This window comes from Gymnoscopelus microlampas, assembly GCF_963454915.1.
Source record: "Gymnoscopelus microlampas genome assembly, chromosome: 12".
Lineage (NCBI taxonomy): Eukaryota > Metazoa > Chordata > Actinopteri > Myctophiformes > Myctophidae > Gymnoscopelus > Gymnoscopelus microlampas.
The window spans coordinates 44962312-45079627 of NC_139949.1; the positions used below are offsets into that span (position 1 = coordinate 44962312).

The 117316-nt window shown below is 40.7% G+C and overlaps 8 protein-coding genes across 13 annotated transcripts in view; 4 read left to right on the forward strand and 4 right to left on the reverse strand.

Moving 5' to 3' along the window:
* Positions 1-13282: 13282 nt before the first annotated feature.
* LOC311057081 (protein-tyrosine sulfotransferase 1-like) lies at positions 13283-25776 on the reverse strand. 5 transcript variants are annotated; one of them, XR_014601948.1, is made up of 8 exons: positions 25563-25776; positions 22070-22796; positions 21020-21178; positions 20263-20519; positions 17629-17830; positions 16144-16659; positions 14685-15082; positions 13283-13306 (listed from the first exon to the last, which is right to left on the reverse strand). XR_014601948.1 is itself a non-coding variant. In XM_084074001.1 (6 exons), the coding sequence occupies exons 2-6, from the start codon at positions 22478-22480 to the stop codon at positions 16624-16626; spliced, it is 1065 nt and encodes a 354-aa protein (XP_083930127.1). In that variant the 5' UTR covers positions 22481-22796; positions 25563-25776; the 3' UTR covers positions 13589-16623. The 5 variants fall into 5 exon arrangements, 1 of the variants encoding a protein (XP_083930127.1); XR_014601949.1 differs by lacking the exon at positions 13283-13306 and adding an exon at positions 13589-14592 and having other exon boundaries at positions 14642-15082; XR_014601950.1 differs by lacking the exon at positions 13283-13306 and having other exon boundaries at positions 13589-15082.
* Positions 25777-30006: 4230 nt separating this feature from the next.
* On the reverse strand, positions 30007-36550 carry LOC311057630 (serine protease FAM111A-like). Its single transcript, XM_084074639.1, has 6 exons — positions 36435-36550; positions 35829-35943; positions 34391-34465; positions 33768-33842; positions 33326-33417; positions 30007-32720 (listed from the first exon to the last, which is right to left on the reverse strand). The coding sequence occupies exons 2-6, from the start codon at positions 35932-35934 to the stop codon at positions 30894-30896; spliced, it is 2175 nt and encodes a 724-aa protein (XP_083930765.1). The 5' UTR covers positions 35935-35943; positions 36435-36550; the 3' UTR covers positions 30007-30893.
* Positions 36551-39357: 2807 nt separating this feature from the next.
* crcp (calcitonin gene-related peptide-receptor component protein) lies at positions 39358-45152 on the reverse strand. Its single transcript, XM_084073861.1, has 6 exons — positions 44873-45152; positions 43460-43496; positions 43028-43126; positions 41844-41938; positions 41301-41358; positions 39358-39906 (listed from the first exon to the last, which is right to left on the reverse strand). The coding sequence occupies exons 1-6, from the start codon at positions 45010-45012 to the stop codon at positions 39760-39762; spliced, it is 576 nt and encodes a 191-aa protein (XP_083929987.1). The 5' UTR covers positions 45013-45152; the 3' UTR covers positions 39358-39759.
* Positions 45012-57708, forward strand: asl (argininosuccinate lyase). Its single transcript, XM_084073855.1, has 16 exons — positions 45012-45157; positions 46887-47081; positions 48463-48546; positions 49362-49418; positions 49797-49894; positions 50526-50603; positions 51505-51582; positions 52002-52054; positions 52681-52743; positions 53234-53348; positions 54143-54227; positions 54451-54510; positions 54738-54821; positions 55472-55552; positions 56039-56145; positions 56884-57708. Exons 1-16 carry the CDS (start codon positions 45143-45145, stop codon positions 57026-57028), a joined length of 1398 nt encoding a protein of 465 aa, XP_083929981.1. The 5' UTR covers positions 45012-45142; the 3' UTR covers positions 57029-57708.
* A 796-nt stretch (positions 57709-58504) lies between these two features.
* ca4c (carbonic anhydrase IV c) lies at positions 58505-65972 on the reverse strand (the record flags this gene model as incomplete). The annotated part of the gene is made up of 8 exons (XM_084074337.1): positions 58505-58690; positions 59736-59899; positions 60250-60316; positions 60483-60575; positions 61434-61579; positions 61721-61885; positions 63031-63078; positions 65921-65972. The coding sequence occupies 8 exons, from the start codon at positions 65970-65972 to the stop codon at positions 58505-58507; spliced, it is 921 nt and encodes a 306-aa protein (XP_083930463.1).
* A 10129-nt stretch (positions 65973-76101) lies between these two features.
* On the forward strand, positions 76102-79166 carry LOC311056944 (mixed lineage kinase domain-like protein). The gene is made up of 5 exons (XM_084073804.1): positions 76102-76480; positions 76863-76888; positions 77154-77190; positions 77421-77666; positions 78613-79166. The coding sequence occupies exons 1-5, from the start codon at positions 76108-76110 to the stop codon at positions 78633-78635; spliced, it is 705 nt and encodes a 234-aa protein (XP_083929930.1). The 5' UTR covers positions 76102-76107; the 3' UTR covers positions 78636-79166.
* Positions 79167-91877: 12711 nt separating this feature from the next.
* Positions 91878-94719, forward strand: LOC311056943 (uncharacterized protein). Its single transcript, XM_084073803.1, has 5 exons — positions 91878-92269; positions 92423-92487; positions 92857-92899; positions 93093-93341; positions 94312-94719. The coding sequence occupies exons 1-5, from the start codon at positions 91879-91881 to the stop codon at positions 94323-94325; spliced, it is 762 nt and encodes a 253-aa protein (XP_083929929.1). The 5' UTR covers position 91878; the 3' UTR covers positions 94326-94719.
* Positions 94720-111332: 16613 nt separating this feature from the next.
* LOC311056942 (NACHT, LRR and PYD domains-containing protein 1b allele 3-like) overlaps positions 111333-117316 on the forward strand; it is a 12673-nt gene continuing 6689 nt past the window's right edge. Inside the window, exons 1-4 of one of the 2 annotated variants that reach the window (XM_084073801.1) lie at positions 111333-111427; positions 113334-113715; positions 113884-113912; positions 114186-114219. In XM_084073801.1, coding sequence (XP_083929927.1) covers positions 113343-113715; positions 113884-113912; positions 114186-114219 — 436 coding nt within the window. In that variant the 5' untranslated portion in view covers positions 111333-111427; positions 113334-113342. The remainder of the gene's footprint in view (positions 111428-113333; positions 113716-113883; positions 113913-114185; positions 114220-117316) is intronic. The other variant, XM_084073802.1, reaches the window with a different exon arrangement.

The window sequence follows — 117316 nt, forward strand, 5'->3', positions numbered from 1 at the left end:
CAGCTTTGAGTGTGAACTCAAAACAAGTCATAGAGCCAAGTTCTTTTGTTAATCAGGAGGTTGATTTCATGGCTATTGTCCTTATGCAAGGGTGATGGTCAAAGGGGAACATCTGTTAATTCCCTCTGTCTCTAGGACATGGGACAGAGATGAAGTTAGAGTCAGATTGTTATTTCTGGGTAAAAGCTTATTTTGTAGTAAGTAACACAGTGTGAAAACATATGCTATAGTTGAAATGAATAAAGTGGATAACTATGATCTGTGCTGTTAACCAAGAGAAATGCCATTTAAGGAAAAGATTCAGTCTGGAGTAAATGTTGCTTTATTGATGTATGTCTAACTGCGGTTTGTAACCATGAAAGTATAGAGTGTGTGAATTCATTCTAAAGCTTGAGAGATGTTGAACAAGAAAGACTAAACCAGCCTTTGTGTAAAAGTAAAGTTTGATAATTAGAAATAAGACAAGTTGTTACACTACAAGGACAATGCAAATGTGTTTCAACAGGGTGTTGCGGGGGGCTCGGCCACGACCCTTTCAATATTCCTGTAATTGATGTGTGATTGGTGAACAGGGATCAGGGGCTGGTCTAAAACTACGTGACCCCTCCTCTTGTGGTAGAAGGTGAACTCTGTATAAATGCTTTGTTGTTACTTGTGACTGGGCTCGCTGCTAATCGGAACCCACATGGCAGACGTCCCAGTCAGGCTGAAATAAATGATGCTTGACCTGAAACTTGGACCCATGGACTTCTTCTTCCTTTAAGGCTTCTTTTCTGGGAAACTGGTATTAATAGCCCGCTCTTGGGATCGAAAATATACTTCATATATGGCGTATGTCGGCAGTCGTCTTAATATTCTTTCCTTCTTTTATGGAGGACGGGGTATGCGAGAAGAACCTGATTTTTTGTGGTTTTATTTTTGATTTTAAGGGCGATGGGCTGGTTTTCTGGAGAAGGGTTTTTTTGGGGGGAGAACCCGGGGCCTAAGGTAAGTGTTTTGTAACACAGGAACGCTTCTGAAGCCGTTAAAGGCCGGGGGCTGGTGATGTTCTGATCGTACTTATTATAACGGTGTAATGCCCCTCCGTGTTCTTGACTCATTTAGTGGGTCTGGGAGCGGGGATGGGTTTATTGTATTTGTTTTTGGCTGCGATTTGAACATTTTTTCAACATTCAAGATCATTTAATTATGGCTAAACAAACCTATTATTTGATTTTGGAAAAGTAAAAGTGCAAGGAATCTTACAATGGAACAATTAGAAGTAAAAGTGCAAGGAATCTTACAATGGAACAATTAGAAGTAAAAGTGCAAGGAATCTTACAATGGAACAATTAGAAGTAAAAGTGCAAGGAATCTTATAATGGAACAATTAGAAGAAAAAGTACAAGGGATCTTACAATAAAACAATTACCGCTATAACGTTTGGAGAAGTATGAGACAAGGAATCTTAAGGTAAAACAATTACCACTATATCGTTTGGAAAAGTTTGAAACTTACATGTAATAATACAAACCTCATGTAGACTGGGCCCAGGGTCCGATTATAAACTAAAAGTGAGTGTACGATCGCCTTTAGATATCGGCGCGCGATGGACTCCGAGTGCCATTAGCCCGACAGAAATCCTGGGTTCAGTTTAGTGTATAAGAGTGAGCCTTGTAGATATCTTGGGAACATTGCAAAATACTTGTAATTATGAAAATTACTATCGGCATAAGTCTAACAATTAGTCGAATCAAATCGTTGAGTAGTATAGCAGAATATGGTTTCTTCCTATGAGTATGTATTTTGTAATGTTCTACCGTGTAGGGAGAAAAGAGGTACATTTAGGTACAAGGCATTGTTTATTTTGTGATCGCATGGGAGTTTTTTTTGGGGGGTTGAACTTTTTATGTGTTACGTTCGTAATGCTGTTTTTCTTGGGGACGTCTTTGTGGGTTCATGGCTTTTCGGCTGTGTAATGATATCTTAATTATCACATTCGTGGTAAAGTTACTGTTCTTTTAATGTTGGTCTTGTGTAGGTATGTGTTGAGTCTTTGTTGTAGGGGCGAGTGGCATGTCTGTGAGTATGTGTGTTGGAGGTGCAATGGGGAGATTTAGATGATCAGAGGCTGCGCGCAGTGGACGCAAGGAGCGTGTGATCGTTCTTACTTTGAGGTGACTTTGTGGCTTTTCGGCTGCGTACTACTTTCTTAATTATCACTTTCGTGGTAGTGCTATTTTCTTCTTGGATTGGACAATGAAGATGTGAGTGTGATTCTGTGTCTGTGTTTGTCTCGTGCGTGGATTTTTGACGAATGGTCTGTGATAGAGCGTGTGTGTATGTTGGGGATAAAGTGGGTGTGTGAATGTGTGTTTTATGTTTTCTCTGGTGTGTGTGAGTGGTCGTGTGTTTGTGGCGCATTTTGCGTCTTGGGGAGGTAGTTTTATTTTATTTTTATTATTTGGACTGGATTGGAGGTTTTCGGTGCTTCTGTGTGCTTGAGATAGATTGGTAGATTTCATTTTTGTACAACACATCTTCTACGAAGAGTGTTGTAGAGGGGAGAGATGTGAAATGATTGTTTAAATATCTAACTGATGAACAGAAACATAACGATTTAGTCTAAACGATAGTGAAAATAATCTTTGAACTGTTAAAGTAATCTACAAGAGAGGACAGTAAAAAGTGTATTTAGAAAAAAGGAAAAATTGGAATGTTACAGTAAAGAAATAATATGAGTAAAGGTTAAATTTGATCAACTATAGATTTATAGATGTCCGTGTGAAGATATTTAAATATTGAGAGTTAAGGTTTTATTATTTAGGATTGATTCGGTTTGATCTGTGCTTTATTTATGACGGCTTAATTATTTAACTGGTCTAATATGTTGTTATGAGTGTGTTGTCCTTTTGTGTCAAATCAGGGCTGTTTTCGGAGAGACTGCAGCCAGGGGAATGCATGCCTTTAGAAGATCCTGTTATCTGGCCAGAAACAGGGTTGCTTGTGTTCTTTCCGAGAACACCAAGGCTTGAACACGGAGTGGAAAAGCATAACATGGTCACATTAGGATCTGTTGGTGTTACTTTAAATATTGAGGGACATGTGATATAGCTAGCATGTGTGCTTCGACTAAAAAGATACACTTTATTTAATTGACTCAGCCGTGAATAAGTAATTAGACAGTGTTGATTTAAGACTATGGTTTGGATATAATGGAAGGTTAAAATGGAGAAACCGTAAAGTATAAGTTTCACTGGCTTTCTGATTGCAGGAGTTTGGGGGTTCATTCCAAAAAACACCTGAACTACTGCAACAGGGAGATATTTGTGATTCTTATTTTGCTAAAGTGAATTAGATTTTAGTTTATTAAATAGGAGATCTTAGGACAGAGTCATTGTTGGCCTTCTGATGGCCAAGAGATGAAGGAGGTACACTTTTTCGTTCAGGTTTTTAAAAGGACATAGACCTTTCTCTTTGGTGCTAAAATGTAAACTGTAAATTTGCCTTAAATTGAGTGACAGCTTATAAACAGTTCCCGGTCTGGATCACTATTCTTTTTCATATCACGAATCGACTAATATAATAGAGTTTCGATAGTGGACTTAAATACTTAATTCAGTGGTTCAGTACTGGTGCTAAAAATAGGCTGAAATTCGTTTATCTAAAGGTGACAGAACAATATACAAAATCCAAGCATTTAATAGGAGATGTCTGTGCTTTGAAATTACCATATTTTTGTTTGTTTGTTTTGTTAGGAACCAGGGAAAGAAAGAGAATTTGACCGCAGTTTCAAGGTAAGTGTTGGTTGATGTGAGTTACCAGGGGTGGACAGTCTTTTTCTGGTACAGACCTAAGTAATTAGTATAGTTTTGGCAGAACCTTGAGGGTCACAAATAGGTGGCTGGAGGGGAGTTTATCCTCATGCTCGAGACGCCATGATAGGAATAAGGTAGACAGATTAGATAGAAATTGACAGATAGTTAGGGGGGTCTTTGTTCCATTTGTTTAAACGGCTTTGCACCCTGGTGGCAAAACATCACCAACACTGATCTGTATTTAAGTAAAATAGATTTATTAGGCTTTAAGGAGAATACACATTTTGAAAATATTGAGAGTAAAAGTTCTGTTATTACTAAATTTAGGACCAAGAGGGGATGTTTGTACAGAGAGTACTGTAGTATAAATTTTGAATTAGTGTTCTGAAAAACATACAAAGGAGGGAAAAATTGAAAAAGTTTGATTGTAATGAAAAATTGAGATAGAGTAATTTATGTAGGAATCAATAGGCTAAGACCTAGTTAAAATGTATTATCTGTTTGGAAACATGTTTGATTTATTAGGAAAAGTCTAGGGAAAGTTTTTGCCGAGTATTTTCCTGTCAGGAATGGAGTTGGAGAAGCTGGAGGAACTTGGAGACACAGATGGCTGATAATCCAGAGGGGATCATGGCTGAGTGGATGGTGTCCAGGGCTGCAAGATGGAGTCGGTGGGATGTCAAATGGAGCCAAAGTCAAAGAAATCGATACACCAGGAAAGCTGTGCTGGTCCGAGGCCCTTCAACCTGAAGTCATCTCAACCCTAGTGTCACGGCATCAGCGGAGAAAGGAGCATCGATCGCCAGGCCGTCGGTCTACTCATCAGCATTGGCTCATCTAACGCATCGCTACAGGACAGCAGGAGAACAGACAGGTCCCGGATGACAGCAGATTTCAAGGAAACTAGGAGCAGCTCAACCAACCAGGAGCCGGTGTGAATCTTCAACCAGATGGCTGCTAACTACTCTTCGAACTACAACACTACAGGACGGCAGAAGGATAGAGCCACAGACGTCAAGCGGACGGCTAGATGGTCCAGAATCCAGATCTGCAGGCCTTGGAGATTCAACCAAGTTGCTGTGTCCAGGTGAAAGTCGTATGCTCTCTCATGGAGAGTGGACCCCTGGAAGCCCGTGCATGTTTTGATATGCCTTTTTATCGACGCCATAATAGAGAAGCAGCACTAGTTGCCAACATTTGAATAGTGATACTACGCCCCCACCCCCTATCAATTCCGTACCACACTTTCCTCTGACTCATGCCCCATCAGGTGTCATTGGAAAATGACACTACACCCCCACCCTTCATCATTTCCACAAAACCCCATTCTTTCCCCTGTTTCAAGCTGTGAACAGTTTCTGATTCAATGAACTGAGGAATCGGTGTGCAAAACATGGACATTCAAAGAAGAAGAATCCCGCAACTGCGCTTTGTTAGCTCAGGCGAAAAAAGAAAAACAGAAAATCATTTCTGCGCGCGTGGACACTGAAGGACACTTTTTGTTACAGGATGCTATACGATGTGTTTTGATCAGTAACCAAATGACGATTGTTTTACAGGTCCAGTGGCATACATAGGCAGGTTGTTAAGTGTTGATTCTTCTTAGGTTGGACAGATGGCTGGAGGAGACTTTAACCCGGAGTTGTATTATTTCACAGGTTTGAAAGTTCCTTTGTGGGAGACGTTGTGAAGTCTCCCAAGAGGGGAATGTGGTATCGTTTCAAACATGGCAACATGATATAACCACAATATTCCATCTAAATGGGTAAACATTGGAAGGTCTAATATTGTGCTAGGTGATTTTGAGTTTTGCAGTTAACAGTGTTTGGAGTCGGAAACAGTGTCTGTCCCATCTGGGGGGAGGCGATCATCAATTTGCATTCCCAAGCACTCTAAAAGTTCTGGCCATGGTTTAAGTTTAGAAGCCCAGATGCGTGGGGGTTTGAGAAGGCACAGAGAAAACACCTCTTGATTTGACTAACCAAAGAAGACAGAAGATTCTATTGTGTACAGATCTTTCCCGCCTTTTGTCCTGAAACAGAGGTTCCCAGCTTTGAGTGTGAACTCAAAACAAGTCATAGAGCCAAGTTCTTTTGTTAATCAGGAGGTTGATTTCATGGCTATTGTCCTTATGCAAGGGTGATGGTCAAAGGGGAACATCTGTTAATTCCCTCTGTCTCTAGGACATGGGACAGAGATGAAGTTAGAGTCAGATTGTTATTTCTGGGTAAAAGCTTATTTTGTAGTAAGTAACACAGTGTGAAAACATATGCTATAGTTGAAATGAATAAAGTGGATAACTATGATCTGTGCTGTTAACCAAGAGAAATGCCATTTAAGGAAAAGATTCAGTCTGGAGTAAATGTTGCTTTATTGATGTATGTCTAACTGCGGTTTGTAACCATGAAAGTATAGAGTGTGTGAATTCATTCTAAAGCTTGAGAGATGTTGAACAAGAAAGACTAAACCAGCCTTTGTGTAAAAGTAAAGTTTGATAATTAGAAATAAGACAAGTTGTTACACTACAAGGACAATGCAAATGTGTTTCAACAGGGTGTTGCGGGGGGCTCGGCCACGACCCTTTCAATATTCCTGTAATTGATGTGTGATTGGTGAACAGGGATCAGGGGCTGGTCTAAAACTACGTGACCCCTCCTCTTGTGGTAGAAGGTGAACTCTGTATAAATGCTTTGTTGTTACTTGTGACTGGGCTCGCTGCTAATCGGAACCCACATGGCAGACGTCCCAGTCAGGCTGAAATAAATGATGCTTGACCTGAAACTTGGACCCATGGACTTCTTCTTCCTTTAAGGCTTCTTTTCTGGGAAACTGGTATTAATAGCCCGCTCTTGGGATCGAAAATATACTTCAATATATATATATATATATATATATATATATATATATATAGTTAGTTATATAACTTTTACTAACCTGGGGTTTCTTTGCCAATCACATTGCCAGTCAGGTAGAGAAGGAGAAACAATCCAGCAGGTGCCATGGCAGACATGGCAGAACAGAAACTGTTAATACATGTATGTGACAAACTGATGCACCCATCAGCCCACTTCCTGTTAACAGAAAGTTACAAAGAAGGTAATCTGGGAACCAATCAGCAAAAAAAGAAGAAAAAAAGCTGAGTCTGTCTTGAGAGATAAGAAGGTGCTTTTTACATGGAAATGAAGCATAATGTAAAACACAAGCTTTAGCTTGAAATTCTGGGTTGAAATCCTTAAAACATTTTGGCCATCGTTAGGGTCCAAAAGCCTCTGTGAGTGTGATTTGACCCATGATGCAAGGAGGACCTGACCAAGCCTCAGTAAGTTATGAGTTGGGAGTGAGAATGTGTTGCAAGGATAGATTTTTCCATCCCTGTTTTTTTCTTTTTTTTCATTTATCTATCAACTTATGTAATGGAAAATATGGCTACATTTGAGACTCAGGACTTTATAAAATCACTACTACTTCCACAGGACAGCACAGATAACCTTAACCACAGCTAAGTGGAAACGACCCACCTAGTCTGTGGCAAGGATGTGGCAAAAAACACCCAGCTAAGCAGCTGCCAAACTTTCCCTCCCAGGTTACCTCAACACTTTTTCTGATTGCTTCAAGATCACTGACCACAAGCCCCACACCAAAGTTTTTATCTAACATCAGGGATGAAACCCACCATGTAACCCATCGTTTAAAATGTCCGTTTACACTGCATTTCCTTTAATGAGATGAGAGATACAATATTTTAGGCTGTATGAGCCCATGGCATAACAGTGTGATAGACAAAACGTTGTTAAAATAGCCAAATGGAATAAGACAAAACACACTGACATAAATGACCTTCTCACCTTAATTGTACAGTGCAATGGGGACACAGGGTAGCAGAGCTGTGAGCAGAGCAGCAGCAGGTCAGCAGAGTCGGTGGAGCCCGGCAGCATGTCCACTTTGCCATTACAAAGTGTGACTCCTTACCCTCCATAAGAGAGCACCTGTCTGCAATTTTAAGTTTCAAGGTTCAAGGTTAGGATGTACTTTATTGTTACATCTTGTGTACAGGTACATAAGAGTAAAGCTTATTTTGGTTTGGCTTCCTTCAGACAACTTTTGCAACTGGTCCCAGAAAAATCTTCCAAGCTTGACACCAGAAATGACCCCTCCCCAATAGATAGTGTTCTGTACATATACTTTTATTGCTACTATTGTTGATGATTTATTGTATTTTTATTGTATGTCTTTAAATGTCTTGATGAATTGAATACATAGGACCACAATGGAAACAAGCCCTTGGGACTTTTTGTGTTATCCTTTTAGTATTATTGTATAATTGTACCTCTGTACTATTTTGCAAACTGTTCTGTCAGATATTCTGTCAGTTGCCAGCATCTCTGCATGCTCTGTATACAGTATAAATGTATTATTTTATTTTACTGACGACACAGGTGGGTCCTAACCCTAAATGTCTCGGGGCCCCAAAATAACTGCGTTGGCTGAGGCAAAGTAATTATGCCCAAGAGTATTTTATCTCATCCCCTGTTGGACAAGTACTGCAAGTTACTTTGTCAATCTGTACATAACCATGTGCTTACCCCCTGCATTCTAGGTTCTTTGCCAACCCCAGTCTGCACCAATAGTCCTAAAAGCTAAATCTTCAAAATCATATCTAATCATCATACCTGGTTTCAGCACTTATATTTACATGAGTGCAGTACAATCTCACCCCTTCTCTGACATGGACAAAGAAGTTTTCTCTTGCTTGTAATTTTTTTATTTTCTTAATTCTAGTTTCATATAATACATTTCATACACCAAATATGATGGATCTTTAATTAACAGTCCATGTAAAAGAAAAATCCAGATTAGAGATCAAATGTGTTTCTCAAATATCTTTGAGTCAGACAGAATACTGTAGAATCAATCTAGTTATTCATCAATGATCAGTTATTTTGAATAAAAGCTTCAATACAATTATGAGAATACAATAATTGGGTTGAGCCTAAGAACCAAGGATTACAGCTTTACTGAGGCAATTCCATAAAGGGGCAAGAGCATACAAAAACATCATACTGTACCTCTCTCTGACCAATCTGGTCTTAAAACCTGTCACTATGTTTACTCTTAGTACAAAGATTAACTTTATATTTACTCACTATACTATCCAATTCTAATAAAGAACACATTCTCCTATTGTACACACTCAGGTCACCATGAAAGGTTACCTAAACAAGTTACCGGAATCATTGTGTATTAATGTTCAGAAATGATCAATATTGTCAGGAATCCTCTCTAGACCTGCCCCTTGAGTCCGGCCTTGAGTCCATATGTTGTGTTTACTAGTCTGTGACTAATGCAAGTCAAATGTTCCTAAAGGCTCATGGCTGACAAAGGGCCCCTAAAGATGCCCCCATCTTTGTAATTGTGAAAGCATTAACCGGAAGTGAAGAAGACTATATAGTTAATAAGTTACAGTTATTTGTGCCTTGTTTCTGTTCTGCCATGGCACCTGCTGGATTGGTTCTCCTTCTCTGCCTGGCTGGAAATGCAATTGCAAGAAAAAACACAGGTTAGTAAAAGTGGTTCTTTTATACATTCAGAATTGTTTTAAATGATACTAGAAATCCACCAGAAATAGATGGTTTTCATACTGAAGCTAAAAGTAGATGGCTCTGAAACGGCTTGTGGTGACATTTTGAATTAAGATACAAGATAAAAGTAGATTAGGGAACTGGCTTCCCAGATAATAACTGTTGATAAATTCCTCTTGATGTTAGTATATGCACTGCAAGTTATGTTAATGCATTTATACAGTAGGTACACTCATGTGTATACTTGTGTCATACTGACGTATACTTGTCCTACAGTATAAACACAGTCAACGGACAACAATACTTTCCTTTGGGAAATGTTTATAGGTCCATTAAGACGCACGCACATGCCAATTAGAAAGCAAATTATGTGTCAAAGCCATTATTGTGGTTTTAACTGTTTATATGTTTGTGATTGTAGATGTGAGCTGTCTGCTGGTGGATCTGGACTATGTCCATTGTAGCTGGAATGGACATGACACAGCAGAGGTCAACTACACATTCTCCAGCAGGTTAGTGTCTTCATCACAGAGCTTAAGTGGATGGTCATAAGATCATTATACTGTATAGAAGCAAAGGATTTGTTTTTATGACTAACATACCATTAACATATTGTAAACTATTTGAATAATACTACATCACTTAGCTAGTATTAACTAGATTTCAGTGCACACGCACACGCACACGCACGCACACATGCACGCACACACTCACGCCCGTGCACACACACACGACACGCACGCACGCACGCATGCACGCGTGTGTGTAACGACTAATCTTTGATCATGTTTATATGTTCAGGTTCCATTCAGATAATCATTTCCAAGAGTGTACATTCTATACCTCAGAGAATGGCTCTACTATTGGATCTGTAAGCAGCCATACAACAAGCTAGAAACTCAGAGGTTCCTTACTTTTTACACAAAGCTGTCACATGACAATGACAGTTCTCTCCAGGAGCACAACCTAAAATCCAAAGGTAAGATCATTTGCTTCCCGTTTCAAGAGTTTTATTTAATAATTATTTATTGTAGGTATTTTTTCTTTAGCATTCAAACGAAATATTTAATTTTAAAATTGGACAAACATTACATCTCAAACCTTTCTCCAAGTGTGCCACTAGGGGGCAACATTAAACTTTCTCTCTGGGAGCTAATACAGTATAATAGGCCTACTCATTAACTTCAGGGATCCTATGCTATTATTGTGAACTTCCCTCAACTGTTTGGTTCCGTACTTTTCCTCTTTTCATTATTTCTGTGTTAACTTTTCAGTCAAGCTGTATCCTCCAGTCAACGTGACTGTCAAGAACGACTGTTTCTATTGGAATCACACCAATGGTTGGTACCAGTGTTTGGAAAATGAAGTTCGCTACAGGGCCAACAACAACTGGGAGGTAGGCATGAAATTAATAAGAAAAGAACCAAAGGCCAAAATTACAGAAGTTTACAACGGTAATATCAATAAGATTCACTCATCTTTTCTTTCTTATGGATCAAAAGGTCAAACTTTTATCAAATCATCTATTCATCTTTATAAAACATTTAACCGGAGACATACAGTACTCCCTCATTATTTAATTCCAATCAAACCTCTCTTGCTGTAAATGTTTCTCCTTGTGTTCAGAGTTCTAGATCCAACATGCAGAGTCACTGTACCAACCTGCCCTCCAGTAACTCCCACTATGAGCTTCAGGTGAGGCTTAAGGTGGCCAGTCACTGTGGAGAGTCCATATACTGGAGTGACTGGAGTCAACCTGTCTACTGGGGATCCATGAAGAGCAATAGCACAGGTATACAGATTACAGAATGGAGACTATGAGAATGCAGATTGCAAAGTCAAATCATTTTCCTATACACCAACCTGGTACCATACAGTATGGTACCAGGTTGGTCTCTTTGAACACATTAGTTACTTAACTGTTTCTATCTCCTCAGAGGATTAGAATCATCTTTGTTCCTGTTGTTCCTGTCGTGGATATTCAGAACTCTTCTATAGCATAACCTCAGGGAAGACTCAGAAACAAAGACACAAGAACCATATCTTAAAACATGAATGATTTGTACTTATTGTTGCAAACAATTAAGACGACTTACACTGGTACATACATTTAAACCCCATCTGACAGCACATTCTTTTCTCTGTATGGTCCTATTCCATTCATGTACAGTACCTAACCTATCAATAACCTGCTCTGACACCTATTTGTATTGACAAGAACACATGGTAGTAATTTAGTTGCGTGGGTCACAGGTCCAGGCTACAGGTCACTAGATCAAAGCTTACTACAAACTGCAAACTGAAGACACCGATGGATACAGAAGAAGAGTTCTTAAATGATAACATCCTACCATCATATCATATCCACCTGTTTCCGCGGGAATTTACTGGGCCACAGGCCCTATGCACAGGCCTGGTGGGGGACATAGAATCAAATATATTGACAGATATAACTAGTTTGGCTAAAACGTATTGGTGACCACTTGTATCCTGAGCAGTAGCGGCCTTGGCTATATGTTTCAACTGGTTCAATTGAAACAGGCCCCACCCTTAGGGGGCCCCCGACTGTCAGGCCCCCCTCCTGCATGAGAAATAATAGCTGTATATCACCGGATGCCCAAAAGAGAGGCTGTTGTGATTTAAATTTTAGATATTGGCTGGTACAAATAAAACCCATTAATGTTAATGCTCAAATAATTTCAATTTGATGCAACAGTGATGGACAGTATTGCATTGTGCAGTACACTGCACACCATGTTCTCCTATTCAAAACAAGACCTAACCTTGAAGGAGTGGCTTCACATCTCCAAAGACCTGAAGGGGGGGGGGGGGGGGTTCATTGCTATGAACTAAAAGCTCAATTCAAACATCCTTCAAGAATTTAACACAAGATCAATTTAAAATACACACCTGGCCTTTCCTTTCCTCTCGTCTTTTACCTGATTTAATTACTTTGATTTAGTCATGATCCATGATCCATTTTAACTTAAAGTAACAATGTAACAACCTACCTGCACTCTTTCACGCACACAAATACAGTACATAATATACCGGTGTGTGATATTTGTCTTCACATTATAGATTTCTTGTAGTTGCTCAGCCCCCACGTAAAGACCCCGATTATTCTGGAGGAAAAACGACTGTGCCGATATATGGACTGATGGACTACCCCTTCCAAAGGACATTGCCTCTAGTGGGACTGTGACATTTAATAATTATACTTTCTAATCATTGTTTTGCATTTTGGCAATAAACTTCTTTAATTGCACACTTGCTGTGTTTTTTTAACTTTGCTCAACCCTGGTGTATATTGGAGTTCCTGGGCTCTATCGTCCTCCAGGTGGCGTATAGTCGGCCCCAAATGTTATATATTTGGCTATTTCAACCTTGCCACAATTACAGCGGGGTCAACTGTCAAGAAAGAAGAGGAACGGAAACTAATAAGTAATACCTGATATCTGGGGGCGATGATTCAAGAGAAAAACCATGACATATTTCTTAGTAGGTATATTTCTCTTCAAAGGACAAGAAGCTAGGACGTTGAGGGAATCGGCATTGGAAAGGCTCTGACTGGATTTAATTCTAGGACAGCAGGCAGTAGGCTATATGTGGTTCTGGACATGAGTAGCCTACTGTATCCTCCTAACCTCCATGCCAATGCCCCAGCCAATGATGAGAATGGTGGTATTGCTCAGTATTTTAACAACCGTAACCACATGAAACCTACAGTAACATCCCTATTCTAGGCATGTCATAATAGAACATTCAGCAAAATTAGCACTTCTACAAGCTCACAACCATCGCAACATGACGTGTTGAGTTTGTAGATCACATACAACAAACTATGGGGTTTACTGGCCAATACCCACTGCTTCCTATAACGAATAGCAAAAATATCCGATCTACAAACTCACAATGCATCGCATTGCACTGTGAGCTTGTAGATCTGATATTTCAAAAAATAAATTAAAAAGTAATAACAATTCTGAAAATGTTTACGTTTTTAAATTGTCAGTTATGACATGCCTAAAATAGGAATGCCAGGTTTAAAGTGGTTAATGGACATCATTTCCATTTACTATTATTTTTGTGTGAAATACCCAACATACTAGTGAATGAAATGGGTTTTTCATAAATATAATCTTGACCCTTCTGTTCATCATATTAAGTAATATGGCAAAAAATTAAAAAGTCTTACAGTCATAGAACAAGCAATGTCAAATTCTTTAATGAATGATCGACAACAAAATAATTTATTACGAAAATAAACGTACGTCTTCAAAAATATACAGTCATACTCTGAACCGTTACCGCCCTGTTAGAGGGTAACAACGGTCTAAAAGCACATTCATATTGGTGGTGAATTGATTACAAATTACCCTCACGTTCAAATACCTTCAGATACACTTTGATTGAGAAAAAAGGAAAAAAACAACAAAGTTGAATAGGATGTAACATTGTTGGGACAAGTAACTTCCCTGAGCAGAAGTCCAAGGACTGAAGCCTGCAGCATACTCCAAGCCAAGTCAAACGTTTTTTCAGCTTCAGCAGGTCAATGAGAACAAAATGACATCATTGCTGAGAAAATAAACAAACAAGAACAAAGTTCATTTCAGCATTTCTTGCACCTCCAAGAATTGTCTAGCCGAACATCGCCGCAGAGGCACCAATGTGAATACAGACTGTGATTGGTCACAGACTGTGAGATTGGTCAGACACACAATTTGCTCGTGATTCGTTATCGTTTTCTTTCTACAATCTAACCAGTGTTGCCATTAATATAAGCAACTTCCTGGGCTTCCTTTTCTGTAAAAGTTGCTTGTAAATATTGGTAGTTGTGCGTTCCTTTGGGGGGGGTTTTCAGCTTGTTTCTAAAGTGTAGGGTTATTTGGGCTTGCTTTCAAATGTTTTAATTATCATTTAAACCAGTGGTTCTCAAATATTTTCACGTCATGGACCGCCAAATTAATGTATTTGTATTTGTCCCTAGCCCCCCCATCTGAAAATGTTTTGTGCCAGGGAGCCCCTACCGGATTTGTGTTAGAATGTTTCCAAAATCTTCCAAATATCTCACATTTTATTTATTAATATCGATGCGACGCGTCGTGAGCTTGTAGATCAGCTATTTTCAAATAGCCGATGTAGGCTATATAGGTTTAAAGTGCTCATGTGGCCTATACTCGCTTCTTTAGGGCTTGTTTTCCTAGACCCGGTTGCTTATTTCTCTCACAAAATCTGGCAACACTGAATCTAACAGCAACGTACAATGGACTGGTCTGAAGATAGGGTTGTCTGAGGAGGTACAAACCTCTGAGACAAACGACATGTCGGCGGTTATGTAAAGCAAACAGTGGAGATCCATGGTAAAAAAAAACACTGTTTCGGCACTGTATACAGTGAGCGGGTCTAACATTCTGAACCCAGAGTGGAGCTGCAGTGAGTATAGAAGCCCATTTTGCATGCTTGAAAGTTTTTAGTATAGAAGCCAGTTTGCGTGTGAGCATGAAATTGGCTATTTTCAAAACATTTTGATTTTATCTATTGTTTATGTATGAGAACTGTTTGACACACTTTTTAACAATTTGGTAAAATGTGGTTCAAACACCAGAGGTAGTTCAATTAGATTATAAAATAGAATGCCAGCGGACTTTCGCCCATTCTGAGCATTCTGTAAGACAAGTTATTTATTTTTTGGTTCAGCAAGGCCTGCTGCAGCTGAAATTTCTTGCACCTCCAAGAATTGTCTAGCCGAACATCGCCGCAGAGGCACCAATGAGAACACAGACTGTGATTGGTCACAGACTGTGAGATTGGTCAGACACACAATTTGCTCGTGATTCGTTATCGTTTACTTTCTACAATCTAACCAGTGTTGCCATGTCCGCTTAATATAAGCAACTTCCTGGACGCCTTTTTCTGTAAAAGTGGCTTGTAAATATTGGTAGTTGTGCGTTCCTTTGGGTTTTTTTTTCAGCTTGTTTCTAAAGTGTAGGGTTATTTGGGCTTGCTTTCAAATGTTTTAATTATCATTTAAACCAGTGGTTCCGAAATATTTTCACGTCATGGACCACCAAATTAATGTATTTGTATTCGTCCCTAGCCCCCCCATCTGAAAATGTTTTGTACCAGATTTGTGTTAGAATGTTTCCAAAATCTTCCAAATATCTCACATTTTATTTATTAATATCGATGCGACGCGTCGTGAGCTTGTAGATCAGCTATTTTCAAATAGCCGATGTAGGCTGTATACGTTTAAAGTGCTCATGTGGCCTATAGTCGCTTCTTTAGGGCTTGTTTTCCTAGACCTGGTTGCTTATTTCTCTCACAAAATCTGGCAACACTGAATCTAACAGCAACGTACCATGGACTGGTCTGAAGATACGGTTGTCTGAGGAGGTACAAACCTCTGAGACAAACGATGTGTCGGAGGTTATGTAAAGCAAACAGTGGAGATCCATGGTAAAAAAAACACTGTTTCGGCACTGTATACAGTGAGCGGGTCTAACATTCTGAACCCAGAGGGGAGCTGCAGTGAGTATAGAAGCCCATTTTGCATGCTTGAAAGTTTTTAGTATAGAAGCCAGTTTGCGTGTGAGCATGAAATTGGCTATTTTCAAAACATTTTGATTTTATCTATTGTTTATGTATGAGAACTGTTTGACACACTTTTTAACAATTTGGTAAAATGTGGTTCAAACACCAGAGGTAGTTCAATTAGATTATAAAATAGAATGCCAGCGGACTTTCGCCCATTCTGAGCATTCTGCCTGCTGCAGCTGAAAGAAATTCGGCTTTGTTTGGAGTATTCTGCTAGCTTAAACCCACTAAAACCGGGAAAGCATCCGTGTCAGAGTTTAGCGCTGGCTATTCAAAAATAGCAGATATACAAGCTCACAGCGCGTCACTTCGTACCGCGAGCTTGTACATCTGCTATTTTTGAAAAATCTTGAAAGTGTGAGAACTACTGATTTAGAGGCCATTTGTAGAATCGGCCTCAGGTCTTAATGGCTTAAGACCAGCTAAACTATCGCACAGTCACAGAGGCCTCCTACTGACTAACACAAACCTACTAGTGAAATGACATGAAACCAAATATAGCTATGGCTGATGACCAAAAAACAGCGTGGAACACTTCAAAATCCTCTTGTAAGGGTGAGCTGGCTGGTGAGCTGGCAGTCAGAGAGTATGAAGAAATATCATTTAGCTGAAGGCCATTCCAGCAAGTTCCTGGCAGAGCTGCTGGTTTCTTAACTGGGATGCGGGGCTTCTGTTGCTCTCGGACTCTGAGGAGAGGGAAGATATCGGTTGCTGTCATTACTGGGATCATTGCAATGCATTACATTCAGGGTTTGATCTGCAAAAAGACAAAAAAAAGAGAGGGGGGGGGGGGGTCTTAACCACCGTTTATACTTACTTCATCGTACAACAAATAGTGAAAATAGCCAATCTACAAGCTCACGTTTGATTTACTTTTTTTCTTTTCTAAAAAGAAAAAAAGAAAAACAGTTTTTGAAAAACTAATCCAAAATAGGGGCGCCAGGGTTAATCTGATTAACATACATTTATATTATGAAACATAAAAGACATCTGACTGGAAGGCAAGCATTGATAAAAATCAATAACCAGACGGGGATTGATATAAAAAATGCTCTTTCTATTTTCCTTTTAAAATCCACTGTCCGTGCTTAGTAGTGCTGTCAGAATTGGCCAAAAATGACCTACTGTATCAAATCTCTAATTCGGCCACGGTTGGTGCTGAGAAGCGTTCGCTCCTGCGGGATAAAATGAATGATTCCATTCTATAGGATGAACATTAAAGTTTCCCACTCTCAGACTAGAGGCCCACAAGTTTTAGTAACAAAGCAAAACAATCCATTTATACATCTCTGAAATTACAATGTACAGTTTGAATTAGGACTGTTGGGGAACAAAGTCCCAAAATTCAAGTTTGGTAAACATCTCTCTGTTGTTTCCCCTGATGGCTCAATAAGGTACTTTGTACCACAGACCACCCACAACAGCCAGGAATTGAGTGCGGCTCATGGCCTGCATCGCATATCACCCCTCTTTCTCCACCCTTTGCCCCGTTACTCTCCACTGTACTGTCTGATAAAGGAGACATATGCCTCAAAATAATCTAATACATAAAAAAATACATAAAATACATAAAACATAAAACATTTCTGAATAACACTGCACATTTTGGGTATAAGCATCACTCCTCCTTGCTCAGATGAGCACCAGTCTCTGACCTGTGAGTAGTTGAACATGGAGTTGATGGGCTCGGGTTTGGTGTAGTCGGGAGGGTTTTCCATGGGGTCGTAGCCCAGTCGAGCCAGCATGGGGGCGATGTCAGCCATGTCATTCACCACGTCGGGTGGGATGTGGCCCACCCACTTGGAGAGGGCGTCCGTGTTGACTGGTCTCATCACCTGGTCTGTGGAACGTTCCACCCTGCACACCACAAAGACAGAACCACACCCAGCTTTGTTATTCCCAGTGGACGTCCGCATGTACCAGGATCTTTGGTGTCAAAATGCATCTGCATTAGCAATCCAGTCATGCACGACACATGGCACTCAGTTTACACACACTAGGACCACAATGGAAATAAGCTCTTGAGCTTTATTGTGCTTCATCCTTTTGATAGATATGTAGACATATATGGTCATGTATAAGCATTTATGTCAAAAAGAACATCAATTAAAAATACATTGAAATTCTATCTAATAATAATTGAAAAGCCGATCTACAAGCTCACAGCGCAAATCCTGTGAGTTTGGAGGCATTCAATCCCAGACCCAATTTGGGCCACGCAAACACAAACCTACTGTAGATTCCTGAACCCTAAGGAGTTGCAGGTTAAAGGGTACATCAAGCAGAGTAGCAAGGAAACATAATCTTCCAAAAACACAAAAAACATACAGAGATGACCAAGATTAAAGCTGGGAACCGGGACATTTTTAAACGTTTAACTAAAGAAGTTCACACACGGCCGAAAGAAAGCTTGCACAGTGTTTTAAATGTGCGGCTGCTTTTGTTCCATTTTACATTTTAACGTATAAAAGGTGACTCCGTTGAATGATGTACTGTAAATATTGACCTTCTTTCTAAAGGATATACACAGTATACTATATTGCATGTTTATGAGGAAGTGTATTATGAGGAAGACAAGAGCTGCAATCCACATGCCTTTTGCGTGGGAGAGAGAGAGGCGTCATTTTAAGCTCTGTAATGACAGGTGCCAGAACCAGATCCGCTGGCTGGTTCTCAGACACCCAAGACTAAAAGTGTAAGTACACAATGACTGCATTCTAAACTGCATACAATATACACTTACCAAACAAAGGGTGATGTAAGAGGAGTTACGTATTGTGTTTACACCATGTTGTGTGTCTTCAAGCAACGGGTGTGTATGAGCAGGTTACTAATTGACACCTTCTCCTGAAATAAATGGCTTCAACCAGGTTTCACCCAAACTCCAAACCGGTTAGGTTAATTTACTGGAGCCAGTTGCAGAACACTGACTATTTATATACTGGGTTAAGTTTGTGGATAAATAAACACACATTGGCACACACACATACACTACATGCCGCAAATACATGTGCTCACATACACTAATGTGATTAGCCTGACCGATGCCAGATTTGGGGATTTGATGCCCATCCCGATTTTGGAGTTTCCTGGATTACGGATTACCGATATTTAGTCCAAAGGGGCAAACTCAATTCTAATCAATTTGACAAACTTCATTAAAGTTTGAAAATAGAAAACACAAAAATAGCCAATCTACGAGCTTGCAGATGTGCTATTTTTTTTTTTTATTGTTGGAAAACATTTTAACATTTTCACCTATAATGATGTGCCCAAAATAGGGACACCATGTTGAAAGTGGTTAAATGTTCTCCAACGGGATGTACATGTACTCCTACGGGCTGGGGCGGCACCTGTTAGCAGGGAGTGTTGGACAGGAGGAGTAAGACGAAGGCCCTACGCAGGACCGCATTAACCGCGGAACTTAGTGGAACTGGTGTTCCACGGCCTGCAGCCTGCAGGGCCCTGTGAGAATTGTGTATTTAGTTTTTGTGTATTTAAAGAAAAAATCACACCTGTGTGATTTTTTCTTTAAATACACAAAAACTAAATACACAATTCTCACAGGGCCCTGCAGGCTGCGGGCCGTGGAACACCAGTTCCACTAAGTTCCACTAAGTTCCGCGGTTAATGCGGTCCTGCGTAGGGCCTTCGTCTTACTCCTCCTGTCCAACACTCCCTGCTAACAGGTCTATACCTTTAGCCGCTAGCCGCTCTATACCTTTAGGTATAGAGCGGCTAGCGCCGCTAAAAATGTTGATTTATATTGGTCAAATAGAACCGAATTAGACCCGAATTAGACCGAATTAGACCCGAAAAATTTTGCGCGCGTGCGCAAAGCGCGCGCGTGCATGTGCGTGAAATTACGCGACTGGGGGGGCCTTTGATTTTGTGGTGTTCCACGGCCCTGAGGGGTCTTAATGCGGCCCTGGCCCTACGTCCTTCCGGTGGGGGCTCCTCACTGGCAGGTGAGTCGGTGGGTTACAACAGCAGTGACAACAACACACAGAAATGTGTGTGGGGAGGAATTAATTGGCATAACATTGTTTTGGGCTACTCTAAATTTAATCAAAAGAAATAAAATAATCTAAGACACATGGCAAACTGACTCAGTCTGGCTCTACTGTACATATAAACTTTACCGTGCACACAAACTCTCCCGTGCACATGCATTAGGGTTGGGATCCTTTAAAAAAAAAAATTAAAATATTTTTTATTCAAGAGGGCAAAGGGCAGGTGCTCTAGCACCACCTAGATCTATCTGTGCACGTCCCTGCACACACACTCACTTGGACAGGGACACTCCTCCAGCTTTCCCGATGAGATCTTCGTGGTGCAGCACCGCCGTGTCCCAGGGCAGCTCCAGGAAGTGCAGCAGCTTGCGCATCTCCTCCTCGGGGTGCAGCACCAGCTGCTCGTAGCGCACGGGCAGACAGCGGCCCCCTGACGCCCCCCCCTGGCACTGGCCGAACATGGCCTCCACCGCACCGCTCCACTTGGTCAGGCAGTCTCTGTAGCTGTTCAGGTCAAAGCCCGAGATGGTTACCTGAATAAGGAGGAGGAGAGGAGAATAGTGTTGGCGGTGTCTCTACATTGTGACTGATACTCCTCAGTTCAATAAACAAAACTAATAAACAAAACTGTCTAATAAAAGCCCTGAGAATATATATAATGTTGGGCAGAAACCTAATATGTCCATATTTTGTATGCCCTACTTTATTGTACAAGTGTCAAAAGTTGCAAAAATAGCTGATCTACAAGCTCACACTGCATTGCATCATGTATATCTGCTATTTATGAATACATTTTGAAAGTGAAAGTGGTCTGTCTGAACAGAGAGATTGTGACTAAATAATAGCTACATTGGATCCATTTTTTTCTCCCATTTCCTGAAAAGTAACAGTCTTGGAAATACAAGGTTTCCGCCCGACAGTGACGTCGTTCCTCACAGAGATGAGAACAACGGGCAAAGACGGTTTGTTGGTAACATAAAAGTTGTAAGGACGTTCATCGGACCACAGTCCTGAGGAACGACCCTGAACGCACCTTTCGTGAGATCATGGAATGGACGGTCGCTCGCCCGTCTCGCAGCATGAGGACAAATTTCGCCTTGGGGAAGATACGCGCGAGGTAACTGAGGGACTTGAGGGCGAATGGGTCCTTGTTACAGAGACGAGCTGCAGGCTCCCCGTGACCCACTATGATCTGGAATACACAACATCATGCAGAATATCACAGTTGATATTCGGTTAAAACAATCTCAACCAGTATAAATAATAAAGATTATTTATATAGTGCTTTGAAAATGCAAAGCGTAGAGCAACAATAAAAAGGAGCTAAATGCAAAGGAGTGCTGCAAAGGGCTCAGGATAGGCCACTTGACAGTGGCATATGAGCAGGCGTGTCAGAATCAGAAGGACTCCGGACTCCATGACTGCCTGGCAAGTGGATGGTGCTTTCTGAGCTCCTGTTTTGTTTTGTCTTAAGGACCATGTTTTGGCTCTATATAAAAGGCAGTCCATTAACCACACAAGTATGAAAATATATATGCAGGGTTCCCACACATTTTTAACAATGAATTTTCATAACGTTTCCGTAACTTTTCCAAAGTATTTTACCCCATTACCACTTACTCCAGTGTGCCATCAATGCACCAAGACACACTTGAGCAAAGGTGTCACGTGACAAAAATAACACATCTACAAGCTAACGTCCTGTATACATTAGGCCACACGTATTTCTCGTAATGCTAGATATATTCAAGACAAAATCAATAGCCAAAAACTATGTACATTATATCCAAACATTTTCCAAAACATTTGATTAATTCCAAACTTTTTTCATGACCGTGGAAACCCTTGTATATAATTCGACAATAAATGATTGCTACGCTTTCAAATTAAACTACTGTATGTTTTAAGAATTGTAAATGGTCTGCATGTCTAAGTACAATGTACACGGTGGAGGAAACCAGTTCCACTTGTTCCACTGCAGCTGTCATCGAGGAAGAAGACACGTACGTAGTTAGGTAGGTACTGCTAGTCAGGGAATCTCTGCCACGCATTTGCATAATAATAGCTGTGAATTTCATCTCACCTCTAACAAGAAGGCCCGTACGGCCGAATCCAACACCTGGTCCGTGACTCCGGCCTCGTCCAGGCGCAGCCTCTCCTTGGCCGAGCGGCTCCAGGTGGCCCGCATGCCCAGGAGCCGAGGGATGACGCGGGTCTCCTCGCCACAGCGCACGGCGCCGTGCGCGTCCAGCATGGCCCGCATCAGCGTGGTGCCGCTGCGGGGGAAGCCGCCGATGAAAATGAGCGGCGTGTCCTCGGGGAGGAGGCCGGCCGCCGACAGGCTCTGGTTGGCCGAGCCCTGTCCGAATTCGGCCCAGCGGTGGTGCCGCCAGCTTTTGGGCGGACACTCCACCCCACTCATGCCCAGGTACAGGAGCGAGACGGAGCAGAGCAGGACGCAGCCCAGCAGCACGGTCCACCTGCTGTTCCTCATGGTCGTGGTCGTGGTCGGGGTGGGGGGTGCGGTCGGGCTCAGGGGTCAGATCGACATCAGTAATTCCATGGAGAACACCGGTAGAGGACTGAATTCTAATCCGACTGGTGGAGAAGGATGTCTACCTGACGGCCCAGGAGAGGTCCACAGAGAAAAGACAGGGAGGGTGTGGCCTCTGGTATGCAGACAAAAAGGTGGGCCGAGAACACAGTGTGAACCAGATACTGGTCCCTGGGGGGATTCTTCACCCTCCTCCTGAGGCCTCAGCCTTGGGGTTTGTCCATGCCTGCTAGGCTCCACGGCTCACCTATCACACCTACATGAGACAGCAGAGGAATAATGTTACACATAACAGGTGGAGCGAGGTATAATATATATATAAATAAAGTTATATACTACATATATATATATATAGCATAAGTGAGCTGATATCAGCATCAGAGTCTACTGCAAGGCCTCTGTGGAATTTTCCTCCACACAGCCAAGAGCTGGGCTGAAGGCTGTCCAGTAATACTGCACTCTTATAAGCCATTTTGCATTTCGGCAGACACAGACAGAAACGGCTGGGCTGTTTCAACGTTGACTCGGACACACTCACACGGTGTATGCAAAGCCATTAATTACTACCTCCCCGTGTTTTCGTTTTCAGTGACAGTCTAGACCGCGCTCGAACGCGAAGCAAACTGTTTTAAGATCATGTTTCAATTCACTGAGCCACGCTGCAACTTCCCACATTCACTTCTGCAATTTGCAGCATGAAGGTTGTTTCCCACATGCTTCTATTAGCAACATCTGTGAAAGCCTATTTATACATTTTGAGTCGGTTTAAATATCGTCTGAACTGTCTGATGCATTTGTACTACAGTACTTACAGAACTATGGAAGGCCTTGGTGACACTTGAGTACAAATGTCATTGAGGAGAAAATTACACACAGTACCCGGACTATCTGCTCATCCATAACCATTATACTTAGACGTACAATGGTGTCACACAAAATAGCAGATCTACACGATTACAATATATGTGTGTCTGCTATATTTGAACTTTTCTTTTTAATGCTTGCCTACAATGTCATGCTTCCCGCCCCTAACCCTTTTGTCTAAGAATCAATTAAAATAGATTAGTTTGATTAACTGATGCACCCCTACACTGCATCATGTAAAGAAGAAGATTATATACTATATTCTTTTCTGTGCATTGGGTGGGAAGATAACCAGGCATATGGCAGACATTTGTGTGTTTGGAGAGGTAACCGCTCCTCTCCAAACTGGCTAGAGCAGTAGTAGCGCACGTGTCGTAGTTCTGATGGTAAACATAACATAAGCATCTGGAACCAAGGACAGCACAGACATAGGTTTGGGAAACCGTTTGATACTAAATCTGCTGATAGCCGGGCGGGAGCTGCAGATGTTCAACATATTTCCATGCAGAGCTTTAGCCAACGTATGTGAAATATGGAGAGAGACATACCGTAGGCCCAAGTAGTGTAAATACCTTAGTCACACAGCATATTTTTCAACAGAGTAGGTTACACAACTACTGTTGCATAGTTAAGTGGTTATTTGTGTGTGCTCTGATGAAACTAGGAATTGACCTAGATAAGGCTACAGCATGTGTTGATCTGATATAAGCCAGTCTACGAGTCTGTTAAATAGAATGCACTAAACATATGGAGGTGTATGTATTTCAGCTGCTACAACATACATAGGATCCTTGACTACATTTGGTGAGAGCGCAAATACGTGGTGCATGTTAAGTGTCCATATCATATCATAACACAAGTATAAAAGGTAGTGTAGGAAGGAACCCTTTGGGTCACATTTGTGTGTGTGTGTGTGTGTGTGTGTGTGTGTGTGTGTGTGTGTGTGTGTGTGTGTGTGTGTGTGTGTGTGTGTGTGTGTGTGTGTGTGTGTGTGTGTGTGGACACAGACAGGGATTATGAAAGCCTGATGGCTCATCTAATACCTTTAACATCTGGCTGTGGGTGATGCTAGACAAAGCTCCTATATAATACCTTGAACATCTGGCTGCGGGTGATGCTAGCTAGACAATGCTCAGACAAAGCTCCTAAATGTATATATATATATACACACCACCTTCGAACATCTGGCCATGGGAGATGATACACAGTTAAGTCCTCCTCAGTCTTAATGCATCCATTTTTAACTCTCAGAGGGTACACATAATGGAACCAAATGGAACCAAACCAAATGGCCCCAAAAAGGTCGAAAATGTGGTTACATGTGTACCCTCTGTTGTCAGTGTCTACCTTAAACATCTGGATGATGCTAGTATAGACAAAGCTCTAGGCAGCGCCGCGGCCCAGTCTGACAGCAGGAATGCAGCCACCAGCCAGGTGAACGACCCGACCAGGCAGGGCTATCACCAGTTCACCACTAGCCATGGATCACACGACGGTCGCCTGTCACGACCGTCGTGGCGAAACTTCAACATACTGTTTGCACTTTCTCCCTTTTTGGCCCGTACATCAACATAAACGTTCAAATTATAATTATAAAGTGCTTACCCCATGGCCACGGATGTTACAATTTTGTACGGGCCCTCATAAGCACCCGTATCTTCCGTATTGTTCAATAAAAGGCATTTTAATCCGATCGGTGGTTATTTTTTCGCCATATACTTTCGACGTAACCCTATCGGTTGGGAGGTGTATTGCACTCTTGATACATTATAACTCTATGAGAAAATGGACAGCAATCAGATTATAATGCTTTTCATTGAATAATACGGAAGATACTGGTACTTCTGAGGGCCCGTACATAATTGTAACATCCGTGGCCATGGGATAAGCAGTTTATATTTGAAATCCGAACTAGTATTTAGATGTACGAACCAAAAAGGGAGAGAGTGCAAACACCAGGTTGAAGTTTCGTCATGACTGTCATACAATATATGGCAGTCAGGTTTCAGGGCTAAGTTCACCACACTGAAAACGTTATCTCCAAACAGTCTGCCGAGGATCCGATGTATTAAACACAGCCGTTCTACCAACCTAACCGTTGTTCTAGGCCGCCGCCGGGGTCCGAAAACCCTCAATGATGGCAACAAAAACAACTCACCCATGTCTGCACAGTTCTACAGGAGATCTGAAACGCGTTCAACGATTGAAATGTAGCTGGATCGATTATTCCGTAAACCGGTTTATTGGCGATTGCAGATCAAAATCACACAAATGAGAAGAGGCCGACGTTGTGTGTGTTGCCAGCAGCACACAGCAGAAGTTACAATGTATCAAGTCAGAAGAACGTTGGATCGTGCAGAAGTGAAACGAAACGCTGCTGCTGTCTGTCTCTGGGGTGGGGGGAGAGGACAGGGGGGAGGGGGGGGGACGGAACATCGGTCGCTGATTGGTGGACGACCGGGCTGGAATCCACAGCACATCTGTACCGATGCTCTCCATTGGTGGAGTGGAGGATGTTAAAGGGCCACTCCACCGTGTTTATGGTCGGTGTGGGAGTTGCTGGACTTGTGCTGTCAGGAAAATAACAGGGGAATTGATGCTGTCAATGTGATGGCTTTACAACTCACTCACTCAAAATAACACTTTTACCACATCTCTGTATACCAGACAGTGCCAGAGTGCCTTTATGGTGTACCAAATGGAAAATATATCCAAAGCACTTTACAATGCGCATTACATTCACACACACATTACACACCAACAGCAGAGGAAACCGTGCAAGGTGAACCTAGTTACATTTATTTTCATTTTGTGACACACTGACTGACCTCCTGGCCTGGCTTGATGCACATGGACCTCCTGGAGAGGCCCAAATCTAATATGCATGACTGTATTTAGAAGCTGAAAAGTATTAAAATATGCATGTAAAAAAACAAAATTCAGCTTTTTTCAGCCCTGTCTTGTTTACAGAGACATTAATCGTGGGATCTCTGTAGGCCTATGTAACGGAAATACAATTTATATTCCTTCTAGGCTATTGATTTATCGATTATTGAATGCATTTAGTATTCATCTTACTTCAGTTATATTAATATATGACTGTATGCTGAATGCTGATGTGTCTGAATGTAATGTCCCAAGGGAAGTGAATTAGTGTCAATATGTCTTGATTTTATGAGTTTAATGAGTTTAGTACACCCTCAGTGTACTTATTAAGCAGCAGGCTCATACAGCAAGGTCAAGTAGCTATTCCAGTCTGTAGGCAAGCTACAGACCTAGACAGCAAGGCAACGAGTTATAAGGTTTTATGAACACAAGGTGAACGTTTCTCGAACCATCGTCAGTATCCTGGCTAGGGCAGTGACTATGGCCTCGGCATATACTGTAGCAGTGGGCCTTCCATTCTCAGTCGATGAGAATGCAACACATGTTTATGGTTGGTCAGGGTAGTGTCGCCGCTCTTGAACGCTGAGCATGGAGCAGCACATTTCATAGTCAGGCAGAATTGACCTTCCATACTCAAGTGCTGAGAACACATCTTTTGGTCAGACAGAGGAATGCCAGTCCTCAGAATTATCCTAACAATGTGTAGGTATCCTTGTAGAATCTGTATTTAAGCTGCCCCAACATCCAGAAGCAGAAAAGGAAACTGGTGGAACCTGGTGTAAAGAAAAAAAAGAAACAGGAAGCAAAAAAACGCTGAAAGATGTGCTTACTACCCACATGTCCTTCCTCTACAAACAGCACCTCCCACTCACAAGTACTCTCTTGTTGAACCTATTTATATTTGGTGTTCTGTTTGGCTTTAATGGAGAGGCAGTTAAATGTTTAAAGTCTTCATACTCTTCTCTCCCAATACTAGGATTAAAATAAACTGTAATCTCATCTTGACCATTAATGGTAGGGCAACAGCTAAGGGACCATTTACTGCTTCATATATAGACAACAATATTAGTTTATTTTTTCATTATATTAATATGGAAATGACTTAAAAGGAGAAGTGTTGAATAGGTTTTGATCCTTGAAAGGAGAAGTGGGAGGATGTGCTTTAAGTCTCACTTTAAACTTTTCATTGATCCTCTAGCTAGCCCAACCTTAATTTTGGCTGATGTACTTTCCCCCGCCCTATTTACAAAGTAATGAGCTAACATTTTAGTAAACAGTACATGGGCCCAAGGGTTAGTCAAGTGTGTAATGTTGCATCGTATGCCAAAGTAAATAAAATAATTGTCCAGCCTCTTTGTTTGTTTTATAGTTTAAATGGATGTTACTGTTGGTGAGGACAAAGTTGAAACCAGTCAAATGTAGCTGAATCGCATTTGAAAATGCTTGGCTATGGTTTCATAAATAGTTAATAGAAAATGAACACATTTTATCTTTTTTTCCCTCAATATATTGATAATCTAATAATCTCATAGGCTCCTGTTGAGGATTCAAAGTTACAAAAAGTAGAATTCTGGGACACTCCCCTATGAGTGTGCTGTCCAACAGCTGTTCCTGTTCGTATTTCCTCTTTTATTCTTCAGCACGTCTCAGGCAGCTCCAAGATCTTTGGTTTCATAGTGATCGAGAGCAGTTTCTGTTCTATGATTCACTCTGAAATCTGATATCTGCCGTTTTATGTCTCACCTGCACGTGATACTGTTATTTGTTTTTGAAAATATGCACCTTATGTATCTGTTACTATATCTGCTGCTATTTTAACTGCCTCATTCCATCGCCATCTTATTAACCATGCACCTTATATTAACTTTTCTCCATATCTGTTATTATTCATGACCGTGTTTGAAATACTATTGAAGACCATCCTCTTGATAAGTATAGATAGATCAAGTCAAGACAGTGGAAGATTTGTTCGTAGCTACAATCCAGCAAGGTTCTGAGATGTTAGTGAATTTTCTCATGTTTTCCTGCAGAGGTCACCAGCAGTTGGAACAATTTCAGCTCTGATGGTTGGTTGTGATGTTATTGTTTGTTCTTTAACATTTATGACATGTAGGGGAAGAGCTTGGCTAAGAAGGTCAGAGAGACAGCCAGGCAGGGCCAGGGTTTGATAAACTATGAATACTAGAAAACAGTATTCTGGAATTGCTGTTATTTTCTGTGATGTTTTAAGAGAAATAAGCTTGGAAAATAGGAATGGGGATCAAACCGTGCAGGAAGGGGTGCCGGGCTGCATTATGTCCTGGAGGTAAGGGGGTGCCATGCTCCTGATCACCACATTCACCAGTGTTGTGAAATAGATGCGAGCAGCAACCCAGGACCCAGTGGAGTGAGTGCACAATTGGGTAGACATGAATATTTTAGGAGATTGAAGACTCTGCTTCCTGGCTCAGTTGAGAGAGCATGCATGCAGCCTACTATAATAAAGTATATGCAAACGTAAGCAAACACGTATGGCTTATAGCTTGAATGAAAAGTGAATAAAACCACCACGAGATAGCAATCATAGAAAGAACATCAAAGTATTTTTTTCAGAGTTAAAACATCTTAAATCGTTTCACAAAAGATAAAATAGATGAACCCACACACCATCTTCTCTCTTTTTTTTTTATATCCCACGATTTTTGTAACCCATTTTTTTCACCCGGTGCCAATTTCCTAAGTGATCCTGGGCACTACACCAGTGCTACACCAGTCCAGTGGTGGAAAAAGTACTCAAATTCTTTACTTAAGTAAAAGTACCAATACTGCAATATAAAAATACTCTGTTACAAATAAAAGTCCAAAATTAAAAATGTACTTGAGTAAAAGTACAAAAGTATTGGCATCAAAATGTACTTAAAGTACCAAAAGTAAAAGTACTAAATATTTGAAAATAGCCGATCTACAAGCTCACAACGCGTCGCGTTGCGACGCGTTGTGAGCTTGTAGATCAGCTATTTTCAAATGGCCTAGGTATGAAATAGGTTTAAAGTGGTTAAATGTATGTTTCATTATATCATAGTTTATATCTGAAAAGTAACTAGTAACTAAAGTTTTCAAGTAAATGTAGCGGAGTAAAAGTACAATATTTGCCTCTGAGATGTAGTGGAGTAGAAGTAAAAGTATTGGAAATTGGAAATACTCAAGTAAAGTACAAATACCTCAACATTGTACTTAAGTACAGTACTTAAGTAAATGTACTTAGTTACTTTCCACCACTGCACCAGTCCCCCCCACAGCCTAGGGAGGCCAGGGCTGAGCTCATGCTTCCTTCAATGCATGAGAGCCAACTGACCATCTTCTATTTTATCTAAACGTCTGTTCTATCAACACACCTGTCCCCGAGCTGTACTAGGTACCCTGTACTGTACTCCACAAGACATTTGAAAACATTGAATTAATCTTACTCATGTGAGTCCACTTATTTCTCGATGTAATTGTTTTCTTCTCATTAAGAGCCAAGTGTTGATTTGTAACTACTGTATGAAGAATGTGTGTAGAAGAACATAGGGCAGTGTCAGGGATAGGCATGATGCAGAATGTAAACCACATTTTCACCCATTTCAATCACTCAAGATTCAATACCAACTCATGCTTATCAACTAACCTCCATGCTGCTTCTGATGAGGGCAGAAAATACAACTCAATAATAATTCTGTATTGTAATTTTTGCTTTATTGTCTTTACTGAATGACATTGGACATCACAAGCGACTATCCACTAAGGAAGGTTGATTACAGCAATGAGATTTTTGTTAAAAATTAGCAAAGTAGGCAAGACAAATTTATATTTCATTGACCGACTCGTCGTACAACAAAAATGATGTGTTTTCAATTGGAAAACCTGTCTTCAATGATCATACCAGTATCTTTATTTTCGGCTTACCACATGTAAGCTAGCAAGAGAAACAAAATCAAAACTCTCCCTTCAGTTTTCCAACAATTGTTTAAAGATAAACTAAAAGCATAAAAACATCAAGTAGAAAATGCTAATTAAGTACATACAAATTCATTGCACAAAATAATGCACATTTAAGCTCATTTAGTAAAAAGAAATGCTTTGCTATTTGCTTGCATACCGTAAAGACAGTACGTAAAAGTTAAACTTGATACAATTTGCTTAGTATGATTTATTAAAATGTGCAGATTCTATGTTGTGTTACTGTTAAATATGCACAATACAAACCCAAGCAGAAATTGATTCTATGTGAAAAATATGACATAATAATATGCAAATAAATGCATATACAGAACTAACATACAGGGAACCCTGCCGTCTAAAAACCTCTCTGAGCTGTTACACAGTGATTGGGTCGAGAAATGGAATGTGCCCACTTCACAAGTTAAATATCAGACTTCAGTCTGATATCAGGCAACCCACTAAGTTCTATGAACTGTAGAAGAAAATCAGCAACGTATAGAAGGAATACCTTAAAAACACTGGTGTATCCTGAAAGGCAAATATTGTTCCGAAAAATATACAACAGAATCTAAAGCCTACGTATATGCTTACTGTAGCCACCTATGAGTCCTGCAACAGTGTATGCAGTCATTACCCAGTTAAACTACTCAGTTTCCATGGGCTCCGATTCTTCTTGTGGACAGAAGAATTGTATAAATTCCCTGATTTTCTCAGAGTCTCCATCATAGGTTTCAAGAATGTTTTGAAATGCCATGCGATTCTCTCTTTTCACTGTTACCTTCACATTCTCCTCTACTTGGACACATTTGTCATTCTTGTGAATGAGGTATGCCTCAAGTACATCAAACCTCTTTTTTTCCACTATTTGGAGGATGATCCTCTGAAGTATGTGTGACAAGGGTTGGGCATACTCAATCAAACCCTGGGGCTGTCCTCTCCGGGGCTCATTGATATAGCCCCCAGTGTGCATTGCAACAACACGACAATACTCATCAAAGACAGGTGAGCCAGAAGACCCATAGGAAAAGCATGTATGATAAGCTAACGGAGGGCTTGGATTAACCAGGGGTGTAACGTCAAAGTGATGACCAGTAATGAGCTGAATGTAATCCTCTTCCCAAATGTTTCTACGCTCACCAACTGGAATGATAAAGCATGGGTCATGCTTTTTCACTCCTCCATTGGGATGGCCGACAACACAGATTCCACCCCTCGGAGGTGGGGGTGCGAAATCTATTAACAACCCAGGAGGTAGGTTTTGGGTTGGGGATGGGTCAAGCTCCAACAAAGACAAATCATGATAACATCCTGAATCATCCTTATGACTATCAAAGACAACAACCTCAGGTTTCACTGGCACTGAATCCAGCTGGTCTCTTGTCACTATATCTATAAAAGAGAAAGAGACTGTGACCTCCTGCATCAGCTCCAATAGTGGAAAAATCACATGGGCGTTTGTGAGGATGAACTTATCAAACAGGAGAAAACCACTCCCTACTCCCCTCCCATTTACTCTCACCTGACAAACAGAGTCAGCAGAGACCATTAGCAGCTTCATCATTTTTATTTCGCTGCAAGTGTCCACATTTGATCCATATTCAACACGGAAGAACTTTTGCCGTTTAGTATTTTTTCCTTCTCGGTCTTTCATCTGCTTGACTAATTCTTTAATCTTTTCACGTAGGACACCTATAATTTCCTCAGAATCTGGAATTGGTAATGGTTTGGCTAGAGTAGGAGTACAGTATGCCAGAGCTGTGTGCTCTGGCAAATCAGTATTTCCTGACACATTTGCTGCTGACTGCTGTGGAGAACTGGTATTTTTATCAGATGGAGATTCATTTGTAATACCATCTGACTGGCCCTCTAGTGGAGCATTCTTTTCATCCAATATGATCTTGAATGTTATGCCGTCAAGATCATCAACAAGACTGGTCATGTCAGTGATAATTTCATCGCTTATGCCTTTGAGTGCATAGCCAGGACTGAAAATATCACTTTTGAATCGCCCATCTCGTTTTAGAGCGTCCTCTACCTTTTCCCCTTTGTATGCATAAACATCAACTTCCTCAGCTATGCGCTTCAGTTCAATGCTATTCAGAACTTTATTCGTTATGTTGTCATCCCCTTTCGTTTTTACATGAAAAACGACTGGTTTCCCCTTGTGTTGGGGAAAACCACTTTCACTCTTCGGGTGTTCAGGGATTCCCTCAGCTTTTCTATATCTAATAGTTAGATGCTCATTTGGTTTAATTAAACAGCATGGAAAGTGTGTGCTGATAGCTTTAGCAGGCATACCTCTCAGAAAGACAGGTTCTTTGCCTTCATTTTTTTGGGCATTCTTTTCAAATATTGGGTTTATCTTTAGTGCATCTGTAATGGTCTGGGCTCTGTCACAGGTTACTTTCCTCCGTTTGCCGTTTCCATTTCCAATGGAAAATGAAAAGGAATGGGTATGTGCCTCTTCGTCCTGCGCAAAGAAAAGAACGGTCATTCATTTCGGTACAACATATTCCTCCAGTCCCTCTATTATCCATTCTCCCCTATAGCAACACTACACATAATATGTCCACATGCAACGTCGGCCCAATACCAAAGAGAATATACTTTTTCTTTTTTAAACTTGAAAAAGCCAATGAATTACATGTATATAGGTAACGCTTTCATAGAAACTAATTAAACACCTAAGTGAGTGAATATAGCTGAACTGCTTCCTGCTTTATTATAATATTCTATATCTAGAAATGTGTTGTTATATAGCTATACATCTTTGTATTTATGAGCTTTTCAGCAAATGTTGAAACTCAAAAGTTGGAATACTGTCTAGATATTAGGATAGGAAATACACAAATGTAATATACATGATAACTGTCAGAGACCACTAGATTAGTACTTGTGCTGAAGGGTCATACACTTCTGATGTATGTACAGTTACAAAAGTGGAATAAAGAAGAATACAACTGATTTGTGCAATATTGTATATTAGACCACTTGAATAACATATAAGGGAAACGGAAACAGCAACTGAAAATAAAACGTGTTTTGGTTCATAGTACAGAAAAATGCTAGGCCTACCTGGTCCTTTGGTTCGGACTTCATTTTCGTGGTGTCCATTTTGGGTGGTATTGCTTGCTGATGATTCGTTACATTGGCGAAAGTGGTTCGACCTGTTGGAGAAATGTGGATTATTATTTGTCATGCAATACGTGTCACTATGCAATAAATATCCTAAAATAGTGCATTTTGAAAATGCTAAATATATTGCACATTTATCCTACTATAAATGCACAAAATCTCGGTCCGTCTGTGTGTGTATGTGACTGCAGAATCCCCATATATGGAGTACGCTGATGTTATCATAGACTGGCATAGACTCCATATTTGTGCATGCCCAGCACGGAACTCCATAAGAATACCATTGGCCACAGCATCTATCTTTCTTCATCCCATTCTAACTGACATGTTATTTATTCATATGAACTCTCTCACACTCAGCCATGACCACCCTCATACGTACCCGTCTGAGGTGTCTTCTGATGCCCAGCATGTTCTCTGTCACTCCTTGCTCTGGAGCCTTGTGGTTGCGCATCACCTTAAATTGAGTTATTATTATCAAAATAAGAATGCTATCATTGTCTACAGCATTCTCCATTCAAAATTGCATTGGCATGGTAGAACTACTATTTCAAATTGTACTTCGCTGGTTCAACAGTTAAAAAAAGTGTATCACCGGAAATGACCCCACCTCCCAACTATTTACTGTACATATTTTTCTACTTGTACCGTATATATGTTTTGCATATTATTGTATATTATTGTTTGTCTTCAAATGTCGATGAATTGAATACACCTCAATGGACATATAAGCCCTGGTCTTTTTTTTTTATAAATCTGAACCACTGTACCTTTTTTACAAACTGTTAATACATTATTCAATCAATCAAAATCATCAAACTGATCAATTAAATTCTGAATGTCTGACTGAATCGTCAACTTGAAAAAAATGCTCTAAGACAAGTGAACACTTTTTTGTAGCCACATACATTTTCATGAATTAGACCGAAGTAGGCTATATCAATCTAATTTTGAATGTGAGAGAGTATCTCTCTCACAATCGGCCAATGCCACCCTCATATGTACCTGTCTGAGGTGTTGCCTGGTGCTCTGCATTCTCTCCCTCATTCTCTGCACTGGAGCCTTGTGGTTGCGTCTCACCTAAAATGTGAATCAGAACTAAGAATACAATTTTGCACAGCATTTTCCATTTAAAATTGCTAGGGTAGAACTACCATTTAAAATGACCCCTCATCAGTGGAACCAAACCTTTGACCAAGTGCAGCATCGAGGAAGCCTGATCATGACTACAGTTTTGAGCACACTAGTGGGAGCTCTTTGAACACCAGACATTGCAGTATAATCTATACATTTCTGCATTGACAAAATTGCAACTACAAAATAAAAAGAATCTGATCAGACCAGAAACCCTAGTTCAACAGCAGTGTATGCGTATGAGCCCAGGATGCAGCACTCAGATCAAGAGTTAGAGAGGCCCCCAGGAGAGCCAGGGTAGATAAATAGAGGCATTAAAACTGCTAAACAAACAACGCATTAAGGAAAACTTCAAGGAAATCAACTCTTGGACAATGTGGCTAGAGATGTAAATAGGCTGTGAAACAAAATGTGTGTCGCAAGCTTCTTTCATCTGGCGGAGCCAGGTTAGCTAGGCATCTGGAACATCACTATGAACACTACAGTATAAACCACCAGGGGTTCCCAAAGTTCTTCAGCTTGAGAGAGACCCAAAAGAGACATTTATTAAACGCTTAAGCCCTATTTCATAATAGTAAAAACAGCCGATGATCAAGCTCACAACGCGCTGCAATGCATTGACAACTTGTACATTGGCTATTTTCACTATTTTGAAAATGTTTGAAAACGTATTTTTCAAAGTCTTTAGAACATTTATGACATTTTCTTTCTAGCTAGGGCAGTGCACTGATTGCATGTGCCGGCCAGCTTGCAGTTCTCGCCATTTTCAATCACAAGCCACAGCCATTTTGTCAGAAAATGCAAAGTTTCCAAATCAATTTGAAAAACTTGACTGAATACCAATTTCATCCAATTCATCTCTCAGGAGAGAGAATAATTTATCACCTTAAATTTTATAGCGGTCCAGTTCCAATTTTGTCTGCAATTGTTTTTGTTTCTTCTTCAGTCTAAATCTCGTCAGGGGCTGCCACAGTGGATCATCTGTTTCCATCTGTTTCCTAAGGTCCACATATTATTTGATTTGGCACAAGTTTTACACTGCATGCCTTTCCTGACACAGCCCTGCCCAATTTAACCGCACTTGGGGCTGGCACTATACTAAGCACACACAAACGTGTGCATTCCCAGGGTAATCAGGTTGCATTTATCTCTTTTTTGTTTTGTTTCGCTACTTCCAATTTCCCTTAATTGATTCTAACTTAAAAAAGGAAAAAAGAAGAGAAAAGAAAGAAAAGTTTGAGAAAAGAGGTCTGCTTCACATTAAATTCATTATGTAGGAAATGATTACTTGACATGTCTAATGCTTCACCTGTTGGCCTGCTGGGACTCAGCCAGTTATGCATACATTCCCTTTGCTTCCCCTTATCTGCCAGCTCTTTACGTCTCTGCTGCAGACTCCCCTTTTTGGAAGGCATTGTAGTCTGCTGAAAGCACAGTAGCACACACAATTAACATTATAGGCTACAAGATAATACTAATACAAACATAAAAGAAAACTTGCATTACAACATAGAACCAATGTGAACATGACATGTTATGTCCAGGAAATCTGAATGGGGACTTAGTCAAATAAGATAGACAGAATAAGGCAGAGACACGTTCACAGTTTGAGAAGAATCGGTGATATATTTTGATATCAAAAGGAATTTCAAACTTACAAATTCAGCAGGACAAGAAATGTATGCAACCTACCAGCATTGAACTCAAAGCACACACTGAATCAGCTTTATTGTCACATCCATGGTTTACAGAAGTAAAAAATTGTGTGATATTGTCTGGCCACGCGAGGCTAGTTGCAGCCTATATTGTTATAATCAATGGAAAGCTGGTGACATCTGAAATTTAGAAACACATTCTATTTGCATTTCTAAGACGGTGAATTAAAACTAAAAAAGCCTGAAAAAGCTTAACTTACCTTCCATGAACAGTTACTCCCGTGAAAAAGAGGGATAAATGAATGTCCTCTTGTCAGTCTTCCCCCTGTTTTCCAACCACAGTAGATATGTCCGGACTTTCGACTGTACGAGTGAATGTTCCCGCCTTCCGGTTTGAATCTCCCTACATCACACCAGTACACACTTCCTGAAAGGGGCGTGCTGTAGTCTGAGCAAGCGAGCCAGCATTGTTAACCCCTAGTTAACTTTGTTCCCCATTATCCTATCGCTATCTCATTTCACAATGAAACAGGATGAATGGATGATGGATAGATAGACAGACACAAAGACAGGCATACAGACAGACAGACCTTTACTGGTCTCAAGGGAAATTCAGTTGTCATAGCAACACATCGGTAAGGATGAAACAAAGAGGGGCCACACACACACACACACACACACACACACACACACACACACACACACACACTCTCTCTCTCTCTTCTGGAACCAGGCTAACACACACAATAGATTTTGAATGTCAGAAGATGCTACATTGATTGAGACAAAAACATTGTGTGCGTGTGTACACATGTGGGGGGCATGCTCGTAGACTGTATTTCTTTCTAACACTGATATACATTTCCCTCTTTATGTTTGTTAGAATGCCAATATAAAATAAAGACACGTTATTACAATAACACCACCCAAAAGAGGGTGTTTTTCAACTCTGACGGAAAAAGGGCAGGGGCTCAAACGAGCCCCCTTTGGGCCCGGAACAGGTTATTATATCTGATGGTTGTATGTTAAAGAACATCCTACAAAACCAAGGTACAAACACAAATTGTATGAAAACAGAAGCAGAGACACACACTTCTTTGTGTGACCCAGCTTGAGACATGAAAGGCCCCACATTTCAACCCATAAATTTACGGTACACAAAATGGTATACTATTAATAGGTTATTTGGCTTTCCATGGGCTCTGGGTCAAACCACATATTGACTCAACTACATGTTCTGCATAGGCCCTGGGTCAGAAAATCGTTAACTTTTTCATAGAAGCACGAAACTTGGTACACGTATACAGTTTGGGGCCCTGAACCACATATTGACTGAACTTCGCTGTTCAGAACAATATCCATCAGCAGCCACAAGAGGGAGTCCTCACTTCTGAGACATTGTTCTAGGGCAGGCTGCGGATTTCCATCCGCCTGTCCTGTAAGCCACTTTGTAAATGTCTTAACCACTGAACCCCTGTATGCACACACGCGCACGCATGCACACACACACACACACACACACACACACACACACACACACACACACAGAATATTTCACACCAGACTGGATAGAAAACCTGGCATTATGCAATGTTGTACAATGTTGAGGTGTGAAAACACATTTTGAAAAAAGCAAGCATGTAATCAGTAAATAAATGTAAGATACAGTACATTGTAATTATTTGATGTTGTGTGGAGGCATGCAACTTTTGCTTGCTGGCCTATATACGGCACAATGGTGTGTGTGTGTGTGTGTGTGTGTGTGTGTGTGTGTGCAAGGAGAGCAGTGTGTTTTGGTGGTAAGAGGTGTGCAAATTACATACAGCTACTATCTGTACTATGTAGATCAGTGGTTCTCAACCTTTTCAGACCACGACCCCCCAGAATAATCATATTTGAACTGGGGACCCCTGACCCTGATAAGCACTTGGAATGTACAGTAGGAGTTGAGGCATTACATTTTGTTTGACTTGGTTCCACAGATAATATTGTGAAAATAGCAGATCTAAAAGCTCACAACGAGCTTGTGGATCGGCTATTATTATTATTTTTTGCCTCTTTCTTATATTCATTGACAATTTGGCCAATGTTTGACCACTTTTTATAGTATAATTTGTTGATCACTTTTGATGCAGTAATGGTCTTTTTTCCTTCTTCTTTTTTTTGGGTATTAAAGGCTTAAAATGTCCCTTCGCTGTCATCTGGGGACCCCCGACCCACAGGTTGAGCACCACTGATCTAGATAACATGATATTCAGTGTTCATTTCTAGATTTTACATGGATTGTGGATTAACCTCAGTCCCAATTCCTAATCCTATCGCTTAGCCAGTCAGCTAATGAAGAGCAGAGTCACGACTGGAAATGACCAAAAAAAAGTTTAGACATGTTCAGTGTCAATATCAGTACAGGTGAGTTTAATAGACACTCAGGAATGATCCAGAAATAACGTAATAAAAGTGTTACAATATGGGATCTTTAAGAAGAAAGGTAGTCTCATGGTCTAGCTTGGTATACAGTAAATGGTAACGTATAATAACCATTGCCACCATAACCAAAACATATTATTAGTGATGAGGTCTATGAAAGAGTGACTTATTTCTGAAGTAGGCTATTTGCTCGACCAAAGCTATTCAATGGATGGTCTTTGCCAAGTCAAGGCAGTATACTCTGGTTGTACACTTCAGCCGCACTGGGAAAACACTTGAGAACACAGCTTTGTGCATTCAACTATAATGATCTATAATGAAGGAAAATGCAATTCTGCACAGTATGAAAACATACTATAACGGGCAAATTAGTAACTTGGTTCTGTGTCAAGAACTGTCCATCTCTCTCTCTGTGCTGGAAAATCATAGATGGGCAAAATATTAACACATTGGCTACATAAATAATGACTACCAATAATGTAAATAAATATTGGCAAAGTGGCCTTTCAGGCTTTAGCATCTGCTGCCTGTCAGGCATCTTGCTAGTCTGCTGGAACATTGTAAGCAAATGTATAAAATCGAGCTGCACAACACTGGTCAAGCTCCGTAAGTAATGAAATTACCACTTGCATGGACAGCGCAAATTACATTTCCAGATTTGTTTTACTCTGCTGTTGCCATACCACTTCCTGAATTTCCGTATTCACGACACAACATGCAGTATGACTTACATCAATAACAAGTAATGATGACAGATTAATGGGGAAATGTACTGTCTATTATCCTGCACCGAGGAAGTTAGAACAGTAGTGGACTTTAATGAGTTGAAGTAAGGAGGCGCTTCAGGGGTAAATAAAAAAACCAAAAAACAGTACCTTTTATAAGTCACAGTTCCTACAGTAACTGCTGCCATTGATAGACAAGCTGTTTGGATCTCTCATAGTCAGCTCAACTCAAACAAGCAGACAAAAATGGAGTGAAAACTACCCATTTATGGACAGTTCTCTGACCCAGTCATACACACAAAAACCTAAGTGCCAAATGGACATTTTGGCTGCATTTGTACACTCTCACTGAGGATATTACTCTGTAAGCGAGTCAGTGGTTTATGACACCTTTGAGGTCTCCTGGTCTTGGTGCAGCCGCTGTGCTGGATCATCAATTCTCTGTGGTTCCATCCTCTGCCTCCGCATCTGCCGGAGCTGCGTTTTCCTGCTCTGGATCTCCAGGAAGGATGCCAGTGACTCTCTGAATGAGCTCCTCAATCTGCTCCTCTGATAGCCTCTCCTCACTCTCCTCTACTATCTACACAGAGAGAGAGAGAGTGAGAAATTCTATATTGTATACACTAGGACCAGGTTATCTGTAACTGCCGTTCAGAATGCAAAAAAAAAGAAAAAAGAAAAGCTTGCATTAAATGCTAACCATTTCCTGTTAAAGGAGTAGTTAACCCAAAACATTACTTATTTTCTATCAATTACACACCCCATGAAGCCTTGAATTCAGGGCGACTTTTTGGGTTTTTTGTCGCATCCCTGAGCCAATATTTTGATGACCGGAGACTCCGCCGATCATCAAATTATTGGCTCAGGGATGCGACAAAAAAAAAAGATCTCCATGAATTCAAGGCTTCTTGGGGTGTGTAATCGATAGAAAATAAGTCATTTTGTGGGTGAACTACTCCTTTAAGTTGCAATTCCGCCAATTAGCAAAACAATTGTGAAAACATCAATGGTGAAAATCATTACACCTTAGGGCTGGGCATTATGGACAAAATCAAATAATATGATATTATTGACCAAACACCTCGATGTCTATCATCATCATCATTTTTACGCCTGGAGACTCCAGGTCAGGACAGGCTTCAGACGTGCCTCCTCAGGAGACTTGGTCTTAACCCATTTGATTTGGTGTTAGGAACCCGTTGCGACAGCATGCCCTTGCTGACATCGACCCCAGGTGGGGCTCGAACCCACGGCCATCCCCACAAACGGCATGTGCTCCAACCGCTACACTAGGGTGGCTCTAAATACCTCAATGTCTATATTGTGACGATAATATTATATTGCGACAAATACAATAATGTTTTACATTCGTCTAAAATTGTCCAAAATAGCAAATCTTTGAATATATATTATTTGAAGCAACCATATTTAACTAAAATCTTTGCTTCTGGGGGTCCCTGGAACTAAATATTTTGAGATGGGGGTCGGCGGCCAAATACATATGATTTTGGGGGTCCTTGACATGAAAAGGTTTTGAGCACCACTGATATACAGTAGTAACATAGGTTTTTCAGAAAACTGTTAGGATTCAGAAGAATTGGCCTCGGGTCTTGATGGATTAAGTGATTAGAACCAACCAGGACAAGACAACACTTATGCCATATTACAATATATATATAATATATTACAATATCCCAAATCCCAGATGATATCTTGGCTCAAATTATAATATCCATGTAAAATCGATATCACATTTGCACGGTTGTGATGCTCTGTATGTTTGGGAGGGGCGAACTCATTCTCAACAGGCAACCAGAGATACACTTCTACCTCTGGTAAGCACTTCATAGAACTCTATGTCAACAATGTCAATGTCTCAATTTAATTCCCACACACACTTCCACACATACTCACTCTTACACTCTTAAATGAGAATATACAGTACAAATAGGTGCAAAAATACAGGCCACTCACTAGTTGGATCTCCACGGCTGTCTGTGGCCTGTGGTTGAGCAGCTGTAGTTTTTCAGCCCTGATGAAAGGGTTAGAAAAGAAAAAAGAAGACATAATGAGTAAGGGAATTCAGGAGTAGGCCTGTCACAATGATTACATAATCGCCTAATCGCAATTATTTGAGATCATCGTCATTATTATTATTATTTTGCATTATCGTTTCAATTCAGATAAATTTATCAGCTGTAAAATAGTCTAAATAGCAGATATACAAGCCCACAGTAGATCTGCTATTTCCACTATTGTTGGTAAAATGTGAAACTATAGAATTATTAAATAAGGTCTACTTTTTCATTGTCAGTAATTTCTTTTTAAGTTATTTGTCATATCTTCCCTGTGCAGTTTTTGTCACAATGTCCAATGCCAAAACCACAATTATTTGTATGACAATTAATCGTCAAGTAAAATGTCATGATCGTGACAGCCCTGGACATTATGTGTATGGGAATTCAGGAATGAGACCATAAATTAAAAGAAAACATGTTTCTGTGAGATAACACCCACTTTGTGAGTTTGTGAGGCATCATGGTGGTGAGGAACTCTTTGACGGTCTCTGGACTCTGCCTGCTGCAGGGCGTCTTTGAGAGGTATTTCAATGTCTGAAGAAAAAAAACAGTGTTAAAAAATGACTATCTTCTACCCTTATTACCTTGTGTTGTAATAAGAACGGTAACTGTAGAGTTCGCCTGCTCTATAGGTAAAGTTTATTTGTCAATACTCAACTTCTTGAAGTTGTCTCACAAAATTGATTGATTGAATTGAGTTCAATCAATGAGAGAGATGGACTCTCTCACCAGTAGTTTGTTCACAATTGCTGTATCATAAAACTCAGGACATGTACACATAGCAACAACAAACTATTTCTCCAACTGGATCCTGCATCGGATGTTTGCTTTGGTAAATATTGCCCGAGTTGAAAATGTTGAAGTTGGGCACATGTTTTGCGTCGCTTCGGGTGTAAGAGCAAAATAATCACTCAATGCAACATCTTTATATTGACTTATAATGTAATCGTACTGCTCCAAAAGCTTGATTCTGCCCATTATACGATCTACTATTTGGGTGTTTGTCAAAAATGGTCTACTAAGAACTGATGCTTATTTTCTTATTCTACTGTTGCATTCGTGTGAAGTACAATTGTTTTAATTTGCCTATTTATTTTCATTACAAAGTCTGACTACTATTTGCTAAACATTGACCTAAGTTGTATATCTTCGCTGTCAGGTGGAAACCTTGTAGGCCCAAAACCGCTTTTTAAAAACAATCATTTAAAAAGAAAGTAAAATAGTGAAGATAGCCGATCTACAAGCTCATGGAGTTGGTATACCTGCTATTTTCACTACTTTTGTGTGACACTCTTGTATGGTGAAGTAGGGCATTAGTTTATGCAAAAAACATTTATTTAAATTTTTTAAATATGGAGATGGCAACAATATTCTACATAAATTACAGCATTGCAGGGTTGCCTACTGTATACCTTACGACGTGTGAATCCTCTCATTTACTGTATACTGCTATTGCACATGTAGAAATAAAATGGAAAACAAAAATTGTTGTATTGATAATGTTTTTTAACAGGTCACACAACAGACATTCGTCAACAGTAAATAGTACATTTTCTTACCGATAAATGACGACTACTAACAAGTTTCGCTTAACGATTATTGAAAAGAAAAGAGCATCCCTACCTCGTACATGATGGTGTTGAGGTTCTGCTGTCCCGTGCTGTGCTTGTTCTTACCGCTGTCCTTCCTCTGTTCCTTCAGATCCGTTAGAAGTTTGAATACCTGTTGATATATATATGCAGATAGAACAGGACTGGGCAATATATCGATATTATACCGAACGATATCATGATATGAGACTACTACATATCGTGTGGGATCGTAATATCGTGAAGTGTTGTTTTTTTCCTGGTTTTAATCACTTGAGCATTATTTTATACTATGTATAAATATTATTTTGTATTTTTATACTACATGAAAATTGCCGAAAATGTACAAAAATAGCAACAATCGCGATGGGTTGTGAGCTTGTAGAAGTGGTATTTTTGTATTTTTTTTTAAATAAATACAATTATGTTATAACAATGGTAATATTTTCAATGCAAAACACACTACCTCATAGTTGCTGAGCATAGCAGCATTGTGGTCCTTCCTAAGAAACAAACAGAAGAGAAATCATTTGTTTAAGGCGGCCATTGAATCAGTTCTTCTGATACATTAAACATACCGCCCGGCCAATTTTGCTCCAAACGTGTGCCAGAAATCCCTGGCTGTCTTTCTTATTAATGATTTGGCCTCAACTATTCCAAAAGGAACATGCATTCTTTTGTCTTTTCATTTCAATGTTCTCTTTGGAATCTCATCTGCTCTCTCACAACCCTCCACACCACTAAACACAACAGAATTGTACATTAATTCCAACTCTTTGTATTCTCAAACATTATCATCCATATTTCCATCATTATCATCTTTTATAGTTTGTGTACAAAATAAATGTAACCATTAACCAATGGACTCACCCTCACGGGTCCATTTGGTTACATGTGTACACTCTCAGAGTTAAAACAACACTGATGATTACACTGTCTGTAAATACATGTATCAGAACTCTGTTGCCATTTACAATACATACAATTTAAGCTGTATATTATCTATCATTATATTTCTAGGAACATTGCAACATATTGAATGTGTCATAATGTATGATGGTTGGAGATATTCCCCAGTCATATTATAACCAACCTAGCTCTGGTCCATTAGCCTGAAGGAGTTCTCGTTCAGGCTAATGTAGTGGTTCTCAACCAGTGGTCCGGGGACCACCAGTGGTCCTTGAGGGGGTTCCAGGGGGTCCTCAGCCAAATTAATAGATAGGAACCAAATTGACCCTTATGTGCCTGTAACTCTGAGAGTGTACAAATGGAACCAAATGGACCCGTTATGTACACTCTCAGAGTTAAATGAACACTAATGATGGTGATACAGTGTAGATTGGGACCCCCAAGAAATCAAAATGGTTGAGTCCCTGGCATGTCTTTTCAAGTGGGGGTCCGTGGGCTATTACCGTAATGTGTCAATTTGGGGGTCCTTCACGCGAAAAAGGTTGAAAACCACTGGGCTAATGGACCAGAGCTAGGATTATCCTCTTTCTATCTGCAAAGTTTTTGTTTCATAAAAATCCACCATAGACATGTTATGAACTACTTTCTGTCAATACATTCCGTGCAAGTTATTATTTTTCTAAGTGCTGGAGTTTTAACACAATCAGATCGGACTTTTCTGTTTGGATGAAGGGCTGTCACGGGTAAGATTCCAGATATTAAAAATAGGAAGAGTTGCTTATTGCGACTAACTGAGTGCCATGAATGTCACATGTGTGACACGTGCGTCTGATGGAATTTCCCATCTGTCCCATCATCTGCATAAAGCAATCACCACCACATCTTCCCACACATTCATGAACATAATGATAATGTATCACAATGTTGAGCAGAGAATAGCTCACAAATAAACAACAACAACAACTCTTACACTTCCATGTCGGCTGCAGACGGTCCGTCTTTCAAATATGTCCGCGTAGAAACACGGTCGATTTCAAATGTGTCCGGGTCCGTGCACAACAATCCGGGTAGATACTGATCGTTCCGCCCGTTTGACGTAACGGAGACCATGGCGACGGTATAAAAAGAGACAGTCCGGTCAAAACATCATAATAATCTGTGGAGAGCTGAAGATCATCTGGACCGACTGACTGGGCCACAGAGACCATACATCCACCCATCCACCACATCACTGAGGAACATGGCGAATGCAGAGGTGAGCTTTAAAGGAAGCAGATGATGCTGTGTGTGTACATAGCCTGGCATGTTTTGTTTTTCTTGCCTCGTCCACGTGTGTGCGTGTGCGTGTGCGTGTGCGTGCGCGTGTGCGTGCGTGTGTGCGTGTGTGCGTGTGTGTGTGTGTGTGTGTGTGTGTGTGTGTGTGTGTGTGTATGTGTGTGAGAGAGAGAGAGAGAGAGAGAGAGCGAGAGAGAGAAACTTGTTGTTTTAGCAACCAGCTGATCAGAGAGGTTGACACAGCAGTAGCTTAGCCACAAAAACACTTTGAGAGTGCATCAGAAAAACTGGGTGTGCCATGTAAGCATGTACACGTGTACTGTGTGCACATGCATACTTACTAGTCTATTAGTTAGGCCTATTTATTTTCTTTTATAAAATGCCAATCTAAAAGGTCTATGCACATATTTGCAATGTTCTCCAGGTTCTCCAGGTCAGGAGGATAACGGTTATTCCTATGCCAAACTAAAAGTGGACATAGTGCAGTATTAGGCTACAGGGGAAAACCACCAGACATTTCCAAGGAAGAAGTTAAACAGTGAGCTCTGTTTCAATGTAATACACATTGCATTAAATTACATTTAATGCAGTGTAAGCAAGCAACTAAGCACTACACATTACATTTAATGTAAAACTTCTGGAAGCAGAAGCATGGTGGATGTATTTCCTAAATACAGTTAACCCCATATGGTCTGAATGAGTCTCTTTCTATTGATTAGCTTATCCTTTGTAATGCATGTATGTGTGTGGTACGTGTAGGTATATCTACAGTATGTGTACACGTGTATGTCTGTAAAATATACACAACATGTATGTATGCATGTTTATGTATTTCTATTCTAGGTAAATATACGTATGTACAAATGTATATTTTACCAGTGGTTTGCTTAATGGTAATTAGGATTATTGACTTGCATTGACTCACCACATTTAGAGGCATTGATTGGCTTTGGTTTGATTTCAACTGATTGACTTGGATCAGACAAAACCTCTATCACACCTGCCTGTACCCTTAATCTTTGCCCCCTCCTATATTTGAATGAATTTCACACGCTTATAATTGCTGCCTGAGGAAGGGTTGTTGACTCAAAATGCGTTGCCTGAGTAGTCTGCATGTTTATAAACCATTATTTGTGTTCATGTGCCTAGATAAGCGCTGTAAAGGGATGAATTCTCTGAAGGTATTAACATCTTTTTTGCATTGATTGGTCTCCCTCATTTTCTGTTTTGCTTTTGATCCTTTTTTTGGAACCCTAGAACTAAACCGTTCGCTGATATGCATTGTGGGGGGAACACATTCTTTGTGCGACCTATTTTGACCCACATTCTTATTCTTTGAACACATTCTTACAAGGATAAAATCTTGACTTGATAGCTGTTCAGAAAAGTTATATATTTTTTAAATGGTTGTGATATATGTATTTCATTTTTATGAATAATTGACCTTTTACAAAGTATTCACTTGTAACTGTGCTGTTTACCGGTTACTGATGATGAAATCTGCATTGATTGAAGACGTTTACAAGTCCCAGACGTGTGTTATCAGTAACCAGTTTTATGCTGACAAACTGTTAGCTGATAGATTGCTGTCTATGGTACCCATTGCCAAAAAAAAAGTTTTTCTTTCTTCCTAGCTCTGAATCTGTCTTGAGAGATTAGTATGTGTATAATACTGTCATGTATGTCTGCTTTTGTTTTTTGCCCTTCAGGGAAATAAACTTTGGGGCGGCCGGTTTGTGGGAGACACCGACCCCATCATGGAAAAGTTCAACGCATCCATATCCTATGACCAGAGGATGTGGGATGCTGACATCCGAGGGAGCAAGGCCTATGTCAAAGCACTGGAAAAGGCCAAGCTAGTTACCAAGGAGGAAATGACTGCAATTCTACAAGGAATGGACCAGGTCAACAGACACACACGTGTGTGTGTGTGTGTGTGTGTGTGTGTGTGTGTGTGTGTGTGTGTGTGTGTGTGTGTGTGTGTGTGTGTGTGTGTGTGTGTGTGTGTGTGTGTGTGTGTGTGTGTGTGTGTGTGTGTGTGTGTCCTGTCTCTGTCTAAATTAATTATATCTGCTCTGTGATGTCTGTCTGTCTGTCTGTCTCTCTCTCTCTGTCACTCTCGGATTTGTCCCTGAGGCGTGCTTCAGTGTAGCAGAGCAGTTTCAAGGTTTTATCATGTCATGCAGGCAGTGGCATTTTCTTATAATTGGAGCATCTTCAACATTGTGGATAATGAAGAAGAAGAACAAAACAAAACAATAATGCTGCCCTTCATTGACCTCCATTGTACTGTAAGTGGCTGTTCTACCAGAGCAACCACAGTTCACAAACTGAGCAGAATATATGGGCCTTCCTTGAGTGGAACTAAATGAGGGATAATCGTTGATTATCTTGAAACTCTTGATTTTAATGTTTATGGGCAACTGGACTATTAATGTAGTTGTCTCATGACCTGCTGACAACAATCATGAACACATAATTATGCAATGGTATAGCTTACCCCCTCATTTTGACTAGCATTGAGGCTTTATGATTTTAATTGGTTGTCGATAATTAATAATAATATCAAAATGTTATAATAAATAAGCTATAAGAAAGAAAGGCTCCTCTACCCTGAAAAAAACAACAACCAAATCGTACACAAATTAAATAAATCAAAGGCATTTCCAATTTAAAAACAAAACAAAAAACATAATTTAAAGCTGATTTTGTAGAAGTCTCATAAACTCAATCTGTTTCATGATCTCGAATGCCATCTGCTGGTAAAACAAGATATTCTCAATGTGGCATATCTTTCCCTAATATCCACTAAGATAATATCGCAAAGATCTGTCTAGTGCCCTGAATGTATACACATGAACATACAATGTGATTGACAGTCTTGCCTGGTGTAACGTCCATATGTGCATGTTGTGCAACACATTGTGGTTAATGGGTGACAGCTGCAAATGTGCCCTGCTGCAGAATTCCTCTGTGTTTTCTGCTGAGTGTGTGTTGAACAATATCACTGTCACATGACTGTTTGCAGCTTCCACACAAACAAACATGGAGGTCAGATGAGGGTGCTTTTTTTTGCTGGCAGCCCCCTGGGAAGTCTGCCAATAATCCACACATGAAATGTAAAGAAAATAAATACGGTACTACTAATAATAAATAATTGCTACAGCAGTGTGCTGGCACTACAAAAGTGGCCATTTTCCTGAAAATGGGAATTGAGAACGTTTCACAGTATGCAGCTAAATAATATCCTTTGATGCTAAATTCAGTTCTGTTCTTCCTTTTCAGATCAAAGAAGAGTGGTCCAAAGGGGTGTTTGCGATCAGACCAGGTGATGAAGACATTCACACAGCCAACGAACGCAGGCTAAAGGTGACAAAGACCAGAGAGGAGTCAGCTTGGCAATAATACACTTAATTTGTGTCATCACACAGTGACAATAATTTGTGTCAGTGTTTACTGACACAATGACAATAATTTGTGTCACTGTTTACTGACACAATGACAATAATTTGTGTCACTGTTTACTTGGTAAAGTTTAATACATGCTTAATAAATAAATGTTAACATACATCATACAAGGTCTATTAAAAGTAGGTTCTAATAAGTGATTTAAAAGTTGATAATGATTTTTTTATTTGTCCAAGTTGCTCCGCAGCTGCATGCTGCAAAGTCAAGGAGAACTCAAAGTTAAATACTGTATGCCAGGTCTTATCAAACATTTACTATCAGTAGCCTGCAAATGCACACATTTTAACATACATATAAATAATAAAAGGTCTGTCAAGCAGACTGGTATCTGTTGTGTGTCCAGCATTTATTTATTTCTGGTGTAGTGTGCTTTACTAACGCTTTAGCATACTGTATCTATTTTAATGAATGATACACGATAGCATTGCATTATGCCAAATAATGCATGACAGTATGACAGTGTATAAAATGATCACGCAGACCACTCCCAGTCTCCTCTTCATATGCTGGTCAAGTAATTACATTTTCAATTTGTCTAACTAACTAACTATTTTAACGTGACCTTTGATGTTATCCTACAATTTAAAATCCTACTCAGTGGCTGTCTTGAGGGCTAAGCCTGTTACAGTCCATTAGACGTGCCAAAAAGTAAAGTCAGAATTGTCAGTTAGATACTATGCATGCATATCTGTGTTTATATATTCTGTGTTTCTCAGGAGCTGATTGGTGAGCCTGCAGGGAAGTTGCACACTGGCAGGAGCAGAAATGATCAGGTTTGATGTTGTTTTGACTCCTGAACATTATGTTGATGGTGTAGGAAGTTAAAACATTCACCTCCAGAATCACACATATTAGCCCAAAAGTCAATCATTTCTGCTCCTTATTCAGATTCTGAGAGTTGTTTTGGAGAGGCTTGTCAAAGGTCAGCCGGCACAGTGACTAGCCGTTTGAAGCTGCGGTTGTTGAGTATGAATGTTATTTAGACAGATGCTAGGTTTGATGTTTACCTGGTATCCTAGTTACTTTGTAGATTTGACCCTGTAGTTTGTTGCCTGGGATTCATGCCGTTTACTCTGATTTTACACTTCGCTCTGAGTAAGTGTGTCTGCTAAATACTTCAATTGTAAATTGTGTCTCGTCTGGCTGAACAGGTTGTGACTGACATGAGGCTGTGGTTGCGCGATGCCATTACAACACTGAGGGGACACGCCCTACACTTGATATCAACCATGGTGGATCGAGCAGCTGTGTGAGAAAGTAGACGCACAACACACATACACACACACATTTCATGTTCACATAATGCAAAATAAACATAAAGGATCGCTCATGCAAAACTCGTAGATACTGCGTTTTATCACATCTATACCATGGTTCCAAATGTGGCGAATGCAAACCATTGCAGGGACAGAACAGTTCCTTGCCAGGATCTTAGCGCCTTCTTTGGCATGACTGCCACCTTCAAACCCCTCACCAACCATCAGTGGACAATACCTAAACACAAGCATCTAAAGGTGTCTACATTTCTATCCAAGCTGTGACACAACAATTATGAGATGTTTACAACGTTGATAAGGAATGCTTCCTCCTCTAGAGTCGATGGCTCACCCCACTTCCAAAACATTCACTTGTTACTTGTTAGCGACAGTTACATCAACAACATCTGATGTGCTGTATATCACTTGAATTCCATCAACATTGTTTGCATCAGACACATGCACGTTTAGGTGGTGCAGTATACGGACAAGCAGCGCTCATGCCTTGACCTGTGATCGGCAGATATCTTGTCCACACACACACACACACACACACACACACACACACACACACACACACACACACAATTAATAGCACACATGTGCCGTCTCTTTGAACTGCAGAGAAATCGACGTACTGTTTCCTGGTTACACGCACATGCAGAGAGCTCAACCAATCAGGTGGAGTCACTGGATCCTGAGGTAGGTAACCTGGCAGGAAGTGGAACATTCTCTATAGTATACTAACGGGTGCAGTATGTTAGTCCGACAGCGCATTCCTCCGACAGCGCAGCGCTCCGACGTTTCCAATACTAAACCCGAACCAAACCCCCACCCTAACCCTAACCGCACGCGGATGCCACATAGTCGGAGAAAAGGTCTGTCGGATTAACGCATGCCTCCCATACTAACTATATGTTTGCTCACACTTTTTCATGTCAAGGACCCCCAAATTGACACTTATTAGCACGTGGACCCCCATTTGAAAATATATGCCAGGGACCCCCACAAGAGAAGATTTTTACGGCTCTAGCAGTGATTCTCAACCATTTTAATTTCAAAGACCCCCAGTTTGACATGCATTAGGGCTACAGACCCCCATTTAATGACATTTCTATCTCTGGGACCCCAATTTATAAAATCAATGTTAATTTAACTCTGAGAGTGTACACATGGTTCCATTTGTACACTCTCTGAGTTACAGACCCATAAGGGTCCATTTGGATCCTAATCTATCATTTAGCTGGGGACCCCCTGGAACTCCCTCAAGGACCCCTGGGGGTCCCCGGACCCCACTGTGAGAACCAATGCATTAAAGGATGTGTGACACTGGTTTCTTTCAAAATTGGCCTGAAAAAAATCAGGAGACCAAAAGGGGAGGTACGTAAATGTAATTTTCCCATCTCTTTTGCACATATAGTGTTTGTATTTGTTGATGACATGTATTATGTGTTATTGTGTTAATTTTGTATGCTATGTTGATTGATGAATTGAATTACATAGGATCACAATGGAACCACGTGTACCACGTGCTGTTTACATTTCTGACTAGTAAGTATTCAATCAAAATGTCATTTTCCGTTGTGGTCTCGGCGTCCTCCAGCCACGTGGTGACGCTGAGCAGAGACGTGGAGCGCCTTGAAGAGACAAGCAAGAGGGTCAACGTCCTACCACTGGGCAGGTATGAATGACACACACCACCCAAGCTTTTTTTTGCGCCATGGCTCTGTAAGAGGCTAGCCGTCATAAAGGGGTCTGTCTGTCTCTCTCTCTCTTTTCTGTCTGTCTGTCTGTCTGTCACTAAACCACTGGACCGTTCAGTACCAAATTTCTTTTAATACTTTTTGAAATATACACACACCCTACCCCTATTTTTTAGGATATGTTTGTTTTATGCCTTTGAACAATCAAATAAAACTAAACTAAAGCCCTGTTAAAATCTATTTAATTAAATGGCAAGAATCTAAATGAATAACACCTAATGTATCGTAGGATTTTAAATGCTGGAAAGTTCTTTTACTATTTACCTTGAAGGTGCTTGAAACATGCTTCCCCATGTGTAGTCATAAGATGTGACCGATCTTATGTGTCTGTTCTCAGTGGAGCCATCGCTGGAACTCCATTTGATATCGACAGAGAGTTCCTGCGCCAAGGTGAGCTAATTTTGCTTCTCCCAACCAGGTAATCTCTGTTGTACATTTACACCTCCTTTTTAGAGTTCTGGTTAACACTCTTATTCAAAACATGAGCAAGAATTAGGCTCCAGTGCATACATCACCAACGTAACCAAGAGTAGACAACCAAGTACAGTGGTTGTACTTGTTCTGTCATCCAAGTGCCATTATAAGAATAGGGCACAATAGACATGGCCTAGACAGACAGAGCCCTCTCATTTTGAACATTTCTTAATAATAATAATAATGTATTTGTATTTATAATGCACTTTACATGTGTGTAAATCTCAAAGTGCTACAATAAGCATTTGTATTCAAAAATATCATCACACCACTATAAAAGATCTAAGAAACTGAAACAAAACATTTAAAACATGAGGGCATAAAGCCTAGAGTTAAATCCAGTGTGGCAAAAAAGGCTTTGTTAAAAAGGTAGGTCTTTAGCCCCAATCAACCGATTGTGGTGCTCTCAGGTGGGCCTAGGCTGGTCTTGGGGGTTTTGAGGAGGTTAGTGTTTGAAGAGCGGAGGTTGCGATGAATAATCTATTATTTCTAAACTCAACTCTTGTCTTATGTCTGTGTTCTTTAATTTGCCTGGTACATAGAGTTGGCATTCGATGACATCAGTATCAACAGCATGGACGCCACAGGACAAAGGGACTTTGTTGGTACGCTAACCATACCTGTCAGTCACTATCTCACACACAGTGGGGCATGTAGTCGCTGTCAGGCCGAAACCTTGTATGTACAAAACCATGAATTTTCAGGAAATGGGGAAAAAATAACCTGCATACCAATGATGGATCCAAAGTAGTTAGAAATAATCACAAGCTCTTGTTAATACTTTTCATTGGTTGTATATTTATAAAGCCCACAGACAGACCTAACCACTTTCAACATGGTATCCCTATTTGGGGCATGCTTGTATAGACACAAATGTTCAAAACTTTCCAAAAAATAAAATGGCATTAATTTATTCAAAAACACACAAAGGTTAAATCTGGAGATACAAGGTTTGTGCTCAACAGCGACGCCAAATGATAATATGTTAACACACTGTTGCATTTAATCATACGTGTAAGTGACCATCACTAATGGGATGTATGGTTAGATGATAACACTGTGTGTATGTGTGTGCGCTCACTGTGCTGTCTATAGCGGAGTTCTTGTTCTGGGCATCGCTGTGTCTTACACATCTCAGTAAGATGGCTGAGGACCTGATGTTGTACAGTACCAAGGAGTTCAACTTTATCAGCCTCTCTGATGCCTACAGGTTAGTGTGTGTGTGTGTGTGTGTGTGTGTGTGTGTGTGTGTGTGTGTAATCTATCAATTCACAAAATCTGTGTCTGTGTGGCTATCGCGGACATAAGTCGGGCACTGCCCGACCACTTGCCCTCAAGCTTAGCGTGTGTTTCCGATAACTTCCCTGATTGGCCAACCCAACCCATTGGCTTAACAGATTGGCAGAGCTTTGCGTCTCGTGTGTGCCGCTGAGCTAGTATAAGTGGTAGCATGTACAATAGAACACTACAGATCCGCTTGTCTCCAATTTATACTCATGTACATCACCAACACGACGGCAGCAGTTCCTGGCCGATATCAGGGTTCTCCTATCTCCATATTTGGCGTATCGTATGGTAGTGGGTACTGCACTGGGTACTCTGACAATGGGTACAACAAGTATTCAGACAACAAGTACAACAGGTATTGCATAAACGGATGGGGCATGCATTCACAACTTTCATCGTTCCCGACATACACCGACTTACATCGTAGGCTGGTGCCCATTTATGAATCACCCATTGATTGTAATCTTTAAATGTATTAGCACTGGGTACTCTTAACAACTGGTACAGTGAGTACTCTGGTAACAGTTACAGTACAACGGGTATTCCATGCATTTCCCAACTTGCATCGTTCCCGATTTGCGTGGTCCCTGAGTAGGCCGTCATATTAAATAATAACCAATGTAATTACACTTGGCCTGTATTCTGTCACTGATGCTTCTGTTCCAGATTTGTTCCCTGCAGTCTTTCTTTCTTTAAACTATATGTGCATGTGTGTAGCACAGGCAGCAGTCTGATGCCACAGAAGAAGAATGCAGACAGTTTGGAGTTGATCAGGAGTAAAGCTGGGCGTGTCTTTGGCAGGGTAAGACCACAACACCAACCCAATCACCCTGAATAATCACATACTATTCTGTACAATAATACTATAATGTACATATACATATAACCACAGGCACATTCAGGAGTAGAGAGACACATACGATGGTCCTCGGTGGCAATTTGATTTAATTTGATGTCACAGAAAAAGAACCACCTAGATTCAAACAAGTGCATCCACCAAATGGTTGAGGATCTGTGTGTTTCAGTGTGCAGGCTTTCTAATGACAATGAAGGGCCTGCCCAGCACCTACAACAAAGACCTGCAGGTATGTCCGTCTGTCTATAACTGTCTGTCTCTCTTTTCTTTCATATGAATGTATGTACAATATTTATTGCACCTTTATTTTATATTGTATCATGCTTCACTGCTTCACCATACTTGATTTGCTTTTAAAAACAGACTGCGTGTGTTGTGTGCATCGTCTTTGTTTTAGCTAATTCCCTCTTTTTCCTGTCGGTTATCTCTGCGTCTTTCTTTCACTTTGTTCGCCAGGAAGACAAGGAGGCCATGTTTGACTGCTATGACACTATTCAAGCTGTGCTGCAGGTGACCACTGGGGTCATGTCCACTCTCAAGGTCAGGTGTTTTCCTGCTGGAACTCCATTACATTAACTCTGGCGTCCCTATTTTGTGCATGTCATTATAGGCTAAACCTTTTCAAATATTTTTTTAAATGAGCAGATCTGCAAGCTCACATTGGTCACAGACCGGTGCATTGTGACACGTTGTGAGCTTGTAGATCAGCTATTTCTTTTGCTATTTTTGCATGACCACTTACACCCTATATATTTAGTTGACTGGGGTCCCTCAGGACTCCATAATTGGTCTGCTCCTTTTCAGATCTACCTGTTGCGTTGAGACTCATTGTAAGCTTGTAGAGCTGCTTTTCTCCCCAAAATGTTCGGATTGTTCGATTGTGTATTTGGAGATTGCTTGTTCTCATATCTTTGGAGTTTATTTTTATCTTTGTAGACATTCAGGCCACATGTGGACATTTGACTTTGGCTTCACCATGGTAGATTTCCAAACAGACAAGATACTGTAAGAACAAATTCAATCATGACTCATTGACAAGATTATTACTCTCTTTGCAAGTGCGTGGTTTCCAGCCTCTGTCTGAAGGATGCCATCCACTGTACTTGCCGTAGAAAACAATGACGATTGTGACTTGCTGGTCTAACCACCCTGACTCGTTTGTTCCTCATGTTCTTGTGTGTATGTTTCAGATCAACCAGAGTGTGATGGAGGCAGCACTCAGTCCAGACATGTTGGCCACCGACCTGGCCTACTTCCTTGTCAGGAAGGGAGTGAGTACCATGTAGTGTGTGTGTGTGACTGGAGAGACAATAGGGGTAGCTATAGAAAACAGTGGTATCAAATAATGTGTGTTCAAACTGGTTTGACTGATGGTTTTAGCATGCATCGTGTGTGTGTACATATACATACATACATACATACATACATACATATACTAGAATTTGAGAAATGGATATTGTGAGTATCATTTTCCTTGTCCTCACAAGAGAAATGGTTATTTTATGATTTAAATTAATATTTTTAGAGATGTATAAGTAGGGAAAGATTCAGGCTAGGGTTAGGCATTTAGAGGTTAGGTTTAGTGGTAGGGATCATTGTTGTGCCTGATTTATACGTAGATAGTGTCATGCGCTGAAAATAGCTGATGTACATCTGCTATTGTCAGCTTTAGGGTTAGGATTACAAATGGGAAAGATTTTACCCTCCTAAAATATCCTCACAAGTATAGTAATACAAACGTATGTGTATTGTTTCAGATGCCATTCAGGGAGGCCCACGCAGCCTCTGGGAAAGCTGTGTTCCTGGCTGAAAGCAAGAACGTCCCACTGAACCAACTCACTGTACAGGACCTGACCACTGCTAGGTCTCACACACATACAGTACAGTTATACACACAATTATTCGGGGGTGTGTGTATGTGACACACACACACGAAATTGCTTGTAGATCGGTTATTTTTGACGAGCAACACCGATGAATACACAAAAAAAACAACGCTGTACACGTGGTTCATGAATCCGACATTGGTCTTTACTTGGGGCTATACTGAAATATAGTAGAAATTTTGAAAAGAGTTTTGTGAATGAGGCCCATTGACGACCTTCAATCTTCAACCCTGACGTAACCTAAAACCCAAGTCTAAAATAGACCTTTGAAAAGTGAGAACTGGCTAAATGGAACATTCAGTGTATTCCTATAGCCTGGCATTGCCAGACTGATCACGTGGGATCACTCGCTCGTTCTCTCCACGATATCGTGGAGAGAACGTGCGAGTGATCCCACGTGATCAGTCTGGCAATGCCAGGCTACTATTCCTATCCTTGTGAGTTTGAAGTACAAAAGCGCATACACAAACACATCCCCCATAACTATACTTGGAGGACAGTCCCTTAATTTGCATTGGCAACATTAATTCTATCCCGTAATGCTAAATAAATCTAAGTCCTGACCCAAAACAGCCCCTTGAAAAGAGGGGACCAGCATAATGTTATCACACCCTTTGTCATAACAGAGATAGAAGTATACAAGAACACACACACATACAGTACTCACTGACAGTTTTACAAGCCCTTGTTTTACAATTTCTTTGCTTTTCCTTCAGCCCTCTGTTTGACAGTGACGTGTCATCGGTGTGGGACTACAGGAGCAGCGTGGAGCAGTACAGCGCCCCCGGTGGCACGGCCAAGAGTAGCGTCACTGCACAGATAGAACGCCTGAGAGACTGGCTCCAGAAACACTCCCAGTGACCAGGGATAGCAGGGACCCTTCTATCTTTCATCTTAGAACAGTGATTCTCAAACGTCGGGTCCGGGGACCCCCCCTAGTGGTCTTTGAGGGGGTTCCAGGGGTTCCCCTGATAAATTATTGATAGTCACAGATGGATCCAATTGGACTCTTACTGTACAGGTCTGTAACTCCGAGAGTTTACAAATGGAACCTTCAAATTTATTATAGTGCCAAATCACAACAACTTGTTCTCAAGACACTTTACGTGTAGAGCAGAGACCTGACATTGTCCCACCCTGAGTAAGGGGTAAAGCGAGATATGTAGACAGAGCCAGAAAGGGAGATACAAGCATATTTGGTTCATTTGTACACTCTCAGAGTTATGAGGGTCTGTGGCCTCTAATGCATACCAAACTGGAGATCGTTGAAATGAAAACGTTTGAGAACCACTGTCTTAGAACCAGCGTACTGACCAATCAGCTTGAACAGGAAGTTGTTACATTGTAAAGGTCAATAACCTACAAGCCATAGGTAACAGAGGAAGTCTGTACCTTTAAAACCACACTGCCTTCTAGCATAAGCTAAACAGTTCATGTTTTTTCCATTGCTTAAACATTATGAAAAACTGTTACAAGTAAGCATTTACATTCTCAAGGTCAAAATATGATTTATACTGCACATTTTACTGGGTACTGTAATAAAATAGATCACTTAATTGTATGTCTTGATGTTAATTTCATATAGGCTTCTTTTTTAAATATGTTTTATTTATTATATATTTTATTACAAATCTATTATGTTTTTGAACAAGTACAGAAAGAAGAAACAGGAACAGTCTGGTTATCGGTTGTGTACTGTACATTAACAACACATTCAGCACACACTTAGTTAGTTAAACCTATCTTTATTATTGTTTCTTGTGCATCAAACGTATGTGTACACTTTGATGCACAGATCCCTACATTTAACAATTTTTTAAAAAATATTTTCAATATTTGGACATTTTGTCTTAGTTAGATATTTCGGTGTTGAGAAAGAGGGTGGTGTGCAACACATAGGTCATGAAGTGGATTCATGCACGCAGTGTCACAACTAGCCTGTAACCAGTGGTTCGCAACCTGTTTTCCTTAGAGACCCCCCTTTACATCTGACAAAACTGAGACCGCGCACATGTGCGCACACACACACACACACACACACACGCTATATAGTTCTTGACAATATGATATGCCCAAAATAGGCATTCCAGGTTCAAAGTGGATGAAAGAAAGTTATGATTTTGTGCAACACGTTTAAAAGTGTTGACTACCTCCAAAACGGACAACTCACACCCAGCCTCCCCAAAGTGGGGGAACCACTGCTGTGTGTGTGTGTGTGTGTGTGCGCACACACACACACACACACACACACACACACACACACACACACACACTAGCTGGTAGATCCACAGCAGATCCAGGATACCTTGTGTTTGTGGGCGTCTTTCATTGGCTCATTCAGTGGCCCAGCGCAAGAGACCCCAGCACTGACTGAACACACAGCAACATGCCCATGACTCCAGGCAGGACTGCACTGGCATCGGACCGGTACACCACTCTGCCATCTAGAGGCTGCGTAGGACGGAAGATGTCCGTCATTCGCTGGCCGGTCCAGAAACGACACTGCTGAGATACAGCAACCAGCTGGAGAGGAAAGGATGGATGGAAGGAGAGGAGAGGAAGGATAAGGAAGGAGAGAAGAGAGGATGGAAGGGAGGAAAGGAAAGGAGAATGGCACAGTGAGGGAAGGAGTTAAAGGATAGGAATTTAGTTGAAAAGTTATGCTTAATTTATACACTCCATTGTATACTCGCATACTGAGCGCTTGTAGATCCCCTAGTTTCGGCTAAGGAATTTATAAATCTGGCTTTAAGCGTCCACATTTGGCGTTTCAGGTTCTATCATGGAAAAATCAGAGATGAGATACAATGAACAAACAAAACACTACAAGACACAATCTGCATCACAGAGCTTCCAATGCTGCCAGCTCTTATTTACAAAAGGAACATGCAAGAAGATGACCCCTGGTGGAGACGTGGTGTAATAACAAATCTGTTACAAATCCATTGAGGTAATGGCTAGAGCAGTGGTCACTGGTTCTCAAACCCTTTTTAGAGGTCCCAATTGAAATTCTGAGTTTGCGGCTGCGTGCACTTTCAGATTTTCATGATCAATCGATTTATGTTTGTAGAATATTTTTTTGTTTGTTTTGAAGATATTTTTGGGGCTTTTCTGCCTTTTTATTGATGGATGAACAGTAGACTGACAGGAAACGGGTAGATAGATGGGAGGGGGGTGACACGCAGCAAAGGTCGTCGGGATCGGGACTCAAACCCGCGACACGCTGTCAGTCTGGATTACCAGCCTAGGTGCCCAGACGGCTACTACTTTTAAGTTCCTATTTACTGCTATAACACAGTTTTCAATGTGTTTTTTTTTTACGTTCATTCTTTGAATATTGATATTATCTTGTGATGTGTTGTTGCCAATTATTTAGGGGCCCACTTGCAATATCCTCACAGGCCCACTAGTGGGTCCTGGCCCACAGATTGAGACCCACTGGTTCTAGAGGTAGCCTATAGATGATCAGAAGGAGAGATGATTGTCATGCGGTGAAAACATTGCCCATGTGGAGGAGAGGAGGCCTTCAAGGTCACCTTTGAACAAAACAACTGCGTACAGTGCGTACCTGTCGGCTGCTGATGGGCAGCATCTTGTGGAACACGGTCCAAGCGACCGCCTGCTCGCAGCCCGGGGTGGTCATGGACCCCACGTAGCGATAGTAGCTATGGAGGTCTTTTGCGTCCGGAATGATGTCACTGAGTTGGAAGTTTGGGATGACGGTGGCACTGCCTGAGATGCAGGGTTATTATAGTTAACGAAAAATATGATTCAAATTTAAATGGGTAAAAATGTGTATACTTTTTTTTTTTTCACCCATTCAAACCGGGAAAGCTTCTGTGTCATTTTAGATTTTTGCGCTGGCTTAGCTATTCAAAAATAGCAGATATATAAGCTCACAGCGTGGCACAAAGCTATTTTTGAACATTTTTGAAAAATCTTGAAAGTCTGAGAACTACTGATTCATAAGGCATTTAGAATTGGCCTCAGGTCTTAATGGGTTAAAGTAAATCAGTATTCAAATGATGGCACTGTTCCATGCGTTTGTAGTGCGGTGTATGTTGAGTACGTTTGTCTCTTACCATTGTTCTGAACCCGACCCAGAGCAGCTATCAGAGTGTTGAAATGAGGGTTATCCTCTGTTGTCTCCTACAGAGGAATTCATAGCAGATATTAGAGATATTAGCAGATTTTGTTTTTGTTTTTGTTTTGCTGTTTAGATTTGATAAATGTTTTATTCCAATCTGGATAGATTGGAATAAGATTTGGACTCCCATTCTGAACACTCAGGAGTTTACAGTGCATGCTGGCCTACCTCAAACAGAAAGGCCAGCAGCGCTATCCCAGCCATGTCATGTTCTGCTTCTGCCAGGGACCCGTAGGGCTCCTTGATATGGACAACATGAAGCTGTAGACACAGAAGATAGATCACAAAGACAGGCATGAGGCAATTAGAATGTAGAGAAGTACATTTCTACACATTAATTACAACATGCAATGACGCAAGTACAATAATAATGTGTATTATGTGACTATTGCTGCAGTAATGATGGAAAGATGAACAAAGGAGACAAAGATGAACAAAGGAACTTTTGACCACTATGGCACTACTGAGCGACTCGGATCCACAGAATTGTGTAGCACGCTCGTAGTGGTAAACATTGAATTGAATTTAAGTTATTACACTTCAAGAAGCAATCTTTGGGTCCAGCAACATGCACTATATTATTAAAAAAAAAAACACATTTGTTTATCTGAAAAGTTACATTATGTGACGCGAGAGTGCGGTCTAGCCAACACCAACTCGGGACTCCTGAATCGTTGTTCTCCACACTCTCCTATCTAACATCAGGGTCATGAGCTCTACAGTGTTGTTAGCTAAGCTGTCGCGCCGCAGTGCTTCTACGTAGGTGGTGCGCTTCTTGCCTTTCCTGGCTTTGCCCTGGGTTGGCTCCCACAGTGTCAGTTTGCTTGCCTCTAGTTCTGGGTGCCTGACACAATGCCCTGCCAGCCTCATCCTTCTCTCTCTGACCGGTGGAAGGTCCCTGTAGATGACCACATTTCTGATGTGGTCCGTCCATGTGACACCTAGTGCCATTTAATATCTTTCCTGTAATTCTTACTCAGTCACCTTGATGTTGATTTATTATCCTGTCTTTATTACGTTTTTACTTTATGCTTTAAAACGGTTTTAAAAAATAACAAAAATATGAATGGTCAATCAAAATATGATTGCCATAATGATTTCCTGGCCCCTCCAACTTACCTCCATGGGGAACCTTTCACCATCTATAGTGTGCTCAGAGCCGGGTCTCCCATCACTGCCCCAGTGGAAGTGGAACTGCAGGGCTTGGTAGTGACCCGGGAGGGCCCCTCCTGTCAGACGGATGGACGTTGGTAGGTCAAAGTGGGCTAGAGGAAACAGAGGAGGTCTCTTATATTCCACATGACAAATGCATCTTTTATCACAAGCTATAAGCTCAGTGGAGAACTGGGCAACAAGGAATAATATAGTTTAAAGTGATGGATCAAAAGCATTAGTTCTTGGTTTACCAGAGTGTCCCGTGTTGTCCACCGTAATGTTGATGATGTCGTCGTGGCCGGTGAACTCTAGGGGCGGCAAGGCGCTGTTTGGGTGCACCTGGCTGGTGACGATGTTGATTGGTGATTGGCGTAACCCCCCACAGCTCGGGAACTGGATTGCCCAGTGCTTGGGGTCTAGAAGAAGGGAAGAGGGGACGTACTGTGTGCGTTTGTGGTCAGGAATGTGTGTTTAAGGCTCTGCTGTGTTGTGTTTAGTTTTTTACTTGTTTCTTGTCGGTATCATGCCTGTTGTTTCTGCTGACTCTGCCACTGTGAAGCCAAAGGCAGTGGACAATAACATTTCTATTCTAGTCTAAGAAAATTGGTGACATTGGTGTCTAGAACACTTACTCAATTAGTATACTGTAGGTTATTTCAGAGAGAAAGATAGAAAGTGCACTGAACAATATAATATATCAATGCTGTTGGTCAGAAACCTTCTATCTAACCCTAACCCTATGCTGTGTTTTATAATTAACTGTGAGTGTGCAGTATGATAGTGTTGTGCAAAAGTAGTGAAAATAGCTGATCTACAAGCTCAGAGTTGTGTTCTGCTACAAAGAACAAGATATTCAGGCTGCTTCTGATCAGAGCAATGGTCACCGCGTTTTGAAGTGCTGTAACACTGCTGTAGCATCCCATGTGTGCAATTTAGGTTTCTTTGGTGTGGCTATTCTCATGGCAGACCCCTGAACAGTGCCAAGTTTGGTGCGAATTGGAGCAACAGTCCACCATGACAATGTTTGCCCCAGGGGGCCCCAGGCAGCAGTAGCTAGGTTGTACAATGTGGCCCCTGGGGGGCGCAGACACAGTAACTTGGGTTGTAAAACGTGACCCTTGGTTTGACTATTTTCATCGCAGGCCCCTGAAGAGTGTTTGGTGTCGATTGGAGCAACCTGTGGCCTAGGTACCACACATGGCCCCTGGGGACTACTCTCATGGCAATCCCCTGAACAGTGTTTGTGCCAAGTTTGGTGCGGATCTGAACAATGGTGCGCCTCGCAAGTCCGGATGTTACGTTTGTGACGTCCACGGTCGGTCCATGTTCGACCCACCAGGGAATTGTAGGATAGCCCAAAATAGGGACACCAGGTTGAAAGTGGTTAAGTCTGTCTGTGTTCTTTTATAAATATTTAACCAAAATTATTAACACGAGCTTGTGGCTAAATAATAACTGCATCGCATCCGTTGGAACACAGGTTATTTTTCCCATTTCCTTAACAGTAACGGTTTTGGCCAAAATATGTACACTTGGTTGAGTGTGTGATGCCTTGTCTTACCTCTGCATTTGTCGTCACAGGAGTACTGGTCCTGGTAACACCACTGACCTGGGAGGGAGGAACAGCGCTGGGATCAGCCATAAAGAACACTCACACACGCATGCGCACAAATAGATGTACACGCGTGCATGCAAATCCACATGCATGCATTCTCACACACTTTCAAAATGACACTTTGTGCTCTTTAGGACAGCTCCACCTTGAACCAAACTAGCCTGGTCTGTGAGGTTATTACCGTAATTATTCACGCTCTGTTTCCCTTCCCCCCAAGTCAGCACGCTGATCATCCGACCTCCAAACACATGCACACGCACACAAGCACGCACAGACCTAACCTAGAATTGGCTATGTTCATCATGCATGTGCTCCTATGGGATGGGGCGGCATCTGTCAGCGGGGGATATTAAACAGGTCGGAGGTGCTATGTCCTCCCAAGTGGGGGCTCCTCACTGGCATGTTAGCCAGTAGGGTACAACAGCATTAAGTAAGTAGCCTTGCCAAGCCCATAGGTGGCCCATAGGTCAAGAGCCTATCTCCTGTTTCTGTAGCGTGAGGTCGGCTTGGTGTACATGTACACCCCCTGGACATGACGCTAGTATATCGCAAGTACTTACCCCCAATCCAACCCTTGATGCTGAGTGCCAAGCAGGGAGACATTGGGTCCCATTTGTTTAGTCTTTGGTATGACAGGGGTATTGAACCCCCCTGACCTCCCAATCTCAGGGCATAACAACCAAATTGTGAGAAGGAAGGGTTAGACGAAATTGTCTCATCTAAAGTTTGACAGAACAAAAGTCAAAACTGGAGAGCCAAGTGTTGCTGGAGCAGTTTAACCACAGACCTACATTATCCCCCAATGGCAGTTGCAAGGAGTTGTATTGGTGCGGTTGACCTTAAAACTGTTTGTAGCAAAGAGTTGGGACTAGTTGCATTGGTGTGGACTGGCCTTTAGACACTGCTGAGATGGACACATTCACAATGGAGGGCAAGCAGGAGGTTAAGTCATCATGGGACTCCTAACTGCCAATGAATAACATGAACCAACCTCATGAAGCCCTCAGGCAGCCTGACACACTATAGAAGTTCTGAAATGTCTCAAAGGTGAATTTCAAAAGTGACAATTCAAATTCTTTACATTGTAGTTTAGCCATCAGAGGCCAAAACTCAAAATAAGTTTGCATTTGTTGCAGTCATATTCCTATGATATGTTCAGTAGTTTTTTTTTCATTATTATTTTAAAAACATAAACTAGTGAAAATAGCAGATCTACAAGCTCACAATATGTCGTGATGCGACACATTGTGACACAAGTGCTACACTCTTGTATGATGAACTTGGTCATTCATTTACAGGGAAAACATTTTGAAATATGGAGATGCGAGGTTTCTGCCTGACAGCAACGATAATATATATATATATATATATATATATATATATATATATATATGTATATATATACACACACACCCACACACAATGTATTTATTTTATCCTTTGATCAAGGACACTGTCAATATATCTCATGACCCATGCTAGGGTCCCAGTCCGCTGGTTTAGAAACACTGCACTAAACTCCGTCTATGGACAGGTGTGGCGGATGAAATCAAAAAGTTGAATGCGTTCTTGTCATATTGTATTGTTGAGAGACGCTCAGATACCAGACTCTGTGGTGGGAATAAACTGTCTTATAGAGGGCCATTTATCCAAAAACAAGAACACAGATTAAGAACACAACCACCAACAATGGTTCTCTTTGAGAGGGGACAATATTTTGTGCCGGGAGAGAACAATGCACAAGTGGAGGCACCATCTAGGCCTGTGCACCTGCCCTGGACTGACTGAGCAGCATATACCCATAGGAAAGTGTCAAAGACAAAATGTCTAAACCTGTGAGTTTGCAGTTACAGGAGACTACCGTAAAAGCTGAGAGTGTACAAAATCAAATCTGTTTGATTATATTTTGTACTCTTTTGTACTTAGTTATATATAAAGTCACCAGACCTCACCTCACCTTCACTGTCAGAAAGACTGAGAAGTTCTAACAATACCTCAGAGCCCTGTTGTTATCAGTTCCTGATAACAGTCTGTCTGTCTGTCTGTCTGTCTGTCTTTTTGGGTCAACTGGTTAAAGGAAAAGTTCACAATCAAGGTCAAAAGGACATAATCAAGGCGCCCTGGTACCTCGCATAGTGAGAGCGCATGCCGTGTACAATAGTTGTGGCTGCGGGCCTTTCTGAAGCTGGCCAGGGTTCGAGTCCGACCCGGGGGTCTATGCTGTGTGTGTGTGTGTGTGTGTGTGTGTGTGTGTGTGTGTGTGTGTGTGTGTGTGTGTGTGTGTGTGTGTGTGTGTGTGTGTGTGTGTGTGTGTGTGTGTGTGTGTGTGTGTGTGTGTGTGTGAGTAGTAGGAGTGGTGCTAGTTAGTACGTAGTAATGATATTCAGCAGTGGTGCTAGTTAGTAACAGTGGTATTATTGACATTGCCGTTTTTATTGTAAATTAATAATCTACTTCATCATAAGAGTTTTGTACAAAAGTAATGAAAATTGCAAATCTACAAGCTCTTGTAGATCGGCTATTTTCAATATTTTGATTGTTGTTGTTTTTTTAAATAATAATAAAAAGGAACGGTCTTGGACATGAGCTTTCCACCCGACAGTAGCAATAGTTAGTAGCAGTGGTGTTACTTAGTAGCAGTTGTAATAGTTAAGCAGTATTTATTTTACCAACAACTTTGTACTTTGTTCTAAATACCGTAGCTAAACATAACTAGACAGTGACAAAGCATAAGAATGGTCCACCACATTTACCACCTTTACATTGAGCTAATCAGAATGTCCGAGTGAGACTTACTGTTAATCCTAGCCTATTAGTCTAATAGTGTCCATCTTACCTGTGCCTTGGTGAAGGACAGAAAGCAGAGTCAGGTAGAGAGAGAAGCCCATTGTTCAAGCACACACCAAGAACACCACCGTCTCCACATACAACCTCACATACTGGACCTAAACACCTGAGTGCGGGCAGAGCCAGCTGCACACAAGCTGAGTGTCTGTGCATGTGATAGAGTTGGTGGGGGGAGTCAATAGCCATATTTATTCACAAAGTCAGCAACAACATAGTATTTGGGTTCAAGTTAGTTTAATTTAATACATTTAATACATATATTAACATTAATGTCAATGATTGAATTTAAATGTGAATTTCTGATGTTAAGGTAAGCATGGCGGAGTGCATATCTCTGCCAGAAAATGTGGCCAGTCTAAAATCTACAGTATGACGTGTCTGTGATGTATGACTCAATATTTGGGAAAGTGTCAGACCGATTTGACCGCTATTGACTTCTATTCTAAAAATGCTATACTTAAAAAAAAAGGAAAACAAAAACATATATAAAAGAAAATGTGTGGAGGTGCTTCCTTTGTCTACTGGCAGCGCTCGCAAGATATCTGGTGCTGATTGGTTCAGTGGTTTGCGTGATTAGCCCCTGAGAGACAGACAAACAGTGACAAAAAACATGATCTCCCACTTTGCCTTCTATTCGGCCTGGCAGAGATTATAATATCATGAGAATATCCGAGGTCGGTTTGTCTATCAGAGCGCCCCTACCCCAACGCCAAGCCTGTGACAACTAAGTGCCAAGGTCAGAGGTCAGTTCTACTGCTGGACCTCCCTCTCTCCCTCAAAGGATGAACTGCTGCCATCTTCCGTCTCCAGATGGTGAAAAACTCTTAACTAACACAAAGAAACAAGACCATATTACACCCATCCTGGCTGCCCTACACTGGCTGCCTGTGAGCTACAGCATTGATTTGATTTTATTGATCACTTTTAAAGCCCTACATGGACTGGCTACCAGTTACATTGTGGACTTGCTAAAACCCCATGAGCCAATGCGCCGGCTTAGATCCTCGGATAGGGCCCTCGTGGATCCTCCCACAACTCACTTTGTCACCCGGGGGGACCAGGCTTTTTCGGCCCGGGCACCGTTGCTCTGGAATGCCCTACCCTTGGATCTTAGGTCAGCAGAGTCAGTGTCCTCTTTTAAATCGCTTTTGAAAACACATATATAATGTGTTTTTCCTAAGGATTGTTTTATGGGCTGACTACAAATGCTGTTTTTCTGTTTTCTTATTTTTTCAGATTTTTTAAATTTCTATTTGTCCTCTTGCTGATGTTGGCTGTTTTTAACATGTATGTAAAGCACTTTGTAACTATGTTTGGAAAAGCGCTATGCAAATCAAATGTAATCATTCATTCATCTTCTTGTATGCCAGCTCAAACGCTTTAACTGAGGCCTGCTGGCTGGAGGCCGGTGGCAGCCTGCTTAATGTTTTATACCGTTTCTGAGTCCTTGTTGTTTCAGAAGATTCCTAACGTTGGAGATCGAAATTCTGGGGTAAAATCTTTGAAACGTTTGTGGCCATCTGACTGGCATTTGTTAGCAGTGAACACAACTGCCTGAAGCCCTGAATTTCTGTCACTTATACTTGCACTGTATAAAGTGTTTTAATTTAACTCTGATTGGACTAAGTTGGGTTTTAGAAGTATTATTTTCTGGTAATCACATTGAAAGTCAAATAGAGAAAGAGGAGAAACAATGCAACTGGTACCATGGCAGAACAGAAACTATCAGTGCATTGGCATTGGCATGTGATTCCTTTTTCCCTCCCCTCCCCTACAAAGTTTGTCCAAACATCACACCCGATATTTTTCAAATCAGCCTGATGGTGGTACCATATCAGCCCGCATTACTTTATGTCCTATAACTCTTGAAATTTGTACGATCAAAATTAATTTCCTGCATGATTTCTTGGATCATGACACATCTGAATAACTATTTGATCAAATGTATCAACAAATGACTTGAAAGGTCCCAGTCTGGTAGGCAGAAGTGGACCTACCCATTAGGCAAGGTATGCAACCGCCTAACTAGGCTACATTAGTGAAGAGATGTGTGTATGTGATTCCCAAGGGCATACTTTAGGTGAGTGCTCATTGTGGTTCCTGTGTATGTGCAAGGTTTTACAACAAATACATGACATTTTAAAACACTTGAAATGTGTCCTGTCCAGTGCCAGGGGGCGCTGTTTCACCCTTAGTGAGCTCATTGGATTCAGATGAAATTAAACTGCATTTTTCACTGCAGGTGCTGCTAACTTTACAACAAAAAACGTTAGTGCTATTAGTAGCAGTGCCACTACAGCAGAAGTAAAGATAAACAACAACTGAATACCACATAGTGCAAAAGTAATGAGGTCCAGTCAGCAGCCATTCAAGAGCTTTACCCTGTATCAAAAACCCTTTAAATAAATAGTTTAATTCCTGCATTTAAATGTAGGTGTGAGGGCCGCGGAGCGGCTCGAACCTCTAGTAACTTTAAAAGGAGACCTGAGTATTGAGGGTTGTGAAATCAGTCATCAGTGGAAAGTTATGTGTACGATATTTAATTATTATCTTTGTTTAATTTCATTCCTTTACTTTCCTGTCCTAGGGTACGGTCACATAGAACTTTGATTCTGCCTATGCAGCAGATTCTGCCAATACTTTTCAATAGGAATGGAGCAGTTTGTTGCCATTCGCGAATTTCCACATTAAAAAGACGCTCCGTTCCCATTGAAAAGCAATGGCAGAATCTGCCGCATTGTCAGAATCAAAGTTCGGTGTGACTGCACCCTAATTTTGATTTACTTATTATGTATTCATTTGGAAAACACCCGATATGCTAATTTGCTTGCACAAAAAATAGAAGTCTAACACCAACTTCCATGTCATTGATCCTAGAATGCCATTTTTTACACTGGTGGCCTTAAAATACTAGGTTGTGTTCTTAAGATTCTGAAAGGTTGACTCCAGCTCTGAAAAAAACATTCCTGTGGTAAAAGTTAACTTACTGCTAAAACCAGTTCTGACAAATACAACCAGTGGACCTGATGGTTCCATTTGTACACTAAATAAAGTTAAATTAACACTGTGGATTTTACACCATAGCATACACAATACCAGACTCCAACAAAAGAACAGTTTTAACTCAAAACATGACTTCTCACATGAATATAGTGTAGAGTAGGAGTTCCAGAGAGGAACAAATAGTCTCTAAACAGAGTAATACATTAGTTGGCTGGGATAGACTTGTGGTCATTTGACACAAGTGGGGGACATTTTAATATAATCCAGCCTGAGATAACAGGTTATATAAAGCACAACATGAAGTTCCGTAGATATAAGGCATCACATTGGATAGAATTACACTCTAGCTACAGTGTTACTAGAATATGTTATTGAAATTACTGAGACTGTTCCCCAAATAGTGTAGCATATCCTAGAGAGGTATTAAAGGAGTAGTTCACCCAAAAAATGAATGTTCTATCAATTACACACCCCGTGAAGCCTTGAATTCATGGAGATTTCTTTGTTTCTGTCGCATTCCTAAGTTTTGTGCCGTTACACCTGACCGGAGAGGGAATCAGGTGACTGAAACTATGCCTTTTTACCCAAATATTCTTTTATTTTGTCTGAAAACATTATTCCAGTTGTCTGAGTATCTATTGCTCTGACGCCCACTGCGGAACGTCAGAGGAGTTTGTTGTTTAGCACTATTTCTGAGCAGAGGAGCTACTTTAGCGGCTATAACTGGCTATTTTCGGCAGAGAAATATTAGCGGATCTAGTATAGAGCCCTGAGGGGACACGGGTCAACTGGTCTAAGTGGTTAAGTGTCACATACATCCCTTTGGCTTTTGTTCCAGTCATTACACAAAGGTGGGTTGAAATTCTGGTATGTAGCAGAACCACCGACCATCTGGAGAGATGAGTCAAGTGTCAAAAAGCTAAACATGTTTCACATAACAATGTGGCTCTGGGGTCATACATACGTTCTTTAAACTTGCATGTATGCAATTATACTCTGTTCAAAACTGTTTCATTGCCTGATTGTCTGCTTATTTTGATCAGTCTAAAATTTTGACTCTAAATTGTATTCTTAAAGTGATGTGAGTAAGTTTTTATATATTCTGATAGTAATCATTGCTACAAGATGTTACTTGATGTACAGTAATAGATCCCTGTTACTTTGTTCAGTAACAGGGATCTCTCCAGGTCTTTAGTAAACAGAAAATACATTGTTCAGGTGGGTCAGCAATTTCATCCAACCAGAAGCGAGAACCACTTATCAGCTTTGATTTTATAGTGTTCCAATTCAAATTTGTCCTGTAGTAGCCTATGAGTTCTCTCTCCTGATTGGATGAAAGTCGTAACCTGACCTCAAAATGTATTTTCTGTTGTTTATTAAAGAGCTGGAGAGGCGGGGAGACCCCTGTTACTGAACAAACACTAGCAATATTTACTAAGGGAATATAGAGCTATTTAACACTTATTTGAACAAAACATTACACCCCCTTTAATGTAATGGTGAGTACTCCATAGCAGAACAAGGCAGCATAAATGGTATTGTGTCCCAGCTAATATTTTAACTCATCCAGGAGTCTCCAATCAATGATCTCTGCCTACTGATATATCTGGTGACATCTAAATTCAGTGACTAAAAAAAAAAACTAAAACAGCTTCACAGAACCAATGCAAACACGCTGGGGTGGTCCATATGGAATGGCATCAGGATTGGTTTTCAAAGCAGTGGGCTTAGGTTTGTCACTGCTGGTTTTCTCCAGCATCTAAGCCCATTCATTGAATCTAGATTTCCCCAAAGGCAGAGATCTGATCGTCTGGCTAGCCCATCCAGCAGTACTGGGTTTTCTTCACTATAGGAATTTTGACAATTGACAATTTGTACTTTGTGCTTTGAATGCCGTAGCCTCCCCCGATAGATGAGTATCTAAGATACACCTTAAGTACCGTAGTGGAATACCTACTTGACAACAAGTTATGTACATTTTGACAAATGTCAACCACCTGTCTAAAGCACATCCCTGCTACTGCAGGCCTCTGCTCTTCTTCCTCATTCTTCATAATGCAAAGTGTGCATTTTTGTCAATTGTGTTAAAAACATTCCACAAACATTTTTCTTGAAATTAGACCATTGACATTCCCAGCTTTAAAACTGGTGCATGAAACTGACCTAACCAGAATGACATTACTGTGACACTGAATGTTGAGGTTCCAGTGTTGCATACCATTTTGTGATAACGATAAAGAGCAGCGCTCACCTACCAATCAGGTTTTCTGCAATGCATCAATCACATAAGACAACTCGTACGACTAGAGAGAGAGAATCATGTTGTGGATGGCAGGTCACTATAAAAAGGCTCAGGCTAGCTTGGGTCATTATTACAGAGGCCCTATACTGGTGATTGCTCCTATTAAGCTGTACATGGTGAGAATGTCCTTTATGTCAGTGTGTGTGCTTTGTGTTATTCCATGAGCCATAACTATTGGCTGTTTTAACACGTTTTTCCTTGCCCATGTCTATCACCTAATGTAGTCGTTATGCCAAGTGATTCCTCCCTATGTTGTCACTGCTGTATCCTACTGGCTCACCTCACCTGCCAGTGAGGAGCCCTCACTAGAAGGACATAGAGCCTCTGTCCTACTCCTACTTTTGTGGAGTAAATTTGACCAAGGAGTATCTGTACTCTTACTCAAGTACTGGGGTCGAGTACTTCGTCCACCTCTGTGTGTTGGCACCCCATAACCCATGTTAGAGATACACTATTGATAACTGACTCATGGTTTAAGACCCAGTACATTCTAAATAAAGGCCTCACGGCCACACTGGTTACATGACATGCTTATATGAGAAGTACATATTCATCACTACAAATATGGTTATTTACTTAGACAATCGTGATTAAATAAACACTTTATATGTAAGGCACACTTCGTTATTGATTTTATCCTTAATATATCAATCAATAATCAAAAACACTCTAAGCACAATCTGAAGTGTGATTCATGAAGGGGTTTCATTTTTGTCTGAAAGTCACAAGCACGCTCCCTTGTAGATCATCCACATCCCATTTACAGTACCACCATAAAAGGCAACCGTAAACATCTAACATCACATGAAAAACATCATCACACTTCAAAATGGACAGATCTAAAAGCTTATAATGTGGCGGTACACACCCACTTGACAACTTGCAGATCAGCGCAAGCGAGTCCCTCACGCGATGGAACGTTAATAAAGTAAATTAATAAAGTTGCAAGGAGTTGCATCGGTGTGGACTGGCCTGTGTGTCATTTATTGATTACCAAAAATCAGTTCAATGAGGGACACACCTTTTAGTTTACAAATAAGGGACGGTTGGCACTTGGCAGGCAACCGTAACTGTATCCTCATCAGATGGTAAGACTGCGTTCATGTGATGTGGTCAATATTATAAACTAATAGCGCGACATTGGAGTTGGCATGAAAGCCCAATAGGCGAAACTGTGGCCAGACTTGCATTAACGGCAAACACACAGAGGGAAATGTGTCAACTGAAAAGAAAAAAAAAATCGTCTAAAATATGCATCCAAGCAATAGATCGTTTGACATATATGTATATTTTTTATGTGTTTGACAAATGTTGGGCACATACATATTTTTAATGTAATGTAATACATATTTTGATAGATTTTGCATGAAGAATAAGGCATTCTAATGATATACGCAAGCTTTGGTCCCATGTAAGTCTGCCTCCGAGCAGACGTGAGAAAGAGCGGACGTCCGTCAGAATTTACAGACAAAAAAAGATTGATGAATCAGACTTGTAACGCAGGAATTTGCGTGAATGCTGATAAGTACAAAATATGGACGTAAACGAGCTTAGTGAATGAGGCCCATTGAGTGCAGTGGTTTGACTGGAAACAAATAAGCCGGGGTTGGGGGGTACCTTGAGGCAGTCTAAGGCCCAGGGGCCTATGGACTCAGCATCATGCCCTGATGACGTCACATTGACATGCAAATTCGTCCTCACTTAACCATTGTGACAGAAGATATAAAGTACACCTCATGAGGGGAGGAGTGAGAGAGAGACTCGTCGTGGGACAGGACTTATAGAGACAGACTGACCAACAGAGCTGTTGGAGAACCAGAGCATCCAGAGACCTTTCTAGCACCCTGACCCTCAGACCCTTCAGGAAGACAAGGGCAAATTCATCTCCGTGCCGCTAACAACTCTCCTGACTGCTCCACATGTAAGTTAATCTCTTAAAGTGGTGCGGGGTGTATTTTGGGCTGTTACACCTGTAATAGTATGAACAGTGACATGTGGATGGCGATGTGTGAATGACGTTTCCCCTGCTCTTCCCTGCCTATGCCGGAATGTATGTACTGTACATTGTGTAAATGTATGTCAATTATTTACCCTATTTACCCTAGTATTGATTGATTGATCGAATACTTTATTAACAGTTTGCAAAAAAAAGCACAGAAAGTACAGTTTAATACAGGGGTGGGCAACTTTGATGATGGAGAGGGCCACTATATTTCCACACTCACTCCAGAGAGCCACATTGCATATAGTGTTGGGCAGACACCTCTTATCTCCGTATTTTAACTTTTTTCGTAAATGAATGGCGTACTTCTCCATTCTATGTCACACAAAAGTAGCAAAAATAGACAATCTACTATTAGATCAGTAGATTGCTCTTTTTGCTATTTTTGAATTGGAATCGTGATATTTGTTTTGCTATTTTTGAATTGTAATCCTGAAAAGTAACATTTTTTAAATTCATTTAGTTATACTTATGTTAACTTAACTCACTGAGTATTTCTGGCCAGTACGATTTAGATTTTTATTTTTTTTAAGTAAAAGAAAAGTGCTTATAGCGGTTTCAGACTATGGTTTCGGGTGCGCACTCCAGACCGCTCCGTTTCCGAGTGCGCTTGGCTGGCCAGCATTCACACTGGCCAAGTCTCTAACGCGCCCGAATACGCTTGCATATATACCCCCGATCCTATAGGTGGCGGCACGCACATAGTGCTTCGCCAGTGGACACAGACGTCATCAACTATGCGACAATGTTTGTGCTGGTCGCGCATAAATATAGGGTTGCCGCTGGGGAGGCGAACGGCCTTCTGGAGAGAGTCAGGAGCGCACAGCGACGCGAGCGCACAGAAGTCAAGGCACAGACTGCTGTGTTGTTGGCGCGCGTGTTGTTGACAGACAACGGATGCACGCTTATGAGAAACAACACAAATAAAACCTGGTGAAACACTTGTGTGCATTTGCGCAAGATGAGGATACAGGAAACATTCAGTCTAAATGTCCAGTTAACTAACCTTCACAACAACTACTACTTTTGTATTTGAAACCTTACATTTCTCTAAATATTATAAACTTTCACGACAGCTCAAGTACAAAAATATATAATTTATGAAAAGGCAACTAGCCTATACAGTGAAGTCGGACTGAATGACTGAAACCTTGTATTGTGAATTGTACTTCCATGTACTGTTTCTCATGTCTTACTAAATAAAGTAACGTCTTCTCTTTTTTTACTCTCTTTGTGTGGGGATTATCTGGCACATGTATGTATCTGTTATGAAAGAGAAATTGCATCATGAGTGAAACGGCTATAGTCCATGGGAAACCATAAACCTACGTAGGCCTACATCTAAATGAGTTATATTTACTTACAAATTTCAAATTACAAAGCCTTATAAGCTATATATTTCTGGGATGCATAGTAGCTGAAACTCCACAAGATATCCACAAGATATACTATTATATATATATATATATATATATATATATATATATATATATATATATATATATATATATATATATATATATATATATATATTGTTGCTGTCATTATATGGCCATGACACGGCCTCTCTTTCTATCTCGCGCTCTCATTCTATTTCTGTATGTAATGTTTTATATAAATAAATAAAAATGTTTTATATATAAATATTGCGGGTTTTAGCGCATCATCCCGCGGGTTCATTTTATAATTTAATGATGAAATTAAACCGCGGGATCCGGCCATGGTTGAACCCCTGTGGATTGATCTGCGACGTCTTTTTGTTGACTGTTTTTGGCGAGTTTATATACCGTCACCTATTCCAAATAGCGGGCCACTTCCGTCAAACAGTACGCTTGCTTTCACACTGCAGCGTACCGTCTCCGAGGACGCATGATTCGGATCCGAGACTGCCTCCGGAGGTGGTTTCGGGAACGGAACGGGGATCCGTTTCGGGGAACGATACGCAACGTTCACACTACCACAACATCAGCCAAGTGGCCCAGGGTGCGCACCCGAAACCATAGTCTGAAACGGCCCTTAGGAAGCGAGATACAGCCTTTTTCAGTTATAAGTAAAACAAGGAGTGGATGGAGCTGCAAATCTTCAGATAGAAAGCAACCATAAAGAATTATGAGTTTGCTATAAGCCTGCATAATGCCATCATAAGGCATTATACGTTTGATTATAAAACTTTATGTCAGGTATATCCCAGTAGCTCATAATCACTCGACCCAGTTTGCATGAAAGGTTGTAAAACCTTATAAACATCAAACACACCCACACAACAACTGTTGAAGACGGGATGGTCGAAAACATTCTGTTCAAAACGTTTTCAACCACCTGGCCTTCATTAGTGTGTACTAGTGTTGGTTTGCATTCCCTAAGGAGGATGGGTAAGTTTCACCTTGCACATTGTCACTTACTTGTCAGGACAAGTGGGACAAGCCTTACAGTAATGTTTCACATGGCAAGTTGACAAGTTTCACCTGGCAAAGTCCAAGTAATCCGTCCAAACCAACGTGTACACCCGGATGAAGGCCGGATGTTCGGTGGCATGGCGAATGAACAATTAATTTAAGTGCGCAATCCCTTCTTTACATAAATGTAGTGTAGTGTATATTGAAATATGAATCTGAAACACGTAGTATGGCTTTTCAGATGGCCTGGAAAAGCGTTCTTTTGCTCGTCTGTTGGCTCATGAGGGGTGCCTCATGGGACTAAAGTACACTTCTGACGGCATTCCCATGTGGATCTCGAGATCCACATTGATTTATATTCAGTCTGTTCTGTTCCGATCTATTCGTCCATTTCAACCTATCTGTCCCTCTTTCTCCATTCTTAATTCTTTGCACCTGTTGATTCTGATTCTCTCATGTTTCAGTCACCAGCCATGGACGCAGTGGAAAAGTTCTTTACCATAGCAAGTTCAATCTACAGTCTCTGTGAGAAGGTCAGGGCCAACAAGAAAGAGTGCCAGGATCTGGCCCAGCGCGTGAAAAGCTGGGAGCCACACATTCAGAAAATCAAGGGAAAGGGAGCTGGTAACATCTCTGAAAATGTGATCGGAGTCATCTGCGATCTCACGACCATACTGGAAGCAGCTGAACAGGTTGTCAAGAAGTACTCCACTGATGATTTAGTGAAGCGTCTAGTGAAGGTCAACAAACACGGAGAGGAGTTTGGAGATTTGAACAAACAACTCGACGAAGTATTCCAGAGGCTGTCCACGGCTCTGCACCTGGAAACCCAGGATAAGATTGACGGTAATTTTGTCTTTTGTGTCTATCATACCTTTAGCTTAATGTGTGTGTGTGTGTGTGTGTGTGTGTGTGTGTGTGTGTGTGTGTGTGTGTGTGTGTGTGTGTGTGTGTGTGTGTGTGTGTGTGTGTGTGTGTGTGTGTGTGTGTGTATGTGTGTGTGTGTGTGTGTGTGTGTGTGTGTGTGTGTGAGAGTGCGTATACAGTGTATGTATGCATGTATGTATGTATGTATGTATGTATGTATGTATGTATGTATGTATGTATGTATGTATGTATGTATGTATGTATGTATGTACATACAGTATGCATGCATGTATGTATGTATGCATGTATACAGTATATATGTATATATATTAAATAAAGACATTTATACCTCTTTCAGCAGCAAGAGGAAACGTCCCCTCAAAGCAGGTAAAGTGCTTCAACCTTTTTCCTACAGACAGCTTTCAGATCATCACACACACATCATACAAGCATTCCATATAGGACGATGAATCAAACTGTACTAGCCCTACAACAGTATATCTGTCTCTGATCGCATCGCTTAACAATGGCTCATCATCTCTTCCCCCATCAAGATTCATGTAATCCGCTTTTTTCATCTGAAAATATTGCATAATAAATATGAGGCATGATTTTATAAACGTCCTGTTGGAAAATGATTTGTGTTCAACAGGACGCTGTCGACGGCATGACTACGGATGCAGACAAAGGTGAGCAATGCAGTGTGCAAACGTACACACACACACACACACACACACACACACACACACACACACACACACACACACACACACACACACACACACACACACACACACACACACACACACACACCAGTTGTTACACTGCTGTTTATGTGTGGATGTAGAGATGCAGAGAACTTTATTCTCCATAATTCTGTGATTCATTCATCTCAACTACTCTTTTTCTCTTGAATCAGTTAATTTGGTGAACCAACACATGGCAGTGTTGATTCAAGAAGTTACCCAAGTCCAGCCTATTGTAGACGCTCTAAAAAAGCGCATCCATCGTGAGACCTATGCCAAGATTAGCGTCCCAGGGATCACCGCCATGGACCAAATGAGGATACTGTATACGAAAGTGCTGCAACCAGGGGGAAGAAAAGTCCAACTGGAATTTTACAAACTCCTTGAAGTGAACGAATTTACATTGTTGGAAAGGATTGGTAAGATCAGATGTTTCTTTTTTAGAACAGGATATCATTTTAATGTAAAAGAAAAATGACCAGAACACGCAACAACCATAATATAATTCATTGCAGCAGTCCCAAAGAGTGGACTTTTTTCATCCAGGACGGCATTCTTGGCTCATACATTATACTGAATAAATACTATACAAAATATAAGAATGTATTGCCAAGAAATAAACTGACAAAAGGAAATTCAAAATCAGTTCTTCATTAAGGTCATTTGGAGCTTCTGTTCTCAAATACAAAATCCAATCCATTCTGAATAGCCATGGCATTACAGTGGATAGAGTTCATATCTTCAGACGACTCCAGAATCTACTGTATAGGCACACCAAAATCCTAAAACAAAAAGCAGGTTCCCCTTGCAAGAATTGCCACAAGACTCCCATTCTTTACAAATCATTGACACTATGCTATTACCACTACACCACCAGTTCCAAAAAACGTTTGGCATCTATGCCATATCTAAACTGAGCCATCAGTGAGCTGTAAGCATTTGATTAGTCCATAATCAATCAAATGCAAGGTGCCCTTAGAGCATTTTTCAGTAACTAAACCTCCACTCTGTGTAAGCTACTGGTGCACCCCCATTTTTACAGACTATAGCTTTTAAATGACTTAATGTTGACATAAATTGCCTCATTATTAGATTTTGCCTGTTTTAAATTTTCTGCGTAGAGTATACATTCAAATGTTAGCTAAACCTGAGCCATTTGCAGCACGTGAAAGTATCCCTCCCCCAAGGCTTCTTAAAAATCCAACTTAATGGCTCGCTTCAGTAGTACAGTAACTTTATGGAAACAAATGATGCCATGGTTTTCACAATGCCTTGCACAATTCTGTGTGTCTGTGTGTCTAACTGTCTGTCTGTCTGTCTGTCTGTCTGTCTCTCTCTCTCTGTCTCTCTCTCTCTCTCTCTCAGTTGACGGTGAATTCGATGATTGAACTAGAGAGAAGCGGCATTCAGGCATTTGCCCCTTCTTACCTGACCGTCCCCGCCCTGGACCTGTACCCCCTGACACTGACGGCCCTCCTCCCAGCTGTCCCCATCACCTATTCTACTGTATATTGATCATGTATATCGTCACTGTCCAGGGGAAACCTTGTATGTCCAAAACTTTACTTTTCAGAAAATGGAAAAAATAACTTGCATCCCAATGAATCCGATATAGTTATTATTTAGTCAAAAGCTCATGCTAATACTTTTCATTGATTCAATAAATATAAAACCCACAGAAACACTTTCACTTTAAAGAACATTCTAACATAGCAGATCTACAAGGTCACAATCAGTTGCATCGTGACATTGGCTATTTTTGCTACTTTTGTGTGTAGCTATTATGCATTCATTTATGGGAGAAAACAGTTGAAATATGGAGGTATGACTTTTCTGCCTGACAGCAACGATATGGTAGTTTTATTTCTGAAAGGCTTTCTGTCTAATTTGGAATTATTCAATTGGAAAATAAAATTTGAATAGGCCTATTGTCTTCGTTTCTATTTTTTTCTGTCATAATTGTCGTTTGTTACACATTCGTAGCAATACAATACTAAGTGTGTGTGCTTAAGATTCTGAAAGGTTAACTTGCTCTGAAATAACTTTCCTACAGTAAAGCTTTACTGTTCAAACCAATTCTACAACCAATGGACACTATGGATGCATTTGGTCCCATTTCTACACTTGCAGAGTTAAATTAACATTTTTTTTTACTGTGTATGACACACCAAAACATACAATACCAGACTTAAAATTGATTTAAAAATATTAATTAATATTAATTACAAACTCATGAAAATATCTGCAGGGTGATAAATTCACAAAGAAGTTTCAGAACTTCCGTCGATTGAACTCAAAACATGACTTTGCTTTCTCACAGGCACGTAGAGTTCCAGAGAGGAACAAAAACAAAGTAATACATAATTTGTCTGGAATGGAATGCACTCAAATTTGTGGTCATTTGCCACTAACGTCTTATAACAGCAAGTGCTAGGACACCTGTTAGAGGTCCTTCATATTAACTATAGTGGAATGGGAGTGTCAAACATGAAAATGCATTGTAGCTGAATTACTGTGTAAATATATTGTACTATGGGTTGAGGCACTAAGCTATAGCACACGGCTAGATAGAAGGGAGGAGGTGAAATTGACGTGACTAAATACAAATGCTATGTGAGCTTTGTGAGTGAAATGTATTTGAACATAGAGCCAAGTAGTGTTTGAGAATCCCTCATCCTGAGTTTATAGTCAAAGGATTCCTTTCAACTAACGGCAAAAAGTAAAAACAGCCTTAAAAATATCCGTTATCAAAAATAAATTGTTTCCTAAATAATGCTGCATTGCAAAGCAAATGCATATGATATGCAAGTAGCTCTAACAGTCATAACTAGTCATAGCATTACTTGAATTATTCGTGTTACTTTAAGAACAAACAGTATGCCATAAAATAGCAGCACTGTTAATGTTTAAAACATATTTAAAAAGCTAGTTTTAATAGAATCCAACCTGAAATAACAGGTTATAGCACACAAACTCAAGTGTAGATATAAGGCATCACATAGAATTACAGTACACTCTAGCTACAGTAAGCCAGCCGATCCTTCTGAATTTGTTTTTTGATTTGATTTGATATGATTTTTAGCGGTGCCAACCGCTCTACACTTGACTTTGTCCGTATGTCCGTCCGTCCGTCCGTCCGTCCGTCCGTCCGGATGAGCACGAGAAGCAACACATACAAACCACATGAACGCAGTGTGCAATTTCCGTGAAACTTTGCACGCATATTCCCACTAGGCCCAGGAAGAATTGCCCCCCTTTTCACATTGCCCTGTTATAGCGCCACCAGGAGGCCAAAATGTTGCAAATCATGAATGCAGCGTCCGATTAGGGTGAAACTTTGCACGCATATTTGCACTATGTTGAGGCCACAAATGCCACCCTTTCAACATTGCCCTATTATAGCGCCACCAGGAGGCCACTCATCAAAGGCACCGCTTCCTTCACACAGGGTGTGATTTTTTAAATGTATTTATTCGCTCTGGTGCATGTGCAAAATGTCAATGAATCGAGTAACCACTTAAGTGCTATTTTATACTTTGTTGTACAATGGTGCTGTGCAAAAATAGTGAAAATAGACAATCCACAAGCTCACAACGTGTCGCATCGTGACGCGTTCTGAGCTTGTAGATTGGTTATTCTATATTTTGGAACTTTTTGCAGATAATGACATGCTAATGATAAATGATAATCGATTAAAATGATTAGTTCGAATAACTGTTGCACCCCTGGTCCGGACTTCACATACCTATTAGTTAGTTGAACATTATACAAAATGTCAAGGGAAACATGCTGTGGTAAGACTGCGTTCATCTGATGTGGTCAATATTATAAACTAATAGCACGACATTGGAGTTAGCATGAAAGCCCAATAGGCGAAACTGTGGCCAGACTTGCACTAACGGCAAACACACAGAGGGAAATGTGTCAACTGAAAAGAAAAGAAAAAACATCTAAAATATGCATCCAAGCAATAGATCGTTTGACATATATGTATATTTTTTATGTTTGACAAATGTTGGGCACATACATATTTTTTTAAGTAAAGTAATACATATTTTGATTGATTTTGCATGAAGAATAAGGCATTCTAATGATATACGCAACCTTTGGTCCCATGTAAGTCTGCCTTGCGATATTGCCCTGCGACGCGACACAACACAAATCAACAAAATTAAAAGTTTTGAAATAGTTCACTGACTCCCATGTCAAACCATCCTACCACTCAATCAGAGAGCGTCTCCTTCTCAAACCCCAATGGTTCTATTGAGCCCCCCGCCCACAGGAGTGGCCCAATTCTCTCACAACTTGCTACAAAAATCGCTCATGAAAAACTATATAATCTCCTACATTTCATTTTCCACCTTCACATGTGTCTCCTTCTCTAATAATCAAAAAGTGCTATATATTTCATCTCGCAATTTACTTCCGGATGGTTCGTTTTGCACCTTTTTTGCCACATCCGTCATGGGAAAGAAACAAGCGTTGCCGTGGTCTATGGAAACGAGCCCAAAAGCGTGCCCAAATAAGCCCAAAATCGCGTATACAAAAAGTCAGACCTGGCTACGCCAATCATGTGTGAGAGATCTACAAGCTATGGTGCAGAGACGCCATGTGCCATACACCGTATCTTAGCAACAACGAAAGCGCTCACTCTCATTGGTCGTGTGATGCTAGGAGCAGTTTCCAGATAATGGCATCGCAGAGAGCTTGCTGTAGCCATCACATTCAGTCGCAGCAACGACGGACAGGGCGCTGTGATAGTTGGCATGTAGCTAACGCTAACGTGGTTGTCATGCCTGCAGCGGCTGTGCAATCACTTTGTCAACAATGCACGTTCGTGCGGTGAATGTTATTATTGCTGGTGGTATGTTGTGGGCTTGTGTGTCTTGTGGAGAACTGTGTAGCTCCACAGCAACTCCAGTAACTAACGTAATGGCAGGACCGCCCCGTGCAACGCACGTTTAGGCTGCATTATGGTAATGTAGTAATTTCAGATAATTTTGGTCCGACTAGGGCAGTGGTTCTCAACCTTTTCAGGCCGCGCCCCCCCCAAAATAATCATATTTGAACTGGGGACCCCCACATTTTGTTTGACTCCGTTCCACAAGTCAATATTGTGAAAATAGCAGATCTACAAGCTCAAAACGCCTCACGTTGAGAGGCGTTGTAAGCTTGTAGATCGGCTATTTTCAACATGTTTGCCTCTCTCTTATATTATTTGACAATTTGGCCAATGTTTTATAGTATAGTTTGTTGACTACTTTTGTTGCAGTAATGGTCGTTTCCTTTACTTTCGTTTTTTTATTGTCTCCGCCAGGCCGAAAGGCATGGCGCGAAAGTATGTTTTACCCCCTGTCCGTCCGTCCATCCGTCTGTGGATAGCTAATCTCCCGCATCGTTGGCTTGATCGCAGCGAAACTGTGCACACACACTCCCTGGATGCCAATTCAGAACCTCTGCCCCATTTTTTTCACATGGCCCTGTTATAGTGCCACCAGTAGGCCGCTTTTTGCAAAACACATTTTTTCACAGTACTCCTACATATTTTGTCCAAACATCACGCAAATCGGTACACAGTATCTCCATAGTCATTAAAAAAAACGGGTCTTTCAGATTTTTCATATTCCATCCTGATTGGCTAAAAATGGCTTCCAAAGTTTGCAAGACTGCTCCGTTTTGACCAAAATGCCTCAAATTATGAACACAGCATGCACTTTCCGTGCAACTTTGCACCCACATTCCCACTATGCCGAGTTAGAAATTCCACTTGAGATTTTTCTAATCAGCCTCATGATGGCACTATAACAGCCCGATTTGTGTTTTTACCTACAGTATAACTGCACCAATCTGTGTAAAACTTTGTATGTGCACTCTCTACAGGTCAAGGAAAAACCTTTGCCCTGCATTTTTCACATCTACCTTTTATAGCGCCACCAGGAGGCCGACTTATGTAAAACATATTTCTTTACATTACTCCTTCCGATTTTATCTAAATTTCATGCAAATCGGTACACATGATCTCTATAGTCATGTGATCAAGACGGATCTGTTTAATTTTTCATATTCCATCCCGATTGGCTAAGATTCACATCTAAAGTTTGCAGGAGTGGCCCGTTTAGAACAAAATGCCGCAAATCATGAATGCAGCGTCCGATTGCGGTCAACTTTGCACGCACATTCACACTATGTTGAGGAACAAGTGCTACCATTTTAACATTGGCCTGTGGGGGGTCCCCACCGACCCGTTGAGAACCACTGTATTAGGGGAGAGTCAGTGAGAGCTGGATAAACAAGGTAAAATGTGTCAAAAGGAGTCTGTACGGCTGTCGATAAATGAACACATGACGTCGGTGGGAGAGGAGATATTGTGTCTTTTGGACAAACAGCAGCGTGGTGCTGATGTTTGTTGTGTGAAGCAGCTTAATGTCAGAGTGTTTGTGTTGGAGCGCCTCAGTGCGGCTGCAGAGTTCATGTGCAACCTCTTCCAGAGAGAGATAGAGACACTAGAAACTCTGCTGGAGAAAAAAAAACACTGCTGGGCATTGACTTTCATATGGACATTGATCTACACACTGCAGGTATGTCTGTTACACACACAAAATCAAACTACACACTACAGGTATGATGCAGCGTTTGCATTTCAGCCAGCACGCCAGCGTAGTTCCCATATGGTTTCAAGGTGGGCTAAACCATATGGACCCCATGTCGGCAATGTCAGCGGGATCCACTTCAGTCCCAACTGGGATGCCCTTGTGGGACATACGTGTGTTCTACCTGGGCCTTAGGTGGGCCCCACCTAGGCAAATCTATGTGGGGCCGAGATGGGTCTTAACTGCGATGCCCATGCGAGTATAAGTAGCTTCTACCTGGCCCTTAGGTGGGCCCCAACTAGCCACGTTTATGTGGGACAGAGGCGGGTCCTAACTGGGTTTGCCCATGCAGGCTTTAAGTGGGTTCTACCTGGGCCCTAGGTGTACCCTAACCAACCAGAGTGCAGTGCCCATCGCTCCAAATGTTGTGACGTCAGGGCTCTCAATACTGCACATTGGTCGAGGAGGAGGGGCCGCAGGGCGACCGCACACATCGCTGAACCAATGGTAGCCCACGGATGTTTCCTCTGGAGATTTAAAATCTGCCCCTCTATGCCACATATCATCCGCGCTACAGGGTCTTCACTGACCGAGCCACGGCCCCACTGGCCCTCATGACGCTACGCCACTTATATGCGCTGCCAAGTGGCCGCGGGCGCTACGTGGGCGCGGGCTAGACGCTCGGCCCCGCTGCTTCTAGTTTGAACAAAAAATGACACCCCCTTTAATGTAATGGTGAGTACTCCATAGCAGAACAAGGCAGCATAAATGGTATTGTGTCCCAGCTAATATTTTAACGTTAACCCATCTAGGAGTCTCCAATCAATGATCTCTGCCTACTGATATATCTGGTGACATCTAAATTCAGTGACTTAAACTAAAACTAAAACAGCTTCACAGAACCAATGCAAACACGTTGGGGTGGTCCTTCATATGGGATGGCATCAGGATTGGTTTACAAAGCAGTGGGCTTAGGTTTGTTACTGCTGGTTTTCTCCAGCGTCCAAGCCCATTCATTGAATCTAGATTTCCCCAAACGTATATCGGTAGGCAGAGATCTAATCGTCTGGCTAGCCCATCCAGCAGTACTGGATTTTCTTCACTATAGGAATTTTGACAATTGACAATTTTTACTTTGTGCTTTGAATGCCGTAGCCTCCCCCGATAGATGAGTATCAAAGATAGACCCTAAGTACCGTAGTGGAATACCTACTTGACAACAAGTTATGTAGATTTTGACCCTCTTCTTCCTCATTCTTCATAATGCAAAGTGTGAATTTTTGGCAATTGTGTTAAAAACCTTCCACAAACATGTTTCTTAAAATTAGACCAGACATTCCCAGCTTTAAAACTGGTGCATGAAACTGACCTAACCAGAATGACATTACTGTGACACTGAATGTTGAAGTTCCAGTGTTGCATACCATTATGTGATAAAGATAAAGATAAAGAGCAGCGCTCAACTACCAATCAGGTTTTCTGCAATGCATCAATCACATAAGACAACTCGTCACTATAGTACTACTAGAGAGTGAGAATGTCCTTTATGTCAGTGTGTGTGCTTTGTGTTATTCCATGAGCCATAACTATTGGCTGTTTTAACACATTTTTCCTTGCCCATGTCTATCACCTAATGTAGTCGTTAATCTCGTTATGCCAAGTGATTCCTCCCTATGCTGTCACTGCTGTATCCTACTGGCTCACCTCACCTGCCAGTGAGGAGCCCTCACAAGGAGGACATAGAGCCTCTGTGCTACTCCTACAGGTGCCTCCCCAGTACTTGCATTCACAAATATCACCCTCCCCGCTCTGATTCCATCCCCCGAACACGGGCCAATTGTGTTTGTAGACGCTCGACAAAACCGGATTCATGGATTACAAATTACAAAGCAAAAAAAGATTATCCGGCCTCATTCACTAAGCTGTTCATAAATAGTGTGTAAATAAAGTGACTAAAGGGGTGCGTGTTTTTGAGAATGCGGAACTTCATCTTTAACCTTAAAGTACCTTTTGAAGTGTTTTCTACGAAACGAGACAGAGACCAAGATACTCTTCAGAAGCAATGATTGTTTCAATAACTGCAGTGAGTTGATTCAATGTACAAGCATTGGACCAAGTGAAGGGTCCCTACAGGATACAAGCTTTTATACTGTCCCAAAAGAGCAAAAGGCATCATAACACGTCATTGGAACACAGGTTTGGCCATGGCCCTTTAAAGCTGTCACCACATAAGGTGTTTGTCACATAGGAACTGCATTGCCATCAAACTCATTTTAATCAAGTACTCTAATAGCACTCAGCAGCACTCAGCAGGCAGCAGCAGCTTTTAAGCCCACTCCACATCCACAACAATGTTTCGCCACGCAACTCCTTGCAACATGCAACTACTTGCAACCATTAACCCCAATGGCAGTTGCAAGGAGTTGCATCGGTGTGGTTGACCTTAAAACAGTTTTGTTGCCAGGAGTTGCGACTAGTTGCATTGGTGCGGTTTGGCCTTTAGGTTGGCTGTTTTTTTTCTTCCCTAAAATGCAATTGGCCTAACTTCTGCTCTCACACTAGCCGTGTTTCTGGCTTCCCCCTCTGCTCGCCTCTTTGTTACATCTTGTATGGGTGTATAGGAGTAAAAGTATTTCGTTCTGGTTCCTCAGTCATTTCTATGTTTTTATAGGTGTTTCTGAAGGCTTTGTAAAACATCTACAAGCAAGCACATCAGTGCATGCAGTGCAGGTGGTTTCAGAGAGAGTACTTCTCTGAAACAAGAGTTACAAGGTCCTATAAATTCATTGTGAAAACATTACAGCAATTCATTGATATCAAATTAAGAAATGTACTTCTACTTTTACTTGTACTTTATAAGTATTTTTCAAAGCATGTACTTTGGAATACTTAAGTATATTTAAAAGCAATTACTTTTTTACTCTTACTTGAGTAACATTTTGACTGAGCTACTTTTACTTATAGTGGAGTAAATTTGACCAAGGAGTATCTGTACTCTTACTCAAGTACTGGGGTCGAGTACTTCGTCCACCTCTGTGTGTTGGCACCCCATAACCCATGTTAGAGATACACTATTGATAACTGACTCATGGTTTAAGGCCCAGTACATTCTAAATAAAGGCCTCATGGCCACACTGGTTACATGACATGCTTATATGAGAAGTACATATTCATCACTACAAATATGGTTATTTACTTAGACAATCGTGATTAAATAAACACTTTATATGTAAGGCACACTTCGTTATTGATTTTATCCTTAATGTATCAATCAATATATGAATCAAAAACACTCTAAGCACAATCTGAAGTGTGATTCATGAAGGGGTTTCATTTTTGTCTGAAAGTCACAAGCACGCTCCCGTGTAGATCATCCACGCCCCATTTACAAAGGCAACCGTAAACATCTAACATCACATGAAAAACGTCATCACACTTCAAAATGGACAGACCTACAAGCTTATAATGTGGCGGTACGCACCCACTTGACAACTTGCTGATCAGCGCAAGCGAGTCCCTCACGCGATGGACCCGCTGAGCGTTAATAAAGTAAATAGCCTACTCTCACGTGTAATGAGAATAAGACGTTAGTTAACAGTTTAACCTCACGACCAAAGGCTAATAAAACTTGGAATGGATATTATATAAGCCCTTTCTACTGAACAATTGCCCACTCACCTTTGCCGAGATAAAAGGATGATGCTTGAAACAGCCAATATCCAACAATTTTTTTTATCAGAGCTTTATTGATAACTGAAGGGAATCTGTCCTTTGGACGAACCACTGTAGATTTCATTCTCACTGTATCTAGGGTTGCCAACTCCCTGAAATTCAAATAAGTCTTACGTGAACAAGTTCAAACAGCTCATACACATATACTATAATACAGGTTTTAATATAAAATACAAAAACTGTACATATATACAGTGCGATTTTCGCTTTTTCTGGGCGTAACAACTTTTTTTCTTAAAATGGCCAGAACGCAAAAATGCAATTAATAGCAACTCCTTGCAACAAAACAGTTTTAATGCCAGTCCACACCAATGCAACTCCTTGCAACTGCCATTGGGGATAATGGTTGCAAGTAGTTGCATGTTGCAAGGAGTTGCATTGGTGTGGACTGGCCTGTGTGTCATTGATTGATTACCAAAAATCAGTTCAATGAGGGACACACCTTTTAGTTTACAAATAAGGGACGGTCTAAAATATGCATCCAAGCAATAGATCGTTTGACATATATGTATATTTTTTATGTGTTTGACAAATGTTGGGCACATACATATTTTGTAATGTAATACATATTTTGATAGATTTTGCATGAAGAATAAGGCATTCTAATGATATACGCAAGCTTTGGTCCCATGTAAGTCTGCCTCCGAGCAGACGTGAGAAAGAGCGGACGTCCGTCAGAATTTACAGACAAAAAAAGATTGACGAATCAGACTCGTAACGCAGGAATTTGCGTGAATGCCGATAAGTACAAAGTATGGACGTAAAAGAGCTTAGTGAATGAGGCCCATTGAGTGCAGCGGTTTGACTGGTTACAAATAAGCCTGGGTTGGGGGGTACCTTGAGGCAGTCTAAGGCCCAAGGGCCTATGGAATTCGTGCTCACTTTTCTGTGACAGAAGATATAAAGATGGTAAACCTCATGAGGGGAGGAGTGAGAGAAAGACTCTTGGGACAGGAGGACTTATAGAGACAGACTGACCAACAGCGCTGTTGGAGAACCAGAGCATCCAGAGACCTTTCTAGCACCCTGACCCTCAGACCCTTCAGGAAGACAAGGGCCGATTCATCTCCGTGCCGCTAACAACTCTCCTGACTGCTCCACATGTAAGTTAATCTCTTAAAGTGGTGCGGGGTGTATTTTGGGCCGTTACACCTGTAATAGTATGAACAGTGACATGTGGATGGCAATGTGTGAATGACGTTTACTCTGCTCTTCCCTGCCTATGCCGGAATGTATGTACTGTACATTGTGTAAATGTATGTCAATTATTTACCCTATTTACCCTAGTATTGATTGATTGATCGAATACTTTATTAACAGTTTGCAAAAAAAGCACAGAAAGTACAGTTTAATACAGGGGTGGGCAACTTTGATGATGGAGAGGGCCACTATATTTCCACACTCACTCCAGAGAGCCACATTGCATATAGTGTTGGGCAGACACCTCTTATCTCCGTATTTCAACTTTTTTAAATGGCGTACTTCTCCATTCTAAGTCACACAAAAGTAGCAAAAATAGACGATCTACTATTAGATCAGTAGATCTTCTCTATTTTCTCTTTTTGAATTGGAATCGTGATATTTGTTTTGCTATTTTTTAATTGGAATCCTGAAAAGTAACATTTTTTAAATTCATTTAGTTATACTTATGTTAACTTAATGAACTTAAATACAAATACATTGGACATAAAAAAGACAATAGAATTTTACTATACTAGTCATTAAGCTACTAATATAGACTGTAAGTAGCGGGTCATGTTTGCATGTTTGGAAATGTAACAGCTGAAATCAATAATATATCAGTATTCCGATATTAACCTGCGGGCCGCATTAAGTGAAGGTGGGGGCCGCATGTGGCCCCCAGGCCACCAGTTGCCCGTGTATGGTTTAATACATTGTATTGTAGTGTAAACACAACTAAAGAAATTTGCAAGGTTTCAGCCCGATTCGTCCACCATTGATTGACCACCCCCAAAAATCTACCATACTTTAATATGATTTCAGCAAAAACTAAAAAGGAGCACTCAGTGGTGTGCATCTCTGCCAGAGAATGACACGTAAACAATATGATGTCAGTCATGCCCAAATATGGAGGCTGTGGAACTCCATATTTGGACGTAATCCAATATTTGGACACGCACGCACGCACGCACATACAGCCACACACATAGCCACACATGCTCGCACACACACATCCTCTCTTCCTCCACTGCTCAGTAGCAGAGGCGTAGCTCAGCCTCCAGCAACTATCAACTATACTAAAGGTGAAGGACTGCAGTTCTTTGTAAAGCTATTAAAAAAACACTTTCTGAGTTAAAGTACCACTTTGTATTTTGTTGGTTAGAAACTGGCTTTTCACTTAGTTACAGTACAGTATAGGTTACTTTAGGTTCTTTGTTGGTGGTTAGTAAGTCAATTAGTTGGTCATGCAGTTTAGTTACTTTGAACATTAGTAAGTAAATCAGCTGTAATTTATGTAAGAATGAAACTGAAAGTGAAATAGTCCAGAGACTGTTCAGGTGTTACAAGACGCAGCACTAAAAACATTGCATTACTTTTATTATTTTATTTATTGATAGAATTGTATCCAGTTGTTCGGTTGTTCATTTATTAAATTACTAACTGCAAAACAAAAATGTATTAACATCATTAATACAAGTTAAATATATTTGTGTATTTACATCAGACGTCTTGTCTGTGTCTCTTTGTAAATGTGTGTTTCTCTAAAATACTTTTCAAATTATTTAGGTATTATTATTTGCTAATATTGAGATGTCAGGTAAATAAACACACTGAAATTATTACTGAGTGAAATTGTGAATAATATTGCCCTGCAACGCGACTGACTCCCATGTCAAACCTGTTTTCAATACAAGGCTTTGACATCTGTGAGTTCTAAGCCATCTACCACTAGAAGCAGCATACTGTGTGTGTGTGTGTGTGTGTGTGTGTGTGTGTGTGTGTGTGTGTGTGTGTGTGTGTGTGTGTGTGTGTGTGTGTGTGTGTGCGTGGGTGGGTGTGTGTGTGTCGGTGTGGGTGTGGCTCCATCAGTGTTCAAATGGATAGTTATCACGTTGACACACAATTATGGAATGACTGGCATCTCATTTTCTTTCTTATAACCACACACACACACACACACACACACACACACAAATGTCAAAGCCTCGTATTCTAAGCAGGTTTGACATGTGGCTCTGTGAACTGTAAACTCTACTGATTCCCTTTTTATGTTCTTGATTTGTGTTGTGTCGCATTGGCAACGTTATTCACAACTTCACTCATCGTATTGATTTCGATGTGTTTATTTTACCTGATATCCCAACACTAGCAAATAATAATCCTTAAATAATTTGGTTCCCATTTGGGAAATGTTTAAATTATTCAAATATGAAATAGGAAGAAAATCACTGTACAAACAGATCTCTTCTTGAAGTTTGTACTGAAGGTTTCCACTTCTAAAACTTATTGTAACATAGACAGGATTCAACATGGAAAGGATTCAGAAAATAAAAATAAAAATCATAAAGTGTATCTTTTGGAACACTTTATATGAAACATGTATAATGCATGATGGATACCTCAGTAAAGCATTGCAAAGCAACCATAAAGAATTATGAGTTTGCTATAAGCCTGCATAATGCCATCATAAGGCATTATACGTTTGATTATAAAACTTTATATGTCACGTATATCCCAGTAGCTCATAATCATTCGAGCCAGTTTGCATGAAAGGTTGTAAAACCGTATAAACATCAAACACACCCACACAACAACTGTTGAAGATGGGACGGTCGAAAACATTCTGTTCAAAACGTTTTCGACCACCTGGCCTTCATTAGTGTGTACTAATGTTGGTTTGCATTCCCTAAGGAGGATGGGTACCTTTCACCTTGCACATTGCCAAGTTTCACATGGCAAGTTGACAAGTTTCACGTGGCAAAGTCCAAGTAACCCGTCCTAACCAACATGTACACCTGGATGAAGGCCGGATGTTCTGTGGCATGGCGAATGAACAATTAATTTAAGTGCGCAATCCTTTCTTTACATAAATGTAGTGTAGCGTATATTGAAATATGAATCTGAAACACGTAGTATGGCTTTTCAGATGGCCTGGAGAAGCGTTCTTTCGCTCGTCTGACGGCTCATGAGGGGTGCCTCACACTTCTGACGGCATTCCCATGTGGATCTCGAGATCCACATTGATTTATATTCAGTCTGTTCTGTTCCGATCTATTCGTCCATTTCAACCTATCTGTCCCCCTTTCTCCATTCTTAATTCTTTGCACTTGTTGATTCTGATTCTCTCATGTTTCAGTCACCAGCCATGGACGCCGTGGAAAAGATCCTTACCATAGCTAGTTCAATCTACAGTCTCTGTGAGAAGGTCAAGGGCAACAAGAAAGAGTGCCAGGATCTGGCCCAGCGCGTGAAAAGCTGGGAGCCACACATTCTGAAAATCAAGGGAAAGGGAGCTGGTAACATCTCAAAAAATGTGAACATCGTCCTCTGCGATCTCACGAGCATACTGGAAGAAGCTGAAGAGCTTGTCAGGAAATACTCCAATGATAATTTAGTGAAGCGTCTAATGAAGGTCAACAAGCACGGAGAGGACTTTGATGATCTGAATGGAAAACTAGACGAAGTATTCCAGAGGATGTCCACGGCTCTGCACCTGGAAACCCAGGATAAGATTGAAGGTCATTTTACTTTTGTGCATTATGTTTTTGCAAGGTTTGTGTGTGTGTGTGTGTGTGTGTGTGTGTGTGTGTGTGTGTGTGTGTGTGTGTGTGTGTGTGTGTGTGTGTGTGTGCGCGCGCGCTACATAAAGACATCTACATCTCTTTCAACAGAATTGGCAAGAGATGGAAAAGCAAAGGGTCCCTCAAAAGGTCCCTCAAAAGGTCCCTCAGAGCAGGTAAAGTGTTTTAACCTTTTTCCGACAGACAGCTTTCAGATCACACACACCTACAACTACCCTAAAACTGTAGGCTACTATGTCTGTATCTGATCTCATCGCTCAACAATGGCTCAGCATCTCTTCTGCTTTGCTTTTTTCCATCCTCAAATACTGCACATTGTAAAATAAATGTGAGCTCATGTTATGCCAATTACAACTTACGTGAAGGTCCCTTCTCTTGATTTTCACAACTGTAGTCCTTTAAAAAACATTTACGCAATGTCTAACAGTGGCCAAAAACATCTCAGGTGGTGGGTTTCAGGTTGAATGTTGTCCAATAGCACTTAGGCATGATATGATTGAATAAACATATAATGTGTTCAACAGGATGCTGTTGACAGCTCAACTGGAAATACAGATGCAGATAAAGGTGAGCTTTTTAGAGTGTGCTATGTACACACACACACACACACACACACACACACACACACACACACACACACACACACACACACACACACACACACACACACACACACACACACACACACACACACACACACACACCTTCCTTTTTAATTGATTATAATATGTCAACTACTCTCTTTTTCTCTTGCAAACAGCACATTTTGTGATGCAGAAGAGGTCACAGGTGATTCAAGACGCTGCCCATGTCATGGCCATAGTAGATAGTCTACAAGACAAGAACATGATCCATCCTGAGTTCTATGCCGCGATTGAGGCAGAGAGAACAGACGTTATCCAGATGAGGAAACTGTATCAAAAGGTGATACAGCCAGGAGGAACAGACGTCCGAGCAGCGTTTTATGATGCCCTTAAAGAACACCTACCTAACCTGTTGAAGAAGCTTGGTAAGATCAGGTGTACTACTAAATTACTTTTACGACATAGAAGAACCCATTATTTACAAACCGCCAGTGTTACCACTAAATACCATTAGTGCCAAACGAGCCTCTGCACACACTTCGGAGCGGATTTTTCTGAATCTAGGCATTGCCTCAAGACTCACATTATTTACAAATTATTGACACTGTGCTATTACCTCTACACCACCAGTTCCATCAAACGTTTTGCATCTAATGCCATATCTAAACTGAGCCATCAGTGAGATAAGCATTTGATTATTCCATGACTAATGGACTAATCGGTGCCCTCAGAGCGTTTTTCAGTTAATAAACTCCACTCTGTGTCAGATATGGTGCACCCCCATTTTTACAGACTATAATATATTGGACAACATATCGTACATAAACATAGACCATTTTGCCATACATTGCTTCATTATCAGATTTGGCCTATGTTTACTTTCTTGCGTAGACATTAAAGTGTAAACCTGAACCATTTTATTTCTTCAAGATACATTTTGACATTAAAATGCGGTACTTTTTTTCCCCCGGGCATCTTAAAATCCAGCTTAATGGCTCATTTCAGTAGTCAATAACTTCATTGAAACAAATGGTGCCATGGTTTTCACAATGCCTACCAAGTTTAAAGTCTCACAAAATGTTTTTACCCCCCCCCCCCTCCCTTTTCAAAATGAATGGTCAATGTGGCCAAAGTGAAAAGACATATGACACACAGTGATGCCAGTAAGGCCCTTTAATGCCCCAATTGTATCTGTATAACTGTAAAGGACTTGGTATTCGATTGTGCAATATAAATGAACAAGTAGAAAACAGCTCGCTTGACAAACACCGAATATGGAACTAAGACAAAACAAACCATATTTTAAGAAGTTTCTGATTCTCTTTGTATGGTCTGTCTGTATGTCTGTCTGTCTGACTCTCTCTCTCTCTCTCTCTCTCTCTCTCTCACTTGCAGGTGATTCTAAATAAATTAAACTAGAGAAAAGCGGCTTTCGGGCATTTGCCTCTTCTTACCCTGACCGTCCCCGCCCAGGACCTGTACCCCCTGACACTGCCCGGCCCTCTTCCAGCAGCTTTCCCCATCACCTTTGAGTGTAATCTTCTACAGTATAATGATGTCATTGTCATTTTATTGTCATTTTATTTCTGAAAAGTTTAAATCCTAACCTGTGTTATGATCTAAAAGGAGATGTGTCTGACTCTTGGGTCTTGTGAAATCAGCCATGGGTGTAAAAGCCACGTCTAACATATTTCTATTATATAATCTTTGTTTAATTTCTTAACTTTTTTGTCTAATTTTTATGAACCTTTAGTATGTATTCAAATATCTAAAATAAAAGTATAATACTGTCTTTGTCACTAATTTCTATGTCTTATTGCAGTTTGTTACACATTCATAGCAATACAATACTAGGTGTGTGTGTTTAAGATTCTGAAAGGTTAACTAGCTCTGAAATACCATTCCTGTAGTAACAATTTCCTTACTGCTAAAACCAATTCTGACCACTACAACCAATGGACACTATGGATCCATTTGGTCCCATTTCTACACTTCGCAGAGTTAAATTAACATAGTGTATTACCACCATAACATACAATACCAAACTTGATTTTATTTATTAAAATCTTAATTACAAACTCATGAAAATATCTGCATGGTGATAAACTCACAAAGACGTTTCAGAACTTCCTTCATTTGAACTTTAACTCAAAAAATTACTTTGCTTTCTCACAGGCATGTAGAGTTCCAGAGAGGAACAAATAGTCTCTGACTCTAACACATTAACGCATCATTTGTCTGGAATGGAATGCACTCAAACTTGTAGTCATTTGTCACTAACGTCTTACAACAGCAAGTGCTAGGTCATCTGTTAGAGGTCCTTCATATAAGTATAGTGGAATGGGAGTGTCAAATGTGAAAATGCATTGTAGCTGAATTACTTTGTAAATATATTGCACTATGGATGAGGCACTAAACTATAGCACACTGCTACTGTAGATTGAAGTGAAATTGTGAAAAAAAATTGAGCTTTTTGAGTGAAATGTATTTGAACATAGAGGCAAGTAGTGTTTGAGAATCTCTCATCCTGAGTTTATAGTTAAAGGATTCCTTTTAACTGCAAAAAGTTAAAACAGCATAAAAAACATCCTTAATTAAAAATTAATGGTTTCATAAGGAATGCTGCATTGCAAAGTCACTACTACCTGCATAGTGATATGCAAGTAGCTCTAACAGTCATAACTAGTCACAGCATTACTTGAATTATTTTTGTTACTTTAAGAACAACAAAAAGAATTGTATGCCATAAAATAGTAGCACTGTTAATGTTAAAACATATTTAAAAAGCTCCTTTTGATAGAATACAACCTGAGTTAACAGGTTATACCGCACACAATAAAGTTCCATAGATATAAGGCATCACATTGGATAGAATTATCCAATGAACACATTTCCAACATAGCTTCATTTAATTTGCTCAGCAGCAGATTTGAACTGAAAACGCATGTGAAGGTGTCATGTGTTTCCAGTTTAAACCTCCTGCCATGCCAGGATCAAACCATCCTTTTTTTTTTTTAACAAACTTGACTAAGTTTGTTGGAAAAAAAATAATATTGCCAATCAAACAAAGCAACAGTTATGCACAGATCCTACAATGCCTGTAAGCTTTTAGGTCCTGAGAATGTCTTGTCTATCATATCATGATGTGATAATCTGGATATTTTACAGTCTGATTTATCAAGAGCAATTAAGTAAGTAAGCCTTGTCAAACCCTGAGGCCCATAGGGCAGGTTTCTTTAGCGTGAGGCAGCTTGATGTACAAGTACACCCCCTGGACATGACGCTAGTACAGTATGTCGCACCCCAATCCGACACTTGATGCTGAGTGCCAAGCAGGGGGGCACTGGGTCCCATTATTAGTCTTTGGTATGACCCGGCCAGGGATCAAACCCCGACTTCCCAGTCTCAGGGCGGACACTCTAACCACAAGGCCACTGAGCTGGTGTTTTATTTTAGTTATTTATCAATACTACAACCCACAATTCAGCTGATTTGAGGTAAATGAACTCTGGAATGACCTGCCTGGGATACTAGGGTGGTAAAACCAGTTACATCTTTTAAATCACTTCTCAAAACACATTTTGATGGAGTAGCTTTTCATTCATCGATTCTCTGATTACTACTGGTATTTATTGTAGTATTTATTTACAGCCTTATATTGACTGTGTTTTACATTTAAAATTGTATTTTTAGTTGAGCTGTGTAAAGTAGGAGTGCATAACTATTATAGCCTAATGATGCTGTCTGGTTGTATGTCTTTCTGTCTGTGTACATATGAGAGATTAAGACCTGCACTGTCTGCTCTGTTCTTTGGTTGCCTACTACTGACCCCTACTGTCATTGTGGCATGTGCACATGGATTACTACTGGGATGTACAGCAGGGGTTTTCTTCTCTTCTCAAACCTTTTCATGTCACGCTCACAGACCCCTAAATGAATATGTATTTGGCCACAGACTCCCATCTGAAAACATGCTGTGCCAGTACAATGCATAGCATTGTACAATGTATTGTTAAAATGTTTCAAAATAGCCGATGCATATAGAGTTAAGTGGTTGAACTGATTTTGATGCTGTTTTAACTATTGCTTTTGTTGGGGACTCCCTGGAACCCCCAAGGACACCTGATGGTCCCCGAACCACTGTACTCATAGGCGCCCTGCCGATTCTGGCGGCCGGCTGATTCTTTACCTTTTAAAAACAAATTGTACAATGTACAATTATTTTTTTAAATTATATTATGTTTTAGTGGTAAGTATATATATATATATATATATATATATATATATATATATATAAAGAAATAAGGGTGGCTGGTAAGTGTAACAGAAGATTATGTAGCCTACAAGGCGAACTTTTTTCAGTTAACAGCCATGGTATAATCCCATTAAGTAAACAACATACAGTAATGTGAGAAGCAAGCAGCACCAGGGAGCACTGACACAGTCTACCAAACGTCCCCAGAGGCAAACATGGTACTGTATGTGAAATCATGTCAATTACATCAAAGCATTTTGTTTTTAAGAGTGGGTACATGAGAAGCCTGTAGGCCTATGCTTTAGAAAATAAGGTAAAGTACTGTATACATGATTTGAACATCCTTGAACATTTGACATTTAAGGCCTAATTTCAACTATTACTGTACAACTTGTGTATGTCATTATGGCATAAACAATAAGTTGAAGGGTAAATTTAGCAGGTTCAAATCATGCATACTTTACATTACATACATTTTCCAAAGCATTATTATTTCATGTTCAATTTGTTATTAGAAGAATCTATCTATATATACAATTTGAATCCTGCGCCATGTCGGTTGTCCGTATGCGACGCCAGTGTGACGGTGTGACGTAATCTGACATCACGATGACAACGCCAGTGTGACGTAATCTCACGACAGCATGACATCACATGACATCACATCCTACCTATAAATTCTAGGATGCCGTCAGATCGCACCAGTTCGACGGCTTCCATAGTGGGTTTTGGTCATTGGAGAGGTGATGCACGTCACCTCTTTCTGAAGTGGGTACTTTCAAAGCCTGCCGTGGATTTAGGAGAGCACAAAACTCTCTCTCACACTGTGAGGTGCCTGTAAGGTGGCACTGCAAAGTGAACGACGCGTCACGCTAGACGTTCGGGCCGCGTAGCGGCCCGAACTTCTAGTATAATACATTTCTTTAAATGGTGGCAATGTGTTACCTAATTTGTGGCTTTGTCAATTATTCATCACTGGGGGAAAAAAGAGAAAATTATGGATTTGTCACATTCACAAAGCAGTGGTTTATGTAGCCTGCTTCATTCTAACCTTGGTTGTTAGCTATGAATACATAACAGGACTAAGGGCCTCAACTACACAAATCATAACATATCTAAGAATATATTTCTATGACAAATAGAATATTCTGTAGAGAACATGTTTGTGGGCCTCCTCCACCACAGAGATCAACATACTGTAGGGCAAGGATTTGTTGAAGCTGGATTGGGACAAAGACGTAAATGCCTTGACCGGCCCACTTCTGAAGTGCAAAATAGTCCTTAACAGACTCCTATATTGCATTATTGTGCACACAGCCTCTGGGTGAGTTTTATGACTACGCAAGGGGTATCTGAGTTCATACTCTGCCAAACACTGTACTTTCCTTGCCACAAATGACTTGTCCCAACCTGTGTGTTTGCACAATCTATGTAAAGCACTTTGGATAAAAGCGCTATATAAATGCACTATTTACCATTTACCATAATTACAGATTGATATCTTGATATCTGTGGATATTTGGACATGTTCTGTGATGAACATACTGTAGCTACATTCCTCTACTCGCCACATGACCCAAACTGGTTGGTTGTGTGTGATTTATCAGTATTATATCAAGATATCACGAAATTACCTACCTGGGCTCTATCTTGGAGGCTGACCTCTCTGGTGACAAAAATGCTGAAAAAACGATCAAAACGGTCCACAAAAAAACACGCTATTTGCGGAGTATTGATCGTAAAGTCAGTAAGAAGACTCTGAAGACTCTTGCAGTGGCCCTCATACAAGGTCATTACGATTATGCATGTACTTCATGGTATCACAACACCACCAAGGCCTTAAAAACAAGGCTCCAAACATCCCAAAACAAACTTGTAAGGCTACTTCTTGGCCTCAACTACAAAATCCATCTAACCCCTGATCATTTTGATAGGATTGGATGGCTTAGGGTTGCGGACAGAGTACAGCAACTTGCTATGGGCCTGGTCTTCAAGATATATCACAACATTGGGATCCCCCTGTATTTGTCAAAATACTTCCAAAATGTTAATGATGTCCACGATCACAATACCAGAGGCAGCTCCACAAACCTTGTCCAACCCTTTTTTGGCTCAACAAAGGGAAGTAACTCGTTCTCATGCTATTCATCAAAAATGTGGAACGCCCTACCAAAAGGAGTAAAGGAGTGTAAAACCCTACTCTCTTTCAAAACAGCCCTAAAGATACACCTTCAGGAGGCTGCAATTGGAAAATGGCCCCTGTCTAAGTCCTAACCTAACCTACCCCCCTACCCCCCCCCCCTCTCTCCTTCTCCTTTTGTACATATTTCTCACTCTTCATACCAGTAACCTGTAAACTGATTGTATGACATTCTATAGTAGTTGTGTATATCTGTCTGTCTCTTATATGTCATCATGATTTGTGTGCATGGGGAACTCATTTGAAACAAGCTCAGTGCTTTTATGAGTCTTCCAGTTTAGTAGACCTTGTATTGTGAATTTGTACTTCCATGTACTGTTGTTCTCATGTCTTACTAAATAAAGTACATCAATCAATCAATCAATATCATTCCAAAATACAGTAATGTTAAAGAACAGTGAGGGAAGGGCTTCCAAACTGGCCCAGAACTATGAAAGAATATAAAGGAAGCTTCTGAATGCAGCAAACAAGTAAGGGTATACAAATGGACCCATAAGGGTCCATTTGGTTCCATATGTAAACTTTCAGAGTTACAGTCCCATGTCCATTTGGTTCCTAACTATCAAGTTAACCCACCTTAGCTATCAATCTATTTAGCTGGGGACCCTTGGATCACCCACAATGACCCCACATTGAAAACCAGTGATCTGAGCATTATCTCTGGTTTGTCCCCAGACAAAATTAACTGATTAATTTCTATTTCACCAGCTATTAGAGCCCAATGAGAGAATGTATACGAATTTAAAATAATTTATATTCAGATTATAGGTTTCACTCTCTCTCCACCTACTGTACAGTATACAGTTGTTGCATGCTGTACTAAATCTAATCTATCAAGAAAAATAATTTCTTTTTCGGCGTCACTGGCACAACATATTCCAGTCCACAGGCTTATAAGTATCAATTTGGGGGTTTCCTTTACATGGAAATGTTTGAGAACAACTGATCTACAGTAAAAAACTTCACCTGCATTAAATTTACTGTATGTCTATACTGGATACATTTATCATTATAGTAATAATGTACAAGGTACAAGGTGCATCATCAGGGCATCAAAACAATAATGTTTTATTTCCATGTTCAATTTATTATTACAAAAATATAATACATATCTTTTAAGGTGGCAATGTGTCACCTAATGTGTGACTTCGTCAAGTATTTATCACTGGAAAAAAAGAGAAATGATGGATGTGTCAGTGTGACACATTCACAAAGCAGTGGTTTATGTAGCCTACTTCATTCGAACCTTGGTTGTGTTAGCTATCTAACTATATAAATGGCGACCAACTTCCGCACCCTCGGTGTCCACACCCCACAGCTCTGTTATCGACTAAACAACGCACCGCCAGACCACATGTCGCCAACTGACTCGCCACGCCGGCCGCGCTGAATTTACGCCTCGCGTAGGGGACATCTCACTGCTCAGTACACCTTTTCCACCGCGCAACATAATTAATTCTACTCACCAAATGTCGGACAAATCGGAAGGGGAGCCAGCTTCGTACCGTTTACCGTGCGCACGACCTCATCACCACAACAGCACGCAGCCGCTGCGGGGGTTTTTTCCTTTTTTTCCAAACTTTTTTTTTGGTCACCATTTTCTCCAGGCACCATTTCTGGTGTAACGTGCGGCAGCATGCGCTGGGTTGCCACGTTTGTGCGGAAGCATGCGCTGGGTTGCCAGGTTTGCACAGCCAGCACCAGAAACAAGCAACCACCTTCATGACAAAAAAAAAAATGTTCCAGGGGTGTCCCCGCGCGTCCCAACACTCCACAGGGGGTCAGTGGACCATCAGGGGGTCCGCGGACCCCCTGTGGACCCCCTGAAACATAACAAATATTATTTCTTCAAATTTTTTCCTTTTTCAAAAAAAATTCTCCACAGTTTTACTCCGGCGATTTGGGTCCCCCAATATACACACGGCCACGCTGCGCCCCCTGCGCGGCTGGGGTTGAGGGGGGCGTAGCCCCCCGAAACTCTAGTTGCCCATATTTCTTTGCCCCTATAGCTTTATTGATTTTCTTGTCATGTCCACCTCTTCTTACCCTGTGGTTTTTAAATGCTGTGTGGTAAACTTTCTTTTTTGCTGATTTGTACATTTACAATTGTGTACTACCACATATTGATTGTTTGATCATAGGTGCAGGCACATTTACACTGTGTATTCTTTGCTTTGTTTTGTTGTTATGAAGTGTACAGAGTTGCAATATATATTTAAACAAACTGAACTGAATTGACTAATTTATTTCTAAGACAAATATAATATTCTGTACAGAAAACGTTTGCGGATCTGCTTCATTTGTTTGATTTATTTTTATATATAATTCTCAATGACTGTAAAGTCTGTGAATAGAGACAATCCAGCCCTCAAAATCCACCCCCAGGTTGCCCATGGAATACGTCGTTGGTCAGAATCAGAATGAAGAATAGAATCTGTATTATTTGTCACACAGGTGTAAAGCAGTGGGTAATATATATATATATATATATATATTATTATTTTTTACATACAGATAGCATATGTGAAAGCCGATATATACATGATAATTAGGACGTTAGCATCATATGCAGGTGTCTACATGTTCTTTTGAAACATCATATGCATAAGTGAAGGACCTCACGGCATGCCATGTGGTTTTCTCTCCTCTTAGGGCTGGACTGGGATAAAAATTCACACATTTCATTTCAGAATTACATTTCAGCATTTATTCATTCATTAACAGGGTTAACAGACTCCTGTATGTTAAATATCTGTTTCCATTCCAATGTATCCCAATTTTTATCAATAATACCTTCTTTAAGAATTTAGATAAAATAATTTATAAGTTCATTTGGGACAAGAAACAACCCAGAATAAGGAAGGACTTCTTAGAGGCCTAAATCAGAGGGTGGAATGGGATTACCTAATTTTAAACTCTATTATTGGGCATGTAATTTGCTTGCACTCTCTTCCTGGCTCCAAGATCAATTGCTCACCTGGGCATTTATTGAAGGTCGATGTTGCCCCCCAACTTCGTTGCCCGCTTTACTCTTTTCGTTTGTTGTTGTTTTCTTTTATGTGTGTTGTCTGTTTTGTTACTGTTTTGTTTTGCTGTTTTATACCTTATTCAATTCATATTTTTTTCTTACTTGATATTTGTCTATCCTGTTACTTAATCATTTTGACTTTTTGGAGATACTCTGTTTACTTGCTTCAGTAATTACTGTATTACCTGTGAGTATGTAAAAAAACACAAATTAATAAACAAAACGTTTAAAAAATAAAAGAAACTCTGATCAAAGGAGGAGGTATTTCTATTATTTATAATTCTCTCTTGTATTTAGACAACAATACCTCCTTGGATCATTTAAAAACAGCTTGGGAAAAATATCTAGGAATATCTATCACTGATGAAGAATGGTCTATATCCCAAAAACTAGTACATTCCTTCTTCCACTGACAGCAGTACTGGGAGTCAAAGGGCCTACGGTCAAACTGACTAGTGTTCAGTATAACATGGTAACATTTGTGACTCTACTGGCTTGCAGACTGATATTGTTGAATTGGAAGCAAGTGCAGGCTCCAACCCATACTGCACTTATGAAAGATGTAATGCTCTATTTGCAATTGGAAAAGATAAAGTTTGAATTGAGAGGGTGTGAAGACAAATTTTGACTGGCAACCATTCATCGATGCAATATATAATGCATTTTTGCATTATATATTTTTCTTTAATTAATTTGATTATCCCTGAGTTTTGTTTTTTTTGCACTGAGATTTATGTACATTTATGTGCAGTACAATGTATCTGCCTGAATGCATAATGTTTTTGATTTTTTGATTTTTTTTTTTCCGAATCCACACACACGCTGCCTGTAGGCAGCTATAGCTGCGGTGTCAACGCTCCGCAACACGACACCGCAGCAATGGCTGCCTACAGGCAGCTACAGGCTACAAAGTATTTTAAAAAAAACAGACTCCTACAGTATATTGCATTATTGTGCACACAGCCCCTGGGTGAGTTTTATGACTCCACAAGGGGTATCTGAGTTCATACTCTGCCAAACACTGTACTTTCCTTGCCACAAATGACTTGTCCCAACCTGTGTGTTTGTGTTCTTATATGGTATGTGTTGTGTGTCTACGGCCCAGTTAAAAACCGGTCCATAATTACAGATTTATACCTGTGGATGTTTGGACATGTTCTATGATGAAGTTGTAGTTGTAAATACAACAAACTATTCACATCCAACACAAAGGTTTTTGCTAGAAAAAAATATACCCTTTGCCATGCACTTATTGATTGCCATGCATATAGGCTCACATGTAAACTTTTAGTCATTCATATTTATTTATGTTATTCACATTTTTATTTTTATGCTATTCATAACACATATTGGTCAAGGTGTGCTGTCACAATGTTTCCGCATTACATCTGCATGTTTTTATAGTGTGTGCGTGTCCGCGAGTTTTGCGCACATGCGCGAAAATGCACGTGCAGGTGAATGCGCATGCATGTGCGCTCCCCCACTTCTAAAAGTAGCACTACAACACTGCACACACACACTCACATTGGATATGTTATCCAATCAATTCTTGTTTGCTATTATTTACTGCATGTCTATACTGGATACATATAACATTACACACACCTAGTACAAGGTGCATCATCAGGGCATCAAAACAACAATGTTTTATTCCCATGTTCAATTTGTTATTACAAATATATAATACATTTATTTAAATTGTGGCAATGTGTTACCTAATTTGTGACTTTGTCAATTATTCATCACTGGGGGAAAAAAGAGAAAATGATGGATCTGTCACATTCACAAAGCAGTGGTTTATGTAGCCTGCTTCATTCTAACCTTGGGTGTGTTATCTATGGATACATAACAGGGCTAAGGGCCTCAACTACACAAATCATAACATATCTAAGAATATATTTCTATGACATATAGAATATTCTGTAAAGAAAATGTCTGTGGACCTCCTCCACCACAGAGATCAACATACTGTAAGGCAAGGATTTGCTGAAGCTGGATTGGGACAAAGACTCAGCCCTGGCACGTAATGCCTTGACCAGCCCACTTCTGAAGTGCAAAATAGTAGCTCCATTAAGGTTATTTTAACCCATTGTGTTCCTCAGTCATCACATTTCATTTCAAAATTACATTTCACCATTTATTTGTTAATTAACAGGGTTAATTAACAAATAAATGGGCTTCGCTACGTTCGGCGGACTTTTTTTTCTCTCTTCGCTTATCAGTCTGGAAAGCCTCCCATCTCCAAGGGAGGCGGGACATGGCATACGGCTGGAATCGTGCCGTGGCTTCTGATTGGTCTGTGGTGCGGGGCGGGACAAAAAAAACGGTGTGATCGTTGTGATTCGTCATTCGTTTGAACAACATCCAATCAGCAACGACGTTGCCTAACGTAACATATGGAGTTCCAGTGTAGTTCTGCAAAACGAGTCAATAGGAGGCTTTCCAGACTGAGAAGCGAAGAGAGAAAAAAAAGTCTGCCGAACGTAGCGAAGCAGGCTGGATCCCAGGCTAGCATTATTGTGCACGCAGCCTCTGGGTGAGTTTTATGACTACGCAAGGGGTATCTGAGTTCATACTCTGCCAAACACACAGGTTGGGACAAGTCATTTGTGGCAAGGAAAGTACAGTGTTTGGCAGAGTTTGAACTCAGATACCTTCAATTCAGATATCAATCTGTAATTTACCATAATTACAGATTGATATCTGTGGATATTTGGACATGTTCTGTGATGAACATACTGTAGCCTACATTCCTCTACTCGCCACATGACCCAAACTGGTTGGTTGTGTGTGATTTATCAGTATTATATCAAGATGTCATTCCAAAATACAGTAATGTTAAAGAACAGTGAGGGAAGGGCTTCCAAACTGGCCCAGAGCTATGAAAGAATATAAAGGAAGCTTCTGAATGCAGCAAACAAGTAAGGGTGTACAAATGGACCCATAAGGGTCCATTTGGTTCCATATGTACACTTTCAGAGTTACAGTCCCATGTCCATTTGGTTCCTAACTATCAAGTTAACCCACCTTAACTATCAATCTATTTAGCTGAGGACCCTTGGATCACCCACAATGACCCCACATTGAAAACCAGTGATCTGAGCATTCTCTCTGGTTTGTAAACAAGTGGTTCTCAATGTGGGGTCTAGGGATCCCGCAGGGGTCCTTGAGGGGGCTCCAGGGTGTCCCCAGACAAAATTAACTGATTAATTTCACAACATTTCACCAGCTATTAGAGCCCAATGAGAGAATGTACTGTATAAGAATTTATGTTCAGATTATAGGTTTCACTCTCTCTCCACCTACTGTACAGTAGTTGTTGCATGCTGTACTAAATCTAATCTATCAACAAAAATAATTTATTTTTCAGCGTCACTGGCACAACATATTTCCACATATGAGTCCACAGGCTTATAAGTATCAATGTGGGGGTCCTTTACATGGAAATGTTTGAGAACAACTGATCTACAGTAAACAACTTCACCTTCACAACTTCACCTTCATTAAATTTACTGTATGTCTATACTGCATACCTATATAGGCATTACATTTAGTTTGACTCGGTTACACAGATACATTTTGTGAAAATAGCCAAACTACAAGCTCTCGCATTGACTTCTTTTAAAAATATATATATTTAGAGTAGCCAATTATTTTTACCCCTATTATTTTATGTCCTATGATGGATGGACAGAAGCAGGAAGGTGTGTAGTGTACCTGTATCTTGCTGAAGAAGATTTTAACCCACATGCTGTCACTGCGAATGATCCCGGGGCTGAGCTCAGCACCTTTCCTTTTGGCCGTAAGGTTGAGGAGCCAGCGCTTCCACAGGCTGTTAGCTTGGCTGAAGATCTGTGGAGAAAACATCAAATAGATGAATTGGTACGGCTCCCAGACTTCACTTGCAGGAGAGGGGGGGGGGTTGGTATGAAATACCATGGAATTATATTACCTACTATCCTATTAGAGTACTTCCTCCTACATTATAAGGAATATGATTTATTTTCATTTGGTGCTGTCAATAAGTTTGTGTCACATTGATCAACGGTGGGATGAAACGCTCGTAATAAACAAATGGCTGAGGATTCTCACCACTGCTTTGTTTCCTGTTTTATCGTTCAGTAAATACTGTATGACGCAAATCATCCTATTCCAGTTGCTCAATTGCTGTATTGAATTGTTGTACGAGTCTAAAAACAGCAGATTATGCAAACATAATTTGTTGTACACAAGCATGCACATACATATGCATATAGTATAGTGACAGCATTTATCTCCCTCCCCTTTCTGTCTTGCTTCAGTGAAAGGGCAAGTTTTGGGGGCTAGTCTGGGTACCTAGGAAAAGGTTCATTTAGTCTTGCAAAAAGCAAAAAGAGCTAGCAAATCCACCAGAAGGTACAGGACAAACAATAGTAGGTAAAAAGACAGAGTAGAATGTGACTTGCTCTCGGTCAGTTTATTAATTGACTGGGGAATTTATTTTCATCTTGCCACCATGAAACTAAATTATTTGCATACTTTATTAGATAGATGACTTTAGAAAGACAGCAAGCTGATTGTAGAGAGAGGGAAAGACGTGTAATACATGGCCCCGGTTAGAATCGAACCAACCGTAATAGTGATTAGATATCAGGAAAAGCCCTTCCTCTGTCTGCTCCACCCACCTTGACATACATGCGGTTGAGCAGTCGTGGAACCACGGGGAAGATGGTAGGCCGCAGGGCTTTAATGTCGTCTGAGAGGAAACGGATGTCACCCTGATAGAGACCAATGCGCCCTCCATGGCAGTACACAACAGACTGTAGAAGAACACAATACAATGAAATCAGTGAAAGATTTCATCTGACCCATGTTCAACTGCTGTGCACATGGAAACCATCTCCACTTTGGTCTTAAAGTTCTCGTTTGAGTATTTGCTACTACCACCAAGATCTGCACCACATACTATAGCCTATTCGATGCATTACCTAGTGTTACCTTGCTTACTGTACATCGCTCTGGATTAAGTCTGCTAAATGCTTAAATTGTCTAAATGCCTACTGTAATATTGTTTAACCACTTACAGCAAACAAACAGCACTCTGTAACTTTCATGCCGTACTGAGGATTCAAACATGGGTACCTCACACAAGCGCTGACATTTTTACCACTAAGCCAATAGAGTATGCCTGCCAGAGAAATTGAATTTAGACCTTCAGGTACCACTTCTCAACCACTAGTGGTCATACCGAACGTGTGATAATGAACTTGAATTTGAAGTTGAAGAAAATAAGCAGATTGTGACTCCATTTGTGTTGGAGGAGGAGACATGTAGTTGTCTACACCCTCCACAAGAATAACAGAATGGGTCAACAGTGACAGACACTATACACATGGGGGCCTGGAGTCAAAACAGAAGGCACACATCAGCAGCGTTCTACGTTTGAATACATGCATGTAATAACATGCACATTATACTACTAGTTGTAAGCAGAGCCAGCTGCTAAATGTCGATAAAATAATAATAATTAAAAAACAATCAGAGTGAAGAGGAAGACGGCTGACAAAACGTCGGTCACCCCTGTGATGAAATAAAACGTAATACGCCAGGTTGAAAAGTGTTTTTTCTCACTGCCCAGCTGTAGTAGCTGTTGATTACTGGAACAACACAGACAGACAGACAGACAGCTACGGTGTAAAGGTCATTACACACCGGCAAATATGCGAATATACGCAAAATTCGGACTCGTTCAGAATGATTAAAAGACGCTTTTTCGCTCCATGTAAGCTTGCATTGACTTTATAAGGTTTTTTTTAAAAACGTCTTATTCGTAAAATATACGTAAATTCGCCCCCGGTGTGTTAGGGGCTTAACTCCACTATGTGACGACCCCCCCCCCCCCCCCCCGTGCCGGCCCTGAGCAATTTGGTGCCCTAGACAGGATTTTACCTGGTGCCCCCCCCCCCCCCCCCCAATAGCATATTATTTATTAATAATATAGCCTAAATAAGGCTATTTAGCAAATACAAATAACAAGGACATCATGCAAAATACGAAAGCCAAATTGAAAACAAAATGATTATACTAATAATTATGAATGAATTTGCATTGGCTAAGTAGATAGCATCAAGCATGGTGTTTTATTCTCAATAAGAGTAATCTCCTGTCATGCAGAGAGACAGCGAGAGAAAGAGAGAGAGAGCGCGCTCTGGTCCATAGCGTTAGAAGAACTCTAACGTGGACCAGAGCTGGGCAACCAAATGGAGTTAAAAGACATCTGAAAGTCTTATGTCAAAGAAATGTGACTTACGTGCTATGCTGACAGTATTGTGCATGTCGTTGGCTAGTTGCCATTCACATGGGTGGCTGTTGCATGTGCACGCATGCCCATGTACAGTATACTATGTTATATACTGCAGTGGTTCTCAAACTTGGGTCTGGGGACCCCCAGGGGTCCTTGAGGAGTTACATGACAATAACTCTGGGAGTTTCATAGTATAGGATTTCATAGTATAGATTGGGGTCCCAGATATAGTAAATAGTATCAAATGGGGGTCCGTGGCCTAATGCTTATTAAACGGAGGGTCCTTGAAATTTAAAAGTTTGAGAACCACTGTTATACTGTACTGTACCATTGCAATTAATTAACAGGTTTCTGTTTGGGATGAACGCAGCACTCTTTACATTATCTAGAATTCTAGCAATAAAGGTCTTAATATCTTTAGTTTGAGACACTTGAGGTAACGTGATCACCATCACATACTGCAGCTCATGGAGCTAGCTCAGGGGTTTTCAACTGGAGGTCCGTGGACCACTGGTGGTCCGTGGAGGTATTGCATGTGGTCCCTAATCATGCATTCAGTATTGTAGGAAACTGAAGATTTTCTTTTAAATGCATTTTCATTATTTTTTTCATTTTGGAGAAACGTAGTAACTTTGTATTTGAGGACAGAGGAATTAAAGACATTATCATCATCATCAGTGGTCCTTTGAGGACGCTTCAATTCCAAAAATACTTCAAGCTTAACTACAAAAGAGGATCAGCTCATTGCCATGTCCACAGACTCTGTCAAGAGGCGCATGTATGAAACGCAGTCCCTTGTGAAGTTCTGGATGAGTTGTCAGGCACAATTCCCAAGGCTTGCAGTAAAAGCAAAATGTATTTAACCGTTTGTAACTACGTATCTCTGTGACAGTAGTATTTTCATGCGGGCATACCTGAAAAATATGTTTTTTAACGACAGGAGGGTTTTGCTTACACCTAATCTGACGTTCGTTACCAAGGTGGTGGCCCCGGATCCGGTGGAGTTGTTGTTTGTTAGTTGTTTTTCTAAGCATAGACGACCTTCTGCACCCAAAACGTTCTTTTAAAACGACTTTCAGCCTAGCATCACTATTTGGGTCATGTCATGATATGCCATATTTTTTTTAAATGTTCAATGATGTTGCAAAAAAGGAAGCAAAAATACATGATCTACAATTGGCTATTTTTCAGTAGTTATTTTGTCATACTAGAGGTTCGGGCCACAATGCAGCCCTCACACCTACGTCGCACCACCGATCCAACCTTATTTTATCTCCGGAGTGTATAGTCAAATCCAGCATTCAGCCAATGAATAGCTTTCAGGCTACAGGATCTGGACTATGACGACGATGATGTTTCTTTGTGGGTTGTGATTGTTAAACTTATTTTCAGTGCATAATATAACATGAAGGGCGCTCAAGCCCCTTCGTGCCCACAGTCCTGATGCTTATTTTATGCACATAGTTATTCACTGATGTCTCCCTTCCTCCGGCCCACCACATCCTAAAACCCACCCACCCAACCGCCCACCGAAACTACAACAACAACTAAAAGTCACGCCGGGACATTACCTCGATCAGTCCCTCTAACATGTGAGCCAGGGGAGGAAGGAGATGAGGCAATCATCCTGGTTGGGGAAAATTACTTTCTGTTGGAGACCAGGAGAGAGGGAGAAAGAAAGAGAGACAGAGAGACAGACAGACAGTGAGGACTGTGGTTGCTTTTGACCAATTGCATAAATTGTGTAAGGTAAAAAAGAAAAGACAAAAGAAAACACATACAAATGAAATCTTGTGCCACTTGGATGAACAAGACGGTTCTATGTGAGACACGGGACTTCAGTTAATCACATCTGTCACTTTTAGGAAGCCTGAGAAATCTGCCACGACATTCCCATGTGTCATGGTGCTGGTCCTCCCTTAAGCCAATTTTAATATACAGATTCAAATAAACCAAACTACACTCAGTCAGTAGGCTACTCTCCACAGGATGCTGCATTTCTAAGAAACCAAATTGCTTCACGAGAAATTCTGTCATCCCACAGATCTCCGCCCCCCATTGAAGTGTGTCCCCAGACCCTGAGAAGAAGTGTACTACGCAGTGCAAAAGAATGAGGAATGTTACACCCCAGGGCTGTTGTGCTAGACTACAGTAGTAACAGCCTTTCTCACTAGATACTGATACTGTGGCTTTGGTTAAATGAAAGAGTTGGCAGCAATATGGCATAGATAGTGATACTGGTTAGATCACTGGTTCTCAAAGTGGGATGTGGGGGCCCCCAGGGGTCCTTCAGGGGGTCCCCAGCAAGATGGGGACCAGTTTAGAACTTAGCCATATTTTACTGTTTGTCTATTCGAAAACAGCGGATCTATGAGAGACTATATAACTGCTATTTTCAAAATCTTTTGACAACATGTTGAAAAATCTTATGGGGGTCCTTGGCTGGCACAAAATCTTTTCAAACGGGGGCCCACATGACCCTAGTGCCCAGATGGTTTTAGTGCCCAGTTGTCCCAAGCGCCCAGATTGTTTTGGTGCCCACCTGTCCTGTTACCGAGGCAGAGAGAGAGAGAGAGATTGAGAGAGAGAGAGAGAGAGAGAGAGAGAGAGATGGATGGGGGAGGGGGGGGGAATTATAACTACGCCTCAATACGTGGCATGCTGTCTGAAGTTCCAGACTGTTTGTAAACTCTCAGACAACCCTTTTCTCGCTCTCATCGCTTTGCAGTGCGGTCTACTCATAGAGTGAGTATCATTTGATATCTTCTTAAGACAGGAATCATCTGTTTTAATTGTATTCTTGTGGGTGTGTGAGTGTGTTTTTGGCTGTCATGTCCGCTTTCCATTGCAATTGGTCTTCGGGTCCTTACCATGTTTTATTATGTCTATTGCCTGGGGTAACTTGCATGATGACTGAAGGGATAGTTCACCCCCCAAAATACTTTTTTTACCCTATCAATTAGTCACCCCATGGAGACCTGAATTCATGGATATATTTTTTTTTTGTCGCATTCCTAAGCCAATAATTTGATGACCGGCAGCGGTTCCGGTAGGAGACACAAAGAGTCTCCTTTGTGTCTCCTACCGGAACCACTGCCTACCGGTCCGCTGGTCATAAAATTATTGGCTTAGGAATGCGACAAAAAAAATATATATATCCATGAATTCAAGTCTCCATGGGGTGACTAATCGATTGAGCTGAATTGGGTGAACTATCCCTTTACAGTAAGATGAACTAGGATCAGACTATTCCTTATTAAATAAGGCTCCCGCCATATTGTTGAGATGGCAGGTAACAGTTGTTGCAAGAGTTTCTCTCTCTCTTTGTAAGCAAAGAGAGAGAGAAAATTGAGTTGGCTATTCCAGCTTTAAATAAGGCTCCCGCCATATTGTTGAGATGGCGGGAAACGGTTGTTGTTGCAAGAATTTCTCTCTTTCTTTTTAAGGAAAGAAAGAGATTGTGCTGGCAAGCAGCCAACACAATTTCACACAGTTATTTTAACATAGCAACTTACACTCGCAACGCTTTAAGGAGATCTTTTATTTATAGATCGGGGGGGGGGGGGGGTAAAACCTGTTGGTTATTCCAGCTTTAAATAAGGCTCCCGCCATATTGTTGAGATGGCGGGTTGTTGTTGCAAGAGTTTCTCTCTCTCTTTGTAAGCAAAAAGAGAGGAAATTGTACATTGTTTACTTAATATAGCAACTTTCACTCGTAGAGTAGTAATATTTAAAAATGAATATGCTATACTTTGACTCAAGTGGGGATGTGTACTGAGCATTTAACTTTAAACAATTTAAAGTGTGTTCTCATAGTAACATGGCAGACAGTTGCATTCTTTCACTTGTAGAGAAATCACTGCTGTAAACCACACGCACGCACGCGCGCACACGCACACGCACACGCACACGCACGCACACGCACACGCACACACAGGGCGAGAGAGAGAGAGAGAGTGAAATGGGGGGAGGAGAAATTAAAACCACATCAATAAGTGTGGCATCCATTCAAGTTCTCTCCGTCTTAGTAAGCAAAGAGAGGGAGAAAATTGTACACAGTTGTTTAAATACTTAACATAGCAACTTTCACTCGTAGAGGAGTAATATTTGAAAATAAATATGCTATACTTTGACTTAAGTGGGGATGTGTACTGAGCACTTACCTCTAAACAATGAAAAGTTTTGGGGGGGGGGGGGGGGGTTATGCTCATCGGAAATATTTTGGGGTGGTCCCTGCTAACTGTTCTGCCTGGAACACGTTTCACTCTTTTTCACAATTAAGCATCAATATAAGGATACAAGATGAGTGGCACCTCAATGTAAATGTTTTTAATTTGTCCACTGTTGTTGGACAAATTATTCTCATTACACGTGAGAGTAGGCTATTTACTTTACTAACGTTCAGCGGGTCCATGGGTTATGCCTCTGTTTTTTGTTGTCGTTTTATTGTGTACTGTTTAGCTATGTTTTCTCTATCCTAGCATTCAGTTCAGCATTTTTTTGTGCAGTTATTTTTTCAATTGCAAAACCAGAGAGGCACGTGTTAGCCTAGTTTAACTTTATCGGGGGAGATCCTCATGATTCAAATTCTATTCTATTCTATTGCCATTTCAACCTAACTTTTCCCTTTCTCCAATCTCTCATGTTTCAGTCACCAGTCATGGATATCATAGAAAAGTTCCTCGACATAGCAAGTTCCATCTACACTCTCTGTGAGAAGGTCAACACCAATGAGAGCGAGTGCCAGGAACTGGCCAATGACGTGAGAGGCTGGGAGCCTCATATTCTGAAAATCAAGGGAAAGGGAGCTGGTAACATCTCTGAAGATGTGATCAAAGTTATCTCTGAACTCACAGGCATACTGGAAAAAGCTGCAGATGTTGTCAGGAAATACTCCTCTGATAATTTACTGAAGCGTGCAGTGAAGGTCAACAAACACGGAGGTGAGATTGATGCTTTGAACAAACAACTAAACAAAGTATTCCAGAGGCTGTCCACGGCTCTGCACCTGGAAACCCAGGATAAGATTGAAGGTAATTTTGTCTTTTATGTCCATAATACCTTTAGCTTAATGTCTGTCTGTCTGTCTGTGAGTGTTTGCGTGAGTGCGTGCGTACGTGCATAGCATATGTATATACAGTATGTACAGTACAGTATGTATGTATGTATATGAATAAAGACGTTTATACCTCTTTCAACAGCAATAAGTGGAAACGTTTCCTCAGGGCAGGTAAAGTGCTTCAACCTTTTTCCTACAGACAGCTTTCAGATCATCACACACACGTCATACAAGTATTCCATACAGGACGATGAATCAAACTAAAACTGTACTAGCCCTATATCTGTCTCTGATCTCATCGCTTAACAATGGCTCAGCATCTCTTCCCCCATCAAGGTTCATGTAGCAATCTACCAATCCGCTTTTTTATCTGAAAATATTGCATAATAAATATGAGGCATGATTTTATAAACATCCTGTTGGAACATGATTTGTGTTTAACAGGATGCTCTTGACGGCAGGAAGGATGCAGACAAAGGTGAGCAATGCAGTGTGCGCGCACACACACACACACACACACACACACACACACACACACACACACACACACACGGCGCTTACGAAGACACGTTTGTCGATTAAATGCAGGAAATGTAAAATGTATTGGACTGCGTTACAGCTTAGCAGTAATTCAGGTAAAAGCAAGTAAAATTGAATACAACTAGACCATACCCGGTCGGCGCAGCGCATCCGTGGGGGGATATGCGCACATGATCTGGCAACCCGGGAGGCAGTTCGTCCCATAGCTGGGCAGCCCCGTAACCATGGCGACAATGTTTGACACAAAAACGCTAATAAGAAGCTGAGATTTGATGAAATTGAAAAACGGGCTTCACAGTTAAGTTCAGATGGTAATGGTCAATGGCTGTGAGCAAAATCAGAGCAATTGGTCCAGCCAGTGAGGAGAACCGGGTGTCTTCACCACCACCACCACCACTACAAACGCACAGAGGTTACTAGAATTATAGTAGGATGTTCAATTAAGCAATCACAAATTATTCAACAATCATATACATGAGAATGTAATCGTTCTACCCACAGAGATCTTAAAACAGGGGTAAACGTATACTCCCATAATATGATCAAATAAAACCAACATAATTAAAATATCGCCTTCTGGTAGCCTTTCCCAACTATCCATAATCCTTCTACCTTGTTGTCTAATTTAGAGCATAGTGAGTGATGGTGATCAATCTTTCTCTCGCCTGCATACAACCTAATAAATAGGCTATAAGGGGTAAATACCCCCTATTTACCCTACCACCAGATTGGGAGCTCTTATCCTAATCACACACTAAGTTATTGGCTGGTGTTCCTACCTTGTCTGTTATTTTAAGCATCTAACTGCCATACTAGCACAAATAGAGACTCCCCAGATTGGGTAATATGGCAAGACTACTCCTAACAGACCTCAAGGTAACTTACTATAGCGTGCAAAGAGCGCAAATTTCTCTGTGTGCACCTATTTTTAAGGGGCCATCTGGCCCACCCTACCTCACCTCCCACTATGCTCTCTGACCTACCCTGATATTAATCCGTCCCCTTATGGGAGTGATGTTGACTGGAAATTAATATCTTTCTTCCTCTACCCATTGTCACTTGCAATGATGATCTATGTTTCCTATCTTTGGGCACACCACCCTACCCCTGGTACGCGTAACAGTGACCAATACATTGAATTCTATCCTATTTAGTTATTCTGCATAAATCATCCCTCACCCATTCATTCAGATTTTATCCTATCCAATCTAGTTTGATTATGGCCAGCTAATCAATCTAAATAAATAGCCATCTTTCAGTTGCTACATACCAGTATTACAAGTCAATGTGCATAAGTGTACAGGCTCCCATACCCATTGTAACACTGGTATATACACTGGTTCCCAACCAGTGCACTAAGGTAATAACTAAGGGTTAATACCAGAGGTGGGACAAAGTCCCTATGTTGCAAGTCCAAGTCGAGTCTCAAGTCTTTGCTCTCAAGTCCCGAGTCAAGTCCAAGTCAACACAGCAAGTCCCAAGTCAAGTCCAAGTCCTCAGCTTTTTGTTTTGAGTGCCACACAAGTCCTTAGCATTTTGGTTCGAGTCCCACACAAGTCCTAACTAACCTTTTGTTTCGAGTCCCAAACAAGTCCTAACCTTTTGTTTCGAGTCCCAAACAAGTCAAAATGTTAATTCAAGATATGTAAAGATTTACATAAATCATGAGCATTTTTCACAATTTGCATTTGTTTTAAAACAAGGGTTCTTCCAGGCCAACAGAACGCAGATACTGTACTTTTAATTTCCTCCTTGAGGACAGGGTTTAAAAGGGCCCTTTTTAATGAATATAATGTAACTTTGTACAATCTGTATGGTAGAGTATGTTACTACAATATAACTTATACAATCAGGGTGGTTGTATTTTGTCTCCCTGCTCTTCTATTGAGACATTTAGATAATGTCAAAGGCCATGTCTCACCTAGACACAGGATCTGACACAAATTCAGTGTATCCTCTGATCAAGCAGGCAGGCTCTATTATCACGATGGTGAAATTTCAGCACTTGCACTGGAAACCGCGTTCAAATCCGGGGTAGAAGAGGAAATGTATATAGCGCTGAAGTGGTCAATGTATGTTTTGTATTCATAACCAAAATCTACAAAGTAATTGGTTGGTACCTAAAGTTTTCAAATAATTGTAGTGGAGTAAAAGTAGGCTAATATCTGCCTCTCATATGTAGTTGAGTAGAAGTAGGTAGCTGATATATTGCACTTTTACCTTAGCGCTAGGTATACTCTTGGTTGCCAGACTTCTGGTGATTAGTAGTTTCGTTCCCTACCTATGTTGAATGCACTTACTGTAAGTCGCTTTGGATAAAAGCGTCTGCTAAATGACTGTAATGTATAAGTAAAAAGTACTGAAAATTGCAAATACTTCAGCAAAGTAAAAAATAAGTCAAAATTGTCCTTAAGTAAAGTACTTGAATAAATGTACTTAGTTACTTTCCACCACTGGTTATAATTTGTACTTAGCGCGCAGTAATGTTAATGTGAAGTATAGGTCTTGCCTTGCATACTGCTTTTCTCGTCTTGTCTTCCACTAGTCCATGAGCCAGAGCCCCAAAATTGAGCAATGATTATCGAAAGAGTGGGCAAAACCAAACCTATATTAAATTGTTCATAGGGTCAATAGGAGTAAATAAATATATGATAACCTTTCCACAGGAGCAGCTTTTTCATGGTTATCACACATTTTGTTATTTTCCCCATACGTACATGACAGGTGAAACAATTACAAAATTTAAAAAAGAGTTATCATAATGAAACTTTGAGTTGATTACTTACATGAAGACAATGATTTATCGTATTACAAGTTTTCTGAAATCGTATATTTAAATATGCAAATCAGGCATTAGGAAAATATGCCCAAATTTGCATACCTTTCCTGAATCAACATTGGAACATTGGACAAAGCCAGAGTCAACTTACTTATTTCATTTTGTTAAGATGTTGGAGTCAAAGGTTTTTAACGATGGAATATTCAATATCTGGCTCAATTTTGGGGCTCAGGCTCATGGACTAAATGCCTAATTT

Coding starts and splice junctions, on each gene's coding strand:
- LOC311056943 (XM_084073803.1), top strand. CDS start 91,879: ATGTTTCAGTCACCAGCCATGGACGCCGTGGAAAAGATCCTTACCATA. Junction 92,270..92,422: donor AACCCAGGATAAGATTGAAG/GTCATTTTACTT, acceptor CTCTTTCAACAG/AATTGGCAAGAGATGGAAAA. Junction 92,488..92,856: donor CAAAAGGTCCCTCAGAGCAG/GTAAAGTGTTTT, acceptor TGTGTTCAACAG/GATGCTGTTGACAGCTCAAC.
- LOC311057081 (XM_084074001.1), bottom strand. CDS start 22,480: ATGAGGAACAGCAGGTGGACCGTGCTGCTGGGCTGCGTCCTGCTCTGC. Junction 21,179..22,069: donor TACGGGCCTTCTTGTTAGAG/GTGAGATGAAAT, acceptor TGTGTATTCCAG/ATCATAGTGGGTCACGGGGA. Junction 20,520..21,019: donor ATTCCATGATCTCACGAAAG/GTGCGTTCAGGG, acceptor CTCCTTATTCAG/GTAACCATCTCGGGCTTTGA.
- LOC311057630 (XM_084074639.1), bottom strand. CDS start 35,934: ATGCCTTCCAAAAAGGGGAGTCTGCAGCAGAGACGTAAAGAGCTGGCA. Junction 34,466..35,828: donor GAGTCCCAGCAGGCCAACAG/GTGAAGCATTAG, acceptor TTCACATTTTAG/GTGAGACGCAACCACAAGGC. Junction 32,721..33,325: donor AGTCCGAACCAAAGGACCAG/GTAGGCCTAGCA, acceptor TTCTTTGCGCAG/GACGAAGAGGCACATACCCA.
- crcp (XM_084073861.1), bottom strand. CDS start 45,012: ATGGTCTCCGTTACGTCAAACGGGCGGAACGATCAGTATCTACCCGGA. Junction 41,939..43,027: donor TCAACACCATCATGTACGAG/GTAGGGATGCTC, acceptor TTTTTTCTTCAG/ACATTGAAATACCTCTCAAA. Junction 39,907..41,300: donor CAGCCGTGGAGATCCAACTA/GTGAGTGGCCTG, acceptor CTCTCTGTGTAG/ATAGTAGAGGAGAGTGAGGA.
- asl (XM_084073855.1), top strand. Junction 50,604..51,504: donor TGGAGTCACTGGATCCTGAG/GTAGGTAACCTG, acceptor GGCGTCCTCCAG/CCACGTGGTGACGCTGAGCA. Junction 53,349..54,142: donor AGCCTCTCTGATGCCTACAG/GTTAGTGTGTGT, acceptor GCATGTGTGTAG/CACAGGCAGCAGTCTGATGC.
- LOC311056944 (XM_084073804.1), top strand. CDS start 76,108: ATGGACGCAGTGGAAAAGTTCTTTACCATAGCAAGTTCAATCTACAGT. Junction 76,889..77,153: donor GAAACGTCCCCTCAAAGCAG/GTAAAGTGCTTC, acceptor TGTGTTCAACAG/GACGCTGTCGACGGCATGAC. Junction 77,667..78,612: donor TACATTGTTGGAAAGGATTG/GTAAGATCAGAT, acceptor TCTCTCTCTCAG/TTGACGGTGAATTCGATGAT.